The following is a 144,179-nucleotide window of genomic DNA, read 5'->3' on the forward strand; positions in this document are numbered from 1 at the left end:
GAAAAGTGGCCAGTGAGTTCTCAGCTAATGTGGGAGCATCTTCAGGACAGCTGGAACAGCGTCCCAGGAAGCCACCTCATGGAACTGGCGTAGAGGAGTCAGTAGGGTCAGCAGCTGAGGTTAGGAGCCCAATGGTGGCGTCACTCTGCTGACCACAGGATTTCAACCAGCAACCTTCTCAACCCACAGTTGGAAACACAGGATGCCTGATTCTTGCTGTTCCCAGCCCCTTCGGTGAAGTTCGGGAAGCATTCGCTTGCTTGGAACTGGGGCCACGTGCCAGCATCTCACTGAGAGAATAACTCAGCTATAGTCATTGTTTCATATGAGACTAATTACCCCACAGCTGTGGAGTGGATGGTGGGGGCGGCATAGCGCTCGACCCGGGAGGGGGGGGGCACCTCCGGCCTTGAAACCCTGTGCAATACCCGCCCAAGTATCAGCTGACCGTAACATAACATGGATGACTGTAGCACTGGGGAGTCCTGAGGCATGACTGGGGCGGTTTGCGCTGAGTATCGTGGAGACCTGCTGATAAAGATCACCGCAAAATCATTCGCTTTGCCTGAGGGGCCAGACTCTGCAAAGCCAACGTGACCAAAACTTAAAATAACAAAATCGTCAGAAGTTGGACATGACCAGTCATTTCGTAACTATATTTGAACACAGCTAAAATGATCCCTGCACCAACTTTCTATAACAATTTTCCTTACGCAGGCTTGCGGCGGGACCTGGGGATTCACCCGGGAAGGACGGGACACACCCAGGTTGGGATGCCAGTCCAAAGCAGATACACCCAAGGACAATTTAGAGACGTAAACTACATATTTAGTCTGAGCTAGGAGGTAATTCTACAAAAAATGCTAAAAACGAAAAAATGCTAAAAACGACAAAATGCTAAAAACAACAATCAGATGAAATGGTAGCAGAACCTGCAGCTGCAGAGATACACGACTATAGCGGTAATGATCCGGAGGGACGTTACTTTGACCATGCAGACCTCACATCGTGAGAGCTTAATTGTAATTATTTACATTTCACATTGCCAAAAAAGCATCCAAAACTATGTTTTAACAAGCTACGTTCCATCAGCAATGAAAACACCGAACAAAAATGGCCCAGGTTTGAGGACAGAAAGATTGCGTTTTGTGATAAGCCGAAATTTTTTGCTTGACGCTTCCTGGCAGAACACAAAATGTTTTCTTTCCTAAAGCTGAGCTAAGGATGTCGGTGCAAACTTCGAGCCATCCATGCATCCATCTATCTATGCATCTTCTAACCTCTTATCTGGTACAGGGTCACCAATATCCAGCAGCCTATCCCAGGCAGAATGGAGCACAAGGCAGGGACACCATGTATGAGATGCCAGTTAAATTCAGAGCATGGGAATAAATTATGGGGAGGTGGGGGAGATGGGGGGGGGGGATAGGGTTAGGGCAACCCCTCCCCAATAATCAAAACCAGCCAATACAACCTCCTGGACCCCCTCAAATGGATGGTGACCTCAACTCCCAATAATCAACCCAAAGTTATGCCCTTGTGACAGGGCATATTTACCATATATGATTAATACTAATATTGCTTTATATAACAGGATCTTTCCCTCTCTGTGTTTATACAGCTGTGTTTGTAGAAGGGCAATCAACAGACCTTCCTCTTTCTTCTTTGATGATTACAGGTCAGTTTGCCATGGATGAGAAACCTGAAACTCTGGGCAGTGATCATTATATCACATTAACCTGGCCAGTAACCCTAAATTAAATACATCAACATCTCTGACCAGGATAAAAAGCCAAGGCTTAAATACACAGCGCCCGGAGCGATAGTCTCCCTCTGTTTGGCCCAAGATCAGCTCCCAGTGGTAAATCACCACAAGGTCCAAACTTGTGTCAAAGTCCTGGCAGGTCCTTTTGCTGAAGGTCCTTTTGGCCACCAGCCTTGGAGCAGATCTAGGGAGATCTCTGAAGAGGGACGGGCCACGAGGGAGTCTCCTCGACATGGGTTCTCCAGTCTAAAGAACGTCTCTTCCAGGGGTGGCGAAGGGAGGGGGGTCTCCCAGCTGTGTGCTTCCAGAGAAACTGAATCTCCAGATGTTTAGCAGAGGTGACATGAAGGGGTTTCTCAAATCTGTGTCCTGTGAACGGCTTTGATCATTAAACATGAACCTATGGCATATCTCGATCGTGACTTCTGACGTCACCGTCATACGTACTGAACTTTTCAAGGGCAGTCAGGTTTTAAGATACCTCCGCATGCTGTCCTGCCACGTGACACATCGATTAGAGAAATATTCAAAAGGGAAAACCCCGGACATAAATGCATGTGCAAGGCCAGTGTCATGTTCAGATACAAAGGGCAACTGTGACCAGAGCGGAAGGCGAGGGAAAAAGACACAGACTGTGGCAATGAAAAGCAGCTTTACAGAGTGCAAACCGCTTTAGAAAACCTCCCACAGAGAAGCATGTGGCCGCATAAGTGCCTGTCAGAAAGACACAGGCGAGTCTGCTTCGAGGATGACATTTCCTGTTTTTAAGGTGGGGGGGGGTGTCGGTCCCCCAGGGGAACTACGTGAAAAATCATGCTGCATAGTTTGTTTAACGACCTCATTGCAAAACGTGTGTGGTCTGCCCTTCCTGCGAAATAAAAAGAGAAATGATTTAATTGCGAAACTTTTGAAGCTTGATCTTTACGGTTACAACTGGAGAAACCCCCCCTAGCAGAAACAACAGCAATAAAGAAGAATAAAATAGCTATAGACTCCATTGAACTATAGCATCCTGTCCTGGGTGGCTCCTGGCCCCCCACAACCCTGACCAGAGCAAGATGTTAATAGTGGATGGATGGATGAACGGACAACAAATGTCTTTAGTGAACTTACTGTTCTACTAAGGAAAAGCAGTGCCTGTGTGAGACCTTTGTTTTGACTCATATTAAGTAGATTTTCATTTTCATTATTTCCTGGGAGGCATCTGTAAGGAACCGTTTTGTTGGCCAGATTAACAATCAAAGAAATGAATGATTTACAGACCAACCTCACTCTGCCTGCTGGAAACAAAGCCTGATATTCAGCGAGCTTTTAAACGCACCAGCTTTCAGATCTGAAATCCATGTCGACACCATAAAAGGACCATTTCATTTCAGAAAGGACAGCACTGTGTGGTAATACACACGCCACTATAGCTGAGTATTCATTACATCCCTGATGGAAATGCTTAAACACAAATATTTACTACAAATATTGTTCATTGGTTTGCTCGAAATTGTTAAAAATTTTTGTTGCCAAGATTAAATTCCTTCCGGGATCTGAACCAACCACTCACATGACCACCGCAGCACCTTCTGCAAATACTGTATGTTGTTTGCTCAAATGGAAAGAAGAGCATTTGTTCCCTATTTCGTTGCAACCAATTATATTCCTGTTGCTTCTGAATGTGGTCGGCTATCAGCTACAGTATGACAGATCCACTCTCTGGTAGAGGAGCACATCATAGCCACTGTATGTGTCATCTGTCCCACCCAATGAGTTACATTAAAGGACAAAGGCTTCCACAGATTGGAAAATAAACAGTGAGACAGTAGCTTAGTATTGTCACTTTCCAGAAATAGTGAAAAAGGAGGGGAAAGGCTGAGAGACTTATGGAGGATCAATGTAGAGTCTTGGATGCCTGATTAGCTGGCCTGTATGCAAACAAGTGGCCTCATTGATGTTGGATTGGCTGGACTAGATGTGATTGTTTGATCCCCAATTGGCTCTAGTTGCAGTCAGTTTTATATTTAGAAGTCTGATAGGTTGATAGACTAGGAAAGACTGACTCAAGATCAAAAGCCATTAGCCAAGATTCTCCGGATTCCCCTAAGGAGGTCGCAGTAGTGTGGGATTTCTCTAAACTCTTCTTCAGGGCTCGCGTGACAAACTGCCCTTTGTCATTTTGTGTTTGAGTCGAAATGTGAATGACAGACAAATAGTGAGGGGAAGCAGGAAGGGGGGGCTGGATCACTCTAAGCTTATGTGTTCACACCTCTATTAAACGTTGGTCTCATTAATACAGGTGTCAAAGGGGTGGGGGGCGTTGCTAGGAGACAAAACGAAAAACAGTCATTCGGTTTTTTGTTACCTTCAGCTGAACCACGGAGGCTGAAAGTATTTAGTATTTTTAAAGCGTTGCATGGAATATAAGCAGACGATTATGATTTGGTTGGTGCGTGGCTTGAAAGGGGTGAGGAACAGACCACAGACAGAAGGTGTGGATTAGGGGGAGTTTAGTAAGAAGCCGACACGTCTGACTTGTCGCAAGATCCGTGGGAAATACACCAATCGAGTCGTTGCACAGAAACTCCTCCTTGAAATTCTCAAAAATTTTGTGTAAAAAAAGCACTTAGTTTAAGTCCATCTTTCCGGTGAAGTAGTTTCTTCCTGTTATGCACTTTCCTTCATTTCCAGAAAATTCAGCCTTGTAGCTACCGTTGTGTGCGAGAGAGTCGCTTCTCACCAGAGAGATATATTTCCAGATCTCCTGCATGTATGTTTACTTTGAATGGCTTGTCTACAACTATCCAACTGGAACAGATACGAAGGTTTTACTGTACTGTGCAGGGTTCACGCAGAAGTGATTTCATCAGGGTTTCCTACATTTGGCGTCAGTTCCTGCTGCTGCATGAGTCTCTTACCAGGTGGAGATATCATCTGGCACCAAAGAAGCGAAGCCTGTCCGAGGAAGATGGATCGCTTTTTAAACAGAAATCAAAACACTTGTGCCCCAGTGGTTGTCGAGGAAACAGCACAGAGCAGTAGAGTCAATCACAAGGCATTAAAGGGTAATACACCAAATTTTACCCTGTACATCAGGTTGCCAAGCCCCCCACCATGAAGAAAAGCAGATGTCCTAATTTAAGGAAAGTAAAAGCACTGACAGTACACAGCTTTGAACCTCAAAACTCAAATCAAGCAGTAATCTATTGCCAATTTGGGATAGTACTTTTAGTAGTGAAATGTCAAATTTATTTAAAAAAAAAAAAAACTATAACGTAATATTTCAAGCTGAATCAACAGTATGAAAATAAAATTGCTTTGTGCCTTGAGTTCTGTTTTAATAAAAAAAATGAAAAAAAAACACTAAAACTGGATGTAATGCTTAAAATTTCCCCCTTAAACAGAATATAGAGTAGAATAATGGAACATGATATTCAATACCTCTGTTCCATTACTGTACTTATAATTATGGTTAGTATATTGTATAGCTTGCACTGTTCACTTTTAATTTTATTCCTTTATTCTTGGATTATTCCTTATTCCTTTACTCTTTTATTTTATTTCTATTCATCTGTTTTGCTTAATTTATGCTCTTTGTTCGTATATGTTGTCTGTGAATGTAAGCACCAAACACTGCCAAAACAAATTCCTAGTATATGCAGTTGTACCAATAAAGTGAATTCTGATGCGTGAATGATTAATGACAAATGGGTAGTAATGTAGCCTCACACCTCCAGGATGGGGGTGGGGTTGACAATCATCCCCAGCTCTGTGTAGTGTGTAGACTACATTCTGCTATGCAAGGCAGTCTGGAGTTCACAGTGCGTGTCCTGCGATGGACTGGCACACCTGCCCGGGAGGAGCCCAGCCTTGTGCCCTTTACTACCCGTGAAAGACTTCAAATTCACTATGACCTGCAGGACAGGAGGTTACTGAAGATCTAAGGAAATCCATAAATCGATTATTAATGCCTGAATGATTCATTTGTCTGTTACGGGGTTAATGGAAGCTAAGGGGGACAATTACTTTAATGCACATTTTTTTTTGTGCCACAAGGGGTGGGCAGAAACAGGAAATAAAGGTGTTAGAAAAAACAATGTCAGAGCGCTACAAGGAACCGGTCTGCGTGGCTGATTTGTGACGTGCCTTCAGGTGAGCGTCACGTGACTTACGCGAAAGCCGGGAGATGAAACATTCTGATGGAAGAGCAAGAGATGAAAACTAATTTCTAACGGCGGGCATTTCCTGTACTTCTCCTGTACATTTCCTGTACTGAGGTAATGCTCAGAAAAAAAGGAAAAAAAAAGTAATAAAACTGCGAAAGGACGAGGAAAAACAGAGAATCCGTGGAAGGTACAGGAAATCAAGAATATAAACACGAGCTGTCTTACAGCTGTCAAAAGTTATTCTTTGCTTGTTTCTAGAAAATTTAACACATTTTCAAAGGTCTATAGCTCACATGAAAGGGCACAGAAATCTATAATTTCATCTGATTTATGAGCATATATATCAAACTAATCTCCTCAGATCAGTGTCACCCACCAGGTGGTGACAGAGGGGAACATGTGGGTACATACCTGGGGGTTTTAAGCAAACAATCCAAGCCTACAGCTAGACGTTTATTAAACCAGAAGCGTGCGAGGTGGCACCACAAGCAGGGCAATAAAAAACAATGGAATCAGACAAAACGCTAGAAGGAATCCCCATTTATTCTGTGTACGTAAAACTGCCACCTTAAACCCCTAAACAGAGACGTGAGTTAATTACGGAGCCCTTAACACGCAGAAGGATTCACAAGACATGTTTCGACATGGTGGCCTTGGCGACCACAGTGGTGTAACAATGTACAGGGCATCTAATGAGAATCACGGAAAATTGGCAGGTGAAATTGTCTTGCGTGTTTTCCCAGGTTTAGACAACAAGACGTAAAACCTGTCTTTCAGAGTATGAGGACACACATCTCCAGGGTCACAGATTATGAATAATAAAGCAAAACAGAGCAGATTAACATTAGCAACTGCATGATAAATAATATCTACTTGTGCACATAATTTTAAGCAACCTAACAATCAATTATTAATGTTCACATGTTTTCATATGGGGTAATACATTTTAAATGTTCCAGGAGAATATTGCTCAGTGTTAGGATGTAGGAAAACACAGGTTTACCAAATCTTTGAGCCAGGAGTAAAGTCATATCCTATCATAAGCTTACAGATAAGCCACATTGTTACGTATCAATGGGCTGTTTATACTACCGGCTAGCAAACACACACCATTATGTTGCCTAAAACTTATCGCACACACATCAGCGCAGATCAAACTTTTGAGTCCTTTAAAAAGAAATAATTTAGAATAGAGAATCAATTATGATTTAATTTTATGTAGAGAAAAGCAATTTGTTTGGGAGGCAAGTTTAAACACCACTGAGCTGACCAGGGTTCATCAGGAAGTCACTGTAAGTATCTTGACTACTCTATCCTTGGGGAATGTAGCCGATACCAAAGGGAACTCATTCAACACTGTTTTCCATGTAGTGAATGGGGCATGACCAAGAATAAGTAACTGAAAGGTAGGAGATGGCCATTAAGCGAACTTAACAGTATCAAACTAAGAATCGGTACAAATGCTGTCATTTGATACCCGTAACAGAGCACACAGGAAACAGCACTTCTGAAATAACGTCTCAATGGATGCTAATATCGTTGTCTTTGGTTACTCTCCCTTTGTCGTTCTTCTGGATGTTGCTTGCATGTGAAGGGAATGGAGAGGCGATCAAAAGGGCAGTCAATGCCTCAGTGGTTGGAGGGTTGAGGGAAAGGTACAGGAGTGAGCCTTTGTGAAATGGCTATTTGTCTCCAAAGGAACAGGCCAATCAGCTGGATTAATTGCTCCTGCCACAGAATCGGTGCACAGTGTGGGATCCCTGGAATCACAAACGCACACAGAAAGCTAAGGCCAGCAAGGAGGTATCCTGTAAGGTGTGCTTTAAGTAATAAACTTTGGGGGATAATGCACACCTAACTTTCATATTTTGTGTTCTTATATGCATTTATTTATTAATAATTGCACTGTGTTCCTTCACTGCCAGTGACTATAAGCAAGACAGATCGGCTACTGGATGTGAAGTACACACACAAACATTGAAATATTCATTAATATTTGTCCATAAATCTGGAAAACCAAGGGGTGTTGTTACAGTCAGAAAACTGAATAAAGCTAACTTTACCACAGTGCCCGAGTTAAAATTTAAACCTGAAAACCCACTTTTGTAGTGCACATTATTAAGTGTACAGTTTGTGGTGTATATTATGTAAGTTGCACTTTCAAGCACACAAGTGTGGATGATGCAGAGTGTAGATTTTTTAGTGTACACTATGTAGGGTGTGACTGGAAGGGCACACCCAGAGGGATATGCTCGGTAGGGTGCACTCAGTATCGAACCCTCAGTATAGCTCACTCTGTAGGGTACATACAAAAGGGCACACACTGCAGAGTGTACTCCGAAGGCGCACTCTTTAGGGTTAGTGTTGCCGTACGGGTTATAGCTTGGGTTATGCTTCCCTGTATTATTAGGGCTAGGATTAGAATGGAGGTTTGGGATAGAATTAGGCTTACATCTTTGCTTACCAGTAACCCTAACGTTAACCTTAACCCTAGCTCTTCCCCATCAGTAAAACTAATATCAACCATAACCACGATAACCTTAATAACCCATGATTACATCAATTTGGGAAGAAGAAACTGTGGAAGTGTGATTTGGATATGCATGCAGTACTTTCTCCATGCTGCAGATGGCATCATAACACCACATTCTATAAGGAACCTTATATTCAGTCATTTTTTTTTGTTATTTATTTGTTTTTTTTTTTGCTTGCCGACGGTGTGCATAAGTTTGTGAAGCTGATGAAGTGCTCAAAGGAGAGAGAGAGAGAGAGAGAGAGAGAGAGAGAGAGAGAGGCAGACCAGACATGACACCAACAATTGACTTACTTAGAACCACTGAGCAGGCAGGAAAGGCTACTTCTTCTTCCCTCCTAATGACATGTTCTCAGTTTTTTTCTTCTGTACCTCGTAGAATAATAGACACACCTTTATGTTAGCGGGTTAGTCAACCAAGACCTTCTGTTCAACTACAGTATAGCCTCATCATTGAAGATATGATGAAGCTATAAGGGTATGATGGAGGGAACAATGGAAGGAATGCTCTTAACTACAGGCTGCTCCACACTGCTGACCATGTGTACAGTTTGGAGGGCTTCAGGCAGACTACGGGGCTGCGCACGCATCGGGTGATGGGTAGGAGAATCGGGGGAAGGCGGAGCTACCTCAGTCATGGCATCATCGATCTGCTTCAGCTCCTCGTAGTGATCGCGAGAGTCCCGCAGTGGCTGAACCATGATCTCTTCGATCTGTGGGAATAGCTGAAAGACAGAGAGATAGGCATTTGTTTACAACGTTCGGTAATATCGTTGCTGTAATTTCTTACATCGCTGTCTGTTCTGTTCTGGTCGAATGTTGCTGGTATGATGCCACGCAGACACACTCACCTTCATGACCGTCTCGAACATGGGGATGAGGACAAATTTTATGAAGCCGATCTGTGCCGTTGGCTTGGTCACCTTGTCCCGATCCATAAAGGGAGCGACGGGGAGTCCTTCAGACTTCTCTCTGTCACTCTGGACCATGTATTGTCCAGACAGCAAGGAGGTTGTTATCATGAAAATTTCGGTCATTCTCCTCTAAAGAAAATGTGACTGACAATTCTTGAAAATCCTCATTACGACAATGAATATAGCACACACAACATTTTGGTAACCTGCATAAAGTACTCTTCCAGTAGACAATCCACCCAGGGCTCAGCTACTTCAGTGGGCCTGACCTCGTTGGAAATATCACAGCATTTGATAAGAACCATCTTCAGCTGCTCATACGGACACACAGACAAACACGCACAGAAGAAGGAGCAGCTTTAGCGCAGAGAACCACAGTATCAACGTAATGTGTCCTGCGGGCATATCCACCCATTTTATGTGGATTGTGTTCTTGGACCCAAATGTTGAGTGGAACACATACACATCTGATGTGCTCCTCATTGGTGAAATCAAAGCTGTCCACCTTCTGCTTGAAAGACTCCAGTATCTCCCCATGTCGGGCCATATCTGTGGCTAGTATGAGGGTGATAACAGCCTGCAAAGAAAATGCAAATTAATCCAGATCAAAGAAACTAAAGTGAAATTAATCCAGACCTAAGAAATTAAGGTCAAACTAATCCAGACCTAAGAAATGAAGCTCAAATAACTTCAGACCTAAGAAACTAAGCTATGAACCACCACTTTATGAAAGGTATAAACACTTCATAAAAGGTATAAAGAGAAGCGTGCATCAAGGATTTTTCATCTAGTATCTAGCGTGGTACTAGACCAGGGATGTGTAATCTCCTCCAGAAAGAGCTGTTGGGTATGTGGGTATTCACTCCAAATCCCTAATTAGATTACTAATTAGAGGATTTATTGACTGAAGGATCCGCACACCTGGCTTTGAACAGCCGACCTAAAGGTGATCCCAAAAACCGGCACCCACACTGGCCCATTGTGGATAAGATTGCCCATCCCTGTACTAGTTGGTATCTGGAAACCTTGCATGCCTGAAGAGTACTGCAGTTTTATTGCCCTGTTAAGCTTTGAGTATTATGATGATAATAGTAAGTCTACCACCAATCGAAAATCAGCGTCATTCCAACATACTTGTCGGATTTGCTTGAAGGCCTCGGGTTCTACGTTGCCGAAAATGTTGCACTCGGGCAAGGAGAGGATCTGGAAGGCCACAGCGCAGTGGTGGTTCTCCAGCGGGGAGATATCATTGTAGCGCACTGCAAGCTCCGTGCGGGCATTGATCTGGTACCTGGCGTGATATGTCATACTTTGCTTTATCTTGGCTTTGATTGCCCTTGGGCTGAACCATGGTGATGACGCGTATCTGGCTGGTCGACTTACGTGTTATTGTAGCCCGGATGGTCCAGGTCATGACAGACAGCTGCAGTCATGAGGATGCCCATGTCAGCCAGTGTGAGTCTCTCCTGAGGCAAGAAAACACACAGACCCATGTGTTGCTCCACTTCCAGGTTCCTGATTCATCTATGACCACCGTTACCACCTGGACTCTGCATGAATGGCTCGGCGTTGGCCATCTTCTGGTTAGGGACACGGCCTCACCTGGAGGTTGCACAGGTGGATCATGCCATACATCATCTGGCTCACGCAGAAGCAGTGGCGGAAGTTGTGGAAGGGGTTGCTGCGGTAATTCTCCTGAATGGCCAGCTATAGCAGGGCACAGAGAGGCTAGCTTACTCACACGCAGTCAACCAGACCCTGCAGAGAACCGCTGTTTGTTCAATTTCTGACACAGTAAAAACTGGTGAGTACGATTTTTACCAGCCAGCGCTTGAGCGTAATGGGGTTAATGTTGAACTCCTTCACCAATCCCAGGTCATGGTACATGTACTCCAGGCAGCTCAGCATCTGAACTGGCCACAACGAGACAGTGGTCAGATCAGAGTGTAAACACTATACACGATATTACCGCGCTCGGCTCAGATTCCCAACTATATGCTGTAAGGCTTGTGTTCAACTCAGATTGCAAGGACCATAACACCTTGATCGGCATCTAAACCACAGATTATGGTCAGCTGAAGATGTAAGTAACTTCGAACAATAAGACCGTGGCCAGCTTAACACATCAGCTGCATAAAGGGCGTGCGGTTGGAATATCACCTAAAACCAGAGGATGCTACTATAAAACTGTGCTGGCTACAGGCTCTGAACCTTGCATGACAATTCCAGGGACAGTTGAGCAAATATACATGGCAAAACTGTAGTTTAAGTTGTTTTTTACACCGCAGAGCTGCTTGGGACCTGCCTCATTGTGCTCCCAGTGCCAGACATCAAACGTGGGTTTCTTCAGGGCCTCGATGGTCTCCTGGGACAGCGTGTACTATGGGATTCCAGCAGAAAGAGGGAGGTTCAGTCATAGTTCCAAAGACCTTGAGTAGTTCCACAACACCAGGTCCTTGAGCTCATCAAAACATGCATGGAGACAAGGTTGAATGTCCATGGAGAACCTTAGGATAGCTTGGGACGTCACGCCTTGGGGACAGCTTCTTCCCGTCATCTGAGAAGTTGTATTTGCATGGGCAATTCATCCTGGAGTGAACAAAAACTGTCAGATAAAATACATTTTCATGAGATAAAAATCACACTCATATATGAGACACATTTCATTACTTTTCCGTGCAAGAAATGTTGACACTAGGAGCAACTGCAATAACAAAAGAATTTGGTAATACTTTTTTGGATTGAAAAGTGAATAATTCATCCTGCAAAAAATGTTTATTGAAATGCTGAAAGAGTAAAAAAACAACATTTTAGCTCCATCCAGTGTTGACCAGTGGAACAACTTTGCACTATCTGCATTACACAAGGAGTATTTCCTTCGGTTGCTGTATACCAAAGATGAACGCAACCATAAGTCTTCGTTTTAACTTTTAATTTCGTTTTAAAAATAAGTATGAACCATAGTTTAGTCGAAATTTAACGTCACCAAAAAATTCTACTTACTCTATCAACCTCCCTCCACCTCTTGAGGTCATCTCGTCACGAAGTCTCTTGAGGTCATTCTTGCACTTCTCAATCTCCACTACCTTCAGTCCCTCCACTGAAACAACCAAGGGAAAAATGCTCCGTGGGTTTAAAACATTTTAATGAAGTTTATACATTTTTTCAAGTATTGCTTTACAAGTATTGCTTTTGAAATTGGCAAAATTATTTTGCAAATAATTTGACCCATGAAGTTCAGAGAAGGTCGGCTTTAGATGTGAGACAAGCCTATTCTTCTGCTTTTACAGAACAGAAGAGAACAGAAGACAGAAGGTCTTCGACTTACACTCCACCCTCTTCTCCAGCATGGCCAGTCGATTAGTGACCTCGGTTTTCAGCTCGTTGATCCGAAAAGCCCTGGACGGAAAAGGGGATCCGTGTGCATGTGGCTCTGATGCCCACAGCAGTACTGAAACTCGTCTAATGAACCAGCAATGCCAAGAGAATGAAGTGGTACAGGGCAGAGAGGAGCGACCACAGAGAGGACCACAAACACACCAACAAGGTACCTGCTGAACTGCTCTGCCACCTGAGACAGGACGTTCTGAAACACGTCATCCTTCTCTGTACAAGAGACACAAAGGTGATTCATGGCACCCACTCATTACCTAACACAATGAGTTAAGTGACCCTCCATTGACCGAACGATAATAAATATCGCTTTTAGCACAATGTGACGACACACTGAAATGCACAGCACATCCTTAAGCCTGTACCTCCCAGCTGGCCAGCAGATAACGGCACGACTTTGTACAAGGAGCTGTGAGATAAGAAGGACGAGAGACAAAATAAAAATGGTATTATATCTATACAATATTGACATCATAGGACTAACTTTAAGATTGGCAGGACGTTTTACTATTAATAAGGCATGAATTTAAATGTAACCTTTCCTAGTGCTCTATAAGTATTTATACTAACGGTAACTTGTACATAACGATAATGGTTGGATTACTTGGGCGAGTTGGTGGGCATGGTAGGATCGATGGAGATCATGGCACCCCCCGAATCCAGTAGCGTTACGGCTGTGTTCCTAAAAACAAGCGGGCAGAGACACAGCTGGGCGCTGTCTGTGATATACCTGGCCAGCACGCGCACGCAGGCTCAACATCCAGCTGGCAGGCGCCAAAACCAAAGGGCGACCACCTCCTCGCACCACTTTAACGCGAGACTCATAAAGACTTGTTGTTTATTTGCCATTTGCATAAGTACAGGTACATCGGAATGCCTCTTTACACATATCCCATCATGCTCTCCTTTCTGAGACATACACACACATACATACAGTTGATAGTGAAGCTTTTGGTCCGAGCACAGGGTCAGGCCATTTATCCGGCACCCCTGGAGCATGATGGGGGGTTATGGGCCTGGCTCAAGGGTCCAACAGAGATGTGGCTATTCTGCAGAGGCTGGGGCTTAAACCGGTAACCCTCTGGCTGCAGGCTCTGAGGCCAAACCCATAACCCATACACCCAGATAGCAATAACTGGTTTTTGAGGAGCTGTGCCAGAATGATTGTGGTTACGCAAACACTGTGAAATCATCTGTTCGGCATAGACTTAAGAAGTAGTGATTTAGTGAGCAGTGCAGGTGGCCCCTTTAATACCCAGGTGCTGGCTGTCTCGGGCATTAGATGGGGTGGGGGGGTTTATTGGGGGGGAGGGTCACTACTGACCTGGGGATATTTGAGGAGGAGCAGAGCAGCTCCCTGATGTCACAAGGGCTGCAGTGCCGACTGAAGAGCACCTGTAGAGGGCAGCAGCGAGTCAGTATAACACACACACACACACACACACACACACACACACACAGATTAGAAATCTGAGTCTTTGTGGTAACTTTCCATTCATTTTTATGGACACAACCCTAATCCCAACTATACCAACCGTAACCCTACCCAGCCCTAAGCTTGGCACGTAACCGAACAAAATACAAAAAGCTTTTTGCTTTTTTTTTAAAAAAAAACTTTTTGATTGCGTTCACAGCTTTTTATAACATTGAGTTCCCTTTGTGGGGACTGAAAAACATCCCCATAATGTAAAAAAAACAGGTTTTCATCACATTATGGGGACATTTGGTCCCCACAATGTCATACATAATACTCCCCCCCCCCCCCCCCCCACACACACATACACAAACGCACCCGATTCTCAACAGCCCCACATAAGGCACACCTGACACCCCAGCCTGCTGAGATCTCCTGCAGTTGATGCCACTGAGGACCCCTCATAGAGACCACTACCAGATTGAGGGCCTCACCCCCGAGACTCACACAGGTACAAGTGCGCTGTCACAAAAAGCTGTTCCCCGCACTGCATAGAGGAACACATTCTACACGAAGGACAGCTGTGCCACACAAACGAAGCATCTGGAATCATCTAGCCATGTCCCGGAACTTTCAGCTAGTGCTATCTTAGCATGCACGTCTCTGCGTCACACACCTTCACAGCGCTCCGTCAAGGGCAGCTGGAGATGTCGTACAAAACAAAAGCCCCCATGATGAGAGAATGGAACTGACCCTCAAACAATGGGAGCGGAAAGCGAGAGAACATGCTAGCGCCAGGTGTCGGCGCAGTCTACTGTGCCAGGAACACCTGCAGGACACAATACCCCTTGTTCTGTTGTTTGTTTTTTTCATGGCTTTGTCAAGGGGGCTATTCTAGTGCACACTCAACTGTCCCGCAGGTTTGGCTCTGCCCACAGATGGCCCCTACTCTCGCTGAGTGGCGATGAGGGTGAAGTCACGCACGGCACCGTGGGCACAAACTCCTGTTCCCATTGGTGCTCAAGAAGCTCTACATGAGAGGAGGCATCTGCTGATGAACTCCTGTGTCCCCCCCCTCCCCTGAGGATTTCTCCAATTTCTGCACTCCTCAATCCCCAAATGTTAACCAGCAGACCTCAGAACACGTTTCTGCTTCAACTCGGCCCTTTATGGAATCGCACAGGGAGATGGATGCCGGGATTTTTTTTTTGCATCTGTAATAGTGATATGGGAGAGCACTCTCTGAGAGCACCATCTGATCATCAACTCTTACCAACGCAGATCAGAGGGCAGGGGTGGACTGGCAACAAAAAACCTGCCTGCTTGTTTTATTGTGCCACCGCGGGGGGTCGGGGATTGGGGTTGGTGCCCCTCTTGGTATATTTTGCAGATTGCAATCAATCACTTGACCACCAATTATTATCCATTAACCATCTCCTTCGACTGACCTAGAAATGTGCCGAGATCGCCCGATAGCTTGGGTGCCCCTGACACAGGCCTTCCAGTGGCTGTACTGTAGTTATCTATTTCGCTTTAATCCAAACAGTAGAACATTACGGATTATTGCATGTTACTGCTAAAACAGCAAGAAGGCCCTACCTTCTGAACTTTGCCATCCACGTCCAGGTACACGGTTTTGGGGGCGTAGGAAGACGAGCTGGAGCCCATGGCGCTCGGTGCCGTTCGCAGCCTCGAAACGAAGACAGCGGAGTGCTGGCTGGCAACCTTCAGCTCTCAGTGAGAACTACGGTTCCTCCACCCCTAACCTCTCAAGCTCAAGAGTCTGTTCTGGGAGTGAGAGACCAAACCCGGAGATGAGGCGGAAATCTGGCAGAATGACAGTGTGGTTAAGGGCATCACTGTGTCTGCCAAGCAGCCCAGGTCACACACCCTGTGGCACTGTGGACATGGCCGCTCTCAAAAGCTTCAAAAATACATAACAGAAAATAAAGTTACGTACACATGTCACGAATTTCAAAGAGGAAACATTTACCACCACGATTCAGAAGCACCTCCAGGAACAGCTTCATATTTGCATATTATGTGTGTAAAGCGATCTTGTATATAGTTTGACTACTTTTTATTTTACATTACTCCCAGACATTAAAAGCTAATACATGTATACTTAATAGCCAGCTATAGCTATGGCAAATTTACTTAACTTTTATTATACATTTTCATGTGTACATTAAACTTGTCTGTAATTCATTCCATTAAATGATCCACGGTGAAACGTGCATCTTAAGCTAACAATATGTAAAATTAATTCCTTATTACTTTCTAATTCTGAGAACCTATTAGCAGGACACCGAAACTGCCTGTTCCCAACAACGTTTTACAGGCTGCTGCCCCCAAAGGCAAATTAACAGGCTTTTCTCACTGCGAGTACAATTACTTGCTAGGAGGAGGAAAAATATGCTACGTGAAAGTATTTATGGAAATTTCCACGTGGATGCATACTATACTACTAAAGGTGACAAGTCTCTCTCTCATTTGTGGCGGAGGACTCTGACCTGAAGAAAAACTAAATTAATTCCAAATGAAGCCTGAACATTCGAGTTATTGTCATACGTGCAAAAGCGCAGGCAGAAGTTCACAGTGGTCTTTTTATTGGTCCATAACCACATGACATGTTTTTAAAGTGATTTGCACCGGGAAATAATGGAACTTAGTAACTTCTGCTAGCACACCCGCTGATAAATGGATTGAATCAAGTAATATACAGTTTACGATGACTAATAAACTCACTGATTGAACTCAACTAATATACTAATTATATGCATCATAAAATGAATGTCCAGGTCTATAAATGAAATATCATAATAGTGCAAATAAACCTGCTCCATAATATTCAGCAGCCTCACCGAAGACGGCAAAGATTCTATGACCAAACACTGAAAATAAAGCCCGTTACTGTGACTCACCTTTTGAGCGACGCTCCTTTCGTCTTGCTCTGAGGTTCTCAGCTCGTTTGTGCGTTGCAGGCTGACACAATGAACAGGGAGGGCAGGGGGGGGGGGGTGCTAGGAATATTGAGGGATCTTAAATTTAATTTCCACTCTCCGCTGTTGCCAAGGGACTGTTACTACGGCCGCCCCTGTGTCCCCCATGCCATCTGTTGCTAAGGAAGGATCTTGCTTGATGATAACAGGGTGAATAACTGCTGATGACACCCCCCCCCGCTGTTTCCCCAAGCAAAGGTGAACCAAAGAAATGTGTACGTACAGATGAGCCTAGACATCACAAGCACCCCACGTGAATTTCGTGAAAACGGTGAGCGTCAAGGTCTGGCATATATTAGAAGCAAGCTGACATTCGGTACTCGTAGCCAACAGGTTAAGTCTAGAGGAAATGGGCAGTGATAAAGATCCGAGTAACTTTGTCCAGAAACTTCCCTGACAAGGAACTGAGTAATTGTAACCCAGGTGTTTTGAAATTTGGCAAATTATGTAAGATGCACTTATATTCTAAAAACACGGCCTCTATGAAAATTAGAGGAGGTCTAAATTAAAAGACTCTCTGTACCAGACAAATTTTTTGGTCAAATTTTTTTTTTAGCTTGTGGTCAAATCTGGAAACATGCATGCAATCAGAATAAGGACACATTTGGCTTGGTAACTGAAAATGATTCACTAGTTTTAATAACTAGGCCTATGGATAAAAGTCTATTAGTCATGGCAGTGTAATTACGCAAATGCTTTGTAGCTTTAAGGACTTATATTTATCTAACCGGTTCATAGAAAATGTTTTGGCCACTTGTTAGAAGGTGCCGGGTAACACTTTGTACAGCATGTGTGCATCTTTGATTCAATTTTTTTTTTTATTTTGCCCTTAACTAAACAGGCCCGAGATGGTGATGTGAAACGTTAAAATAAAGAAGGTGTTGCTATGAGGGACTGAGGCGAGAAGGAACCTGTCCAGATTGTACCTGCATCTTACAATCCGCTTCTAAATAATTATGCCCGAAGGAGCGGAGTAATTTAGGGGCGGCCTGCTTCTGCAAAGTCTACGTGCCGCGGCGCAGACAGAAGAGCGGCGTGTCCCTCCGGTGTAATTATCACCTGCCGAAAAGGAGGCAGGGGGCCTTGACCAAGTAAGAGAAAAGGGGGGGGGATTTGGGACCAGGTGGTATCATGGAAAGCGGCAGCCCTCCCCCCCAAAAAAATAAATAAGTAACGGAGACCTCCGTCACCTGTTGGTTTTTATTTAAGTCGGAATTATGAGAAATAAGGTGTCGGACAGAGGCTTCAGTAACCATGGAAGCAGAGACTGATCAACACGTGAAAATGCAATAAGCACAATTTTAATGATAAAAGGTGCAGAACAAGATGAGAGAGGCAGAAAGGCATTAGTAACATAACCATTCCATATTAATGACAGCAGCTTTGGACCACTGCCGGCCGGACTCTCCTTCCAGCGGGTCTTTAGGTCCCAGAACATCTAAGGATTTCTCCATTTCCATTCCCCCCCCCTCTTTCTCCACACCCACCCCTTGATGTTGCAATTCATTGTGAGTCTGAGAGATGAAAGTCCCTTATTAACGCAAGTTTGCAATTTACAACCTCGTTGGAAATTTACTAGATGAATACTTGGTCCCTTTTTTAAAAAAGATGTTGATTTTTCCGATGCTGGTTAGTGCTTCCCTTGTAAAGGATGGTCGTCAGATTTCTTTAAACCTGGAAGAGATATTAAGGCTTTTAGATTCAAGTAAGCTTTACTTATAAACGGTCAGGATTTCACAGCATCCTCTGGAACATGCATTCATAGACTGACTCATTCATTAAACTTTCTGTTTGCCAGCACTGGGTCACAATGGGCCTGGAGCCAGGCGGACAGGGAATGCAGCAGGGGTAAAATGCCAGGCCATCAAATGGCGCGCACACACAGACAATCACACTGCAAATTTACACTCAATAAAATCACCTAACCATGTCTCTAGACTGTTTACACATGTCCAAATTCACTACTTATTCAGCTAAAGTCATGGTTATCGACAGTCTATCGAATGACATAACACAGAGGATTGGGGTGTGTGTGTGTGTGTGTATGTGTGTGTGTGTGTGTGTGTGTGTGTGTGTGTGTGTGTGTGTGTGTGTGTGTGTGTGGGGGGGGTTGCTGAGCACCTGATCATTTTGCACGAATGCATGAAAGTGCCGCTTTTACCGCAAATTGTACTGGTGGAGCATGTCTACACCCTGCAAAAGACACACACATGCAGCTCCACATCTGCTGAGACTCATTCATTGTCGTGGAGACACCCAAAATGTACCCAATCTCAAAATTCAAAGGAACATTCTGGCACGTTTTTAAAAAGCAACCCTCATAAAGAGCATCAAGACGCCACACAAACAGACACAGTGTTCCCGGCAAAGGACAAACTGCGGAGAGTAGTGCAACCCCACGGAAACTCAGGAGCCCGAAAGGAACACGCAAACTATGCATGCATGCACAGGAACCAAGTGCATTCGAACCCGGTGCCCAGGAGCTGCAGGGAAATCCGGCATCCTCACATTGGGAGCAGCATGGCAAAAAAAAAACAACGAAAAACACTTACATTGAACCCACATCTACCTCCTTAACACAGCATGCTCACACTTATGGAATTAGGAATAGTGAACAGTAAAGGTTTTGCGATTAGTGGGTGACCCTGTGCTCTCAATCCAGACTTCACTCTCACCAGTGTCTGCCTCTTATAGCAGCAACATTATATATACAAGAACCAAGGAATTCCTATGTACCTGCAGTTACGTAAATTATATTTACGTAAGGGTTAGTACACTTCAAGACACGCATTATACGTTTTTAAACGCACAGCCGTTAAGACAAAGAACCACCACATGTCCATTAAACCACTTACACTATAGTTACTAGACATTCAGCTGACTTTATGACATTATTTTCACGTTTATGAGCCGAAAACGCATGTATTAGTATAACTACTTGTGATTAAACATTTCTGTTTAGTTTCCGTTACTTTTAAACTGTGTTCGACTTCCAGAATTTTAAGTTATGCTGGTTAGAATTAAAGATTATAATAGGGCATTGATTTACTGCTGGTGCTTTGCTGGTTGAAAATTATTCAACATGCCTCTGACCAACCAGACTTAAGAATTCAACAGTGCCATGGTATTGTTAAAATTAAGATCCTCAACAGTCTTGACATCATTATACTGACCAATGAGTGTTTAACATAACCATGCTAACTAGCTAGCTTGGGTTCCGAGGTGAGGATCACTAGTTTTAATTAATTTGACCCTTGCTATTATACTGCAGACTGTGGGGTTTATCAGGACGTTTACGAAACTCAAAGCTTCATCCAGAAAATCAACTACATAACATCAATCATCATGTATATTACACTAAATGTTTTTTTTCCTATAAATCTGCACAGTTCAGGCCACTCAAGTTGGTCTCAAGTTTAAAGGAGATGGCCGATGGTCTGGGAATAGCATACAATCAGACCCCCTATTTATAAGAACTGGTCTCCACGACGACCATAAAAACCACTTACTCTGTATTAATGGGAGAGTTAAGGGGAAGTGTAGAATCAGGGGAAGTTCGTACATGCGGATTTGATCATCAAAACTGAGGGATGTGGCGCATTTAATTAATTGCTTTGCACTGAAAGTCAATGCCTTTGTAAATATACCAGATTACACTTCAGTATTTTGTCCTTCATAGCCGTAAGCACTGATTGAAAACAAAGGATTGGGGTTTTGCAGTAAGGTCATGTGACGGGGACAAGTGACAAAAGCATTGGAGCTTGTGAGAGGAAGAGGGGAAGGGAAAGGATGAAAACAGGATGAGTGATAGATTAAAGTGTTTCTAGTCACTGGTCACTGGTCCTATGTTGCCAACACTGATACTCACCCCCTCTGCCGAGTGCTGTATCCACACCAGCCTCTCACCTCCTTGATGACAAGTCTGAACAAAAGCTAACAAGGTGCAAAGAGGAAGCGATGTCACCTCAGGCACTGACATTTACCGCCAATGATCACAAAGAATCATGCCAAGGTGTTTCTCAATTAAGGGGCAACCTGGGGATGTGGGGGGGTGGTGGACTGAAGCTGCTTTCTTTTTTGGACACCTACCAAACAAGCGAGCAGGTCTGCAGTGATCAACATGTAGAATACGTTATTCCACCCAGTTGGAGAAATCACGCCAGCCAGCAGAGGGCCAAGGGCGGCACCTAGTGGCCATTAAGGAAATATGCAGTTTAGAACTAAAATAAAATTCCGTTTGTATATGTGCAATAAACACTGGTGAGAAAAGTCTGTAAGATTATGCTTTACCCTAGGAGAAACCTTCATGTGAATGAATAATGTTTCAGGGCAATATTAATAGTTAATGAGTTAATTATGCAGCATTTACGATTTTGTGAACTAATGAAAACAAACGAACAAAAAAAAAAACAATTATGAGGACGGACACATTTATAATGTTCAGGATGAACATTCTCTACTGACCTATGGACCCCGTCCCGTCAATGATGGCGGTAACCGTTGACAACGCCCTAGAGTTTCCTCTCAAGCTCTCGTGAGTGCCCTGGAGCGGGGAATTCCACAAAGACATTAAACAATCTCGTTCGGGCAAAAGCAATTGAGGCTCCAAAGAGGAGAACGTGGAAAAAAAACACAAAGCTACACACAGGACTTCGGAAGGATCATCACAGCACCGCGCAGGTTACGGGAGCCGGCGAAACACTCACCAGGTCGGCAGACACGGCTGTGGTAATGAGGGCATAGGGCCCATTGACCAGGGCTCCGCATAACAGCAGCATACCTATGAAAAGACAGGCCCCAAGAGTCACTAGTCAAAGTGAAAAACACTGAGTGGGAAAAGATGCCCTCTGCTGGGGAACTCATGCACTGCGGTCTGCCGTGTACACGTTAACACTGATGTTACACTGTAAATCCCAGTACTGATAACATGGAATGAAGATACATTTATGTTTTGTTTACGTTTATGTTTAGCCTACATGGCTAAACAAAACAACAAAGCTGACACAAATTAAGAAAAAGGCTAAAAGACGCATATGTACATGTATATGTAGCAGGTAGGTAAACGACAGTGTTTTCTGCTGAACCAGGACATTTTTCCCTGAGATAAATCAGAGTCCAAAGGATCAGATTTCAGTCATAACTCACTTTTGATAAAATATGGAGTTATTGCGTTTTGCCTTTGTTTGGCAGAATGATGCACAATCTACATAAAAACAAAAACAAACGAAGAATCCCATTTCTCACCAATAGTGGTCGGTAGTCCATTTTGTCCAATTTGATTGTACAGGAAGAGCTTTGAGGGGAAAAACAAAGAAAATGTTAAAAGCATATTCTCTTTATACACTGAAGCGGCCAGCGCATTTAAAGAGGTTCACAGCTACACGCGAACTTCCTTTCAGGGTCTGGCACCAAGGTGGCGGGCTGCCCCACGGCCGATTCTCACCCACGTGTCGGTGAGTTCGCACCATGCCATCGAACGCCCGCTATGACACGTGCTAGAGGCCTTGCCACCCCTCCCCGCCCCTGGTCCCTCTCCCCGGTTTAGAATACGCTGGAGAGCGCGGCGAAACCGCTGTGTATGTGGAGAAGTCACACAGGGCTGCAAGACACGTGCACACGAGGGTGTGCACAGCACGAAGGCGTGCTGACAGGATGCAGAGTGACAAAGTCAGCGATTCCAGCCAAGTTCAAACCTCAAGAGGCAGAGTGAATAGGCAGCTATGAAGAAGAGCACAACCTCAGATGTGCAACTGCCAGACGAAATAAAAAGGACTTCAACGCTTTACTAAAGCATTCTTCAGTTTAAGGGAATGAACTATGCTTAAATACATAATACTGTTTCAAACATGCAGCAATGTAACACTTTCAGAAATTTTTGCACAAAGTCAGGCTTTCTTTGGGTTGGGGATTCATTGAGTGCAGGTTGCGTTTGACGCATAATGTTGGTCTAATACATTAATTTGCTTATCCTGTAACTGATACCATGGACACACATGGAATAACCACACCTTCTATAATATGGGATTTATTTAGAAATGCTCATTCTGTTCATGAAACCCTCCATCCCTGTAGACGCCCTAAAGGCTGTCTGCCACGACCCTGTGACCTACAGGTACCAGTGGGAAGGCATCTCCTGAGCCAGAACCTCATCTCTGCACTGATCTCAGTCCAGAAGCTGCTCTCTTCATTCCTCATGCGACCCCATTACCATTTTCAAAAATATGTGTCTGTATACGTGTCCCCCCCCCCACAAAATATGGCACAAACTTGTGCAATTTCTTGCATATTAAATCCTTCAGGTGGTCTTTGCATGCTGTGGGATTTTGTTATTGGATAAAAATATACACATGGCCCTGTGTTATCTGTGTGCCTGTGTTCAGGATGTTTTTAATCCACTTTAAGAATTTAACTCCAAGTAGTATAGTATCCCACTACTATAGTACAGTTTCCATTACTGTAGTATCCTATTATTATAGTACAGTTACCATTAGTACAGTATCCCGCTACTATAGTACAGTTACCATTAGTATAGTATCCCAAAACTACAGTATAGTTTCTATTACTGTAGTATCCTATTATTATAATAGTTACCATTAGTATAGTATCCCACTACTATAGTACAGTTACCATTAGTATAGTATCCCATTATTATAGTAGTTACCATTAGTGCAGTATCCTGCTACTATAGCAGTTACTATTAGTATAGCATCCCAGTACTATAGTATAGTTACCATTAATGTAGTATCCCATTATTATAGTATAGTATCCATTAGTATAACATAATTTGATTATATCCCAGAGAGCACATTTCCCTGTATTGTAAGTCACTTTGGATAAGAGTATGAGATAAATGAGTAAAATGCAGGATGACAGTTCTGTGCCGAATGGCTATGAGAGTCAGTATGTTAGTATGTTCCGTGCTGTAGCATAAGGCACTCACCATGGGGGCGGCGACAATCAGCATGACGAAGCAGGTAGTGGCTCTGCCCTTGGTGTAATCCGACACCAGTCCGGCCAGGATCCCCCCTGCCACATGCACCACACTGTCAATTACAGCCTCTACGCCCCCCCCCCTTGGGAAGGGTCTTTTAATTGGCACCAGACAAATATACCCAGCAGCGACTGGTTCATGTGCTCATCCAGGTGATGGCGCCCTATCACAAACAAACGACTCCAAGAGGAACGATAACCTCCAATGCTTACCCAGAATTCCTCCAACGTCAAACAGGGTCGACATGTCCCCAGCTCCCTTTGAATCAAAATGAGCTAATAAAAATGGACACAGAAATAAATAAGAGACGAGACATGACCAAAATACTTCTCAAAATACCCAAAAACTGACACAAACAGTCTATTATCAATACTGAGAGTAAATAAGGTTTAGTAAATCAGTGCTTTTGGAGTAAACTGCCTGAAAATATTCTGTGCCGTATCAAGATGTATCAAGCATCTGCTGCCTGAAATCAGTAAGTCTGTCTTAAGTTACAGAGGCCTCTATCTGACCTGGATGTTTTGCCAAACCTAATTTTTAAAAGCAGAGACCACAAGCTCATTGAAATTGACGACGCTTACCGACATTCGCGATGTACAAAGGCAGCCAGTACAGGAATGTGTAGCTGACCAGCTTGGCGAAGAGCAGGCAGAGGGAGAACTCGATAACGCCCTGAAACACAGAGGGTGCAACGGTGTGGACACCAGCAACACGCAACATTCTCGGATTACTTAAAGGAGGTTCCAGGATTTTATTATGTGTCACAAGCAAGGTGTAGAGCCCCACAGTGTGTACATTCCCACAAAGTGTAGAGCCCCACAGTGTGTACATTCCCACAAGGTGTAGAGCCCCACAGTGTGTACATTCCCACAAGGTGTAGAGCCCCACAAGGTGTAGAGCCCCACAAGGTGTAGAGCCCCACAGTGTGTACATTCCCACAAAGTGTAGAGCCCCACAGTGTGTACATTCCCACAAGGTGTAGAGCCCCACAGTGTGTACATTCCCACAAGGTGTAGAGCCCCACAAGGTGTAGGGCCCCACAGTGTGTACAGTCCCACTTGGCTGTTAATTGCTGGATTTTACAGAATCACTGAAAGGTTTACTAACTGGAATCCGCAAGGCCCCCATGAAGCTGATGGCCTCCTCTTCCTGATGGATGTGCTCTTGGTTCACGGGTTGTGGGCTGCTGAATATCTCCTCTGTGCTGGAGGCATTGCGGAGAAGGGGCTCCTGCTCGGGGCATTCCTATAAGACAGCCAATCAACTCACAGCAAAGCAAATGCCGACTACAGACCACAATATAAATAAAAGTATAGGCATTGGAGAGAAAATTTCCCACAATGCTCAGTTATACGCCAGAACAGGAGAGAAATCCTATCCACACTTACATGGTGTTGGGGTGGGATGCAGTTCACATCTTCTGGTCCTGGAAAAACAAGTTACTTACATTTTTACTGCTAAACACTCCTCACACCTTCTTTAAAACATTTACCAGAAACTAAGAGGAAGCTTTCTGACTAATACATTATTATTAGGTATGTTTAGGCATAACCAGGACTGGAAAATAAGCTCGCCCACGCACCTGAGGCGAGTAAGTTAGACGAAGAGCGAGTACAAAAACTTGAACATTAGCCCGCTGGCTAGTAAAAAGAAAAATTGCCTGTCAGACTACATTCTTTACTGAACTAAGCCAGGTAGCAGCAGAAAAATTCTTAAGTTCCACCACTGGGTGCAGCTGTTTTGAAAATACAACCTGCACTGTACATTACGAGAGTTTCCAAAATCTAGGGACCAACATTAGCAGTATTCAGGCAGGGCAAGATATACGAACTTTCCACCAGGAAGAGAAAACAGATCACTCCTGTCACGGCAATGATGATTCCGGGAACGATGAAGGACAGGCCCCAGGTGGACGAGACGAACACACCAGCGATCAGGGAGCCCAGGATGTTGCCCACAGAAGTGTGGGAGTTCCAGATTCCCATGATAAACCCTCTCCTGAGAGAGAGAGAGAGATATGGAGAGAGAGAGAGAGAGAGAGAACATGAGGAAAATTATAGGAATCCCCAAAGTTATCTACTGTGTTGACATTTCATGCATTCAAGGTTCTTGGTACAGGGGCGGCATGGTGGTGCAGTGGTTAGCACTGTTGCCTCACACCTCTGGGATCCGGGTTCGAGTCTCCGCCTGGGTCACATGTGTGTGGAGTTTGCATGTTCTCCCCATGTCGTCGTGGGGTTTCCTCCGGGTACTCCGGTTTCCCCCCACAGTCCAAAAACATGCTGAGGCTAATTGGAGTTGCTAAATTGCCCGTAGGTGTGCATGTGTGAGTGAATGGTGTGTGAATGTGCCCTGCGATGGGCTGGCCCCCCATCCTGGGTTGTTCCCTGCCTCGTGTCCATTGCTTCCGGGATAGGCTCCAGACCCCCCGCGACCCAATAGGATAAGCGGTTTGGAAAATGGATGGATGGACGAATGGAAGGTTCCTGGGTACAATATTTATAACTTAGCTTTTCCCATCTTAAATTGCACCGATTTTACAATGTGCCGTATGATTCTGCTGAGGTCATCGTTATTCATGTGAACAGAGGGTAAACTGCACAGATGGCTAGAGAACGTGCGTCTCACTCACTTCCCCTTTCCAAACCAGTTCCCAACACAGGCCACCACTGCAGGCCAGCCTGTGGTCTGCACCACTCCGTTCATGACCTGAAAATTAAAAATCAGGAACAAAAAAAAAAATTAAACTATGGTCAGGGCTGGAAGTCACATGCATACACGAGTGAAGGGGTGGGGTTAGGTATAACATTCCAGTGTCATCCATGAAAAGTCATATGATACGATGGTCATGTGATATACTGAGATAAGGGGTTTTAAAGCGGCCTTCTGTTATTCGCTTCCCCTTAGACAAACCCCCCCTCCTCCCTGGAGCTTGAGGCCTGGCTATTTTCGAGTAGAGAGCCCAAACAAAGCACTCCCCAAAAGCACCATGTAAGACGGAGGACTCTGCTTTTAAGAAACAATGTCGGACATCATGAATCACAGAGTAAGAACGAGCGTGGCATCAACAGGGGAGGGAAGAGTGGGCTGACTTCACCTGGACGAAGACGTAGTACCAGATGGAGTGGATGTTCCAGTAGAAGCCCAGGCCAAAGAGGGAGGTGAAGAGACCACTGAGAAGCATCCCCGTGGAAAGGTAGTAGCGCAGAGGCAGCCTCTCCCCAAAAATCCCACTGCGGAGAGGAAAAAAGGCACACAGACGTCAAGGAGGCCCCCAAACAGACCCCGCCCCCCCCATGCCAGTTCACGCCATGCTGGCATCACACAAACAGTACCTGAAAAACATGCCAATGGCATAAGCCACAAGGAAGGAGTTGTCCAAAGCACCAAATAGTGTCTGGTAGTTGTCTTGGTCTGAAGAAGGAAGCGATGATGTGAGGCTCATAAAATAATTCTGGGCTTAACTGTTACTGGCACATGGATACCACTGATCTCTCATCATGCTGCTGTGTCTGTGGTCTCTGAACGTTTTAAGAGATATATAAATAAAACCTGAGTTTGAGTGACAACATTCCAGCGCAGATTTGGAGCTTGAGAGTCAGGGTAGACTGCATGACTAAACTGAACATGCTTCAATTGGGAAAGAAGAACAACGTTGCCCCCAGGATAAGCCGAGTGGCATTCTGGAAACCTCAAGGAATAACCGGGGAGCACATGAGATGGATGAAATGGACATACTGACCGAAAGGGGCCCAGTCGCACCACGTCTCATTGTTGGTTGTGTTCAAGTGCTGCGGCTGGATTATTAATGAGCAGTTTCTGTGCAGCTCACTCTACAAAGGGGGGAAGAAAAATAAAGACAGGTGAGAAGCGGACCCTCACAGAAAGACCGAACACCCCTCAATCACAGGCACATGGAACATCCCAGGAGTCATGTGACAGGGCAACAGTCAGCCATGCTACCTACACATGATTCAGCCAAGCTCTTAGCTGGTGCAACGCTAACCACTGTCAGGAAGTTAGGTGCACTGACACAGGACTCACGAGCCAAACAATCAGAACACAAGAAGTTAAACAGCAGACGTTGTGTGCTCGTTCTCTTTTACCTTGACAATGCTGATCGGCTTTCGGGACAAGTGGTAACTGGTGTAAAAGACGAATGTGAGAAAGAGTGTGTAACCTCTGTACCTGGAGGAAGAGAAAAAACAGCTCTGGCCACACAGGCTTTCATATTTGCTCGGGGGGCGCGCTTTGCACCGTGAACACAGTTACTTCATACACAAACAGGGTTGCCAGCTGCTGAGCTGCCTGTCTTGAGATTTTCAGCTCGAGACAAGTCTGCACACGCATTCACATGTATGTAACAGTTCTTATAGTCTGTAGGGTTTGCAAACTATATATATATATATATATATATATATATATATATATATAATTTATTTATTTGCCGTAAGACCTTCTCGCGTGAGCCTGAAGCGTAGGCGTCACGCCAGATGCAAGAGAGCTGGCAACCCTGCGTGAACGTGTGTCAGAAGTGACATTCTTTGGTTTTTCTAAAGCAGATTTCTGGCTAGTACAGGTTGCAATGGAGCAATACTTCACCGTCTGATAAGCCATATCCGCAAAAAGGAAGCGAAACAAATCGTTAGCAAAGAATTATGTTTGGGGGAGAATACATATATATAAGATTATTATATTAATACTATATAAGAGGAAGTGAAACGTTCAGATTTCAGACTGTTAAATGAGTAACCACGGCAGTACTTGATTCCCCTATGCAAATGTCCCGTTCACATCACATTAGAGAGGCGTGAAAATAGCGGTTCTTCGTTTGCTGCGCCGGTTGCTGTTTTAGGGGGAGGCCGGCTTGCAGACACTCATCTCCGGCCGGTTGTCCGGGAAAAGCAGTTTCACTTTAGCGCTTCTCCGTTTCATCGTTGCACTCCGACGGGTCTAAATGCGGCTTCGCAATTTGGGTAATAAGGGCTATTAAGAGCAGCTGATTACTGAAAGCTGCATTAGTACGATTTCAGATCTGCACGCCTGTCAAATCAGGTCTTTTCAGTACGGATTGTGCAATGCAACCGCGATTTCCACTTCCTTGCTCTCGGAAATCTCTTAAAAGGTGTCCCTTTGACGCATCAAACACACCCTGCCGGGAAAAATATCTGAATGCGAGCTGTACTTTAAGGTTTTTGTGTAAAAGATGGATGCGGCTGACAATGGAGGGCGCATGTATCACCCCCCGGACACGTTGCCATAAGGCAGTGTCACCTAATTCTTAGGCTTATTGGTCAGTTTCATCCAGCGGTTCCTTACCAGCTCTCTCTTGAGAAGGACGTGATGAGCCTAATGCCCGGCGCCAGTGAAGACCTCATCTTGAGAGAAAATTGTCTTTTGTCCCTTTTGTTTAATTCGAGTCAGATCGCCTCCCAAACATCGCTGTCATTGATCTGGTACGCAGCCAGCCTTGTTTCTAATTACGATCAAGACCAATATATAAAAAGCAGAGGTAAAAGAAGTATTTTATACACTAAAACTGGAAAACATAAAATGAAAAAAATACAGTAAAAATAAATATACAACCAGTTAACGTTGGCTGTGGTCTCTTGTGGGTTATAAAAAAATAATATACCGCATATATAATTTAATGTTAAGCACCAGACCAGATGGGCTACAACTGAAATCAGCTATATAAAACCCGGCTCCAAATACAAGACGCAATAGCTCATGTCCTACTTCCTGGGAAGAAAAAACAAAACCTTACGGAAAACACACGTTAAATTTCCATGGATTTACTCTGCCTCACGCTCAGGTCGTGAAGCCAATAAATGTTTAGTCCATATTAACAAAGCTCTCCTTCCCAACGCGTCACATGATTGCTGCGTCGTCTGCGCATAAAAATAATATATCCATTTCTATAAAAAAAAATTAAACGCTCCCTTATTTCCAAGCCCAGCCGATCCGACAGCGGAAAAAAATAAAAGTCAACATGTGATATCGGCGGATGACGTCAGCGCTCAGGCTGGTCTGTTAACTGTTTAAGCGCCGCGGACAAGCATACGCTGTACATGCCTGTCTACAGTGAAATGTTGTCTTTTTCCTACCTGCTCCCTGGATTGGGCTCACACAGGAAAACCTAAGACCTACTAATAAGAGACATAATATTAAAAATAACAGAATTAAAATTACAATAAAAATTAAATAAGACAACAAAATATGAAAGCAATACCTGCATTTACATAAATGCAAGTTAAAAAAGATGTCGAATAAGTCCCATTTTGACTTGAATGCGAGATAACGTGGTCCCTGATAAGTCTTGTCTGTTTTAGAGTTTATTGCGAAATTATACCCATCGATGTGGCAAACACACCACAAACGCTTCAAAAAGAGATGCAGCTACTCTTATACTTAGACGGTCAGATGCACGTTTACATAAAGGGATCATCACGTAGGCCTGCTTGAGTGTTCAGGGGCTTTGAACTGCGATAAAAGGTGATAAGCATGTAGAATTTAATTTGCAGTGTATTATTGTATGAAGAATGCAAAACAGGAAGCTTGTTTGAAGATTCCCTCCAGCGTGTTTCCTGCGAGTTTAAGAAGAAGTGCATCCAACGCACACTGCGGTCCCCAAGGACGTAGGTCTAGAACCACCAATCTACCAACATGTAGATTGTTCATATAATGAGACAGTGGTTACCCAGCAGTCAATTAAGCTGCAAATTCAACTAACCGGCATAACCGGTTTCGCACTTTACAATTATATGTTGGACTGACTTAAGTACATACTGCTGCATTTTTACCAGACACAACTCTGGCAGACAATTATATCTGGTAAAGAAAAGAAAAAAAGAAACAGAGTCCTGGCCTAAGTGATCCATAGACTGCAGCAAGTAGCTTAGAATCGTAGGAACTTTATCAGTAGTAAAGAGAAAAAAAAATTAAACAGAAGGTCAACGTCCGTACCCAGGGCCGGCCAGGGAATTGCAAAGTGGCCCTGGACTTTCGCTCATACTGGAGAGGGTGAGGAGGCTAATTTTACTGTGCTACAACCCCATGGGTGCAGCAGGAGAACGCCTGGTTTGTCAGATGGCCTGGCCAGCCCTGTCCGTACCCAGCCGCCTGTCGCCCAAGTAAACTGACATGACGGCTTATTGAAATCATTACCCATGTAAAATCATTTAATCTTTCGCGTAATTTTCTACAACTATCGTCGTCTGTTTAAAGTGCATTTCTCATACAGGCCTCCTCTACATCTTAGCCCAGATTACTAAAATAAAAAAAAAATAAAAAAAAATCAAGTTTGACTACCACTCAGGTTATATAAATACATTTAAAGCCAACTTGCTGGACCTTTCAGGAAAGGTCTGCACCTTCTGCTGGGACCATACAGTCATACAATCCAGTCTCCAAACCCCAATTATAGGTACTGAGATAGGCATGTGGTTTGGGACAAAAGAACATCTTCCTCTTTTTCCTTTGGGAAAAAAAAAACACAAACCTTTCCAACAACACATGCAGACGCTCCAAAACGGAAAATATACGGAGGAATCAGCTGATCCAGACACCCCCAAAGGTATAAGAATTACATCAGGTTTTACTTCTCCACACAGCTACTGTATTCTTTACTTTTAAAATATTTACAAAATATGTATAGATTAAAGGATAATTTGTACATAAACAACACATTTGTGTTTGACTAATGAATAATTACTAGCCATTGTGAAAATAATCAAAAAAACCTATTAAGCCTATTAAGAGATAAGCCAAATTAGATGTTAATGCAATATAGATGTAGATTAATCGCAGATTTAGTTAAGAAATCCAGACTTAAGGTCATTACATCGGAAAAAGCCAATGATTTCCTTCACGGGGCAGCAAAACTCCAAACTCGAATGTGCTGTATTGCATGATTCACAACAAAATCAAACACAACACAACATATTCTTATCCCAATGATTTTTAAACACTTCTCTTTCTATTTATTTGATGACATATTTCACATAATTAATGACAAATGGTTTTACATATCTAGTTCTCAGAATAAAAAAAAAAATGCATAAATATAAAAGTTCTAACAGTAATTCACAATTACTTCAAGAAAATCCCAGTGAGAAAATCCCAGTGCACTTCACAGACACTGGTGATTGTCCCTTTAAGGTACGCATCGCCGATCACACATCATTTGCTTTTAGGTTAAAAAGCAGCAATGTGTGACTGAGGCTGTTGAAATCATTTCTCCTCCATGCCTCTCCACTGGAGGGGGGGGGGGTCCCTACTTCCTGGGAGAGAGTCTGTGGATGGATGCTATGGTTCTGGCAGAGGCCCGATGACTGAAGCTACCTTCCCTGAGGTCACTGTTGAGCAGCACAGACTGCAGAGCCTGGGCATAAGCTGGGGCGAAGGAAGACACCACCCAGTGAGGACAACACACCATATAACAGGCAGCCGGCAGCAAAAATACCCAGCAAACCTCATCTACTCTTCAGATAACTGTTGTGAAGTGCTGCTTTTGTTTTTCAGTTCCGCGTCAGACAGACAGCACAGGTTCCAAACTGACATCCAGGACTGTACTAATAGCAGAGACTCCAGACACTTGTCAAATGATCCACGAGGCCTGAAAATATGTGGCAACTAAGCAACACTATTGCTAAATATAATCAGACAGTGCTTACTAATAATATTTTTGTCCTCTCTTTATCGCCATTATTATTAAACGTAACTTTTCTTTACTTGTCCACTCTTACCCAGCTTAGAGACCACGAATAAAAAACAGGTTTATTACCCATATATTGCTGGTATATCTAGCGCTTCTACGTTTATCATCATAAAATTAATCACCCAGCAAAATAGGTAGATGTGAAGATGTATCCAGGGATAAGCAAAGCTTGCTGACCTTTGGGGTTGTGGTAGAAGACACAGTTGTTAGCGCAGGTGTCGGGATGAGAGTCCCAGAAACTCTCGCCACAGCAGCAGAGGGGGGGCAGGTCCGCCTTCTCTTGTGCCACCCTCTCCTTCATCTGAGCTGTCAGGGCCTCGATAAATCTACGCACCGGCACATGACCAATGCCTTGATTCATATTGCACAACATTAGCACCTCAGTTCGAATACAATGTCTTTTCATGCAATCATTCTTATCTGCAATGTTTACAAAGTACAGTATGTCCAGTTATAATGACTGATAATCATAGTGTACAAAATACACTAATTGATATCTGCAGGGTCACCACTACAACACCGGTGATATTTTCCACACCAAAACGCAGGATAAAATAGTGAATTCTATGGCCCCAGGAGTACCTCGTGGTCTCCCGATCTTTCCGCGCCCTCTCCCTCTTTGCCATTTCTTCCAGCGCCTGCTCTTTCCCCAGCCGCAGGCCCTCCAGATTCAGCCGCTCGCGCTCCGTGGCCGCCTCCATCTCCGCCAGGTGCTGAATCTGCCTCTCCTCCTCCAGCCGCCTCCGCTCCTTGTCGCTCTTAATACTGTAGCAATTAACGCGCGTGGTAAAGGGAAAAGGGGAAAACCTGGGCAATCACTCCGAAGCCACAAGATAAAATACTGCTCATGACAGTTTCAGCCACTGCTCACTGCAATGGCATTATTTAGGGTGAGAGGGCCACCCACATCATCGCATTAGCTGTCTGGGGAGAGGAAGTCCTCTAAATACCTAGCTGGTTTGTGTTCTGTCAAGTCGGAAAGACCACTATAAGCTAGACTTAAGACAGAGGGGGAGGTTGGTCATTCCTATTAGGAAAATGGTTAATCGATTCACCAAATACATTCATCTTGTAGTTTCACTCCCTGCCAAATAGTGCGATATACACTTTTTTGTAGTGATGGACAAAATGACGCTTCATGAACCATCTGTTGTATTTTTTGACCCCACTAGATGGTGCTCTTTTCAAAAAAGGGCACTAAGCATGTCCCAAAGTAAACCAAGGGCACCATCTAGTTGGGGTGAAAAAATACAGTAAATGATTGATAAGGTGTCATTTTGTCCATCGCTACTTATCAATAGTGGTAGCTAAATTAAGCTTTTTTGAACCATTTGATGTATTTTTTCACTTAACTAGATGGTGTTTATAAAAGGGCTCAGAGCAGGCCCCAAAGCAAACCAAGAGTGAAAAATACAGTAAACGGTTCATCGAGCTTCACTCAGCCATCACTACTTCTCAGTAACAAATTCTCCAGGAGAGGGTGGAAGACAGCTACGAAATTGCAACTCGAGAACATTAGCATGGAAAACGCCGAGTCCCAAACCTCCTTAGAGATGGGGCATTATGGGATAGAGTGAAAGTCACATGAGCCATCAGACCAGACATTCGTACATCAAGTGCAGGAAGAAGCGTGACGCTTGTACAGTGACTCATGACTAAAACTGAAAGCTGTGAGAATAATGGCAGAGGGGCCACCTTTCGATTCTTCTCAGATGTTTCCTCTGGCGGTGAAGCTCCTTCACCTGCGCTCTCTCGATGTCCATGAAAAGGCGTCGGTACATGAGGAACTGAGATTGTCTCTGTATAAAAAAAAAAACATGAGTGTTAGAGTAGAGGTACTTTAAGTAGGTACTGCTGAACGAGTAGTGAAACACACGCTAAAATAAACCGTACTGAGGGAACCTATGCTATTAAAGCTTCGGAAAATTAATTACAATCATCATATAAACAATTTTTACTATATACACAGTCCTAAGGGCATGACATTATGTCAGTGATACACTTAGACCTAAATTTACCCTGACAAATAAAAGCTTGGGTCTCATATATGCTGATAAGCCCATTTAAACTGATGAGTAGTAGACAGATGGCAGCACTGAGTAGATGTCAGCATGCTATTTGTGAAAGAGGATTCACGCATTAAATGGCAATATTGAGGAAATGACTGAATCCAAGTGAACAGGGATGATGAACTGCTGACGATCTACGTAGTCTTTAGTTGAAAAGTAACACTAAGAATAACAGAATTTATACTGCAGCTAAAGAGTGGCCCAAATAGCACACTTATAATATCCCACGAAAAAAACTGAAGTCACATTATATGCAATTTTCGTTACTATGATTTGAGTAACTCATCACATATTTAATAATTTTAATTAATATCCTTTCTAAGATGGAGAAACAGTGGAAAGTACTTGCGTTTCCATGCATGCAGATTTGTGGCTTTGTGACTGATGTGAGGAAATCAGGAAATGCAAACCAGAACAATGGTCACAGCCCCTTCACATGTCACACAACTAAGGTGACTATTCAGAAAGAAACTCTTAATATGTCCTCTTACAATTCCCATAGCCTGAGGGAGCAATTATTTTGCAGTATCATTCTTAGGATTCTGAGGCATTTTACAAATTTCAGCATACAGCATTGGTTTAGCATCGTTGGGGGGTGGTTGAGGGGTGATCTTATCCAGAAAGGGCCGCTGTGTATGTGGGTTTTCACTGCAGCTCCCTAATTAGATTACTAATTAGAGGACTGATTGGCTGAAGAGTTCTCACACCTTGGTTTGAACAGCTGACCTAAAGGTTATCCCCAAAACCTGCACACACACCGGCCCTTTGCGGATAAGATCGCCCACTTTGATTTAGAACAATCCCTTCCCCAACCCAGCGCAGAACCTGTTTCTTCATCTCATCCTTATCTTCTGCTGGCCAAAGGACCTGGGAAGCCCTGTAATGCGTGCTGAAGGTGGCACTGGACCCAGCAGGGTAGGGTTCTCGCAATGGCCTCTCGGACACCTGAAACACACGACACGGTTCACGTTGCTCTGCTGAATAACGCCGTGAATGAAGTGGAACTGACTGACTTTCTGGAAACCGCCACTCTTGCTGACCTCTGCCTTCTCGCTCCGATTTTGCAGGTCGAGAGGTCGATCGTGTTGGCCGATCAGGAGGATTTCATCCTCTTCTACTTCCTCTGAACGCTGTGGATGAGGCAGAGGCATCAGCGCAACAGGAAAACGGCCGAAACAAACTGTAGTTGACCAAACTTCTTTTTAGGCTGATGAATAGCACAAGAGACTTACACTTCTAGTAGGAGAGCTCTTCCACATGCCTCCAGGGAGGTCAGACATTTGTTCTCCATCTTGAAGCAACTGACAGGAGGCCAGCTTGTGTCTGACCTGCTTCATTACTGTGCTAAGCTTCATTAAAAACAAAAAAACGTAATGAGTTTCCCGTACAAGCAGAAAATAATTATATCTTAATTATACAATGCTTTTCCCCCAATGGCATACAAAACCACGAGTCTATGCTTACATTTGGTATGCAGACAGGAATCTTTCACCTGTATATTCTCATACGCGGTGTCCAGAGTCCCTACCTGGTGTTCCTGCATTTTTCCTGGACGGTCCCAGTCGTGGGATGACAGTGCCTGGGCACTCACCCAGCGCGATCCAGAGCTACAGATGGCCACCTCCCTCTGGTTGCAAGCGGGGAACGCTCGCTTCCCAGGAGTGAGATTCAGGGCTGTTTCACTAGACTGCTGGAACACCCTCCCCTCACGCTCTGCCTGCATGGAGATGCTGCTTAGCGATCTGAACGGCACTCTCATAGTGAAGTCACGGGGATGATCAATCGGCGTAATCGAGGTTGTGGGACCTGGCTCACCATCTCGCGGGTCTTCTGCAGCTGTTGCCTCTTGTGCACCCTTGCTTGCTGGGCCACGCGCCGGCGCACCCGCTCCTGGAACCTCCGCAGGTTCTCCTCCTTCTCCCTGCGCAGCTCCATATGCTGCTCTTCCAGCACTGATGCAAGGAGCTGCCTCGCACACACCCAAGGGGCAAAATATCACGTAACCCACAGATGAAAATCAATATTCGTTTATGAAAAAAAGCCACATGTGCAATATGTAGGTTACACCAGGGTTTGCCAGCTCCCACGCATCGGGCCTGACACCCTGTCAGACTGTCACGCACATGCAAGAAATCTTATGGCAAATCTATATTATTCCATTATAATCCTACAAAACCGCTGAGGCAGTTTGCAAACCCCACAGACTATTTACAAGGTAATTAAACTGTCACATACTTCTAAATGCGTGTGCAGACTATTCTCGAATAGAAAATCTCACCCCAGCCAGCTGATGTAAGTCGGCAACCCTTCAATACCAAGCAAGTCAAAAAAGGTGCAGATACCAACTTCAGTGTAAATCACATGGACCAGTACTTACAACAGGATGTTCCTCACAGTCGATCCCACTCTCCACCCAGGCACCCACCGGCATTATTGCCTGATTCCTCTCGGCTAAAATTTTGTGGTTGACGAGAATCGGGGCTTTGGGTTTACTCGTTTTACTAGCGGCATGCTTGTTCTCTTGTTTAATCTCCTTTCGTGTCGCTTTAAAGTTACCTTTTGCTTTCGGGGTTTTTAAATGATTCATCTTGCAAAGGCTAACTGACAGCTACTCTCATCAATAACTACACGCAAAGGGAAAACTCTCCTCATAAAAGCACAGTTGTGCCAAACTAACTATATTACCTATCACTTAACTTCGATACAAATAACATGCATATTCTGTGACCGAAAAGTTTATTTCCCAAACGGCCACTTTGTTGATAACGACGTTACCGCCTTCGCAACCATTTACTTCCAGCTCCCGTAATACTATTGGTTGCGGATTTTAAATCTCTTTGTTCATTCGTCATTTTTTTATGCCAATCTATAGTAGACCACTCCTTCCGTGTAGTGAAAAATATATCCGGTGTGGAACTTTGTTTATCATAGAATAGTTCCGCAAGGTGAAGAAAATTATTAATCTGGTTTTATTGCATTGTTCTTGACATAGTTTAAATTAACAGTTGTGTAAATGTTCGATATAAGTCTAGTAACATTGAATAAACAATTTCAATAGTTTTACATATTCAGTTTTACTGCTTAAACTTTCCATTGCTGTTAATAAAGGTAACAAAGTAGTAAAGAAAAAAAAATTGCGAAAAACAGGGGAGATATTTAATTATCCTGGGTGATTATCAAGTTGCACTAAACAAATTATGCAACAGTCCTCTGCTTATATGTTATATGCAATAATAAGACTTTCATTCCTTTCCCTCTTCACAATGCTTGAATTTTTCAGCAACACAACCAGCAAACAAAAGGCCAGCTGTCTCATGGGTATGAATCAGCAAATGGATGTTTGTGTGTGTGTGTATTCGTGTGTGTGTTTCAGTGAGAGAAAATAACAAATTCTAGTTTACAAAGGGGCACAGTCATATAGTGTCAAAGGTTAAAAATTTGCTTTGAGGGACTCTTCAAATTCCCTTTTTTTTTGTTGTACTGTTACTGTTGCTTAATAAATAGCATGTAAATAAGCAATTTCACATATTTATATTGCAAGCAGATTTGCTGATTTTCTGAGAGACAAGTGATGGTTGTGCTTGTCATTTTTTGGCAGAAAACTATGTCTCATCTCTGATACTGGGTGTGAAAGCAGTTTCTGGGTTCACACACACACACACACACACACACACACACACACACACACGCACACACACACACGCACACACACACACACACACACACACACACAGGTTTGTAATTACATCTTTGTGGGAACTTGCCATCTAACTGAACTTGCTATCTCATTCTCACATTCACTTTGCTGTTTTTGAATCTACATTCAAAGCTTCAGGTTATGTAACCACTGTGTTTTCAAAGTTTTTTAAAAATTCTGTCTTAAAATTCCGCAGAATACTGATTTATCAGGAGTTTTGTCTCCCCAAAGGTCATTATAAACATAAACATATTTCTGAGGAAGAATAGAAACAAAACACAGTCGTTCTGCTCTCATTATGAAGCGACCACACAAGAAAAAGCAAAGTACCTTGGTGTGGATCCAGAATATGAGAAAAATAAAGTGTTATTTATTCATCCATCCATCCACCCATCCATCCATTATCTGCTGCTCTCGGGGTCTTGATCACAAGCGAGGAAGGCAGTAACTCATCCCCCACTAGGAAAGGCGATCCACCCTTTTCTGGTCGAGAACTATGGCCTCAGACTTGGAGGTGCTGATCCTCACACTTTGCTGCAAACCGCCCCAGTGCAATGACAATGACACCAACAGGACCTCAGCATCTGCCAAAAGCAAAGATGCGGCCTTGAGGCCTCTGAACCAGACCCCTCCACCCCTAGGCTTTGCCTAGAAATTCTAGCCATAAAACTTATGAACAGAATCAGTGAAGAAGGGCCATAGCGGAGTCCTACACCCACCAGGAATGAGTACAACTTACTGCTGGCAATGCGAACCAAACTCTCGCTCCATTTATACAGGGACCTAATGGGCAGCAACAGCAGACCCCGTACCCCATACTCCTGAAGAACCGCCTACAGGACCCCCCCCCAAAGGGATACGATCGTATGCCATTTCCAAGTCCACAAAACGCATGTAGACTAGTTGGAAAGCCTCCAGTATCCGTATGAGGGTGGTCTATCATTCCACAAACAGTTTGGAACCCGCATTGTTCCTTCTGGATTTGAGGTTCCATCAACAGACGGACCCTCCTCTCCAGTACCCTGGAATAGAACTTCCCAGGGAGGCCGAGGAGTGTGATGCCTCTAAATTTGGAACACATCTTCTGCTCCCCTTTCTTAAAGACTGGGACCACTCCCCCAAGTCTTCCAATCCAAAGGCACTGTCCCCAAAGTCCACGCAGTGTTGAAGAGGCGTGTCAGCCAAGGCAGCCCAACTACATCAATTGCTTTCAAGAACTCTGTGAATCTCATCAACCCTCAGTGTCTTACCACCGAGGAGTTTTCCGACTATTTCAGTGACCTCAGCTCTAGGGAAGGGCAAGTCCCCCTCTGAGTCTTCCAGCTCTACTTAACCCAAGGAAGGCGCATCAGTGGGATTCAGGAGATTCTTGAAATGCTCCTTCCACCGCCTGACTGTATCCCCATTTGAGGTCAACAGTTCTTCATCCCTGCTGTAGACAGCATGGGTAAAAGCCCTGCTCAGGCCTGTCAAAAATGATTGGAACATAGAAACATCAGAAGTCAAAAGAATAGCATTTTGTTTTATTTTTGTTTTATTTCCAGCCTTCAACATTTACATGCTTTTTTCGTCTTCTAAACAACTTTGAACATCAAAATGATTGAAGCGAGATCCTTGTACAATCTCTGAACTAATACAGCAAACCTATCGAAGAGAAGATTAGTGATATTAAAAAAAAAACACAAAACAAGGCTACAAAATGTCATAGTTTATTTATATACATGGAATTTATATACATATTATTGAAAAAATAAAGGCTCATCTTCTTTTACTGTTGCAGTGCTTCCCAATGTAAATTTTCCAATCATTTTTATGATATGTGGAATTGTGTTTTTGGATGTCCTAAAAAAGCCACAACGGTTGTTGAGTGTTTACCCAGAACTAAACCATAGAAGGTGGTAACGATACTTATCAGGTCAGTAATATAAAACTATAGTGGTGTGAATAGTGTTGCTTGCTTATTGGCTGGGAGAAGACTCTGCTCTACAGAACCCTTTTGCAGATGAATAATCAATAGAGAAGTATGCAGCAATGGAAAATATTGTTAATTCCTCATGTTTCACTGAGTGCATGAAGCCATTCTGTGTCCGGCTTGTGTTTCAGACAGCGCCGTGCTTGGCATATTTTTTGTCAACAAAACTGACAGCACTTAAAAAAGACCAGGGTGATAGATATTTTTAATTCTTCTGAGAAGATATCTGGCCCAGAGCTGGAGTCCAAGGCACTGTAAGGTCACTGTACCAAAATAAGAAATCTGCTCAAACTATTGAGGACATATATACAAATAAACACTCCCGCATGTGTGTCACACAAGCAGGATCTTCTCACTATTGTGTTCTTTAGCAGAGGGAGGGTGCAGATGCAGATTGGGGTATTAGGGCGGAGTCTCTGCGTTGTTCTCTATGGAAGGAGCGTGGTCATCCCGCTGACGGGCGGCCAGTATGCTGCCGGAGGGGCGGAGTCCACGGGCAGAGCTGCGCAGTGGAGAGGCGTGGCGAGAAGGTGGGGAGCTGGCTGGGGTGCGGGGGTACCTACGGGAGGAGCGGGCAGGGGACTCAGGGGAGCGTGAGAAAGGGGGCGGGGTGCTGCTGTAGCTGGGCGGACTGCTGGGCTCCGAGTGGACGTGCGAGTTGCCAAGAGACTTGTCCTCTCCATTGGTGGAATTCTGGGGCACACAGAGAAGCCCAAGTCACGTGACCATCATTTGGTCCAACTGCCATTAACCCGTATGGCCCTTTTGTTCCCCCACACACCTGTCCCCTGCCCTGCAAGTATAATTATGACAATATCATGTGACAATAAAACGTGAAACTGAAAGTGATGCACATACGATTAAAGCAGCCTACCTTTTCTTTTAGGATGTACAGAGACACAGGGTTCTTGCATCTGTGCTCTGTCAAGTTTGGCACAGTGTCAACAGCAACTGGACAAAGCAACATAAATTAAAACATTTAAATCGCTGTCATTGCTAAACATTCATGACAGCACTTTATGAGACAAAACATTCAAATGGATTATGGAATATTATTTAGCACTATACAACGTAGAATATAATCATTATGATATTATTAAAAAGTATGCCAAATATCCATGATGTAATCATTACAATGTAAACAACACAATGTAATCAACTGAGTATGTATTTGCACCTTTTGTTAGTTTCTGTTAACTACTTTATGTTAGTCCTGAATCTATGAATATTCACTTTTATTAGCGTATATTTTATCACTATGTTAAAGGACAAATATATTATTAACCTTCTAGTTAGACAATGTGCAACAAGCTGAAGCTGTTAAGGTTTATTACTGAGGGAAGTTCACCAGACGTTCACAGCTGAGCATTTTTAAAAAACCAAGTGGAGATGGTCGCGCCACCATTATGTTTGGTCGAGGGACCAAACGGTAAAAGGAATGACTGACAAACTTATCACCTAGGGGTGTGGATTATGATTGTGAATGGTTGAATGAATGATGATGCTTAAGTGACGAGATATTGTTAAATGATAAGAACTTGTATAAAAATTGGTGTATAACAGTATTGGACACACTTTAAGTGTCCGGCCTTGGTTGTAACTTCATTGTTGCAATAAAGACTGAATCTGGATCCACACAAGCGGCTTCTGACTTCTGATTTGGCGAGGAAGGAGAAACCACAACAGGACCATGGCTGATTTTTTTTCCCAGCTTGAAGTTCTTTTTTAAAGCATCTGAACAGTAAATCACCACAGCCGATGTGATGCAATTAAACTTCCACTTATCTCCAAATCCTGCTGCTCCTAAACGGCAGGTTTGGCTACCGCTCGTTTAGCGGATGCTATCTTTGTACTAGAGGCTAATTAAATTATTGATCCTTATAGTCTAAAGACGGCTTACCCTCATGCGCCACTTCATTCTGCTCCGGCGTCTCTGGGGAGTTCTGCTTCGCCCGCTGTCGCTTTTGTCTGAAAAGCCGAGCAGACACAGGCTGCCAGGTGACTGTGCTTCCTCACACATACAGGACAGCAGATTTTCAGAGTTTGTTTTTTATTGGTGTCTCAGGTCTGTGATGTGTGGGTCACACACTGAGATGTAAAATGTGGGATATAATTAAACAACGACGCAAGAAGTGTATATAGTATGTAGCACCTGGTTTGGTGGAAAGATTGTGTAAATGGCAAGGAAACTGCATTAATAGACGAGAGGAATGTATGTGTGTTGTGGAGGGGGGGTGGGGTATTAGTCCATTTAGCAGACCCAGTCTGCAGACTGGGAGGGGCCAGAGTCCTTCTCTAGCTATAGCATGCTAGGATTTGAAAGTGTATTTCTACCTATAGTAGCCTTGACTTCTATTATGCCTACCCTATTCAGAATACTGTGTGTATTGATTAAGCAGAATTCATTAAAATTGTTCAACTCAAGGAATGCAGACTTTGAGCAGTTTCAGGTCAAAAAGTGGAGCGATAATTCGTAAAGAGGAGCTAAACTTATTATTAGCCAATTTGTTTAAAATTGGTAAATCACAGGGGATGGGGCACTCCAAGGGCCAATCAGCTTTCTGCTAAGGCTGGTACCCCCCGTGACCCCGCCCCTGCATAGCCCTTGGTTAGCAAGGCCTACAAGACTATTGTTTGGCCTGCATCATTATTGAATGGATTTGTGATGATTATTACAAATGGCAATCCAACCAGAAGCCCAAACCGATGAGCTCTCTCCCGGTCCTGTCACGTGGACTCCATGCTCGAATTACAAACTAAAAAAAAAAATCACTAAGGATATTGGTTAAAGGTCAGAAGCAGTGACCTGTCTTCTCTGAATGCTCTCAGCAAAAATTCCAAGCAGTGGGACCAAAAAGGGGCGTACTCACTTTTTGGAGGGCTTCCAGCAAGCACATACCGTCACCAGGGTGATCAGGAGGAAAATGCCCCCGGTGGACAGAATGATGTACAGCGAGCTCCGTCCTGCAAAGCACACAGAAAACACCAGTTTCTGTGCGCCCTTACACAGCAGACACAACAAAATCTATATATTCCTTTAGATTGTCTTCCAGTTGTATTTATTATTGTAACAAGCAATAGCTAAATGAGAAACCAAACATAAAAAGATATAAACACCTCCAATGCCTTAGTTGCCTATGTCAACAAACCATTTAGTTAATATCTAATCTTACTTTGGTAACACTAAGTCTACATGCCTTGATTCAGTTAGTTACACCTATATTTTGTCTTCTATGAAAAAGAGTTCATATTCTTTCAAATTGCAAGGGAACTCTACTGCATGGTCCTCCTTATGTCGATCTACAGACTGTTGACAGAGTTCAGTTCAGGGTTTCAGACGAGGCCATAATGGACAGGACATTGATCGTCCCTTCACCCACTACTCTCCAATAATTCTTAGGGTGATTTGACAGTGTGATTTGGATTGTTATTGAGTTGAAAGGTGAAATTCCTTACCTTCAGCTTTTCTCAAGAAGTCAGCAGGTTTCCCTCAAAATATCTTTGAATCTATTCATTTCTCCCCTCCCCTGACCAAAGCCACCACCCCCCCTCCCCCCTCAAAAATCACAAGGAATCGCTCCACAGACCAAAGCTGATGTAACCATATTTATTATTAGGTACTATAATCTCGTTTTGTGATAAAGGGCTTCATGCCGTCCCACAACTAAAGTCCAAAAGCATTCTGAGGTTGGTGTTGGCCTCTTGGAAGCCTCCATAACAAACTTTTTTTTCGTCTTCTACCCTGGAGCTACATCTTCATCTGCGCAAGTTCTGCGTGATATCAGAGTTCTTCTTTGTCCTTGATTATGGCCTCAGCTAAGTTTGAGCATTTTGCTTAAAGTCTTAGAAATATGTTAATATGCTTCTCTTGATTTACTGAGGGTGTGGTCCAGTCATCAGCACTGTTGCCTCACATCTAGGACCAGGGTTCGAGTCTCCATCATGGCTCCATGTATGTGGAGTTTGCATGTGAGTGAATGGTGTGTGTCAGTGTGCCCTGTGATGGGTTGATGCCCCATCCTGTGTTGTCCCCTGCCTTGTGCCCGTAGCCTCCGGGATCCCTCTGGACCCCCCACAACCCTGAATAGGATAAGTGGTTTCAGAAAATGGATGGATGGATGATTTGTTGCACATTCATCTACCTATTTTCTAACTGCTTAGTCTTGTTAAGGTCACAGGGCTGATTCAACAATAAGAACCCAAAAATTAGATACACTTTTATGTTTAAAATCAATTAAATTGATATTATATAAAGGCAAATTAGCTTTGCACACATTTTGGAGTGTAATTTAGAAAGCAAAACTAAAATGAACATGTATGGGCGATTTCTTCTCCCAGCTGAAATGGTTAGTGTTGCCTTTCAGATATATTATCAGAATGAAAATGCATTGAGCTGTCTGCACCAGAGTCTCCACTTCCAAGGCCCACCCAGAGCTGACACACACACACACACACACACACACACACACACACACACACACACACACACACATAGACGCACACACACAGACGCACACACACACACACACACACATGTAGAAACACACAGACACGCACATGCAGAGACACACATACGCGCACGTACATACACGCTCGTAAGCACACGCCTGAATTATTCGATCGTAAAATCTCTCCAGCGAATGGATAAGCTGTAATGAATAAGGAGTGAATCCATAATCAGGAGCCAAATCCACAAATGAGGAGTGAAATCATTTGAGGCAGCACAGGGAGGGGCTTATGCATTTGTGTGTGTGTGTGTGTGTGTGTGTGTGTGTGTGTGCTTCAGTGTAAAACGACAGCACTTCAATGAACCCCATTATGTTAAAGTACATACAGTACAGTAAAAAATACAGCCCTAATACTGCTTTTGTATCTGATCATTTAGCCTTGCTAAATTCTTATTGCTCCTTTTCATATAGAGCAGAGATTTTTGGATGGATCTTAGCAGTCGATATCTGTCTCCCCTCTTGGCTTTTCTCCCTGGGGTGGGACTTAGAGCTTAACTCTGTAGGAACCATTTGTGGCATCATGCAATCTGGCTTCTGTCTCAGCAAACTCATCAAATACTAGTCCAAATGGATTATGGCTCTCGACAGCAAATTTCTATTAACAAAACCCTATTAGCACGGGGCCATTGATTTAATTGTAAGTGTAATTATTGCCATGTTTGTCATCCCTGTGAACATAACCGCCAGCAGAAAGAATGGCACAGCTCAGGCAGCTCGGGGGCCAGCGAGAGGCTCCCCCTCCTCCTCAGTGGGCTTGGGGATAAATGCTGCCCTTGTCTTCCTGGTAGAATCAATGGAGAAGGGTTCTGCTGAAGAGCGGGCAGGAATGGGCCTGTCGATGTTGCCCCTCTGTGCAGCTCAGCTTCTCAAAGCACCTCTCCCACTCTCTCCTTCTATACTATCTGAGATACATGCCAGGGGCTGAGAGCCAATCCTCCTCATCCTTATAAGTAGGACACTTTTAAAACAAATGCATTACAGCCTAACAGGCTAACCAGAAATCGGCACCTTGAAATTATAACCTGAAATATGTGATGACCAATAAAGTGCCATCTATGGCGTGATTTGAAGCATTAGGTAATAGATTGTTAACGAGATAGCTAAGGAGGACATCGGTATTGCTTCCACTGAACAGAAAAAATGTCCAATTTATATAATGCGAATATTGTCTCTGGTGAAAGAATAAATCAACTATAATTATGTAATAAAATTAGCAAACGAATGCCATAATTTAGTTCTACTCAGTTTCTTACTATGGGTTGTGTGATGCCATGTGCCTAACAGCAATTCCAAGCAAGTCCAATTTCATTTCCTGTGACTCAAAGGGATAGGACACTACGTCTGTGATCAGACAGTTGTGGGTTTAAATCCCAGTTTTGGGATTTAATTTCACCATCAGCCCCCTGAGCAGGGTCCATAAGCCATAGCTGCTCCAGGGCGGGTTTCCCAACCCAGTCCTCAGGGACCTCCAGACAGTCTACATTCTTGATCCCTCCCAGCTCCTAGCCAATCAAGAACACTGAATACCTGGCATTGGTGTCCTGGCAACTGACTGTCTGGGGACCCACAAGGACTGGGTCCTGCTTGGGCGGTTACATGATACTACTTTCACATAAAAATCCTGCTTTGGATAAAAGTGCTTGTTCAATAAATGTAAAGTAAATAACGGACTAAAACATAGCTTTCTCAAAATGCACCATGACACGTACGAGGCGGTGCTCGACGTACGGTAGATGGTGAGCTTCACGGGCATGCTCCTCATACTGCTGATGGGGTTCTCCACCGTGCAACTGTAGACATCGTCGTCGGCCATCAGCACGCGCGTGATGGTCAGGATCTTATGGTCAGGTGACAGCAGCAGCCGGGAATCATTGGTCAGGGGCTTGCCACCCTTCAGCCAGCTATAGACAGCCTTGGTCCCATTGTCATGGGAACAGTTCAGGGCGAAGTACTCGCTGAGCTCCAGCACCGTTGAAGCCACCATGTGGACATAGGGTCTGGACACAGGCTCTGAGGGGGCATACAGAAGATGAGGTTTCTGTGTTTATTTCAAATTTGTGTAAGTCCCAGCACTGGTACATGACAGTTCTTTAAATTTCCTTTGAGACATACACACAAATACTATAGAAAGCAAAAGCCTTTAAGCAAAACACTGTAAGCAAAACCCTGTAACCAAAACGCTGTAAGCAAAACCCTGTAAGCAAAACACTGTAAGCAAAACCCTATAAGAAAAACACTGTAAGCAAAACCCTGTAAGCAAAACGCTGTAAACAAAACCCTGTAAGCAGAACGCTGTAAGCAAAACCCTGTAAGCAAAACCCTATAAGCAAAACACTGTAAGCAAAACCCTGTAAGCAAAACCCTGTAAGCAAAACACTGTAAGCAAAACCCTATAAGAAAAACACTGTAAGCAAAACCCTGTAAGCAAAACGCTGTAAACAAAACCCTGTAAGCAGAACGCTGTAAGCAAAACCCTGTAAGCAAAACCCTATAAGAAAAACACTGTAAGCAAAACCCTGTAAGCAAAACCCTGTAAGCAAAACCCTATAAGAAAAACGCTGTAAACAAAACCCTGTAAGCAAAACGCTGTAAGCAAAATGCTGTAAACAAAACCCTGTAAGCAAAACGCTGTAAACAAAACACAAGGACAGGATTCACACCAGCGTCCTTCTGATCAGATTTGTTGAACATGTACACATTTCCTATCTTTTTAATATAGCTCATAATAACATTTGTTCCTGGGAAGCTGATCCGCTGTAAACAATGGGTAACGCTTTACACTGAGCACACCTTCATAACGCATTCATAGAACATTCATATGCAGCATGTATAAGAATCCTAACATGCCTTAAAAGCCTTAATATGCATTCATTTGAAGCATTTTATGATTATAATGTTTGTTGTTATCATATAATGTTTATTATTAGTGTATATTAAATCTGTTAAGCTATGTTAAGGTATACTTAGATGCTGTTTATGAATATTCTAGGAATGCATAATGAATGCATTATAAAGGCATTATGAAGGTGCAGTGTTAATGTTTCCAAGCAATGAATATTGGTAATTTACTTTGACATCCATAAATCAGATTTACCACCAATTAGTGGAGGTAGTGGTTGCTGCAGTGATTTGGCATGAAATCATATAATCTGTAAAATATTGAAGCAGCAATTAAATAATTAAGTTATTATAAATGAGAAAATGTGTCATGCTAAGGTCTGAGGGTGTGATAAAGAGGGGAGGGAACACTTATGCCTCTTGGGCCATAGGATGCATGAAAATATAAAAATGAATGAAATTATTGCAGAAGCCGATCCAGTGTCTTTTGGACCTGGCTGAACCCACCATCCACCGTGAGGTTGATACTGCCTTCCCCAGTAAAGGTGTCATCTGTGATGGAGATCTCCACCTCGTAAGTGCCCTCATCTGACAGCTTCAGGTTGTGCAACAGCAGTGTGCCGTTCTCGAAGATCAGCACGCGGTCCTTGTACTCAGAGCGCAGCGTGCCCACGATGTGAGTGCCAACGGACTGCACCACGGTCACTGGCCTTTCCCTCTTCAGCTGCCACTTGATGACGGGAGGTTCGGTGCTGGTGCTGCTGTAGCGGACCGACAGCAGGGCATCCCCGCCCAGCGTGCCCCGGATCAATGAGCCAGGGCTGGTGATGTTCACCCCAAGCACCCTGCCTATGCACAGGACACAGGTGTAACATGAGTTTTCAGTCTTTTATTTTGAAAGAGACCTTTATTTTGAAATGTGGAATATGGGGGCACAGTACATTAGTAAGACTGGGGATATATACAGTACTGTAAAAAGTCAGAGGCAGTCTAATGTGGAAAACTATTTATCTGGGTAGTAAATGGACATTTACTCAGAACAAAAAACAATTTAACATATGCAAATTAAGGGCAACAATAAAAACTAGTAAAAATTTCTTCTGTTCCTCTAAACGTTACTGATATCTAGTTGGATGGCTAGATGAACACCGCTTCAGTTACCAAACCTTCCCTCAGAGGCACCTCAGCAATTCCATGTATTTATTAAATTTCACGACCAGCTCACTTAATTAATTAACAAAAGTAAATGAGGTACTGGCTAGCCATAGGAGGTTTGTTAGTGGTTGAGTCAAAAAATACATGGATGTATTGTATAGGGGTGATTTTTAGCAGAAGTTTTAAAATGACACACTCTGATAGGCATGATAGCATAGTTTTACATCAACATAAAGAGCATTTAAACATCATTTTCTTTGGTTGCCTAAGACTTTTGCACAGTACAGTATGGAGAAGTTTTGGGGGTTCTGGGAGCAGTTGTGGGTGTACGGCTTGAGCTTTAATATAATAAAGTTCTGGTTAAATTACCCTGTAATCCGGCTTATTTTGCAATACCTGAAGAGTAAAATATTACTATACTATAATGGGATGACAGCCCCTAAATTAAGGATTACATACTGTAAGAAACTGCTGAATCAAAACTTTTCTTTCCTTTGTTCACTGAGCTAAACAGGAGTTTACAAAGTAGTCACACAAACCATACATCGTGGGCAAAGAGGACACTCACCAGACGATAATCGGCAACTGAAAGATGTAACAAATGAAACTGTGCTGTATTTGTCATACAGGCCCATAACTGATGCTGTAAAAATTGCTTTAGCAACAGAGACACTAACAAACAGGATGATTTAACCACCTGAGCCACACGTACAGGACACTTAATGGTGTAATTAATGCAGAAAGCTAGTAGGTAATCTTGACCACGCTCCTCACCTGGTGGAATGATGATGGACGTATGTAGTATTGCTATAATCACTTGGATTCATATTCATTTATAAAGCAAAGAGTTTATAATTCAAATAATTTCAGATGGGGGTGGCAAGGTGGTGCAGTGGTTAGCACTGTTGCCTCACACCTCTGGGATCCAGGTTCAAGTCTCCGCCTGGGTTACATGTGTGTGGAGTTTGCAGGTTCTCCCCATGTCGTCGTGGGGTTTCCTCCGGGTACTCTGGTTTCCCTCCACAGTCCAAAAACATGCTGAGGCTAATTGGAGTTGCTAAATTGCCCGTAGGTGTGCATGTGTGAGTGAATGGTGTGTGTGAGTGTGCCCTGCGATGCCCCCCATCATGGGTTGTTCCCTGCCTCGTGCCCATTGCTTCCGGGATAGGCTCCGGACCCCCCGCGACCCAGTAGGATAAGCGGCTTGGACAATGGATGGATGGATTGATAATTTCAGATGTACCCAAAAGTTCCCATTCAGGCCTTATTGATATATATGATTTATTTATATGGTAATTAGTAATAGTTATTAACGGGTTCTCTCGCTGTCCTGGGCTGAATGGCTGACGTCCACGGCACAAAGTACATGGTGTGAAAGCGTACTGGTGCGGTATCACACGAGAAACAATACTGTCCTGGATTTGAATCTCACAATGGAGGCCTTATGGCCTCTCGCACGAGGCAAACCGCAACGTCCACGGGCCATGAACGCAACCCGTGTGGAACGCAGTGGACTCAGCTCGCCAGCGCATATGCAACGGGAAGAAGCAGCCTTAACCTTCCGTGGTTACCGGGGGCTGCCGCTTTGCCGCCCTGCGTGACGGATTGGCCAGTCGGCACCCGCCCCTTTGCTGCCAGGCTCGCAATTCACTGGGGGAGGTCTGTGTGGCATCCCGCAGTTGCCTTGACGACCATCCCCAGGCCAAAAGGGGGGGGGTTGCCATGACCGGCGAACAAAGGCAAGAATTGTTTGGCTGATTTCCTCTGAAGAAACACTCATGAAAGCACTACTGAGGGGAGCACAGCTCCCTCCTTGTGATTGGCCGGCCCCGAGACACAGGGGCCCAGTGATTTGACAGCATATCTGAACAATGACAGAACACAACTCGGGGAATGCGGCACCTGGGTTTAGGGAAGCTGTTCGCCTTGCCCTGGGGACAAACATCACTCACAGTCTTCTGACTAGGCCTCACACTTTCTTCTGCCCTCTCCCTCTCATTCCACGCCCCTAGTTTTCCTGCTTCTCCTTAGATGTCTGGGATCCCAGACTGTGGATGGCCCCCGCGTCCAGGAAGTGCCTTAAATGATCCACATCCTGTTTGGTCTTTCTGGATCACTAAACAAATCTCACCAGCGACAAAGGCAGGGGTGGGGCCATTCTCTATTCCACCTGAATGCATTGCAAAAACTGACAATGAGAACGGGTAGCCTTCCAGATTAAATGCATGGTTTGTATACAAAGTGGATGTCTTATTTCAAGATCAAAATCTAAGGCGGACTCTTGAAACTTGAGTTTAACAGTTACAGTAAGTCAAGTCAAGCCAAATAGACTTTGTCATGCCAGCCAAAGAGAAGTATACAGTGATATACTTGGTCATATACTTTAACATGCTACTTGCCTTAGATTAGTGATTTTTAACTGTTTCTACAAGAGTAAATCAGAAATAATGCCGAATGTTTGGCATTTAGAATATGACAAATTCACTGAAGGATATGATCTCCTGGCCATTATAGAATCATTTATGTAATAAATCATTTTCTTATAAAGTGCGTGGACCTTTAACATTTCTTCTAAGAGGAACCCGTACTGGTCCAAGTTCGCATGCCATCTGCTCACCACTTTTGCATTGACATTTTTTTTTTCTGAAATCTGACAGGTACTCAGTGAGTCACGTAACACTTGGCGAGCGAGGCACCGTGAGTGGTTCTGCCATTTGACATCACACATGGCTGAAACACGTACAAATCTGCTTTTTGCCGTGATGAAAAATGACACAGCGCTACTATACTGTGTTATAATGAAGTTATTGTTTATTAAAATGCTGCCCATGATAACATTTCGTATTCCCTGCCAAAACCGAGACAAAGCTGTGCTAATGATGAATAAAATTCCATTGTTGGAATGTGTCTATACAAGCATGTTACCAATAGAGGCTGCAGTATGGCTGTCATTTCATAGTGTGTGCCATTTGATAGATGACAGTCCTCTCTGAATCCTGCCTCTAGGTTTTAAAATAAACACCGTCATACAGAATGGCTTTGGACACAATGTTTCATTACGAGGAGTCGAGACACTCTCCACCCTTCTAATTGTATTATGGATGGCAAAACCTTTGTTACAAAAAGAAACCTCCACCGAATTTTTATATACATGAACACCATAAAAGGGGTCTTATTAATAACAATCTTAATGAATTATATGGACACAAAGAACAGTTTTTCTTTAGAAATAATATTTTAAAAATCATTTAAGATAATGTTGTAAGCTCAAACCACACTGCTGAGAAGAACAGTTCGGTTAATGACGAAATTTATTACATGTGATTACTCGATGAAGTTTAATTGGGATGAAATATATTATCAGTAGGCTTAGGTAGGAAGAACACTGAAATTTAACTGCGTAGGCCTAGTTTATAGTTAGACAACTAAGTGATAAACTAACACATAGTCAAACATCCACTGTCTATTAAGGGAGAGTTTCTCCAGTAAAACAATCACATGAAAACTTGGATTTTCTTTTGATTCAGTTTAATGACTATGTGTATCATACACACATGTAAGGCTTAACCACCCACATTCCTGCAAATGGTCACGCCGCAAAGAAAACCTTTTCAGTGAAAGTTTTCTGAAATGCAAGCATGACACCAAACATTTAAAACACCTTCGCCCTCTGGCATACAGATGACAGCCGAGGACGTGTGTGTGTGCGAATGTACCGCTCATACGAGCGCAGACGCATGCACACATACGCAGAGACGCGCACAACCCACTCACATACACTTTACCGGCTTGCCACATTTCCTCGATCCATAAGAGTTTGCGCACACAGATGCAACAGGCTTCCAGCAAAGAGAAAACAGAACAATGGAAAAAAACACTTCCATCAGCTTTCTCACCTGAGAGGGTAGAAAGGAGCAGACAGAGAACTGGTAAAAACGCAGGGGCAGCCAACGCCGTGGAGAGAGCCTCCCTCCCTGTCTTCATCTTGGGTCTAACACTGGGTTTCTCTCCCAGACAATTAGCATGATTTGTCCACTCAGGGCACGTCCCTGGAAGCGCACAGAGTGGTTTGTGAGAGGCTGCTCTCTGCCAGGGCCGGTCCCCCCGCACAGGACTCCACCATTACGGAGCGCAGCCTCTGTGTGTGTCCGTGAGTGTGTGTGTGTGTGTGTGACAGCGTATGCTCTTGCACATTGTTGTCTGCTTTATGGATTAAGGCCTCTGATTTTATGCCCCCCTCCTCTCCAAACTGCCGAATTCAGACCGGTACGCTTTCAGCCGACGCTCGACTATTTCTGCTCCCTCTTGCACGGGAGACGCGCACGCTCGATAATTTCTGCTCCATCTTGCACAGGAGAGGCGCAGCTGCGATTAGGTGCCCACTCGACGGAGCACATGTTCTCGGTGGGGTGTACACATTCAGCTCTGCCGTGGTGCTTTGGCAAAGGTGCTACTAGCTGTCAAAGCCCCACAGGAGCCTTGCATTCATACTTGGGTCCCTTTAGGGGACCTCATTTCTAACCTAGCAGAGGTCACAATGATTCACACAAGCAACCTTCTGTCCGAAAACATAAAACGCGGCGCGGCACAACACAGGTTGCTCTGAAGTGCATACAAACGACAAGAAAGAAGCACAGACGGCTTTTGACTGCGAAAGACTCAAATCTAGAATTGGCTGGCCACAGCTGAAACTATATATGCCCATCCTTCTTATGAAGGTGGAATTACTACAAGCCTAACCGTCTAAGACCAGAAGACTTGATGGCTGTCTCTGAGGCTCCGAGACATGAATGGAATTCCGAGGTTGCTGTGGTAATAAACATCTGTTACCCTCTTGCTGTTCCTCATTATTCTAACAGCCCCATAAAACAGAATACTGACAAAGGAATGAAGAGACGCCAGAGCTTACCAGCTCCGTGGACCCAGACAGCCTAAATCTGGACCCCTCAACCGATAATGCATGAGGTGCAGTCCTTTCTTATTGGTTTGTTTCTCCTTATCTTTTGAAGAAGACAGAAAGAGATGGCAGAAAGAAGGGCATCAGTGACAAGGCAACATGTCCGGCTCTTTGCTTCTCTGTAAAAAACAGAAGGAAGGCGAGAGAAAGGTTGACAGAAAAAATAAAAAAATGCATGGGAACCACAGCTGAGAAAATATATCATCTTGTTGTAGTAGACATTTGGACTCACAATTACTGGCGAGGACCATATGACTTTTGTCTTATAATAGATGATGATGCTTGGATGATTGGTTATGAAGTGGGATCCAAGGGAACTCAAAAATAAGACTTGCTCTCTCTTCTTAGCTATTCACATTTACATTTTTATGCCCCTGGCTATTGTCCACGTTACAACAGTCTACTGACAGTGTCCCATAGATTCTTTTCCACTTAGCCAGAGTTTTTAATGCCCAAACGTGACCAACATACCAAGAACCAGAGTGAACACTGGAATCAGTATTGACTCTTTTGGCTAATATGGTAATATGTTACCATGCAAATGAAAAGACCAGCAAGTAAAGTGAAGTTCCTGTAAAGACCTGTGAGCTCCCTGTGCATGTCCACCAAACAAGGACACAGAGGAAGCCACTCAGCTAAATGTGTGTCCCATTTCATTTCCATCTATCCCCTTCAGTATGTGCTTCCAATACATTCATGCCTTCCATCCTAGACACAACTCTCACTTCTTTTCACAGTAGGCACTGCAACCCTAAGAACCCATGCTTGATTTCATCTGCTAGCATGGCCTCCTTCATCATAGGGCTGTGAAACTGCCCACCTCCAGTCAACAAAACTGACTTCTTCCTGACCCTTGCCATGCATTCATCACCCGAGATTCTCCTCATGCTACTCCTCTCCTTGTCTCTCTTTAATGGTTCCTTATAAGTACTTGTATCAAGTTCAAGTGCTTGATGCTGGTTTTTAGAGCTATTCGTGGAACCATAACAACTTCCACTGAATCACTCATAGAGACCAAGATTCTCTCCTTCTCTTTCCAGTCAGCAAGCCAACCCTGCCCAGTGATCCCTCTACCACAGTAAAATAAGTCTCACTTTAGATGTTTCTTATGTGTGGTTATTTGTTGGTGGAATAAGCTGCCCACCCATATCAAGAGTCCCTCTCAACCATCAAGAAATGTTTCAAGACCTACTGCATCTTAACTAGCTCATCTGACTACTGATCTGTTACGTTGTCATCAGCCATCACTTGGTTACGGTTTCTTGGCAACACTGGATTCTCATGTATTTGCACTTGTCTAGGAACCTAGTCCTCAGTGTGAACCTGCACTTGTTACTGGTCACTCACTGGCAGCTCAGCTTAGCTGCATGTAAATCTGAGTTTGCTCCTTAACTGCTGTATGCTATTGGTGTATTATCTGCCTTGCTGAACGTATTCCGAATAAATATATTTACTAAATGAATGAATGCAAGTGTAAATGAACACTGGCTTAGTGCATTTGGTCTTGCTCAACATATAAACACACACAGCTGACAGTGAAGACACACGATAGCCTAAATGATGTGAACAAGGATAACACTCAAACCATGTGCAATTCCTGCTTAATGCAAAAATTATTGTCAGCTTTTTCAGTCATCTATTAAAAATCTGTCAGTAAATATACAACGAAAGGTACATACAGTTTTCCATATTTGTGTAAGGACAGACCTGTCCCTTTAAACAGTTTAATCGGGCAACCAGTGGTCAGCTGATTAGATACCAGCCAGTCCCAGTGTGGCCCAGCAGCAGAAAAAGATTTGTGTACACATATACATACACAGTAAAGACCTGTTAACTCTCAAACACCAAGACTCATTGATATTATATAGTGTCTTTTATAGTACGTGCAGCATTACGATATGTTAACAATCAGGTCAAACATAGTTTTTGGTATAGCTCAGATTTTTATTTTAATGTTTGACAATGCAGTCTTACGCGTAAATAACGTAAGTGGTACCATGCTGCCTTTGGTTTCTGAAACGCGATGTTCTCTACAGTTTAGGTCACATGCTCATTCTGATTTTTCAGTTCACTGCTGTCACAGACATTTCATCCAACCCTAAGCCCGGAAGAAGGAATTCTGGTTTCCATCTGAATTATGCCTACACAGCTAAGCACTGCGTCTAACCCAGCCCACTGTACCAGGGGTGAGACCTCACTGCCAGTGACCTTCCATCTTCGCAGAATCACCCCCTGATGACATTGGGTTTTCTCTTAAACTGACAGGATCCTTTGGCTCTCTTGATTTAATTAGCGGAGACATCAGTGCAAAATGTACATTGCATGGTGTTAGGTATTCATATGAGAAAGCACACATACTAATGTATATCCCAAAGGATAGAACAAAAAACACCTAACACTTGCATGAACGGCATAATATTTTCCAAGAACAGCGCCCTCTCCTGTTCAACTGAAAACACAATTCATAGTTCTGCCCCTGGGGAAATGATTCATCACAGTGATTGGGTTACAAACCTTCTCCAGTCATTTTCATAGTTTTAAGCGAACATATCAGATAAAAAGGCGTATCTGGTCTATTTGCACATATCCCAACATGCCCCACCTGCAAGGTGTAAATAGGCCTTGTTTTGTTGTTGTTATTGTTATTAGTTATGTTCTTTATTGTTGCGCGTTTGGTTGCCCGTGCCTTGCGTGTATCTTGTCTGATCCTTATGTGTAATTAGCTTTCATAAGTCCCCCACCGTGTGTGTATCTTACAGTTCAGCATCTAACAACTCTGTCTTTCATGTACGTAATCAGTTCGGTGCTCGTTGGGTGCCTGAAGTAGTCGTTTTCAGGAAGAGCTTCAAATCTATCCGTATTCTCAGTGTAGCATTTTGACTAGAATCAACAGATACCACACTATTAAATCGTATCGTAGAACGTGTGCTTCAAGTGTAATAAGTCCCATAGTTGGCTAATTACGAATAAAAGTGCCTTGGCGTAATTAGGCTGGCTCTTTTATAAAAATGATTTGAATCACATGAAGTAATTTAACGTGTATTTTACACATTTTTTACAGCAGGTATTCTATAAATATGAGTTTTAAAAAGACTAAAAAAACAAGAATTTTGACAGTACTGGGTCTGAAAGGGGACGCCTGTAAGTGGATTCTAAAATGAAGTTTTTTAACGAGAAGTAGACTAAGATATTCTGGTGCACAGTAACACAGTAAAAAAACATTTAAAACAGTCAAGAGCACAGGGACAGGTCTGGAGTTGGTACAGAGAAGCAAAGACGATACACTATTTCAACTTGCTAACTCCTAGCGCATGTGGTGGCCTAGGCATGCCTTGCAAGAGTTCCAACCGCAAAAGTTCACGATAACAGTGAAATAATATTATTCTGTAATATTGTTCACTTTGTGTAATAACACAAAAATACATAATATGTAACATTTTTCCATTAGGAAATAACTGAATAAATAATTAGGCTACAAATAAATATAATATCTTATACAACAGGTGTCATAATGCCTTAGGCCTAATATTTCTTTGATCGCGTTAACTTCGCGTTAATTTTGATAACCAATGGGGGAATAGTATAGGAGCAAAGACTGTCAATAGAATTTTTCTACACTGAATATACATATTATAAAATTGTTTTTCGTTTGATGGCTGTAGGAAGTTAACGAGTTTCGCGAATTTTGAAGTGTCGGTCTTCTTGTCGCCGCTTCATTGAGAATGTTTCTTGTTTTTGGTCACACCTCGGCAACCTACCAGCGTCCTTGACAAAGTTTCCCTCCATATCGTGGCAGCGCGGCGCCCCCTTCTGAGACAGAGCGTACTGTAATTGGCTGGCTAGTCGGCGCCCCATCAGAGGTTGGCGCCCCATTGGTGGCGGCACTGCAGAGGGCGCGAATACGTCTGTAACGGATTTCGCTTCGCCTCTGACAGCGCGCGCCGGGTACGAGCGAAAGCGGCAGGCTAATCGGCGCCCCTCAGAAGGGAAGTTGGCGCCCTAGGCGGCTGCCTATGTCGCCTATAGGATTGAAATACCCTGGATGCCCGTCTCCTCTGCCAGTTTTCATAGTAAGATGCTGTTTTGCTATTATTTATTTATTTATTTATGTATTTATCTATTTATTTATTTTTAAATAAAAACCCGATGGTCCTTCTCATTAAGGAGAGAGACAAAATAAGTGAGAAACTGAGAAGTACTGGCGGAATAAGCAATTTAAAGATATAACTTTAAACTAAACGCGAAAACGAAAACGTGCACCACACAATTATCAATAACCGAGTCGAACCCCTTTTCCTGATGAGGTGACATTATGTTTATAAGACATACGTGATGCTCGACTGCATCCTCCCAACAGTTTAACAGATAATTGATCATTTAACAGGAAGGCACAGCAGTGGAAACGTGTGTTGCTAGGAGAAAGCGCTGAAACGAAAAAAAAAGTAATTTCTCTAGCTGCCAACTTCAGCGTCACCACACTGGCTCCCTCCATGCCTCCGAGTGTAACGCGTGGGCGTCCTGTGGGCCGAGCTGCTGAAATAAAACGATATCCAACTGCGCTGCGTTCATGAAGGAGGATCGCAGCCTTATCAAAAATTTTGCTACACATTACAAGATTACAATGAAGGCATGGCTGTAATTTGGGGCTTCAGATTACCCATGTGTTATGTGTTATGGTATTATTATTATTATTATGATGATTATTATTATCGTTGTTGTTGTTGTTAAGAATGTACATATGTTTGAGACTTGGTGGTGTGTGCCTCAGTGGTTTATGACACTGTTCCTGTGATTGGATGGTTGCCAGTTCAAATCCCAAGACAGGTGGAATGATTTCACTGTTGAGCCCTTCAGCAAGGCACTTGTTCCACAGCTTGTCTGATTCTGCTTCCTCAAGTGTATGTTGCTTTGGATAAAAGAGTTTCCTAAATAAATAAAATGTTTTCCTCAAGTAGCACATAAGAACTGTGAAAACCTGGGAATTTATAAAGTGTTATGATTAATATTGCTATTGTTCCATTACTGGCCTTAGGCTTTTTAAATTAGAATTTTATTCATTAGTATAGCTAAATATTTTAATGGATATTCTTGTTGACTGTCTGCTTCAAGATTAACCATTGTCCCCCTGCCCTCAAACCCAGGCACTTGCTGGAATTTGGACCATTATATACTGACTGTACATTACTATTGTTGACTAAAATTAATATGATAACACTTTACTTGAGGGGACACAAATACTCTATAGTAACATAGTTACTACTGTAGTACAATGCATGCACAAATCATGAACAAATATACTACTTAACATGAAAGATGCGTAATGATTCATTAATGATGAACAAACATGAGATCAGTATTTCACTTGTGTTATTCATCACTTCCATAGTTCCTTAGTACTTCCTTCAGTAGTTCACCAAGATTGACATAAGTATAGTAACAAATATAGTACTTGCTTTAGTTAAAAGATGTGTGACAATGCATTAATGATGAAGAAACAGTTTGTGACTAATACTTAGTTTGTGTTTAATTAATAAAGATAAGTGATAGGATAATACTACATTATTTGTGTCCCCTCAAGTAAAGTGTTGCCATTAAAACTAATGACTAAAGCATAAAAGTGAAATTACAGTACATCGCCATCATATAAAATGAATATGAAAGTAAAATTTAACTGATTTTGACTAATATGTTGCATAAATTGAAAATTGTTTAGAACCCACTGACCACGTGCTGAACATTAATTTATCCCTATTGGTCACTGACATTTTCCCATATGGGAATATTTATGCTAAGTGGAGATGCCAGCATTGGAGCTAACCATCAGCCCATAGGAAGTTGAGTAGTAAAAGAAAAGTATTTGGGAAATGTGTCCTAGCTCCAGTTAAATTACAGTCGATTCGTAGATTTGCAATTTTTTTTCATTTTAGGAATGAATTTCATGTCATGTGATTTTGGCCAAAATAATAAGGATTTTAATTCCCGCATAAGTGCACAATCCTGTCTGTTATGAACCGTTCTAAATCTGTTCCAGATTGCTGGCCTACAGGACTGGGCAGGGATGTAATACATATATATTCCTGTGCAGCACAGAGGCGCTGTGGGAATGTGAGGTGCCATCATCTGAAAGCCAAGTGAAAATAATTACGAAATGCTTAATTTCTTCTCCTGCACTGTGACATGGACGGCACGGTTAAAACAAGAGTTTCATTTTATAACGGATGCTTTGTCTGCGTAAATACCAACTCATGGCTCACTTTGTGAAAACATGTGAGTTTCATGAAAAAGTTTAACCATTTAATATTTTATTCCCATACTAATGAAGCGTCTATAAAGATGAGACAATTTGAAAAGCTCCGAAACAGATTTCATAGCAAACTCTTAGTAAATTACTTAGAATTTATTGATTGTTGCATTTTTTTTTATATAGCGTTATTATAGGATTGAAATTGAAAAATGTTTTTGGTAGGACTGACATGGTGGCTCAGTCGCTATTGTCATGTGACTGTCGGATTGGAGACCCGATTCAGTGCTGAGTCAGCAATGTCATGAACGATCTTTCGCCTGGGAGTAGATTTGTGTCCTGCGATATACGACATCCCCCTTTTTTTCCAAGGTGAAGCCTACAATCCGCCTTACTCTCCCTGCTGTAAGCGAGGCATTGGGGCAAAGTCCTGACATAATATCCGGCTACTGAAAATAGGTGGAGAAAATAAACAGCTTAGCTCCAGCCCTCGCTATTGAGAGACCCTCATGCAGTCATTCAGCATAACGGTTATTCTCCAGAGTCACAAAGCCAATCTGATCCCAGTTAATGCAGATGAAAACCTTTTTGTGTGCTAATAAAGTGTTACTATACAGGGAAAATCTTAACACTGTGTACCCTGAACTGACTGGTTCTGTGGAATTTTTATACCCAGTGCAGTGATGCATAAAATTTCTTGCTAGTTTTGACCAAAGCAACATGCTCCAATTTATTTTGTTTTCTCAACTTTATTAAACAGGCAAAGAAACACACAGCATAAGTTTAGAAAATGTTTTGACCTGCCCTGTTTATTAAGATGCATAATTATAAATATTGCAAGGCCGATCGAAGCCAGGTGGAAAGAAAACACAAATATATAGCAGTAATCAATCAGTTTCTGAGTACATTTACGTAGTTTAGTACTAAGCAGTTCACTAACTCATAAACTTTGAGTACTTTTTATTGACTGCAACAGTGGTTTAAAAAAAAGGAAACGCATGCCGTCATATGCTAATTTGGGTCACCAACATCCAACCTGATTGGGCCAAGAAGCAAAACAGTGTGAGAGAGCGAAAGACATGCCCCATACCTAAGACTAATTCCAGTTTATTTGTACAATGAACGTTTCTGTGGAGTGAAGGAGCTGTTGTTATTGCAGTGGATGTAACGTGTCCTCTGGCTCACAAGGGCACCTCACTGTTCAGCCGTCGACCTTCAGGTCCCTCCCTCTACTTCCGCACCTGCTGCTTCTGAAGAAACAGAAAGACAAGCACTCAGCCATTGAAGGTGGCCAGACCTCTGGGCCACAGATTTCAAACACGTCTGGGTCGAATAACAAAACCTGACACTCAGCTCCCTCCTACTACAACAATCCTGTGAAGACAGATCTCTTCACCATTGTAATAAGTTGCAGCAGCAACTCAGGCTACTTGTTCTTCAACCAGTTTCACTTGAGTTTGTATCAGGCTGCAGAAAAGTATCGACGGTGTTTGAAATGATGTGCTGTTCTTTCTTTCGGTCGTGGTGATTTTGGGACTGCTTGTTCCTGGGTGTAGATACATACATTAAGTTATATCCTGCTTAAGAATGCATGCGATTGTTATTGCAGGAGAAAAGGAAAAAAAAATTAAACGTTTGTGAGCTTAAAGAAAGAAGGTTCATATAAAAATGTTTTATTTGTTTACACAAGGAAGTGGGAGTCTGCTGTGGTAGACTGAGCTCCACGAGCCAGAGAAACTCTCTGCTGAATCACTTCTGCGCTGGTAGAAGCTTCTGGAACAGTCCTCAGCAGAACATCGGACGTCTTTCTGGAACCTTCCGTTTAGTCTCCCTGTTGATGATGTGTTCTGCTGGCCAAAGACATACTGTCCACTGGAGCTGGTGGGGTTGTTTTCAAAATGTGTCTTGGGATCTCAATCAAAAATATGAGATACCTAACACCCTGCACATCAAAGAGGCCAGGGGCATCTGCCTCAGTGTGAAGAATGACAAATATAGTACGCTGTGTAAGTTTCTTGGCAACCATGGACAAATATCTTCCACTGAATCTAGGATGGAGCGGCATTAGACTAGAGAGGAATCGTCTTTCTGTAACTGCTCTAATCTTTTCCTCAACATAATGGTATATGCAATTACATAAGGCTAGGAAATAATTTCCTTATGTATCTCCAGACCTTTCAGCTGCATTGTTGTTACATTATCGCTTAAAAAGGTAAGATAGTCCCCCCGCCACAACCACCCACCAGCTTACTCAACCACTTTTCCAGACCCCTACCCCTCCATCCACTCACCCCCCCCCCCCCCAACCCATTCAACAACCTCCTTGACAACCTCACAGTTTCTCCTAGGAGATCTTGTTCCGCTTCATTTTAGATTCGCAGGTATAATTTTTTTTGTGTGTGGGCCTTTTCTTATTCATTCATTTTTTTTTTCATTTTTAATGACACTTAACTAGCAAGTTCAGTGGTGGAGATATTAAATGAATCATCTCTCATAATTTTATGGATGTGCCTTTCATCCAAGGCACATTTCCAGTAAAAACAAAAATTCAGTTTAACCTTCAGTCTTCTAACTGAGGGCAGGAAGCAGGCAGCTGCAGCTAAGGGGAGATGCAGAATGGATGCAGTTGCACAACAACAAATCCATATCAAAAACATAAACTCAGCAGACAAAAGCGCACTAGATTCCCTTTTTCCGTCCTCTAAGCTTACACAAGAATTGTACAACAACTGCATTTGGAGTTAGACAGGAAAACTTGGAGTTTGGATGAAAAAAAAAAGATCAACCAAGCACTATTATATCTTGGAGAAGCCACATGCTGCCAAGGAGATTGTTTTTCAAGACTTACTACAAATACCTAACAAATATTAGACAATAAACGTAAAGTGCTTATAGTGAGAGTGTTGTGGACATGAACTTGACATATATGTTAGTCAATCTACCAGAATAATAAAGCAGATATTTAACATTACAGACACTGTCTTTGTTGCCTAGAGATGGATAATAAAGCAGCATTGCTAGGAAACTAAGGTATATTACTGACTGAGGCAAGTTCATCTTTTCCCGGAGGAGAAACTTCTTTCCATTTCAAAATGATTACAGCAGCTGCTCTTCCAGTGGGACACATGAGCTAAATGGGGACTCGCAATATCTATTGTGTTGGGACTTTATAACGGAAGCTGTTTCGAGAGACACTCCAGACCGCCCTTGTTGAGCCGTCCGCACCTTTTGGACCCAGTTTCTGCAAAGTGTAATTCAAATGCATCACTGCGAATTTCCAAATTAACATTGCTGTCTGGGTAAACATGTAATCCATTTCAACAGATCAGCGATGCCCAGATTTCTTGTGGATTAACAGCAAGTACTAGCTAAAGCTGAGCCTGACCAAAGCCAATTAGAGACAGGTTCTACTAATTAATCATAATTTCATAGATGGACAGCAATCCTCCATGTTTCTTCATGATGTTTGCAACATTGTGATGTGTAAAAGCATGCAGAATGAGGGCTGCTGGTCGGGCTGAGATTTTTGATCTCTGAACTGTCAGGAGATCCATACGATAACCTGACGTGGCTCCCAGAGGGGACTGTGAGCCCCATTTTTGCTGCCTTTTGCCCCCAAAATGGGAGCAGAACCTGTGTGGTGTATTTTTTGTATCCACCCACCGCTCCAAAATTTTTTGAGTTACATTAATCCATCCATCTTTCTTCTAACTGCTTATCCTGCTCAGGGGGGCAGAGGGGTCTTGAGCCTATCCCAGGCAACACTGGACTGGATGGGATGCCAGTCTATCACAGAACACAGACACACACACACACACACTCATACACGATCATACTCTACAGCCACCATCTATAGATACACCAGGTAACATGACTGCATGTCTTTGGACAACAGAAGGAACCCGGGTTACCCAAAGGAGGCCCACATGACACAGGAAGAACATGTGAACTCCGCACAGACAATGGGGAAATAAAAAAGCTTATATATTGACTCTCATTTTATTAAAAAGTCTGTTCAAAAAGTCTAGCACAACACTGAAGTCACACGCACACAGATTACCAGAGTGGTACATTTTTCAATATGATGTCCTAATATTGGGCAGGCATATTTGCAACAGCGGGAGCGATGTAGCTCCAAGTTGAGACCACCGTCTGCCAGTGCTGGTGTTGTTCTCTGCCATGTGTTAGGAACTGCACAGTTGGGGGCGGGCTGCCTCTCGCGGATCCCGATTGTTGCGTACCATTCCACACTGGAGCTGCACTGCGCCGTGCAAATCGCAACCAGGCTGCTGACTGCACAACAGTAGACTCTGATCTACATGAAAAGATCGCATGCATAGAGTTCAGGAAAATCGATGTACAACTAAGGTACGGGAATTCTATGGAACGTAAGCAATGCCGTTCCAAGATCTGAGTGCACCAAATGCACCAAGCTTGTCTCTGAGTCCACTTCACCTCTGTTTTGGGTCATTGCAGTGAACTTCAACCTTGTTCTATAGCAAAAAAAGAATCTCGGATTCTGAATCTTGAGCCAGGTTCCTTTCTGGTCAAGAAGCATCTTCTGAACCTTAGGTTTGCCGATGACATTATATGGAGAAGGACACGCAATGAGCCCCGCCTTCATGATGTACTGTCTGGCATTTCAGCCAGATAGAGGAAATGAAATGCTTACAAGGGGCGGAGCCTGGGGTTCTTCGAAGACTGGCTAGCAAATTTTGATGGGAGAGCAATGTCAGGCTACCTGGTCCATCAGCCTAAGTCTATCCTTACGTCAGCCTACGTCCTATGTGACGAGGGTCTGATCTGAGTCTGCCAAGCTGCCGTTGAGCGCTTCCTCCGCACTCCAATCGGTACCACTGCTGCTCACCTCCTCCCTGGGGTTGTCGTCCTTCATCTTCTTCCTGGTCATGTGTCCGCGGAAGCCAGCCTGGATCGTTGTGGCCGCCTTGTTAGCCTCGGGGTCGTCCAGCGGGATGTCCATGATGTCCTTATCCTGTGGCTGACCGCACGCATCCTGGGAGACACAGCGCAGTTCATTGGCCGTATGAGACGCCAATCAATGCCGTCCCATCGCATGAGACCTAATGTGTGATTCACGTCATATACTCACACTACGAGGATGCCCTCGTGTACAGATTGCTAATGCAAGACTTTTGCAGTCACCATGGTGATTAACTTTAGCACAGAAGAGAGCGATTTTTTTTCTGGAAACCTTTTAAATAAAATGACAGGCAAGTAAGAATGGAGCAAATCTGATGAAGATTGATGAATCTATGCAAACAGCCCAGAATGTTAATGTTTATTATACGAAAACACTACAAAGAAAGCACTATCACATGGGTTTTTCTTAAGGCTGCCAACTAATCACTCCCCAGTGACTGAAACTAGCATTTCCAAGAAAGCTTTTTAAACAGAACCAATTTAGTATTTTTCTCCTGTTATGGACCTTTTCTGGTTTTCTCTGACACCTGATACCTAATTGATATTTACTCCGACGGCTTCGATATCAAATGTATCTGTGCAACAGAGTGACAAAGTGTAACTTCCGTTCCAGTTTAACAAAAATGTTTCTTAGTGCTAAAATCTACTTTGTGAAAAGGGCAAACTTTATATTTCAGCCACTGCCACCTACAACCTCTGTTGAAGTTTCCAAAGTCAGATCTTTTCCGTCCTAGTGGTCCCAGAAGTCCACAATATACATTTTTATGGGTGATTTTACCTTTACTGTCTGCAAAATATTTCTCCAAATAGGGACTAAAATGTTAACCTATAAAATAATGCCCAGAAACACTGTTGTACACCTTCAATAAAGAGGCTTAGGAATGCACTAAAGACCATATGTCTTGTAGAGCAGAAAGGACTTCCCAAATGAAAGGCAGAACTTTGGAATCACTTCCGAACGCCTGTTTGAATTCTCACCCAGTAAGACTTACGCTGCACAGGCTGGGTGCCTGACCAGCAGCCCTCGTTCTGCATGTTTTTACACATTAGATGATTGACTGACGGATGCATCTTTGACAAGACCAAGGGTCTGCCGAGTTGGATGGAAGCATGACGCAAGAGCTGAACCAGTAGTATCCATCCAATGGGAGCAGTCAGCAAGGGAACTATGACGTGTGCTAACATGGAGCACATACTTCATAGCGCACCAGCGTCAAACAGCTTCAACGAGAAGCACTTCTAACTACAGATAAAAGTGACAGGAGATATTTGCAGTTTTCTCCCGCCGTGACGAGCAATGAACTGTCTTCTTATTTTGGACAGCAACACAATGTTTAAAGCCTGGGCGAAAAATGGAAAAACAAAACTTTCCTTAATTTCTCCATGGAGATCTAACTGGAAGAGATCGCTTTACCTTGTTTACGTCCATCTGTTACAGATGGTTAATCTGGCAGGAATTTCTAAGCTAGTGGAAATGGGAAGATGTGCCACGTTCTTCATTCAGCGATTCAGCGTCTGCCTAAATACAAGTCTATTGAATGGCACTTCTAACAGCACTGGAAGAGTTATCCCCAGAGAGCGGCCAACACGCGAAATCCCGTTGTGCCGTTTATCCGTACGCATGTGTCTCTTGTCAAACACCCCACGGGGGAGTGCAACCGCCCACCTGCGAAATAAGCAGTCATTAGGACCCCCGACTGTATGTAATGAATATGTGACCCGTCTTCCCATGTCCTTCCACAACAGAGGGGCTGAAAATGTGGACGCGGCATTTCCACGTACCGCGTCTCCCAAAGGCTCTTCCAGATTGAGGCATATTAATCATCCATACAGGCGGAGAGATTACCATACAACGTCAGTGCGCGAAAACATAACAGGTTACACATAAATACAATCCAGCGGTTATGGCTACTCTGAAATTTGACTAACCGCGTGTAGTTATGTGCCAACAATTTGACAGCACGTCTGTCGTTCGCATCCATGGGTTTTCGCCTCATTTACATGTACTTCATGCAGCCACATTATATCATTCATTAGCTTTCCATAGTTAACAATTGCCTTGATGTAGTTAGTCAAATTCTAAGTTAAATTACAAACTTCACTATAATATGACGCAAAACACGGAATATGTTTTACAAAACCTAAATCTGTGATATAGTGACAAGCAAGCTGCGATCCAGCGTTTGGTAACCGATAACACATATTTCAGATGCGCTCTTAACGATATTAAGGCAGAGCGGGGGTGGCAGAAGCGCTCCTCTGGAAACTGGAGACGAGATCAGCTGATACCGCAGCGCTCGGATGGAGTAGTTCAGCAGCGTGCCCCCCCCCCACCCCTTCACTTTCCACCCCCCCCCCCCCCAAAAAAAAGTAAAATGTTATAAACAGCAGACTCTAAATACAAGTCTTCTGTGGCTCCTCAAAATCCTGGCAAACACAGGATTCACATTCATATTTGCCTGATTATTCGATAGCTCTTACAACAAAAGACGAGGTTGCGCGATAAGGTAATTACATCATTATCATATCTTAATGATTTAAATTATGACATGTTAATCTGTAGTTTTTAAGTGGAAATAAATGCTATAATTCGAATTGAAAATGGTGGATACTATCCTTTAACTTGACGTCAGACACCTCTTAATTACACATTATACATAATTACACATTAATGGAAAATATATACATACAGTAATCATAATAATGGCGACGCGAATAGTAAGTTTAAGTACAGTACATAGGCTACAGTGTCTATTGAGAATGAGTACATCTGTTTACTAATTTTAAAGTACAGCATCCTTAAAAAATCAGATACCCATGCAATCACTACATAAACACCAAGCGCATACTTACGTTTCTACAGTCCATTGCAGGAGTGTGTAATTAAAAATCTTCAGTAATTGTGTAATATGCCTTCGGAAAAAAATGTTATGGTTACTGATACTAAGAACAGGTTCACTCACTCTCGCTCTTTCTCTAGCTCTCAGTCTCTTGTATACTCCCCCCATCTCTCTCTCTCTCTCTCTCTCTCTCTCTCTCTGTCTCTCTCTCTCACACACGCGCGCGCGCGCACACACACACACATTCACACCTCACACAGACTGACACTACGTAATACTCACTGTTCAACCTAACCAGGTAAGACGCCAGGATTGTGGATCATTCAAGTGTTGTGCGCGCATATATATATATATATATATATATATATATATATAATTAAAAAAAAATGTCTCCCCCCCCCCGTAAGACCAGTAACATGCCAGTCTCCACTTTTAATAAGTAAGCCACAATTTATGAACTTCTGCATATGGCTTGCGGCCACCGTTTAATGTTGTTTAAAGTTCCACATTTACACGGAGAGTCTGAAAGAATTACGTAATGATAATGCTAAGTATTGGTTTTATGCTTAATGAATTATTCATGACCATTGAGGCGGTCTGCTTTCCTGAGGCTGCATTCCTTTTACTGCCAGCTACGAAATCAGGCCAGGGTAATCCTGCCAATACGGGTGATACATAATGCTGATTTCATTCACTTTTTTTTTGTTTGTTATTAAGTTCAGATGCTATGGCTACAGACCCAAGATTCCACTTTGACACGTGGTGCGTTGGGCCAGATGTAGGATGCACTGTGATTACGATCTATTATCTATATATTGTGCGCTGAAGATCGTGAGACGGATGATGTCACAGGGCAGGTGGGGCAGCAGAAATCATCATTCCACCCCTCCGATATTCTAGTACAGCTGTGGGCTTAATTTTAGCTTGGCAAGATTTTCACTGACTTATGCAATGTAAAACCAACTAGAAGGATAGCCATTAGAGTTAATGTTTCGTTTTTAGCAAATGTAGTATTTTTTATTTAATTAGCTTTTTTGAAAATCGGTTTTGCACGGAGAGGCTGAATTATCTCAGAGAAGTTTATTTGTGCATGGTGTCTCTGTTATTGGACCTTTGCTACACAAATGGGCCTTTTTAACATAGAGTGGAGTTCCCCGCTCAGGACCCTCATCGTCTCTGTAAGTGGCACTTCAGCAGTCCGCATTAAATCTGCCATTTTTCATGAATATCATGTCCAGCTATTGTATTCTACAAAACAAAGTCTGCGCTTTTTATGTGGAAACGCGCATACACAAATGCGTATCTTTTTGCTTCATAATTTCGCTGCCCACTTCCGTATTGTTGTCGGAGCAGTGCATTGTGGTCTTGTGTATTCCAAACAAAACCTTTCCGTCACTCGCACCGCATTTTCGCCTGAGCCCAAACGGCGACAGGCTAAGCTCAAACTGACCGGCTAGTTTAGCTGGCTGAGGAAGGAATGCATCGACAGGTCTACCTTACCACTGTCCCTAGAGACCGCCACGATCTCCTCCTCCACACTGTCGGTTTTACACACCTCAGTTGCTGCAGGTGAAAAAGCACCGTGTGGAGGATTTGGGCCCTAACTGAAAGTTCCTTACGTTACGTAAGGGGGCTGCTCTGGTAGACAGTGTGCTCTGTTAATGTTCGTTTTGCCGCCACAGAAAATGACAGTTATATTTGTACGTATGTGAACATATTCAGGTTTGCAGTCTTCACTCAAATGTCAGCTCACTCACTCAGAGGACCTTCCGGAACTTGTACGTTGCATAATATACAAATATCTCCCATATCGAAGGTGCTGGAGACACCTGATAGGCAATTTGGAGGCAATGGTTAGGTTTCGAACATCAGCCTGTGACACGTCATTCAAGCCGAATTTATCCCGACAGTTTCAACAGTGGGTGCGTCTCGGTGAGAACAGCAGGGATTACGGTCGGGCAAATAGGAAGAGAAGTGGCTTGATATCATGAAAAATTATCATCTGGCCTTCTCTGCTGACTCAGGCAGTATATGCAGCTGTTTCCAGCTCCAAGGTTGATAGAGAAGCTGTGATTCATAAAGCACAGAGACAGAAAACTTTGCCTCGTCCGTTGAACTAGTGTTGTTCCCCAACTCGGGTTTCTGTATTAGCATAACCTAACCATCAGCTGTCAAGATAAAAACTGGCACCCAATCTTATGCTCAAAGCCAAGTTCTCGATACTTAAATGCTGGAATAATAGTGAATCACTGTCACCAGGAAGCAGTCGAAGCACAACCTTCACCGTCCAATTTCACGTAGTCTCAGATGGTGAGCTCTGGGAGGTTTGCTAAGTCAGTGCCCCCCCCCCCCCGCGGTGCCTTGGGCTGCCTGCTTTGTTACCTACAGGGTTGGCCTACAGTGCGTGGAAAGTAACTAATAAATATCTGTACAGGCCTCCAACCTCTCCGGGAAATTCTCACAGATTCACAGGAGCTGCCTGACACCATGGAAAATGACTCCCAGTCTCCGGGAAATCAGTCGTTCTGCCTTTTTAATACCGCCATACCGTCCAGACATTGCACCGTATATGTTATTTTGGCGGTATTTCAAAAAGCAATGCTATTCTGAGAACATGATCAAATTTGCAGAGCGGTGGTTGGGGGGTAAATTTGAACAAAGATACTGCAGTATGCAGTATTATAATAATGCCGCCCAATCTAGTTATTACTCCTCAGTGCCAGTTGTCTCTCATTCATCTCCCTGAAAGCAGTATGTCTAAGGTGGGATGTCTGTATTTATCTGTACATGATAACTAAATAAAGTTAATTTGGTAGATGTGTGGTCTTTGTGAGATAGGAGGCTTATCACTGGTTCAAATCCCTTAGTCCCTTGACTACAAATAACTGGGAAAATGGGAGTCCTTGCACAGGGACCCCAAGTTTAAGATGGCACATGATAGATCACCACGAAACAAGTGCCCCCGTTTCACTAAGCCAGTTTTAAAATGTTAAATATCTAGAGTCTGGCGCCAGAGCACACAAACAGTAGGTCACATGGTCCTTCAAGGGACAACTCGGCTTTATGGCCACAAGTCCACAAATTCTCTTCAGAGCGAGAGCTCTGATGTGGCAGACCTAAAGTACACAAAGAGGCTGGCCTACATTAATAAAACTTTCATGCTCCTGTCTGAAGGCTAAATAGGCCACAGAAAGGGACCCTGCCTCACTCTTAAAAACAAAGCCTCCCGATACCCAGAAGCCACTGGAGTAGAGGGGCAAACGCTCCGCCTGGATTTAGTTACGTGTCTGTTGCTTTGGCCATTTAACTTTGATTGACCCACTTAGAGTAAGAGGTGCAACAAACCTGAATCAGGTAGTGCTTAAATAAAGAGAGGATGCAAACAGTCACCAAATGTTTTACAGCAATTGCTTAATGACTGAGACCAATGAAAGACAGTGCAGCAGTTAGCCAAAGACGCGGTTAGCGTGAGTCTGTGACCCACGACCCCGCCACTGCCTCCTCGTGGACCCGTCATGCCTTCGCTTCTCCTGCAAAGTCAAGCTCTGAGTCAAATCGGCCGTATTATTTGTGCTAAACAGCTGGGAATTTGTCCCTCGACACAGAACTGTCTCATCACCTGCTTTTTAGTTACCAGCTCATTCATTTAAATCCAAACATGGCAACGGTCACAGTTTGTACTTTTATTTCACATAACTTTAGGATACATAATTTTTTCAAAATGTTTAGATAGAGATAGACAGATAGATAGATAGATCATACTGATTATCTACATAGATAATCAGTAGATAGATAATCAGTATGGTCTATCTATTTAATCAGCATAATCTATCTGCATAATCTGTCTGTCTGTCTGTCATTAATAGACAGTAGCAGTAAATATTAGACAAATTAATTGTAAGAAAAGGTATCGCGTTGGATCTTTGCTTCCTCTCCGACTGATAAAACACAGTATAAGAAATCTGCTTATTTTCTGCGTTGTTCAACAATTTATCTGCCATCTGAAAAGTGTCCATATCACCAGTTTCCCTGTTAGTTCTTTGTTCTGTGTTGCGGTGGCACTGTCAGTTTCTATTCAGTATATCGGTATCTGTACCAGTTTGCACATCAGCACCACCGATCAGGTGGTTAAATGTGTCTTTCGGTCTCTGTCCTTATGTCATATCTTTGTAATCTTTTTTTTTTTTAAACTTATTTTTCGTTGTACCGTGACGATCAAGAATAATATGTCCGCTCAGTGTATGACTCATCATATATCTGAAGCTGATAATAAAAGGTGCTTTGATTTTTCACTTGGAATAACACAGTTCATGCAGACACACGTGTCGTTTTTTTTATATCCGTTCTCTTCTTAACTCTCTTGCCATTAACATTAACTGTCTTCCACTTCTATTGTGCTGTATCCAAAAATAACTTCCCTCGGCAGTTTAAAAGCAGGTCATCTTTGCTGGTGTTACACACGGCACGAGAATTGCCCCCCAATGCCCCCACACGTGTGAGGGGCCAGGCTGAAATGGCACTGGATCACAAAACAGAGGAAAAACAACAGAAATTATTCTCACAACCATCCCCCCCGTTGAATCTGAATGAGTGAGAACGAATTATTAATTCACAGGGGTGATCTGGCTTAAGTGCTGCCTACAGAAATATTCTGCTTCTGCTTTTCCTGTTAAACAAGCGTTGCTTCAGAAGGAAGTTCTACTGAAATATTCAAAGACCTCTGTTTTGGGAAATGCAAGTCGTAAGGTAATTGCTTATCCACAGCAAGGGCACTAATATTTATTTGCTTTCAGCTGAAAACCTTACAGAAAATGAAATTCCTGTTTATTGCTGTGACCCACAATGCTCCGAGATGACGATGAACGCATTCATGTTCGAGTGGCTGCCAGGGTCGCACCCACGTGGGCAAATTTTGGCCTCAGGATGGACTTTTTATGAGTCGGGTGAGATCACTTCAGGCTTGGATTTCCATGCCTGTGCCCACTCACTGACAACTGATTGGTCGGTCCCGTCTCCTCTAGCTGCTTGGACCCACCTCCTTTACAATCTGATTGGTTATCTCTCTGACTGAAGTTTTTTTGTTCTGGCCTCAGAACATTTTTGAGTAAAATGAAATTCCCATAAGCAAAATGCTGTGTAACTTATCATGTCGTCCATGGAGGAGTCTGGCCACACGTCACCACACTATGCAAAACACAGCAACACAAAACAGTGTGTGTGTGTGTGTGTGTGTGTGTGTGGGGGGGGGGGGGTGCAAAAATGTGTCCAAATAATTCTAATAGTGGCAGATGTGCAATTTTAACCAATCCACATCTACTTTTATTTATCTTAGATAAATAAAACAATGCATGAATATTGATATACTACTATATATAAAATGTGGTTAGTATCATTTTAGCATCCAATACAATGAATATTATCAATTTAACCAAAATTCTTACAAGACATTACAATATTAAACATTGCAACAGACTAAGTTGAAATGTCAAGCTTTTATTGTCACATGTTATGGGGAACACAATGAGATTCTTATACTACGGTTGCAGAGTATGGCATCGAGGGATAGGACAAACCGCAGTGTGATATAAGACAAGACAGCACAGGGTAAAATAGCGCAATATGAGAATGACTAAACAAATAAGTAATAAATACATGCAATTGGACCACAGTATAGGAAAATAAATAAGGATAAGGTGCAGATAAAGGAACGGTGCAGATGAAATATTAACTATGGCCATATAAGGCAGTGGAGAGATAGTCGTCAGTCATATAGCCAACATCTTACATCTATCTATGCGTCTTAAAAGTGTTACCCATGAATGTAGTTTAAAACATATGATCGATGTGTCTAACGACATAAACACATGTGTAATCAATTGTGCTTTGCTGTGATAGGCTGCCTATGACTCACTTTAATTCCGGAGATACAGATAGACCCTGGGTTAAGAACGTCCGACTTAACGGACATACGGATATATTAAATATTCGGGTTAAATGCAGTGGTTCGTAATAGAGAAGGCGCACTACTGTGTTATGCTCGTGAAAACATCGCGCAGCTCCAGCGGTTCAAGGTAATCGATGTGTAATTTCATTATTATTGTACAATAATTATTATGTTCTGTATAATTATTTTTCCAACTCTACAAATTCGACAAAGACAGACGATAAAGAATCTCGTGCGTAGCCTTGGGGCAGTTTGCATGCAACAGCCTTTTTTAATATTTCCAAAATCCACGCAACTTTATTACTACTTATCCAGTACAAGGTCATTGCGAGGGTAAAGTAAGTCCCATGAAATTGAGGGCAGGATGGTGATCTATCACTGGATGCAGCCTCACGCACTGTGGGGAATTCAGAGTCCCCGATTCACCTAAGTGTATGTTTTCGGAGGGTGGGAGAATACCCCTGCAAACACATGCTCTACTAACACAGAATAACAGATTTGTATGATGCAGTGTAATACAAGGCTATTATGTGAAGGAAAAAGGAGATCGTTGAGAGATTTATATCACAGGTTGCAGCTGATTATTGATCCGGTCTTGTAATATCCAAGCAAGTAGTAATTGTCCGTTATAAATCTCAGAAACCCGTTTTCTGACCGTTCGGTGCTTCTTGGGCTTAATCATGGAATGATTAATGGTGATAGCAGGAAGGAGTGTGGACGGTGGGCGCTGACAGCCTGTGCGTCTGCATCTGGCAAGACCGCGCCGCCACCCCTGTGAATCCCACTCCACTGACCCCGTGCACCCATTACTTACGGAAGGAGGCGAGAGCGAGGCGCGTTTCCATGGCGATGCTCCAATGGCACTCCGCCGGCCGAACTCCTCCGGGTGGGGGAGAGGCTCTTAGCGGTCTCGCCTGCGACGCGCCAATTTCGACTTGAGTGGAGCCGCGGGCTTCGAGCTGCTTAATTGGCTTTCTTGAGCTCACGGACTGACAGCCTCCAGGATATAAGAGAACGCAAAATACTGTGCTGCAGGTAGCAGACCAATTTCCAAATGTACAAACATTCCATCAGAGCGAACCTGCATACACTGTACTGTACGAATGATTTGGGATCTGCACTGATATTTAGGCTGCTGGTTCAAGTGTCCAGGTCTCAGGTAAACAAATTGTTGTGATTATAAGCCATGGGAGTAGTTTTTCATTAAAATTATAGTCTGTCCATTTTCAATAGTCACCCAGAATGCACCAGGCGATAAGACAGAAAACATCCAAGTACACGGATCACATGACTTTTAGTCACCTGATAAAGGGTAATTCAGAATCATCTATTAACCTGAGAACTGTATCATTGGTACATTACTACTGCTACAACTACAACTACTATCACTTCCACTAATACCACTGCTACTAATGACAATAGTAGTAGCAGTAGTAGTGTTTCTCTTCATGTAGATATAAATAAACCAAGGATTGAGATCATTGTGCTTCTAATGCTGTTTTGATGTGCAGTATTCCAATACCTGTCCCAGAGGAAGTACAGGCCTCACAGGAAGTACAGGCCTCACAGGAAGTACAGGCCTTGCAGGAAGTACAGGCCTCGCAGGAAGTACAGGCCTCACAGGAAGTACAGGCCTCGCAGGAAGTACAGGCCTCTCAGGAAGTACAGGCCACACAGGAAGTGTATTCTATATATCTCCCCACCCTGCCCATCCTTCCAGACCCACTTTACCTCCTTCTGGTATGGAAATAATATTATAACTATGATCTCCAGACAAACTGTGTCATTAGATGAGAAAGTATATTAGATAGACACAATAATGGCTGTAAGCAGCACTGCATGCAAACGTCATTTAACAAGAATTTGTGCTGTTAGTCCCAGCCTTAAAGGGGTTCCAGGATAATAATGAGTAATACAGAGTGGTCACAGCATACCAATCAAAGACAAAATGTCTGTTATTTTACTCTTTCCTGACAGCTGCCATTACTAATTAATGTTTGCTTATTGTTCTTCTCTGGTTTTTCACAAGTGTAGTTTTTTGAGTCTTTATCCTTGGGTAGAAGTAGGCCTCCAGTCGAAGGCGATTTTGGGAAGGTGTGCTGTACTTTTCCTTGCTGTTGTTGTTTTTGCTGTTACACACAGGGTTGCCAACTTTGGTCAGCTGGCTGGCGTGAGATATTCAATTGGAGACGAGTCTACACGCGCATTTACATGTATGTAAAAGTTTTATTACCTTGTAAACAGTCTGTAGGGTTTGCAGACTACCCCAACGCCTTTGATGTAGTTTATTTTAGGTTTATAATGGAATAATATAGATTTGCCGCAATATATCTTGCATGAGTGTCTGAAAGCACGAGTGTCACGCCAGATGCGTGAGACCTGGCAACCCTGGTTATGCAGCATTGTTTGTCTGGAATGGGGAGTGGCAAACTCTGTAGCAGAGGCCACTCTGTAAGTGGTCTGAGCGCTGAAAATGGAGCTGTGCTGTTTGCTGTGGGTTTGCTCGTCTGCCTCTGCGTTCTGGAACGTTCCTTCTCCAGACTCGAGGTGCTGCTTCAAGATGCTTCTCCGCTTTGAGTGATCTGCTTGAAGATCTTCCCAGGACTCGTTGCTGATGCCCAGGGCCTTCATGTCCTGCCTACAGATGTCCCTGTAGCACAGCTGTGGGCGGCCTGCTGTTCTCCTGCCTGACGCCAGCTGGCCATAGAGGATGTCTTTGGGGATGCAGCCATCGTCCATGAGAAGGATGTGACCAAGCCAGTGCAGTCTGCAATGCTTGAGTAGAGCATACATGCTGAGTAAACCAGTATAGATAAACCACCTCAGTGTTGGTCATTTTGTCTTCCCAGGAGATACCCAGCATACGGCGGAGGCACAATAGGTGGAAAGTGTTAAGTCATTTCTGCTGCCTGACTGCCTATGTTGTCCAGGTCTCACTGCCATACAGGAGTGTGCCTGTCGCTTGTGGTGGAGCCCATGTAGACGAATTGGTGAACAACCTCCAATTTGCAGGTGTTGGTGATGATGACTGTTTTGCCTTCTTGAGGTCCCACTGTGAGGGGGGTTCCCACTGCCACATCATCAGCAAACAAGATATCTTTGTTGATAGACTCGCACACTTTGGTCTTGGCTGTAAGGCTGGGTTTGAACAGCCTGCTGTCCGATCTGATGTGTAGGAAGATCTCTTCCTCGAGGAGCGAACGGCGCGCTTCAGGAGCGCAGCAAAGAAGATGCCGAATAATGTTGGAGCAAAGACCAAGCGGTGCTTCAGTCCAGTGTGGATCTGAAAGGGCCCAGTGGTGCATCCATTGTACTGGACTGTATCGCTCGTGTTGACATTCTATCATACGCTACAGTCTGGGCGGTCAACCTATCTTGATGAGGTCCTGGAACAATCCTTATCTGCTGACAAAGTCAAAAGCTTTTGTCAGGTGTATGAAAGCAGGGTTTAGGGGATTCTTCTGTTCTCTGCACTTCTCCAGGAGTTGTCAGAGGGAAACTATCGTGTCTGCAGTTGATCGTCCAGTGTGGAAGCTGCACTGTGATTCTGGATAGACATGCTTGGTCAGATCCTCAGGTAACAGGTATACAGAGTAGGTGTTACATTTTCACAGTTGCCTTCTAATGGGGAAAAGACTTCATACATGTAACATATGATTAGTTGGCGGGTTGAGCGGGTTTCCTTACCAGTTAACTTTGTTTGAAAAGCATAGTTGCTTTAGCTCCGACTATGGAGTTCCTCACAGGTATACGAACAAAAGACACATTTTGGTCAAATCAAGTTAAGTAAAGTTTTAGTGTCATGTCTGCTATGCACCGTACACAGAATAATGAGAGAAATGTCCCTTCCTGACCCACGGTGCAACATTCATGACAGGACAGACGTTACAGTGCTAAGCACAGAGTTTGGGAATAATTTACGTAATGCAAAGGAAGAGGCCTTATCAATAATTTAACAGGAGGAAATTACAGTTGAACAATCTTCTTAATGCGTAAGCTATTCACCGAATCACTCACAACCAGTTAACAGGATATCAGACGCGCACTGTTACATAGTCTTCCCATGTTATAAAGGAAACTTGTTTTGTTGGACGTACATTTTCATTTAAAGTTGCTCACTGAACTTTCCAGTGCTTCACAAGAGTAAAAAAAATCTGCAGTTTATTAAATAAATGGAAAAGTGGTCAAACACTGTGGTGCCCAAAAGCTTTTGACTGGTTGTGAGTGTCGTTCCACATGGTATCTTTATAATCACCGAGTCTCCTTGGTGTCATTTGGTCCTTCACATGGATTCATGATGGAGTCTGGAGCCGCATATGCTTTTACATTTACATGATGTTTGCTTTTGTGTAGCAGACATTTTTGGCCAAAACGATGTACCAATGAGGCAAATAGCACATTACAAACATGTCCTGCCATCCATTCCAGTGGATAACTTCAGTTTGGTTTTTGAAATAATGACAAGGCATAAAGTATGAAATAATCTTTATTTTCATGAAAAAAAGATTAAATGTGACATTTCTGGACAGTTGAATGTGTGAGTGCCCATTGATGGGTGAGTGCCCGCTGATGTGTGAGTGCCCGCTGATGGGTGAGATCCCACTGATGTGTGAGTGCCCGCTGATGTGTGAGTGCCCGATGATGGGTGAGATCCCACTGATGTGTGAGTGCCCGCTGATGTGTGAGTGCCCGCTGATGTGTGAGTGCCCGATGATGGGTGAGTTCCCGTTGATGGGTGAGTGCCCGCTGATGGGTGAGATCCCACTGATGGGTGAGTGTCTGCTGATGTGTGAGTGCCCGTTGATGGGTGAGTGCCCGCTGATGGGTGAGATCCCACTGATGTGTGAGTGCCCGCTGATGTGTGAGTGCCCGCTGATGGGTGAGATCCCACTGATGGGTGAGTGTCCGCTGATGTGTGAGTGCCCGTTGATGGGTGAGTGCCCGCTGATGGGTGAGATCCCACTGATGTGTGAGTGCCCGCTGATGTGTGAGTGCCCGCTGATGTGTGAGTGCCCGCTTATGTGTGAGTGCCCGCTGATGGGTGAGATCCCGCTGATGTGTGAGTTCCCGCTGATGTGTGAGTGCCCGCTGATGAGTGAGTGCCCACTGATGTGTGAGTTCCCGCTGATGTGTGAGTGCCCGCTGATGTGTGAGTGCCCGCTTATGTGTGAGTGCCCGCTGATGGGTGAGATCCCGCTGATGTGTGAGTTCCCGCTGATGTGTGAGTTCCCGCTGATGTGTGAGTGCCCGCTGATGAGTGAGTGCCCGCTGATGTGTGAGTGCCCGTTGATGGGTGAGTGCCCGCTGATGGGTGAGTTCCCGCTGATGTGTGAGTGCCCGCTGATGTGTGAGTGCCCGCTGATGGGTGAGTGCCCGCTGATGTGTGAGTACCCGCTGATGGGTGAGTTCCCGCTGATGTGTGAGTGCCCCCTGATGGCTGAGTGCCCGCTGATGGGTGAGTGCCCGCTGATGTGTGAGTGCCCGCTGATGTGTGAGTGCCTGCTAATGGGTGAGTGCCCGTTGATGGGTGGGCACCCCGTCCTGGGTTATTCGCCTCCTTGTGCGGTAACTTCCGGGGCAGGCTCCGGACCCCCATGACCCTGCATAGGACAAGCATGCATGGAAACCAGATGGATCGATAGATTTCTGGACAGAGAAATGATTAATTAAACCAGAAGTACTTTGGGCTAGTTTTTACACTTTCCTGCAGTCAATGCACTAACTTGTCTGTGCGTCCCATAAAGCACCCATAATGTGCGCCTGTGTTCGGCCCCTTATCGGCTGGCATCTTGTCCTGCCTGGGATAAGCTCCTCACTCTCCATGATCCAATATGGTATAAATGGTCTGAAGATGGATGGCATGATGGATGCCTCTAGTATACCTCAGTTTCTCCTCTTTACTTTGCAATTGCATTTATGTTCCTCGTGGTACAAATGCAGGGCCTGGCACCACAAACCCGGGAGATGACTGAGCGTGGAAATGGGCCAAAGGCCTGCCTTTTGCATTTCATAAATCGGAACTGCTGAAAACGGCCCAAAAAGATGATATTTGTTTATACTTGCCCTGGAAGGAAAAAAGAAAACTTTCCGGTGGCTGTTTTTAAATATCTTATTCAGCTTTTTATGACAATCTGACAGTACAGTACATACTTCTGCATTTCTGCCAACATAAATATCACATTATGTTTGCCAGGTCTGGGTCACGGGTGGGGGTGGGGGGGGGATTTGAAAGTCTATAAAATATTTCTTGCGAAATGTGATCATAAATGCACTAGAGTCCTCTAGTGGTCTTTGACTGTTACTGCACTGCTAAAAAAAAGCTGAATGAGGAAACTCCAAATTAATACGCTGTGATGGATTTGCATCCCATCCAGGGTGTGGCCCAACCTTACACCCCGCGCTGCCTGGGATTGGCTCTAGGGCTTTCAAGGTAATCAGATGGATGGTTGGATGGATAAATTCATTCAGATAACTAATTAAGTCATAAGCTATTGTCGTGATATAGTAATGGTTATATGTTATCCTGTAAAGTTTAATAACATGGTGTAAACATTATCTGAAGAACTGATTCTGCTGTAGTAACGATAAAGAATTAGTTTCTAATATATTTGGTTGGTTTAGGGTTTTACTTTTCATAGCTCATTGGTCTTGGCTAAACTCAGCTATAATGAACCCAAAAACTCAAGCAGGCCATTTTTTTTTATTTCACAAACATTTTGCCAAACTGGGCAAAGACCAAACTGACAATCCCGACAATAGGAGTTTTGCGTACGGGTGTGTGTCTTATGCTAAATATGTTTTGGCGATAAGCCATTTATAAATTTTCTTGAAAACATACTAATATCACCGCAACCTTCACTTGGACAAGTGGGTGGAAACTAGTGATGGGTTGTGTTGAGACGGGGCATGTCGAAAGGAGGGGACGATCCGCAGGGAGGCTCCGACAAAAGGGGATAATTGAGTAAAAGAAACAGAAAAGGTGAAACCAAAAATAATAAAACAAAACAGAAATGAAGGCAGGGAGCAACACCAGGAACTGCAACACTAAAAGCAACGGGAAATACAGGAAAACTACAATAACTAACAGTGAGGCGCTAGCAAGGCTATTGCTAACAAACACGCTGCCATGCAGGGCTGCAGCTACGGTGAAGAAACAGGAAATGGAACTAAAGGAAGGCACCTGAATGCAGCACTAACGAGACATGACGCTGGACAGGTGCAAACCACGACTCAATTAACCAATCAGTACAGGTACAGGACAACAGGAAACAGGTGGAATACATTACAATTAACAAGCGCAGGAAACTAGGGTATATTACTAAATACAGAGGCTAACAATACTAGGAAAAAAACTAGTACAAGCGGAACAAAACAGGGTACAAGGCAAGTAAACCAGAACAGGGACACAAAGATAAACCAACAGATACAAGGAAAAGTCAAAAGCTAAGGATACAATAAAGCCAAAAAATAAACAAAAGGTAAGGTAGTCCTAAGGCCAGCTTTGGGTCCATAACTTGGAGAAGTGTCAGCTGTTGAGCCACTCACTCAACCCATTAAACTACACAGCAGCCCAGGAAATGGTGAAACACATAGGGACTGGGGCTACAGGACAGGGGGACCAGGATGGACAGCGACACCTGCTGACCAAATGGGAGAAAACACAGTGGACAGGGATGGAGGCCCTGGCAGTTTGTTTGTGAATCAGTCGGCTCTTTTAAATAAATAAATGTTCTGTTCTGTATCTATAAATATTCAGCATAGGTGAATGAGTTGTTTTGGCGGGAATTATATAATATTGGGCAAGTAGCTTTAACATTGTGACTGACAGGTCTCCCACCTGTCTACCAGTCTGTAATAAACACTACAATTTACTAATTAAGTGGAGCGTACAAAAAAATTACCAAGATTTTTTTCTAAAGTTTTTATTGTTAATACTGTTTGTTTCTGTTACAATGCTGTTTACCATCATAAGCATTTGTAATGAAACATCCATAGTTACTGCTCAACATGTATGGAGAATTTAAGCATTTATTAAACATTTCGAGTTGAGAATTTCATTTATTTATCTTTTAGAGCACTTTGAAGGGTGTCCGTTATTTCTCCATACAATTACATGTTAAATGAATTCACGCATTATAGGTTTTGATGCTTACTGAAGTACCAACATACTGCTATGTCAGGGTTATTCAGATCACGGTCCTCGAGGTCCGAGCCCTGCTGGTTTTCCAGCCTTCCTTTACCTGGGAGCCGGGTGTGAAGCCTCTGACCAATCAGAATCAGTTACTATTAAACTAACTACATGGGAGAACTGAAAACCAGGCCTGGATTTGGAATCGAGGTCCAGATTTGAAGAGCCCTGGTCTATGTTGTCTTTGTAACACAGACCTTCAGGTCTTCCTGGCTGACGAATTATGCTGATAAGTATAGATAAACCACTCATCATGCAGCTACTGCAAAGCAGGTTACCATGCTACAGAGGGTGATTAGGAACTACAGGATTCATAATATCAAATCTATACATTCACGCTATACTGTATGTGGTCTAGGTTAATTAAGAACTAAAGGGTGTATTGGGGAAATTTGTGTGAGGAAGAAATAAGAATGCATTCTGCCCCTAAAAGCATTTCTAGACAATGCCAGACTTGTCTATAGACACATCGTATCACAGATACACAAATGTGGCCTTCGTGCGTCTGTAGAAGCAGTCTCACTTTCAACATGAAAATGATTTTGTGGCTAATACGTTTTACGCGTGGCTAAGGATACTCCAGTGCAGTTTACCCGCTACCCGTTCACCGGCGATCGTGACACTTATATCCTGTGTTTTGTTTTTAGCCAAACGTGGCGCCCTGCATTATAGCTAAACCTCTCCACTTCGGTCTCATCCATGCGAAGGACATTGTTCCACAAGTCTTGTGGTTTGTTCACATGCTACTTTGCTAACCTAAGCTGTGCTGCCACGATCTTTTTAGAGAGACAAGGGTTTCTCCTGACAACATTTCCAAGCAAGGCATATTTATATAGTCTTTTTCTAATTGTACTGTCATGACCTTTAACATTTAACATGCTAACTGAGGCCTGTAGTGTCTAAGATGTAGCTCTTGGGTTTTTTCCCTCCTTGGCATTATGTTAACACATACCTGAATGCTCCGGACTAGCAAGTTGCCAAAATTTATGCTTTTACAGAGGTGGTCACATGTGCTGACGATCAATTAATCGCTATTTACCCTCAATTCCTGTGGAAGTAGTAAGTGTGTACTTCATTTTTCACACACTGCTTCTGCAGTTTGGGTTAGTTTTTTGTTAAATAAATAATGTAATGCAGTGTAATACGTTATGTGTTGTTGTCCAACTGAGGTTGCATTTACCTAATTTTAAGATATGGATAAGGTATGCTATGGACTAGATGATTTTTTTAATTATGTCTTGATACGTAAAACGTAAGAACTGAAAGAAGGTGTACTTGGTTTTTCACATGACTGTAATAGTTTTTATTACTGTGTAAATTGTCTGTAGGGTTTGCAAACTAACCCAACACTTCTGATGTAGCTAACTGTAGGTTTATAATGGAACGATATAGATTTGCCGTAAGATTTCTTGCACGAGCTGGAGATTCTGAAAGTACGTCACAGCAGATGCATGAGAATTGGCAACCCTGATGTCTTTAACTCGGAAACAGAAGCAGAAACATTTTGATGTTAGCATTATAAAAGCCAATGCATGCCACTTGTTTTCCTCATTTAACAAAAGGCTAAGCCTTACGTATCCATTGCAAAATGCTCCCGTGTGACACCGTGACGCACATTCTGATTTATATCTATTTTAAAGTGTATTTGCAGCATTTTGCTCAACATGCACCTGCCACCGATATGGAGACATTGCAAGCGAATGCGGCTTTAATTGTCTGGCACATCGCTGTCCACCCGGTCATCTGTTTATCACCATATTGTGCTTTTATTTGCCACACAGAGAGGAGAGTATGAGCAAACAAGGGCTAATAGAGTGATCCTCCGTTTACACTGGTCCCCAGGGCGATCTCACTCCTCCATTATCTCCTCCCCCAGAAGCACAAGAGCAGAACCCAGCTGACCAGAGGAACAGAGCCTCTTGCCTTTCCTTGGGCAGAGGCAGATAAAACATGACATTAGCTTCCACTTTATTGGCATACAACGATCTCCATAAGCTCCACAACTTATTATATAACCTGTAGCACATATTGAATTACGTCCAGAATTGCATGACGCTTCTTGAATGCTGCCGGTAGGGGTGTAGCGAGAAATTATGCACCCCTTGACAAAATGTCACTTTTGATCCCCTTGCCCTGCCTGACGGTATATAATTCTATAATTTTATCTATTCTAGGGTTGCTCTGTTACTGTATGCCCCTCCCTCTGAAACTGCCAAGGTATCTATGCCCCTACTGCACCCCTGGTTACGGGTTTAAACTAATGTGATCTTTTGCATTACCTGACAGACATTTACTGGGTAGTGGAGCATCAGTGGCAGGTTCTGCACAGACACAAAACAAGCTGTGTTAGTGATGAATCCCAAAGCAACACTTTCCTCAGTGGTGGAACTATCCCACCTTAGCAAATGTCAAGAAAAAAGCTTAATAGTGGCAGGAGGGGATTTTGGCAGGCCTGCACTGGCTGCCTGGCATATGGGGCTTTTACCCAGTAGGCTGATGGGTTTTCTGGGCCTGCAAAATTTACCAACATTTAACCAAATTCATAGTGGTGGGACGTCGACCCCGTCTCATCTCGGAGCGCCCCACATTCCAGGGCCGATTTTTTTTTCCTAATCCAGCCCTGGATTATGGTCTGGATTATGGTCTGGATTATGGTCTGGATTATGGTCTGGATTATGGTCTGGATTATGGATTGTGGAGGAAAGGGGCATGGCAGGGCGATGATACAAAGAAAGCGAGGATGGGGCGTCTCGCGTATCATGGCTTCTTCTAGGAAAATGTTTTGATGCTGGTGGACATGCAGCACGGGCTCACTCACGTGAGTTCAGGTGAAGTTCGATGACGGAGTCGGTGAAGGCATGCTGCTTGCTCACGGAGCAGACATGCGGCCCGGCGTCGGCCGGTGTCACCTCCTCCACGCAGAGCCTGATCCGCCGAGGTGTATAGTCCAGTGCGTAGCCCCTACTGCAGTTACGGAACGCCTTGTGCTTGATGAAGTGGCACAGCAACTGGTGTTGAGGACCTTTCCACTGAACCGACAGCTCCTGGATGGCCCCCGCATCCTCATACTCATACGCACATGGGAGTTCAGCCCGTCCTCCAAGGGTGGTGAAGACCCTCACAACAGTGCCTGATTTGGGGGTGGAGGGGGGGGGGGCATCAGTTCTTCTGTACCGGTTTCAGAGCACAATTGAGTTGGCACTTTACTCTTGATTCTGAAAAAGCTAATTAAACTGGTCATTCAACCAGTGAGCTAAGATGAGTTTAGTAAGCAGCAAAGGTGAAGAAATCTATTGGCTGAATTTATTTACTGCCTGGACAGCAGAAAAACCCTGGTGTAATGACAGCACACATAAGGATCCATCCATCCATCCCAACTGGGGGTTGCGGGGGGGTGGAGCCTATCCCGGTAATAATGGGGGCAGGCAGGAACCAACCCTGGGCAAACGGCAACACACTGCAGGGCACACACACTCACACAGCCACACGTACACTCACACAGCCACATACACACTCACACAATTACGGGGCCAACGTACAATCGCCAAGTAACCTACCGTGCACAGGGAGGGGGTCGAACCCAGGACCTTCACACTAAGGATCTTGAGCGATAAACAGAAACTATCAGACCACCAAGGCTGTTTCACACGGAGTCCGACTTTTGAACAAACATCTCTATGAAGACCAACCAAGTCCAACTAATTCACATCGTCGTGATCCATCATTTTTTATCCACAGAGAGCTTGATTTTTGCAGCTCTTGCATGCTGTATGTTGCTTAGAATAAAAGCATCTACTAAACATGAATCAGGAATCATGAGCAGGGACGTGAATGCGGTGCGGAAAGAGGGAAGACCCACCGCTTTTCTGTTCTGCTTAAAATGCTGCCTTGTGATTATAAATAAACCCATAAGCAGTCAATTAAGTGCAGCACAATGTTAAATATATGGAAAATAACTTCTAATGGTCTCTCTTCCCCTCTTGTGAATCATGCACTCATTAAATTATTATTCCCACACCTGAAAGCATGTATTCAATCACCTAGGAAATGACCAAACTGCTAAATTACCCCACATTAGACTATTTAAGTTTAAAATTGATATGTATTTTAACTTTATGTTATTTCAAAGCAGTGGGTAACCCCCCACTTTTGCTTTCCCCCCCCCGCCCCCGCTCAGCAAAACTGAGGACTGTCTGGGGCTGCCAAGGACTGATCTGAGAAACACTGATTTAGTAATATGTGGGGTAGCGATGACGCCACACACCTCCATGGTCAGGGGTTTGAATCCCACCTCTAGTGTGTAATCGGGGAGTTTGGCTGCCGTCTCCATGTCACACATTTCCTTTCGTTTCTGTCCACAGTCCAGAGGAATGTTCCGAGGTTAAATGACCTATAAACTGTCCGTAATGTGTCTGTGTGTGTCACAGCGATAGACTGGCCTCCTGTCCCTGGTGTACCCCTGCCCTGTACTGTGCAGCGCTATCAGTTTCTATAAACATCTATTTATTGATGTTTTTGTGCAATAATCGCAAGCAAATTTGCATATTTTCACAGTACTGTACTTATTTTCATTCTTTCCCACTTATTATTTGTTACCATCTTCATGTTTACTTGTTTATCAATTATCTAGATCGTGTTTTATGCAGCATTGTGTACTGTCTGTTTTTCTCTTTTGTTTGTCTGCATACTCTGCAGTGTGAGACTGCAGTTTCCTCCAGGATAATAAAACATATTCTAATTCTGATAACCTATTCTGTCAGGGTACAGGTCCCCTGAAACCAAGCTGAGCAACTAGAAGATAGAAAAATGGACATTCTTACCACAAAGTAAGATTTAAAAAGGAAATGTATATTTTTGTTGGGTATTCATACATTATTATACAGAACTGTATATTCAAAAATCAGCCAATCAAACTTTTACCAACGAGATCATAATTGTATCTCAGTGTATCCTACAGCTGAAGATGACAATTAAGATATTTTGACTTGAATTTTGACTGCATAGCTTTCATGCTTCTGGTAAAATAAACTTACCTTTAACCAAGAAGAAGCAGAACAGCAGTCCCAGCCAGGGCGAAACCATTATTTTAAGCCTGAGATCTCCGTATGCGACGTTACATCCAGTGGTCCGCTGAAATTACTAAAACCAGATCAGAAGCCCCAAGACACCTTTAGTTTTACCTTCGGTCAATATCGCTTTTACTTTCCTCTGCTTGTCCGGACAAGAATATGTATGGTTGTTATTACAATCCTAGCAGGAAAGCACCTAAGGCTTATCGTCTACACATGAAAACGCATATGCTGTAGATCTGTTTGACTGCCGCAGCCAGTGAATTGATTTTTTTCAAGGTGGGACTCATTAAACCCTGACTGTCTAGAAGCAAAGTCATCAATCAGTCATTCTGACGCTTTCCTGGCCGAGCTTGAATTCTTTTTTTTGTCTTACACACATTGTTTTGGGGGGCGGCATGGTGGTGCAATGGTTAGCACTGTAAGGGGCGGCATGGTGGTGCAGTGGTTAGCACTGTAAGGGGCGGCATGGTGGTGCAGTGGTTAGCACTGTAAGGGGCGGCATGGTGGTGCAGTGGTTAGCACTGTAAGGGGCGGCATGGTGGTGCAGTGGTTAGCACTGTAAGGGGCGGCATGGTGGTGCAGTGGTTAGCACTGTAAGGGGCGGCATGGTGGTGCAGTGGTTAGCACTGTTGCCTGGGTCACATGTGTGTGGAGTTTGCATGTTCTTCCCCATGTCGTTGTGGGGTTTCCTCCGGGTACTCCGGTTTCCCCCCACAGTCCAAAAACATGCTGAGGCTAATTGGAGTTACAAAATTGCCCGTAGGTGTGCATGTGTGAGTGAATGGTGTGTGAGTGTGCCCTGCGATGGGCTGGCCCCCCATCCTGGGTTGTTCCCTGCCTCGTGCCCATTGCTTCCGGGATAGGCTCCGGACCCCCCGCGACCCAGTAGGATAAGCGGTTTGGAAAATGGATGGATGGACATATTGTTATGTATTGAGTATTGGTTGTATTTGTGTAAATGTAGGCAGAGGACAAAATGAGGACGTGGAGGTAGGAATTCAGTTGGATTAGGCAAAAAAAATAAAAAATAAAAAATCAGCATTGTAGGGGGGCCTGGCAACTCAGAAACTGAGAACGGAACAGAATCAGACTAATATCAGGCATAAATACAGTAAAATAGTGTACAGAAAATATTGCTTATTGTATTTTCGCAAATGCAATCAGTCACTTTCTGGCATCATTTTCTAAATTAACACTGTATATAGACAGACATAGGATGGTGATCAAAATGTAAAACTTTATGTTAAGATATTGCTCTGCCATATATGAACACTAGGTGGCTAAATGATCCTTCCTCTGTATCTGTTTAATCCGGCCCAGGATGTTACATTACTTAAGTCCTTTTTTCCCCCCAAGACATATTGAACTGAACCCTTCTGCTCCATTATATATTTGGGCATTATATTTACGGAATTTAGATGTAACACCCTTCCTACTAACTCTACAATCTGCTCACACCCTTTGGATCTCCTCATTTATCATTTTCGTCTGTCGTAGGTATGCTTCGCCTACTGCGAATTCTTTGTGATTTTCCTCCAGAAGACAAACAATCGATGCAGGGCTGCTTTCTGCCAAGAGGGGTTCGTAATACTGTAGAGCGAAAGCAGAATAGTGTATGAGTGGGGGGATGCATTGGAACAGCTAGTGACTCCATATGAAATATTTCAGGGGATTAAATTCCATTTAGGCTTGACCTGGCTTTTTATGTTTTAAGTCTGTAAGTTGTCATGACCGGCTGTTGGTCTTTAATAATGATTTTGCAGAGCTCTGTGAAGATAAGTGAGACTGCTGACTAGGGTGAAACTGGTATATTGACTTATCTATTCATTTTCTATACCTGCTATTCTGCATCACAGGGGTCAGGATCATATCCCATAAGCTACGGGTGCAAAGCTGAGAATAACCCAGAACAGGGACGCCACATACACCAAAACACACACACCATTCACAGTACCACATACACCAAAACACACACACCATTCACAGTACCACATACACCAAAACACACACACCATTCACAGTACCACATACACCAAAACACACACACCATTCACAGTACCACATACACCAAAACACCTTAGCATGTTTTTCGACTGGGGGAGGAGACTGGAGAACCTACCGGAAACCCCATGTCAACACAGGGAGGACATGCAAACCCCACATAAACAGAACCACAGCAGCAACTCGAACCCTGGTCCCAAAAGTGTGAGGTAACTGTACAAAGCACTGCGGCGCCATGTATTGGCTTGTCATCATGGAAATATAAAGCAATAAGAAAACGAGATATTTCAATAAACTGTCAATAAACTTATTTCCTGATAGTACACATTATCACCTCAGGAAGTACAGCTGATAAAGGCAATTTGCTTAATGCCTCTGGAGTGCAAATGTTTCCCTTCAGGGTGTTTTATCTCCTATTTAGGACTAGTTTTATTAGTTATTAGTTATTTTATTACTTATTATTAGTTTTATTTATTTTATCTGTTTGTTTTGATGGTATGAATTGTTCAGCATTTTGGTGAACATGAAGTGTACAGGAAATGTAGATTATAAATAAAATGTACTACTCACAGAAACAAACGTACTTCCAGCCAGTCATATGGGAGTCTTTTAATAATGGACAAAGTATACCGTCAAACGCACAGCAAGGCTGATTGCCTGAGTTAGCGGCACTTTCAGCCGCACTTTCATATTCGCAAGTTTACTAAGTGCGGTGGACTATTTACTAAATAGTCCTTTAACCTGAAGAAATTGTAAAAAGTTTGGTTCAGAACCACTCCATCTCTCCTCGAGTATGTAAAACTTTCCAAGTGTAATTAAAAATTGTACAACAAGAAAAACACATTCCTGTCCATTGTAGCTGAGATGTACAATAAATCGCCATCAGCACTCTGACATCTGCACTTGTGTGTTGGTAACGATGTTCCATTCTTAACGGTAATATGCTTGGTGAGGCACATAGCTCATCTACATGGCACGACTGGGCGAGTTCGCGGGTTCAGGTATCTTACTGCACATGCATTGGACGTCACTGGGCTGACACTGCTATGGGTAACCAGCCACTGCTCCAGAACCGTCTGCAGACAGAACCATCTGCAGACAGGCAGAGAAGAAACGTAGTGAAAAAGAAAACTAAACAACACATTGTAGGTGTATTACTGCTCTCATGTCCTATGACAAAAAAAAACATTATTTTGTTTGATTTACTAAAATTTGATTTCAGTTTGTAGTCCATTCAATTTGTTTTTCTGTTTTGAATCTGTGTAAGGGGAATCCTAAGGGAATCTTAAGCAAAAACAGAGCTTTGGAGCAAAGAAATAATGTGATCGACTGAAATGAAAAAAATATACATTGTGAAAAATGTTTTTCCATATTGCCCAGCCATACAGCTGATGTTAGCTGCTGCTTAATCAGTTAGGAAGCTTCCACAGAAAATCACTTAATCAGTTCGTATTTGTTTATTAGCACTGGGTGTTTGTCTGTGGTTTTATTAGCTTCTGCTACTTGTATTATGCTTATATTAGCATATGGTACATGGCACATAGTTGAGGGAAAAGGTAGTGAGATGTTTGAGATGCTTATAAATCGATAGCGCTCCCTCCGTTCTTCCACCCCAGGTGCTACATCGATGCATTTTTTACTTGCAAACGAAGCAGGCTGAGGAAATTACATCACGCAGGGCCTGGAGCAGGGCAAATGTTGTGGCATACAAATTGGAAAGGAGATCGTGAGCGAGGCCCTCGACGGCAGAGAGAGTCTGCGCTAAGAACACTGAGCGTGACGGACGAGGGAGGCGCCAGTGTGCCGGTATCTTGACTCGTGTCACCGCGTCTCTGGGCCACAGTTGGTGACAATCCGGTAGCGGCGGACTCAGCTTACATTGCACTGATGGACGCCCTTGTTGACTTAAGTGCATAAAAGCTCTGTCTCTTGAACACAGGCAAAACCAAACACAGGTTCGTATCTGGCTGCGTATCTCAGTTAAAGTTTTGCTCTTTATCTACAAATCTCTTCATAATCTGGTCGCATCATATCTAGCTGATCTACTGCATGGACCCCCCCCCCCCCCCCCAAACGTTGCCTCCGTTCTGCTGACTCTAATCTCCTTTCTCTTCCTAAAATCACTAATTACTGCTATTGGGGTGACGAGACCTTTTCTGTTACTGCCCCTTCTCTATGGAACATTAGGAAACTCCTCATCTCTCTTATCATTTAAAAACTCTCTTAAGACCCATCTTTTCAAAAAAAAAAAAATTGTTGACAGAACTTTGTCCTGTTTGTTTGCCCAATGTGTCTGTGTTTCCATTTCTCTGATTTGCTTTCTTAAGGTGACTTTGAGTAGCTAGAAAAGCACTATATAAAATAAATTTATTATTATCCATCCATCCATCCATTTTCCAAACCGCTTATCCTACTGGGTCACGGGGGGTCCGGAGCCTATCCCGGAAGCAATGGGCATGAGGCAGGGAACAACCCAGGATGGGGGGCCAGCCCATCGCAGGGCACACTCACACACCATTCACTCACACATGCACACCTACGGGCAATTTAGCAACTCCAATTAGTCTCAGCATGTTTTTGGACTGTGGAGGGAAACTGGAGTACCCGGAGGAAACCCCACGACGACATGGAGAGAACATGCAAACTCCACACACTAACCCAGGCAGAGACTCGAACCCGGGTCCGAGTGGTGTGAGGCAACAGTGCTAACCACTGCACCGCCATGACGCCCCTATTATTATTATTATTATTATTATTATTAAGGATGTCAGAGGACCTATTACACTGGATTGCTACGTTTTCCATCCGCGAAGAGTCCCATCTCAGATTAATGGAGCCATGGAAGTCATGGAATTTGAAATTCCCAGCAACTGGACGCTTTATGGCTTTTCTTTGTCAGTGACAACAACAAGTGTGACTAGGAGAAGTTAATGTGCTGAGAGATGGATTCCAGAGCTGCTGATTGTCCTGCATGTGGCTGCCTGTCATCAGGATGTTCCACCTGAAGATAAACAATTTACGTAAATAAAACAATAAATGTATCGGTTGATTTAAGGCCGGTCTGCGTGGAATGCCTCTCTGACGCGGCTATGGCGTGTCATGGGGAAGCGAAACCTACGCCATTTTTTTTTTTATTAATGGCTCACGTAGAATTAAATGTGCTTGCTATGTAGGCCATGATGTACAGGTGCTTAATAATGCCCATTTTGTGCAAGATAAGGGATTCTGGACCTGTTTGTGTGGTTATTTTAAGCACTGAGCTCGCAGTATGTAGGTTATCCTCACAATATGTTTATGCAGTGAAAAAACTATCCTTTAATGAAGGGAGCGATAGAAAGATATCCAGTTCTTTTATATTCAAACAAAAAATATATAAAAAGTTGCTGCCACTTTAGATACTTATGAAAAAAGCAAAACAGATGCAATGTTCTTCAGGGGGGTGTGAAGAGGCTCCAGGCCACCACTGGATCTGGTTTTCTGCGTCCAGATTGAAGACAACTGGATTCTCTGCTCCCAAGGCAGACGTTAATGAGAAACGTCAGATGTCTGACGTAATGGACCCAGGATCTGTACTTCCCGGCTGGCAATATGTTCGCTCAGTTTCAGGTTTTTTCCATAACCTTTTTATGCTGAGCAATCAGAAAGCTCTAGAACTCATTTTGTTCTGATTCGTGAGCTGAAAACTTCTTGCAGTTTTTGTGTCGCAAAGATGCTCCGCTACTGATCTGAGCATGCGGATTAAGTAACCGGAATTCTTCTGTTCACTTTGTGCATCTTGGTTCTCTGTGTCATTCTGTCTGCTCCGGACTCCCGTACCCACATAGGACCCCATAGCCTCACTTTGCTGGTTTAAGGTCAGGGCCTGCAGGAAGGTGATGGAAGATGTTTACTTATGGGAGCGAAAGGAAATGCTCCCTTTTGTGGCCTCAAAATTTCAGTTTGTCATTATAGTGAGATATTTAGCCATATTTACAAAGAAATATAGATTTGAAGTGTGGCATTAATTGTGACAGCAAGTTGGTAGGAAGGCTTTATTTTTTCTAAATATAGGTAACAGCGCATTATGTGATAATGCTGCATTGTGTAATAATTTACATCGCATAAAGCGGTGTTATTACATAATGCATTGTTAACGACTGTGTAACAAAAAATTATGTAATAACACAGTATTATATAACTCGACAAAATGTAACTAATTTATAGACTAAATTATCATTTTATATTGCAACATTACCCCATCATCATCATTATCTTTATTATCATCATTCAATTTATTACATTGTGTCAAGTTTTTATAATGTAACATTATTACATAATGCGTTGTTACGAGGTGTCTGACTTTTCTGTACAGAAATTAACCGACGTCATGTTTAAACGTCCCAAGTAATATCAGCCCCTCGGATACCAAAGCCCTGGTTACGTCGCAGGCTGAAGGACCCGCCTGCTCTCTGTTGTGAAGCCTGCTGTAAAGCTGAATAACAGCTCCTGTAATATTACTTCACATCCATGTTAACAGTTAGATCACGTTGCAAGTGTCCCTAGAGATAGGGGGTGACATCAGATTGTGACCAGGTTTTATGAATCCTGGGATTCTTTATATTCTCAGTTTTTTTTTCATGTTTGAAGTTATATACCTTGAATAATGACACAACAGCAGCATGCCTCTCTAGAGATTTCACCCCCATGCACTTTTTACTGCTTCTTTGGCACTACAGATAATCTGCCTCCCACAAACACCGCAGAGATGTACGAATAAATTCCAGTCATACTCTACGTAGCCGCCTCGTCTTAGAGCACTGACTTAAAATGTCTGAGACCCCAGAGGGAGGTGGTGGGCCAGTAAAGGAGCTACCACTGTGGTTGATCATTGTGAAGAGCAATGCTCAGCAGATAGGTATTAGGTTCAAATGCTTTCCTGAGTAATTAAGGGCTCAGTGAACTGTCACCAGGAGCATCTAAATAAGGCATAAAAGTGCAAAGATTACCGTCTTCCTCAAAGCCACTGTCTTCAGGCATAAATGTGTCTGCTTTTCTGGTTCACACGAATTGTTTTAGTGAGGGGAGTGGAGATATCAACCATGCTAAACTTCACATATTGAACTAGTAATATAATATCATTAACAGCAAGCATTAAGAGTTTGGTTCCTTTAGACGTAATTGTGTCAATTAACCTATAAATCCCATTGATCCACAAATGGACAATAAGATGGAGATAATGGTAGATATTCTTAGTTGCAATTCTTCCAACTCATTCATTTTTAAATAAGTAAGTTTGTGGTTTAGTGGTTAACATTGTAGACTTACACGGTGAGTATTGCTGTCTCCATTCCTCACCCTCTACGATCCACTTGTGTCCCATCCTGTATATCTTCTGTCCTTGGTTACTGAAAAAGGGTTCCAACCACATAGTATAACTTTGAGTATGCTTCTTACATTCAAGGTCACATGAGTGATTTATTTGTCAGGGAAACTCTCCCTATAGAAAAGTCACTCAACCGATATAGTCACGGACATAATTATATTAGTGGTATTGTGGTGTGCTGCTAGTCAACCCAGTTTAACTTGGGAGTGGTCTATGACTAAACACAGTACAGCCGCTTTCACAAACAGGGATAGGGACCCCACTTATAATAAGAACATATTAGGTTTCTCTTCCTAGAAAGTATTGTTTATTTCCAATAGTAATAAGTAATTTCTGTGAGACAGCAATGTTTAGTTTCTAAGTTGGAATTCGGCTCACAAAACAGGAGTCAGCTGATACGGAAGCACTCTTTCCGCGCGGCAGAAATCCCTCCTGACACGTTTAACTCCCAAACAACATAATGGCAAATTACCACTGACAACTCTCGCTCATTATCCTAACTACACAATGACTTTAAACTTTTAAACGTTGCTCCTGAAATAGATTTTTTTTCATGCTGTTAGCGAATACTAGCACTACAATACTAATACTAATCACGTTTTTTCTGTGCAACTTGACACACATTAGTGAATTTATGTTACAGTATAATATTATCATATACTATTTGAATTTGAAATGAAGTAACCCCTGGCCCATCTGCTCGATGTTTATTTTTTCACGAGTCGAATTAGGAATATATAATGTTTCAGTGGTTCAAATTTATACATGTACTGTTTGCCAGAGTGATTTTATGACTTTGATAAATAAGCCGGGCAAAGTAACGCATGCGCGCCAAGGAAACTAGGCGCGCGCCGAGCGCTCTGGAAACAAAGCGGACGCTCAGAAACTGGAGATGTCGTCATGTGAGTGTTTCGCTTGCAAAGTGTGGGACACGAAAGACCTGGTATTTTCCTGTTGCTTAACTTTTTAAAAACATTCAGTTTTTTTCTGGTCTGTTTGTTTATTTTTTTATTTATAAACTTTTTTTTTTTCAAATATCATAATTCAGAACAATATCGGACACTTTGTCCGTATATCGGGAATAACCTGTACTTATTATCAAAATTAATTTAGAGTAGTTAAAGAAAAATATTATGTGGGTTTATTTTGTTTTTTTTTATTATTCTGCAGAGTCTAATTGAAAGCTTAGACGAAGGCTGGAGTTAATTTATTTGAATACTGTGTGGATTTGTTTAACCGAGTATACCTGCTGAAAGGGCGAATGATCTACTTTTCTCTGTCATTATAAATATTAATGAAGCAATCGTTAACCTGCTTGTATTAAAGTCGGGCATATTCTTTCCAAGTTGTCTTTTTCACAACTTGCGAAAGTTCTCTCAGGACATTTTTTGCAAAGATAATAATGAATATTCACAGACAACGACCAGCTTCCTTAAACCCATATTAAACGGGGGCGTCGCCGCGCTGGTATTGAAGGAGAAACTCGAGGGTTTGGCGAATCGGTACTCCAGGAACTTTCAGATCTCTTCAGCCATTATCCTCACCAAGAAATCTGACCATGGAACCGTCAGCAGGGAATCTACTTTTCTTCCTAACTCTTTTTCTCTTTGATGGTAAGTATGATCTTCAACGCTATGACTAAATTAACATTTGAGGTTTTTGTTTTTCTTTTAATAATTTTTTTCTCATAATATATAAAAGAATTGTACGCTTTGACATAACTGAGCATCCTTAAAGCAGGTAGCGCACCAAATCAGTATGTACTGAATTTCTCCGTTTTAGGTCGAACCAAAATTTAGCTAACTGTCTTATTTATATCTAGCATCATAACAATATTTTCAATAATGCATTGCGGCTGCAGGAAAGATGTTCATGGGTTAAATTGTATCGTTAATGTTACAAACAACTCATAAATTATACATTCTATTAAAGCCTTTGACCACATTAATGGTACTACTGTACATTAGTGCACTTGGTAATGTGCTATCTAAAAAACTGATAAAGTAGCTTTCCCAGTACGTATTTTTCTCCTTTGGGATTGGGATGAAAACGTGCCTGAGTAGGAACTGTTCTGAGAACACAGACCCGTCAGACTAATTAGCACCCATCAGATATGGATACGCTAGCTGAGTCAACAAGAAACGCTGGCAATGACCAATCACGGTAGAAGATATTCCAATAAACATAATATTAATATTAATGATGATGATAATGATACTGATGATGATAATAAATAATAATAATAACAATAATAAGTTTTTAAACCTTTTTGTGAGTTAAAGGTATTTCGTCACAAGACTTCCATCATTTTATGCTAATCTGGTTGATAGCTCTAACTATGACAACAATTTTTAACCAGTGTCTGTAGTTCAATACAACAGGTTTAATACAGTTTATCTTAAACAATTTTATCGTTGCCTGTTGTGTATTCCTGTGTTTTTGGCTCCACCCCTGATACAGCACAGCATTCCCGTTAGCCGGAATGTGAAGACCATTATTGCAAAACGTTATTTATTTTTCATACAGTTTGTGATGACTAAATGCCATGTGAGCTATGAAGCTTACAGTATTATACAGATTAGTCACCGGCAGTGGGCCATTGCTGCTTGGCTGGGCTATCTAAGGACTACTGATTCAAAGACATTTAGTTGCCCACAGGGGGCGTTTCTAGCTATTGAAAAGATCAAGTCAAGTTTACTTGGGGCTTGACTTTTTTTTTTTTGAAGGAAGATAGTAGGCATCAGGGCTAAAATACTTGGGGCTATAGCCCCGAGTGATCCATGGTTGCCCAGAATGCATTCTGGTAACAGTATCGGCCTTCTCCAGTGCAGATCAGCAGCCAGGTGTGTGTGGATATCCCGTCAGACACAGAGGCCGTCCTGGGTCACGCCATGAGGCTCACCTGCATCTCCTGCATGAAGAGAGAGGAGATCAGTGCCAAGACACGGGTGGACTGGTATTATGTGACGGAGGCTAACAAAAGGATTCCGGTGGGTCCTGATGACTGCTTTTGTTATTCCTCTCATAAGTTGTCATTTATAACAATGACAGCTATATATATTAAAGAATACCTTTATGGTAATTTTACAGCCACAAAATCATCTATGCAAGGTTTTGGATGTAAGGAGATGCATATGTAAGGGTAGTCAATTGAGACAAAACATGTCCCCTAAGGTAAAACAGAGAATTAAACATTCGACATTAAAAATCTGTCAAACCCGAGGCTGTACAGATGGAGTATCGTCAAGTCGGGATTTGATACTTTGCAAAAAAGTTGATGTCAGGAGGCTGGAATGAAAGATGAATGCAGGGGTGCCTGACAAGAGGCCGTGGCTTTTGTGTGTCACACGCCGGCAGATCTACGCGTTCGATGGGCTGCCGCAGGAAATCGACGGGCTGTGGAAGGGCCGACTGATGTGGAACGGCAGCAAAGACTTACAGGACCTGTCCATCAACATCCTGAGGGTCACGCCCAATGACACGGGCACGTATGTGTGCGAGGTGCTGCGCCAGTTCCAATTCAACTCCTACACGCCCTCCTTCACCTACAGCAAGGTCATCCATCTGGTCGTGAGTGAGGAAGGTAAAGCTACGAAACGTACTTTAAACCCAAGAATGCCCAAGCCTGAAACATCACGGATGCCACTGGATGTAGTTTTATTGAAATTAATGTTGTGGAATATCTGTGATTTTGTTTTTACTGCGGGGCAGTCAGTCGGAACCTGATGGCAGTGTACTCGGAGTACGTCATGTACGCCCTGCTGATGTTCCTGAGTCTCTGGCTGCTGGTGGAGATGGTCTACTGCTACAGAAAGGTCTCCAAGGCCGACGCTCGTGGGCGGAACAATGCGTGAGTTCCCTCCCCGAATCTGCGCCAGTGTCGGGCCAAAGAATCGCAAGCTCCGGCCCGCAGATACAGAGCATTGGTAGAATGGGACGTGCAGCTTGCAGTGTGACAGTTTACACTGTGTGTGGCGCACAGAACTGTAACTGTTGTTACAGACACCAAAACAGCGTTTTTTTTAATCTCTTGCTGACCTCCAAACTACAAAGACTACAAAGTAAAGCAACAAATAAAGAAATTGTAAAGCTAGCTATAACTGTAAATAAGCACCACTGAATGACTCCCTTTCTCTGAATACCTGTCTAGCGCTTCTTCTAGAAAAAAACAGTGGGAGCAGCCTGATAGCCCACAGAGCAGCCTGATAGCCCACAGAGGACTGGTACTTGTGGTTAGGTTTTCTATTCCCCGCTAACCTTTAGCGCAAAGAGTAGCCCAGTATTCCGGCCGGCTGCTGCCCTTTTCTGTGCTGCAGTCAAAGATGGCCGGACAGGATGTCACCTCACTACCAAGAGAGTATGAAAGCCAGGTGGGCTGAGACAAAAAAAGGCTCCCACTGGACTTCAGCAGGCCACAAATTAGCTTACGAGTCAACTTCAGCCTCCTAGCAACAGAGAATCATTGGGGGGTGGGGTTGCTGTGGGGACTGTAGTGAAGGAGGGCACAAGCAGCGTTGGCGCAGGTATCAAATGTGATAGAACATTCCCTGATTCTGAGGTGGATAATGCTGCCACCTACCAGCCAGTGCGGGCTACTGCAAGGTTGGATAAGGTTACAACATGGGTGAAGTGGAAGGAATAGAATTAATACTAAGAGTAAACCGACACAAGACCGGATTCATATACATGATACCTCCTTGTTAAAGATGACGTGTTTGTTACACCTTAATTCATCTATTCAGTGTCCATTTTGAGCTTTTTCGAGATGTGCGGCCTTCAGGTTGAACAGGAACAATTCAGGGAATAAGCGACTGCATAACATGCGATATCGCATAATATGCGATGTTGCATAACAGTCCATTAATCGTCGCAGGACGCGTGTAAAGGTGCCGTGCCACAGGCGGGCGCAGAGCATTAAATGGATGTATACAGAGGGATAATGCGCCTTTTTATAGGCGAGCGTGGTTGCCTTAGTGCATTTCATTTGGTCAGTAATCGCATGTACGAAAAAGTCTGATGTGAACCGCACAGCAGCAAGAGGGTCCCTTTAAACCACTGCAATCTATCAAGTAGAGATTTCGGTAATGGATACGGAAAATTCAAAGTGGATGATTAAAGATGCAAAAAAACAGGGAGGAGGCGATTTGTATAAACCGTTTTACAGTATTAACAGGAACCAGCTGCCTAAGGGTAATTTCATTCCAAATCTGTACTTATCTAAAAGAAATATAGAAATACAAGGTAGATTATGGACTGACATCGATTCCATTACAAATGACGGTTAAGCATCACCGTAGTCCAGTGCAGGTCATCATTCTTAAAGAGCTCCATAATTAAGCTGGATAGACTGAATGGATGGACTGATGGACCCGAATCACTACAGCTGTGGAACTATAGACCTGCATCTTCTGCCCTCAGTTCAATCTCTTCTGCATGCGAATGCCTTAATATTGATACTTTGGATTATTTCAACATTCAGGAATTCTCATGAGGGCACTTTACCTTCTATGAAAATCCAAATGCTGTGGGAAGGAAAGTGTATTTCCTCTTTGGGGAATGCGGAGACTCCGCTGACCCAAAATTAATTCTTTAAGAATTGTATTAATACAGTAGGGCTTAACGTTTTCATGATTAAAATGTCTATATTTCACCACAGGTATGTAGTGTTGGTACTTAGATTTCTCTCTTTTGTGTACCCGTTTATCCACAGGACAGACTACCTAGCCATTCCGTTTAAAAAGGGGGAAAATGTGGCTATCCCAGGAATGGATTAAATAATTCTCTCACAAATACGGTATTGCGATTTTAATCTGTAAAGTGTTGGCTGCGTGCACCATCTCCTTCAGACCCATCTTGCCAATGACCATGGGTTTTGGGTTTGTAATCGAAAAGGACCCTTGCATGTTTCTTTCGGCTTAAATTCATCTGCATCTCCAGTTCTCACACGCCCCCCATCCCATCAGGGAATGTCCATCCGTCTCCATCATCATGCTGACATTCCACCCATTACGTACATAACCAAGCTTGGTGAGCCAGAGAAAGATTTGCTGTTGCAATCAGATCTTTTGATTAATGACGCACTTGGGACTGAACCTAAGCTTGTTGCTGTTTTATGTTTCTGGGTTTCTCTTCTCTGCCCCATGCTGTCGCCCTGATGTCCTCACTCCCTCAGATGTTCCAATGTGCTGTAGACCAGGTTTGTCTGTCTAGTTTGGTCAATTGCTTGACCAAAGACATTTAATATCAGGGGTGTATACAGGGGTGGGGCAACAGGAGCACTGGCCCCAGCTGAAAGCTGATTGGTCCCCGGAGTGCCCACATGCCTGTCACTCATCAAGTCAAAACATCATTGGTTACTGATAAGATTGGGCCATCTGTATCAGCTATGGCCCTTCTAATGCCCCTTACTTTAAAAAAATTCTCGCCCCTGTCTAATGTAAAACCTTGTCTATGGAAAGTCTCCTTTTGTCTTTCAGGTATTGATTCTTACCTATAGCTGGAAATGGGATTCAAGTCCAAGCCGTGATCTTCCACAGCCCAACCAGGTCTTTTGCTAACTGGCGCTCAGCAGAACCGGTGTGACGACTCAGCTCTTATGGCACTCGACTGTTGATTGGATGAATTGGGGGAAACCTAACTGGCCATTCACAGACAGAACCTAAGCCCAGAACCAAATGTAACTAACAGTTCCTCTGTAGAAAGTTCAAAGTACAAAGTTAGGAAGAATCATGTGTGGGGGGGGGGGAACCAAAACTCACTCAGTCGTGTTGTAATCCGATAAAAATAAACTCAGTACTTCCACAGAAATTGACTTGATAAAATTAGCCCATGGACTGAGTTACTTCTGGACAGTTAATCACATCAACAAGAAAACCCTTGTGAATCTGAAGTCATATGTATGTAATATTGAGTCATGCACATTTTTTTTACACAAAATATTTTAAATGTTGTACTAGTACAAGCCCAGAAAGAACCAATTTTACATGCTGCCAAAGAAAGGAGTTGTAACTGAACGCCAGTAAAAAACTCAGTGCTCAATTCCACACTTCATAGTGTAGCTGTCTTCCAGGAAGCAGGACTGCGTAAACCTTGCAGGTTGTAAATGGTCTTGATATTATTTAAAAGATATTATTTAAAAACTGTGTGTGTGTGTGTGAGAGAGAGAGAGAGAGAGAGAGAGAGAGAGAGAGATAGACAATAGGGAAGTGCTGTTACCTTTATGAATGTAGCAATTTGGAATTTGGACAGGTGTTTCTCAACTCAGTCCCCGAGAGCTGGGAGGAAGCAAAAATATGGACTGTCTCACAGGGAGTTGGGGGGAGGGGGCAAAAACATGGACTGTCCGGGGGTCCCTGAGGACCGGGTTGGGAAACACTGATTTAGAGGGACTTCATCCGGGGACAGGAGTGCTTTTCCATTTCCTGGTCTTAGTAGTGAGGTTAAATTAGGCCCAAGAGACAAATGAGAGACTTAAAGTTGGAGAGTATACAATGTGGGCTAAGTCATCTGCTCGTATCCATCCAGATCAAAGCTCTCCTGTGTGCAGAGAGATTCTGCTGTCCTGCTGCAAGAAACAGTTATTTATTATGTAATATCACCTCAGGTTCAAGGCCCTTACCTTATCTGGTACACTATATAATATTTACCGTGTATTATAAATATTTCAATATATGTTATATATATGTTATGTGAATAAAATTTTGCTACAATTAGTTAAGGTGTGTGGTCTGTTTCCATTACCATCTTTATTCTCCCTCTGGTGAGCCCACAGTCCCATCAATTGTGGTACAAAAGCTTGCAGATTATCAGAATTTGCAGGTCAGCATTTCCCGGGCGTGTATATGCTTCGTATGTGGTCTGAAATGTGCTTTCTCCACTTTTAGGAATAGGCTAAACCCTATTTGTGACACATGGATTCTCCAGATGGTTGTTTAATTTTATGTCCCGTTTGGTGGATCAGTTATGCAAAAGGGATTTCAAATCATGCAGGAGTCAGGAAATAATTAAGCTTACCGTTTAATGACACTGGTGGCAATGTGTACAGTATTTTCAGTGCTGTAGGATGTTTCCTATTTTTTTTTTGGGGAACGAAATACAGCATTTATTCTTTTTTGTGGAGTTTCATGTTAAATGTCATTATTTGCAGCAAAGTGACATCCTACACGCTCGTTTCCATTTTTGAAAGTAGTGAGGGCAGGTATTTAACAGTGAAGTGAAGGTACTTAACAGGTAATTAGCGAGTCATCGTAGCCCTTTTCACAGTCGAAAAAAGCGATGTACAGCATTATCGTTAGGGTCCAAGATTTACAGCGTACGCAGGAGGGTCAAAAAGGAGCATTACTGTTATAGTAATACACTGTTGTAGTAATACAACAATATCTTCTTAAACATCCGCATTCTTTTTTGAAGCTTATGTTCAAATTTATGGAGTAATACTACAAATTATTTCCCGCGATGTTTTGTTTTTGAGTGAAAAAGGCTTTTCGCGATTTTGTAAGATGATGTGTTTTACTCTCCATGAAATGACTGTATCACACGCTACGTAATGCTACGGGGAGGTTTGAAAGATGCAGTGCTTGCCCACCGCCATTAGGGGGCGCGCCGTTCCCGCAGATTCGGGCAGTCTGCGCCGTCTGACTAGATACTGAAACAGCAGATACTGACACCTGCTAATGAAGTGGGCAGCAAAGGCTCCGATAATACCCATGAAAAAATCTGCACCTATCACCTCTTTCCACAATAAACCTCAGTTCTGGTAGATTGCTTGTAAATTGTCAGCACTTTTAATTTTCAAATGTCATTAAGAGTGCAAGGCTTGGTATTTCAGAACGTTTTTTTCTTCTCATCACTAGCCAACCCAAACCTTGTGAGTAGACAATAACAAAGTTTAAAAAAACACACTGTGGTTCATTTTTCACACCCAATGTATAAATGTTCTCGAATTACCCAACTATCAGCAAGAGTGTATGGTGCATCTACCTTAACAGTTAAGGTAGTTAACAGCTGAGGTTGGCTTGGCGGTTGAAGGACATTTGGTAATGTTTTGGAGTGGTCAACATCATGGTCAACCCCAGGAGGTAAACTGGAAGTTTAGTGGGACCAGTGGGGGAGGGCAGAGGGTTGAAAATGTTGTCTGATTGTTCTCAGCATGGAATTCGGCCTCAGTGTGCCGTCGTATCCGATGGTATGCTATGCTGATTCTGGCTCAGGCTGTCAAGGACAGCAGCAACCTTCAGGCTGTGGAAACTGAAGTTGGTTTTTGGGCAAAACGAAGGAAGGAACTACAGACTTCAGAATCCCAATTTCACACCTGAAAAGTAAGAAGCACTGTCCACCAAACCGCTGTCTTTGCTCTGTCCATCAGGCTGCAGTCTTTGCTCTCCGTCAGACCGCTGTCTTTGCTCTGTCCGTCAGGCCATTGTCTTCGCGATCTCCTTCAAACTGCTGTCTTTGCACTGTTCGTCAGGCCGCAGGCTTTGCTCTGTCCGTCAGACCGCAGTCTTTGCACTGTCTGTCAGGCCGTTGTCTTTGCTCTGTCCATCAGGCCGTTGTCTTTGCTCTGTCCATCAGGCCGTTGTCTTTGCTCTGTCCTTCAAACTGCTGTCTTTGCGCTGTCCTTCAAACCACTGTCTTTGCGCTGTCCTTCAAACCGCTGTCTTTGCTCTGTCCATCAGGCCGTTGTCTTTGCGCTGTCCTTCAAACCGCTGTCTTTGCACCAGCGTTTTCACAATTTCCCCGACCAATCTCAGCCAGGATCTCATCTGACTGAGCTTTCATCCATGCAGCATCTGCATATGCTTCAGTAAATCACACACTTCCGCCCCATTTTCTTAGTAATTTTACAGCATATTCTCTAGAGAGATGCAGATTTTTGGTATAATCACTCCATACTGTACATATATATGTATACTGTATATATACACCTGTCCAATGCTCGTCTGTATCATGCTTACATTTGCATCATGTGTCCTTTATGTACTGTGACCCCAACACGAGGATTATTACATACCTGTCTTTGTTTACATGTACAAATGGAAAACACTCTAATCTTACTTGTTTATCTTTGACTTATTTCACCTGTGCGTGTTTTTGCGATTACAAACATCCATTGTTCCCTGCTGCATTGACCAGGCCTTGCTTGGTTTACATTGTACGTACTGTATGTAAAAGAAGTTTGTAAAAAAGAATTAACTGCCAATGTATTAAATTTGGCTTATGGATTGCGGAACACTGCCCACAGCGCACATTTTTGTGCCCCCTGTGGCCACAAGCGGTTACTACACTAAATATGAAATGAATATAGCTGACTGTAGATGCCCACTACTTATTTATTATTTGAAACACCTGCGGGGGCCCAAAGTCCCAAAAATGGACAGGTTCACGTTCATGTCTGCCGAATGTTTTTTTTTTTTTTTTTTTTTTTTTTTTTTTTTTTTTTTTTTTTACGAAGTGCTCTGAATCCAAAGTGAAAATATTTGATCACCAGTTAAAATATCACTGGTGTCACCTGCCATTAAAAATCTCGGGAGTCTATTTTTTGTATATAAACAAATCATTAATCATGACGAGCGCTTCGGAGTACATCCACACTAATCATGACGAGGAACAAGAAAAGCAAGAGAATCACGCATTAATTTTCCGAGGTGCGATTCCGAGACGTCGTAATACATATTTCATATTACATTATGGCCGTTAATTGTTTGCCCATTATCGCTACTTTTTAGTGTGTGAGCTCTGCTCACTCTTGCCAGAGCGAACGACACTGGCGTTTGCCTTCATTAGCTGCAGGCTGATTCGTTCAGTTCACTTTTCAGTGACGTCTTTGGCGTGAAGGCAAGGGAGGACTGTATCTTTACAATGGAAGGCAGTCATTTAGCACATTCGTGCGCAACATTGCGTCTCCAGAAGTGTGTCCAAAAAGTAATAGGTGAGTTAAAGTAAAAAAAGAGAGTGCTTTCCATTGTTTCTTGTATGCCTGGCTAGGTAGATAAGAGGAGAAATATAAGCTCGCCTCTCAGTCTGACTCTCATAAATCCTAGGGAAACGTTCTTAAATGATTCCGAGACCGTGCTTTATGCTTTCTTCGCAGGTCAGCTTTGAAGTCAATATCTGGCCACATAGAGGGTGACTCCCGGCTGAAGGAACAGCTCCCCATCTCCACATCTGAGTCATCGTCTATTGACTCTTGACACAGTGGACATAAATGTTTTATCCACATGATATTGCTGAGAAACACACTTGTGGGAGTTTTAGTTACGCCAAACGTTTTGAGGGCAATATGAAAAACGATTGGTTTGGTCTTTAGTCATGACTTATTATGACTGTTAAGGAGATCAGGAATATAATCATCCTGCATGATGTCCATGACAATGGAGCAATACGTTAAACACTCTTAACATTAAACACGAGCCTTACTGAAGCGTAAAGGCCAAACTCTACCAATAATCTAAAGGCTAACAATCATCACACGATCCATTGCCTGGTAATGAGGAATTGACACGAGCACAGGGATTTGCTCTTTGCCCATGTTGCCCTGGAGAATACCCTCCACAATGGTGTGGGCAGTGGTGGCCTAATGGTTTGGGAAGCACATTTGTCCTGGAAAGACGGATGGTATGAATCCCCAACCAGCAAAGTACCACTGAGGTACCCTGAGCAAGGAACCATGTCCCCCGGAGCACTGCTTCCTCAGTGCTGAATTAGCTGCCCCCCTGCTATGTCACATATGGGCTAAATGCAGAAGACACATTCTCTTGGGGTGCGTGTCAACAATGAAAACTTCTCACTTCAGTGTTGGACTTTGCACTAGATGCCTTTGCATTGTGGTTGCCATGGAGACCATAAGAGGCAGATCATTGTTACATTTTGTCCTTGAATTGCTTTTCTGAATGACTCCAGGTCTTAGCTGGAACACGCAGATACCTCCCTTCCCAGTCTTTGATGGGATTCTTCATTTTATATACATAACATACTGTGCAAAGGTCTTAGACAGTCAAAGAAAATAATGTATAACTGTTGGTGGCAAACGGTGGTATCATGTCTGACGAAAACCTCACCTAATGTCACACCAATATTTTTTGAACTGACCACTACACCTTGTATGGCTAATCTATATCTCTGAGTTACTTAGTTAAGTTAACTAATTAGTTGAAATGGTGTTGAAATACAAAAAAAAACCCCGAAATAGCTGAGGTGCCCCTGAGGGGAGGTTTGGGAACTGAACCGGTGTTCATCTAGCCATCCAACAAGATATCAGCAACTTTTTGGAGGATCGTAGAAGTTATTTGTTTTTTATTGTGTATGTTATATGTGTTTTTTCAGCAAATATACACTTGCTGCCCACCTGCTATCTCCTTTAAACATATTGTTTCACTGCCTAAGGCTTGTGCACAAGTACTGTACTGGCCTGGAGCCATAAAACTGAATCTCGTTCAATGTGAACAGCCTCTAGATATGCAAAGTTTTATGAGAACGGACTATGACAGATTTGAAAAAGCTATTCAGTACAGTGTCTTCCTGTTGGGTTCGTGTCCTGTTACTGCAACGTCTAATTTTTTATGCTACATGGGTAATCACATTATGTATGCATGAACCACATTAAGTGTACTTTGCTCTCCTATTGATCAAACTTAAGTTATCATTGTCATTTTAATTACATTCCGTTTGATGAATATCACTGTCTTCATAAATTATATTTGACACACTAGGGTGAAAATTAATTAAACTTTTTTCTTTTATTTGTTCCTTTCAGAACAGATTCAGGGCGGCCCTTTAACACTCAGCATAAGTGACACAATGTAGAAAACAGGTTGCTAATTTCCTTGGTCTTAGAGAATGTCATTTAATTTAAAAGATGAATGCATAATTAAATTGCTTAATGGACACTGTGATTTTTTTTTTTCCAAATAATTTTGCCTATCTATACTGTTGTACATTATTTACTATAGCCCCAACCCAGGGCAAACTATCAGCTGTTATTCCAGCTATATGTAATCAGCATCAATATGTTTCTTTCCCACCATTACCAGATTGTTATTTTGACCTTGGGGTAGGCTGTACTGCCCGTCCTTCACACAGACCTGCTGACCACTCCTTCCGCCACAGTCAGTCCATCAACGCCCGGGCTGACGTCACACTCGCAGATTCGCAGTATTGTATTACATCGACAAATCACCACTCATTCGATTAAAGTGCCCAAGGCTGAAACGAAGCTGTGAAAGGAATGAGCGTTTACGCGTTTTTGCTGAAAATAGCGCGTTAACGTGGTTTCCGTTAATGACTGTATCTCCCTTGCAGATAGAATTGCGGCTAAATTGTGTCCTGTGTTCAGTACGTACTTCCAGATATTCAAAGCCTGAAAACATCGAAAGCTTCGCAAAATATCTTTTCCTTTGTTTTTGTCACTTGAGATGTTTTTCAATACTGTAGCTGTAATGAAAATAAAGTATAACTCATTTTTCCATATTTGCATTTTTGTCTTGTTCTGCATTGTCAGAAATAAAAGTACCAATTTGTACCTTTGAGTGTACAATTACCAGTCACTGTGGCTGTACCCTCAGTGGCCTTCTAATTATACCCTAGCTGTCGGCAAATGTACCTTTTAGTCTAATTTATGGTACAGAAATGGACTCAGGAACACTTTTGTACCACTGGGGGTACAATATCATTGTTTGTATCTTGGGGTATAAAACTACATCTGAGCTGTACCCTTTTTCCTGACAGTGTAATATGAGATGGTAGATGGAATGATTTTCTTCAGCTCTTTTGTCTTATTTGTCGTTTTTATTGTGTCAGTTCTTCATTGTAAAGTCTGCAGTTATCTTTATGTTTATGAAATGTAAGAAAACCTCGTTAGCCTGGTGAAATTGCCAAGAAATTAGTTCCAGTTCAGCTGCTGCAGTTCACTTGTGTACCATCTTTAGATGATTGCATGTAGCCGGTCTCCTTGTTAATTTAGTTTTTTTACATGATGGTATCGGGTAGGAGAGTCTGATGTTTCGTGACCATGTCGATATTCAGAACCATTGTCTCCCAAAGCAAACATATTATGAATGTTATTTGAGGATGTTTATTTGGGTAAAACACCAGACCTCCCTTGCCTTCATGTCAAAGACTTCAGATCCCAGATACTAGATTGAGGCGTCTATGATGTCTTAGAGAAGGAGAGCATGAAAAATTAAAGAAAGGGTAACATTTTTTACTTTGGATTAGGTCTATAAGCTGCTTCTACCAACATGCCACACAATCCTCTTAACTTTCAAATCCAGCTCCTAAACAACTACAGCACCTGATGCCCAAAGATCAGAGGTGTTGGGACAGGACAGGCTAGCAGGCCATCGTCTGCGGCCCCCAAACTGGGCCGATTACATAGTATATTGCAGTGAAAAATCAGCATTATTTCTGTATTTTCTTTTTACTGAAATGAAATGAAAATAAAGGAATGGTGTTTACATTTATTATTGTTGTTGATATGATTAATATACGCTAATATTACAATAATGGTCATTCATTTTATCATATCGGGTGGGGTGCATTGGAGGGCCCATGAAGTTTTTTTTTTGCCTAATGTCCCTAGAATCACCTCTGCAAAAAATACAAACTCTTCTACACACACACAAACACACACACTCACACTCAGCATTAGTGCCACTGCAGTAGCAGGATTTCAGTGAATCCCGTTTTTCCAGCTCTGGTCTGATGTGGCTCAAACTAATTGAATTTCCAGTGGCTTAAAAGCCACCAGAACATGCACAGTCTACGAACTGACTGGGGATGTTTTTGCAGGTGCCTTGGAAACCATATTACACCTGCCTTTGTCTTTCTCTGCTTTATAAAATATAATCATTTGAGAGAAACAACAACTACGACGAAAAAAAAAAACAAACTTGACCTGCAGCATTAAACAATAAGGAGAGAAAGACAAATCCTATTAGCATTCAATCTACTGGGTAGCTGCATGTCAATATGGCACAGAGCAGCCGATACCAGGCATCAATCCACCCTCTGCGTGTCGGTATAATTTAGCTGCTTGTCTTTTAGCACATATTGTGGTGCTGTGATTGTATCTGGCTTCTCTGATTCAATTGAAAGGCTCTTCTCTGAGATTTATTGTTTCCTATCTTTGTTCTGACTCGTTCTCTCACCCACGCCGCTGCAGACGCCCCTCGGCTGGCCAGCCAATCAGCGGTAATGGGCAAGGGCAGAGTGAGAAAATATTGTATCGCCTTACTCTTCTAAGGTACTATATTTTGGGATAGTGTGTCATTCGGCCCTATTCCTTACCCAAGGGCTTTACAGCTGCGGTTTAAGCGGCTTGGGTGCATGGGAAACACTAGGGAGCCATTTGCAAGGACAGAACAATGTCCCGCTCAAGAAAAAAACGCATCAACCTCAATCATATCCTTCTCCAGCTTTCATTCAGTCTGACAAAGTGCTAACAATAGGAAAGGGGAAGATGATCCTTTTCAGACTCATTGATCTGATCGTTCAGTCATAATATGAGAATCAGAATGAGCTCTGTGGTCTCGAGGGTCCGATAAGATATCCCGATGCTCCTGGCTTTCCGTTTGTAATTTTTGGAGATGTGCTTCCGGTAAGTTTTTAGAAGATTAATTTCAAGCACAAATGAACTATTATTACGCCAGGACTGATGCACTCATTGTGTTAATGCTGTGTTTGCGTATTTTGCCGCCCAGGCAAAAACAAAATGGCAGCTTGGACTGAAACATGCTTTAGCAACACCGAGCGTTTGCTAAAAATTGCTGGACATATTGAAATGGGGTTTTTAATATTTCTTTAAAAAAAATGTTCCTTATTTTTCTAATCTATGAAATACATTGGAAAACAATTTCTAAAATGTAGTATTTGACATGCATTCCCTGGCCACTTTATTAGATACACTTTTCCAACACCGTGCTGGACCCCCTTCTGCCTTCTGACCTTCTTAATTTCTCAGAGCATAGATTCAAAATTGTCCACAGAGACTGTGGTCCATGTTGGTATGACAGCATCACACGGCTGCAGCAGATTCTGTCGGCTGCACCTTCACGATGTGAATCTCCCATCCCACCACATCCCATAGGCGCTGTACTGCATGAAGGTCTGTTGACTGTGAAGGCCACCTGAGTACAGTCTGAGATGGCAGGAGCTTTGTGGCACAGCATGTTATCCTGCTGGAAGTAGCCATTAGAAGCTGGGTACACTCAGGGACGGATTACGGACCGGGCCAGCGGGGCCGCCGCCCAGGGGCCCTTGGGGTGCAGGGGGCCCGTGGGGCCCCTAGCCCAAAACAATTTGCAACGCTTATCAACAATGTATTTTCATTTGTCTATTTTAGAGGGCCTACATTCTTTGATCCTCTGCCTACAAGGGCCCCTGACCCTATAGGAAGGGCGTTTGGCTGCCAAGGGCCCTTGAATTGTGGTGGTTGTGGTGGTGGTGCTGGTGGTGGTGGTGGGGGGGAGGCCTCGCAAACGTTTTGCCCAGGGCCCACACAACCCATAATCCGTCCCTGGGTACACTGTGGTCATAAAGGGATGGCCATGGTCAGCAACAATCCTGAGGTAGACTGGCCTTTAAACAATGCTCTCCTGATACGTGTTCAAATCACCTTTCTTCTCTTTTCTGGTGTTTGATGTGAAGCTCCTGGCCTGTATCTGCATGGCTTTATATTGTGTGATTGGCTGATAAGATGTTTCATTCAACGAGCGTGTATACACACACACACACACACACACACACACACACAAACACACACACACACACACACACACACACACACACATATATATATATACTGAACAAAAATATAAACGCAACACTCTTGTTTCTGCTCCCATTTTTCATGAGATGGACTTAAAGATCTACAATTCATTCCAGATACACAATATTACCATTTCTCTCAAACATTTCTCACAAATCAGTCTAAATGTGTGATAGTGAGCACTTCTGCTTTGCTGAGATAATCCATCCCACCTCACAGGTGTGCCACATCAAGATGCTGATCTGACATCATGGGTAGTGCACAGGTGTACCTTATACTGCCCACAATAAAAGGCCACCCTGGAATGTGCAGTTTTTTGCTTTATTGGGGGTCTGGGGACTCAGAACCGGTCAGTATCTGGTGTGACCACCATTTGCCTCATGCAATGCAACACATCTTCTTCGCATAGAGTTTATCAGATTGTCAATTGTGGCCTGTGGAATGTTGGTCCACTCCTCTTCAATGGCTGTGCGAAGTTGTTGGATATTAGTGGGAACTGGTACACGCTGTCGTATACGCCGGTCAAGCACATCCCAAACATGCTCAACGGGTGACATATCCGGTGAGTATGCTGGCCATGCAAGAACTGGGACATTTTCAGCTTCCAAGAACTGTGTACAGATCCTTGCAACATGGGGCCGTGCATTATCTGTCTGAGTGGCTGGTCTCAGACGATCTTGGAGGTGAACCTGCTGGATGTGGAGGTCCTGGGCTGGTGTGGTTACACGTGGTCTGCGGTTGTGAGGCCGGTTGGATGTACTGCCATATTCTCTGAAACGCCATTGGAGACGGCTTATGGTTGAGAAATGAACATTCAATGCACGAGCAACAGATCTGGTTGACATTCCTGCTGTCCGCATGCCAATTGCACGCTCCCTCAATGCTTGTGGCATCTGTGGCATTTTGCTGTGAGACAAAACTGCACATTCCAGGGTGGCCTTTTATTGTGGGCAGTATAAGGTACACCTGTGCACTACCCATGATGTCAGATCAGCATCTTGATGTGGCACACCTGTGAGGTGGGATGGATTATCTCAGCAAAGCAGAAGTGCTCACTATCACACATTTAGACTGATTTGTGAGAAATGTTTGAGAGAAATGGTAATATTGTGTATCTGGAATGAATTGTAGATCTTTAAGTCCATCTCATGAAAAATGGGAGCAAAAACAAAAGTGTTGCGTTTATATTTTTGTTCAGTGTATATATAGTGGCTGGATAGTGTAGTGGTAAGATCGCCGCCTTTCACACGGGAGACCGGGGTTCGAATCCCGGTTGTGGCCTACCTCCAGTAGGGGTCCTTAGGCAAGACCTCCTCACGCTATACTGTGCCTATCTCAAAATATGAGAGACAAACATAAGAATAGAGTCATGCCGGCTCAGACGTCGCCCGGATTAACAAGGTCTGCGCCAGATGTTGAGGAACCAGGACAATCTGACGATAAGTGGGCTACTGGAACAAGAACAAGAACAAGACATGCATGGACAAGAGATGAGAACAAGGGACTGTTGGAATGCTACTATACAAGTAACCCCAGTGAAAGAGGTTACATGAAGCGGATGTGGGACCTATGGATTCTTCGACACCCCACATCAAGACTAACACCAAAACAACTAGTAGCTCAATGTTCCAACATCCGCAAGAAACAACTGCTATCACAACTAGAGATTGAAGAGGTACAACACGATTGCTACGACAAGGGGGAGCCAGGACGACAGGTCAGGGGGGAGATATCATCATCATCCCCACATTCCGAGATTGGGTACCAAGCCCCAAGAACTACAAGCCCTAGTAGGCTGAATACAAGAGCAGCTGACCTGAGAAATAAGATCATGGCTAAGCTGGAAACCTGGACCCTCCGACACCGATTACCAAGAATGCGTGAAGTACCCTCAGAAGGTCTACTAGAAGATGTGAATGCAGCACTACGGACAATCCCTACTACAACCATCACTGACACCAACCAGCTGATCTACACCACAGCAACAGTGATCCTTGAGGTGCTTGGCTATAAGATGAACAACAGCCGCAAGGAGCAGTATCCCCCATGGAAGAGAAGGTTAGAGGCTAAAATCAAGGCAGCACGGAGGGAAGTTAGCCAGCTATCGGAATTACAGAAAGGTGTGATGAAAAAAGAGGTACCTAAGAAGTATAACAAGCTGTCCATAGCTGAGGCCTTAGAAACTGCCAAGCAAAGACTCACAGCCTTGGCTACCCGTCTGAAGAGGTACACCAGAGATATAGAAGCCAGGAGAATAAACCGGACCTTCTCCACTGAACCATCCAAGGTGTACTCTCAGTGGCAGGGTAATAGCATGAAGATAGACCCACCAAGGCTGGAGACTGAGCAATACTGGAAGAGCATATGGGAGAAAGAGGCATCACATAACAACAATGCACAGTGGCTTGTGGAACTAAGAGCAGACCACAGTAACCTCCCTGAACAAGCCCCAGTAACCATCACATTGGCAGACATCCAAGAAAGAGTCTCAAACATGAAGAACTGGACAGCACCAGGTCCTGACATGATCCACGCCTACTGGCTAAAGAAGTTAACTGCACTCCATGAGCGCCTGGCAGCACAGATGAACCAGCTGCTAATGGATGGGACCCACCCGGAATGGCTGACCAAAGGTAGGACAGTCCTGATACCGAAGGACCCCCAGAAGGGACCGGTCCCATCCAACTACCGGCCAATAACCTGCCTCTGCACAACATGGAAGCTCCTATCAGGCATCATAGCGGCTAAGATGAATAGGCACATGGATCAATACATGAGCGGGACCCAGAAAGGAATTGGTAGAGATACCAGAGGAGCAAAACACCAGCTACTGGTAGATAGAGCAGTCACTCAAGACTGTAAGACCAGACATACCAACCTGAGCACCGCCTGGATTGATTACAAGAAAGCCTATGACTCAATGCCTCACACATGGATCCTAGAATGCTTGGAACTGTACAAGATCAACAGGACTCTAAGAGCCTTCATCAGGAATTCAATGGGGCTGTGGAAAACAACTCTAGAGGCCAACTTCAAGCCAATAGCACAGGTTACCATTAAGTGCGGGATTTACCAAGGAGATGCCCTGTCCCCACTGCTGTTCTGCATAGGCCTTAACCCTCTCAGCCAGATCATCAACAAGACTGGCTACGGATACCGACTACGGAATGGGGCGAACATCAGCCACCTCCTCTACATGGATGACATCAAGCTGTATGCCAAGAGTGAACGAGACATCGATTCACTGATCCACACCACCAGGATTTACAGCAATGACATCGGAATGTCATTCGGGCTGGATAAGTGTAGTCGAATGGTAACAAAGAGGGGGAAAGTAGTCAGAACCGAGGGGATCGTACTGCCAGAGGGCAACATAGCAGACATTGAGGATAGCTACAAGTACCTTGGAATCCCGCAGGCAAACGGGAACCATGAAGAGGCCACAAGGAAAGCAGCAACAACCAAATACCTGCAACGAGTAAGGCAAGTCCTGAGAAGTCAGCTGAATGGGAGGAACAAGATCCGGGCAATCAATACCTACGCCCTACCAGTCATCAGATACCCCGCTGGCGTTATAAGCTGGCCAAAGGAGGAGATGGAAGCCACTGACATCAAGACAAGGAAGCTCCTCACAATGCATGGCGGGTTTCACCCCAAATCCAGCACACTGAGACTATACACTAAGCGGAAAGAAGGAGGCAGAGGACTAGTGAGCGTCAAAGCCACTATCCAGGATGAAACATCGAAGATCCATGATTACATCAGGAAGATGGCCCCGACTGATGACGTGCTCAGTGAATACCTCAGGCAACAGAAACCCAAGAAGGAAGAGGAGCAAGAACAGGAACCATCATGGAAAGATAAACCCCTGCACGGCATGTACCACCGGCAGATAGAGGAAGTGGCTGACATTGAAAAATCCTACCAGTGGCTGGACAAAGCTGGACTGAAAGACAGCACAGAGGCATTAATCATGGCAGCACAGGAACAAGCTCTAAGTACAAGATCAATAGAGGCTGGGGTCTACCACACCAGGCAGGACCCCAGGTGCAGGCTGTGCAAAGATGCCCCCGAGACGATCCAGCACATAACAGCAGGGTGCAAGATGCTAGCAGGCAAGGCGTACATGGAACGCCATAACCAAGTGGCTGGCATAGTGTACAGGAACATCTGCGGGGAGTATGGGCTGGAAGTCCCAGGGTCAAGATGGGAGACACCTCCAAAGGTGGCTGAGAATGATAAGGCTAAGATCCTGTGGGACTTCCAGATACAGACTGACAAACTGGTAATGGCTAACCAACCGGACATAGTAGTGGTGGACAAGCAGAGGAAGAAGGCCGTAGTGATAGACGTAGCAATCCCAAGCGATGGTAACATCAGGAAGAAGGAACATGAGAAGCTCGAGAAATACCAAGGACTGAGAGAAGAGCTAGAAAAGATGTGGAAGGTGAAGGTAACAGTGGTCCCAGTAGTAATTGGAACACTCGGGGCAGTAACGCCCAAACTGGGAGAGTGGCTCCAACAGATTCCAGGAATGACATCTGAGATCTCTGTCCAGAAGAGCGCAATCCTAGGAACAGCTAAGATACTGCGCAGGACCCTCAAGCTCCCAGGCCTCTGGTAGAGGACCCGAGCTTGAAGGACAAAAGACCGCCCACAGGAGGGCGAGTGGGGAATTATATATATATATATATATATATATATATATATATATATATACAGATCTTTGTGGGGGTCCTAACAAATGGTCCCCATAACTTCAAAAGAATAGTTTTTTTATTACATTTTGGGGGACATTTGGTCACACACACACACACACACACACACACACACACACACACTCATCCAAATCAGCCAGAAACAAAAGGCAGGGAAGCACTGCAGGTCCACAGCTATGCTGCACGTTAGCGTCTGCGACGTGTCTCCGTGCAGCGCAGTTGCCCTAACTGTGTGCAGGCCTCTGCTTTATTTTGACCTCGCTTGATGCGTTTCATGGTGGCCCATAAATCGCCCCCCAAACAGCCCAAGACATTCCGACAAAAACAAATTCCAACAGCGGAGATGAGCTGAACTCTCAATAAGAGATTTAAGATTAAACCCAAGCAATACGAGAAGCGTCTTCAGTCACTTTGACACACAAACACATTGCATTTGGTGGAAAAATATAACAGAATTATTTTAATTCATTGAATCATTTTGTGTGATTTATGCCAAAAAAAAAAGTTGTTATGGTTGACTACAAGCTTCAGCACTTCGACATCATTTAATGTATGTGTATCAAAAGCATGCGTTTAATTTTCCATCCAACGCCAGTAATGTTTGCGGCAGGGATTTTTAATAACAGTGGTTGACAGTGAGGTATGTATAATGGAAATGGTCTGAGATACAAAGGAAAAAATTTGAAGTAGTAAAATAGATTTTAGCTGAATGGCGGCTAATGACACTGAATGATTTTGCACCACTAATCAAAGTGGCCATTGATATGGCGAATCAGAGCCTCCCTTCTGCATTTACGTGACAGCAGAGTCGCCACCAATAGTCGGGGAAGGTCCAGAAGTCTTCGCTGATGCTCCTCTATTCATCACAAGGCCGTTTAATTACTTAGATTTTCACAGTAACGAGGACGATCGGTGGGGGGTGAACTGCAAGACGGGAGAGCCGTTTAACGGGTATCTGTGAGGGTGGGAATGTTTCCAGGACTGATGCTGATTGTAAAGTAATGACAGAGATTTATGAAACAGGGTCACATGGGTGAGACGTCAGGAGGTTTTTTTCATGCGCCTTAATTACACGGTGAAGTTTGACTTGAATAACCACCCCCATGCTTGACATCTGCATGACATGATTTAACAGACATGTACAGTGCGCTTCAGAATTATCGCCAACCTTGTTAAAATTGTCTGATGGAAAAAAAAAGTTTGTGGTTTGTTAATTTCTCTCTAGAATAAACATACTTCAGTTAATGGTCGGATTTTTTCTCTGTAAGATTAATTGACTATAAACACATATTTTCATAACCTTTTCACTCACTTTTAAGGGTACCAATAATTCTGCAGGTCACTCTAGCTACTATATATACTGACTTAATGTACAGTACCGATGAAATGTTATGTTGAAATTAACTTTGAAGTTAATGACTCGCTACTGTAGCCGGGCTGTACGGTAGGTTTCTCGGTGCGTTTACTTTCCTGGCATTGAGTGGGACGCATTCTTGGAAAGCCACTGATATCTGATGTTTTATTGGCTTGGAAACGCTTCTGTGGGCAACAAAGATGCAAACATATGAGCTGAATTTCTGGCAGCTGTAGATCATTCGAAGATAATGACAGACTGCCGCACAAAATTAGACTTTTGAAGGTGACGAGAATTAGCATCGGTGTCCGATGAGCTGGAAGACCTCGATGCTGTCTTCTTCAGACACGTTCCACAAACGGTACATGAGACAGTGATAAAGAATCAATGGACAGAGTGCGGATGTGGTTCTTGGAAGTTTTTAAAAATTCCTGACAGCAATTTTGCTCATGCTGCGTCTCTCAAATGTGGAAAAGAACGATAACAGGCATTTTCCAGCGGAAAATTTGGATGTGCAATTGCTAAAAATTGCGTTAAGCCCTTGAAATAACCCATCATGCTCATAATGAATGTTTGGTGTGGGGATGCCATATCCTGCACAAGAACACTGTTTTTAGAAAATCACCTTAAGGGATGTGAAACAGCACATTGTTGTTAGTGGGATGTGCATTAAAATTCTGGGGGGTTTCACTTGGCTCCCTGTGGCTTTTAACAAGCAAGGATCCTGTGTGTAGTCTCTCCTCACGCCATTAATCATTTTCTGTCTATCGCCGAATCTGAGTGCCTAGGTCCCTGTGTGCTTTTTCTGCAACTGTTATGGCTAAAGTTTCTGTGTTTAGTTTGACTTAAGAAGGTTGATCGCTGCTTACATTTGATGGAGTCCGACAGACTCTCTGTCTCTGCTGGAGCCTCTGATATGAGTCTAATCTCAGATTTGTTCATAAATATGTATGTACTGAATCCATCCAGCCTTCCATCTTTTAACGTTTTAGGCTGGTAAGAATCACAGAGTGTGTGCATACAGTGTATTTAAGAAAAGAAAAATGCAAATGCTTATATGCAATAATAATAATTTGGCCTGCAACACAGACATCATTTATTAATCAATTACTAACATTATTAATAAGTAATAATGCCATATTATCATTTTCATAAATATATTGAAATACAAACAATTTTTGTTGTAAAGAAATGCAGTTATTTTCATTCAAAAATTAAATAGTAAAACAGGCTGGGTTATGGTGGGGTATTCCGCAGGCAGAAAGACAGGGACGATCCGAGGAGTCTCTCCAACAAAAGAATGATACACAAATCTGAACACAAAAAGAGCAACCGCAAAATAATTGGACCATGAGGGGTCGAAAACAAACAGGAAACAGGGCTAAACAGGGAGCAGGACTAGGAAAAGAACTACATCTGCTAACATGGAGTAACAGCAACAATGACTGACCAAAGCACAGAACCAGAACAGGCACTTAAGCACATGGCTAACAAGGCATGACACAGGACACGTGAGAATCATAACCAGATTAACCAATCGTTAAGGGCACAGGGCAACAAGGAAGAGGTGGGGTATTAACAATTAACAGACACTAGAGGCTAGCTAACAGGAACAAACATTGAGGGTTATCAACACTGAGAGGAATCGAGGAACACAGCTAAAACAGAGCATTGACAAAACACAGGCAGAGTAACCATAAACACGATATAAATTAGCCATATTGATACTGGATATAAAATAAACCTAAACTATAACACAAAGTGGCGCAGGGGTCACACACTAGGGGAATGCCAAAGGGGATGACAGATAGAAAATTAATATTATCATTTATATTGGACTTTTTTTTCTTTTTTCGAAAACTCCAGAAATAATATGGAAATAGCCGTGGCAAGAGGGCTGAAAAACAGTTTAAGAGGTTTGTGACATTTCACAAAGTGATGATCTAATCTCGAGATGCATATTCCCTTCGCAAGGGACCTGCACACTCGAAAATGATACGCACTGTGTGTGGAGTAATTAAGTAGAGGGGGATGTGAGTGCTTTGTGTAACTCAGCTGCAATCGATTACGCTACTGGCTAGGTTATCTTGTACGAATTTCAGCTCAAAAACATAAAAACAGTTACAGGACAAGAAATTAAATAAGCTTTGTTTTCTGGACAGCGAGTGCTGAAGAGGCTGTGGCAAAACAACTTTGTAGTTAAATTATAAATGCAACACCTGCACGAAGACAAAACGCCACAGGGGAGCTGTGGATCTCTCAGGAATGTCTCTGGAGTACAAGCAAAGCGCAGGCCTTATGGCAGGACTGTGAACGCCTCACGCCCCATGTAAGCCCTTCATGAAACGTCTTCTTCACCTGTGGTTTCTCACTGTTCACTTTTGCATTTGACTTGAACATAAAACAGGGAAGAATATATAATCAGGTCTCCTGTCTTCTTTTTACTACTTGAATTTGAAATAAAAAAATTATTTGAGGACTCCTTAAGGAAGCCATATTTTGTTGAAAATAATTACAAATGGTTACCCATCATGCTTAAAACATTTAGCCCAAGTGATTTTCCTTTAGATTCGTTGGTATAAGTAATGTTGAGAAGTTGCTACATGTGGTGGAATATATTATCTCAGCCGTCTAATTGCATATTATTCACAGTGTATCTGGTAAGTGAAGCGGTAAGTGAATTATTGGTATACACTTACAAGGTGCTTTATCTCCTCTTGACACACGTAAAGTGTTTTAGTTGCACTTCCAATAATTAAAAGGCATCATATGTCACCCCTGCCGCTAGCATGTGCATTTATTCATGCAAATCAAAGTGCATAACACACCAAGCTGGACTAGGATTAAAAATCGACTATGGATTACATGATACATTTTGTCTTCAAAGTCTTAAATGGGCTTGCCACATTTTATACTGTTTAGCACCTTCAAGTCTTCGGCAGAACCTTGAGCTCCACTTCTGGAAGTTTCTTCTGTCAGTTCCATGATCTCAGTTAAAAATTTATGGATCACTGTGTCTTTGCAGCCGCTGCTGCCGATCCTTATATATAGTGAACCATTTCAGATCAGATCGGCTCCATCAATCACAGTTTTTAAATCCAGATTAAAGACTTATTTTGACTGAGTCGCATTTGCAGCTTGAACGTCAGCGTTGCATTTTATCATTAGATTGGATATTTTTTGGATTCTATGTACCGTGATTGCAATTGTTGGATTCACTGTTGTTAAGAGCCCCAGTCTAGGGTTGGGGCGTGACAGAGTGAAAGGGAAAGGGGGAGTGGAGTAAGGGAAGAACAGGGTGTGATGGACAGGGGGGACACACGTGGACAAAGGGGTAATTTTTATATTTTTCTGTTTTTATTGACACGTCACAGAACAAATACTCCTGGTGCAAGAAGGACTCAGGAGTGACTATCGCCAAGACAATTAACAAAACCCAGCTTCCGGACGCAAAGAAAATAAAACAGAATGACAATTGAATTTTGGATATTTTTTGGACTCTAAGTACCGTGATTGCAATTATTGGATTTACTATTATAAATTTTATGGATAGATTTTATGCATAGTGTCTATGTACTTTGTTGTAAAGTGCTTTGGTACGCAATTGGTGTATTTGAATGTGCTTTATATATACAGTAAAATGACTTGGCTTTGAATGACTTGACTTGATTAGACCGAATTTAAAGCCTCCATTAATTGTTCAGGTCTTAAGAAAATTGCCTTTACCTCTGGCTATTTAGAAGGCGATACAGAGTGCCACGAATTGCAGGGGGGTGCCAACAATGATAAAAATCTACAGGCTATAAATTTGTTGACATTGTCCCGTGGATAATAACATTTTTATCGCTTACAGCTGAGAGCTTTAAGGGACACTCATCTTAAAGTTTAATACAGTGTCAGTTGGTTGTAGCTTGGTCAGGTGATGGAGATGAAAGGATAAAGAGCTACAAAGTGCCTTCATTCAGGTCCCAATGAGAAATGAGTTCCTAAACAGATGCATTGTGTATTACGTTTAAAAATGCTGGCCTTTGCAATTGAGGGCACATTCTCTTTACCCTGAACAGGTTCAGGTCACATCCCAGGGCACCTTCTATGCTGATTGGGTTGACTGACTGCCTGTCATCAACAGCAGGCTATTTCCCTCCAATAGCTAATGGATTTTGTGAAATGGGTCGTGTTAAAAATGAGACATTTTAGCCCAGTCCAGCTACAAGCTGGTCCTGTCTCAGGAATGCCGTATGAAGAATCATTTTCCCTGAAAAAAATCAGTAATAAAACACAAAAATCTGCCTTGTGTGCATAAATTGCATGTAGTCAGTGAAGATGACATATAACATATATATGTTTTATTTTAGTAGAACTGCCACTTGCATAAAATCAAAAGTAAAATCAAAGTAAAGCTGGATTCACCCAAAAAAAAAAAATAGTTTTGTCCTGCTTGCACTTGCGTGGTCTTCTGTTGTTTGCTTTTGTTCTTCGTTTCGTTTCACTGCCCACTTTGCATATGGCTGAAATGGCAAAAACCCACTTGACTTGACTTGAAAACATTTGAGTTCATGCAAAAAGACAACATACGGCTATAATTAAATTCACATTTTATCTGTTTGTATATCTGACGTGTGCTTTAGTGCACGTGTAACTGGTATACTCCTGGCTTGTATGTTTTTCTATAATGTGTTATGATTCATATGGGAAGGTAAACGACTACCAAAGAATGTGACGGATTACTTCCATCATTCGAGAACTGCCTGCACTTCATTGAAGTTGGTGATACTGTCAATAACAGCACCTATAATATATTCTATCAGTTTATTTGTATATGCAACCATTTCCATCTACATGCACGCATGCAACACTAAAATATGTGGACAACAGGGAGGCCAAGAATAAGGTCATACCTGTTTCAGTTGCAAGTCACTATCTTTTCCAAGCAATAACAACCATTTTAGTCCTAAAGATTTCCAGCCAAGGAAGTGACTTTCACACCATCTTTCTTTAATCCAAGTATCTTTAATTTTTCCACCCTTTGCTCAGTATCACTGAAATATGATGCTATTTCAAATACATTATACGTCTTAACCTTTAAAGACGTATTAAATCAAATACCGGAATTTTCCTTGTCATATTATAAAGGCGTAATGCAATTTATCTGTCAAGATTCCTGCTGTAATATGTTCCCTTTTGGTACACTTACGGTGATGCTATTCATTGGTGATGTTAGTCTTTCTTGGTATGTAAGAGTCCCCCTGACCCCAAATTTCTGTTTCTGTAAAAGACAAGACTACGTGAGTGAACCAGTCAAACCCGAAGATTCTATAAAAATAGCGTTAAGATAATATAACAGATGGAGGGGGGGATTCAAATATTTAATAATACCCATTTGTCTCAGCATGTGATGTCTGCCTCCATGAATATTATGGTTTTGAGTCTATTTATCTTCAAGCTGAGATTTTTTAATGAATTTTTTCAGCTGACTATTAAAAGGAATAGGCAACAAAAGAAATGCATTTACAATAAAAACGGTCTAATCGCTTCCTGCAGGCAGCTTTGGTCTGCACGATGCCTCCGCTTAAATCCACAGCGTTACTCGAGACCCTCTCGTGCACTTGTGTGATACCTTGAAGCTGCCTACAGAGAGAATGAGAAATTAGTCTAGATTCTCTAACAAATGATAAATCCTTTGGGTTGAGCGAGTTTCCATTTTTTCTTTTTAAATGGCCACACACACATCCACAGATGTTAATTTTCAAATACACACATACAGTAATTGGGTCACCCCCGGCCTTCAATGCATCAAGATGAATGTATCCAGAAAAAAATAAAAATAAAATCCATCAAAAGAGGAATATGTGGATAAAGGAGCCTGACCTGAAGTCACTAACAGACACATTTCCACCTTCAGAAAGCCCCCCCTCCACGTTTCACCCACCACCTCCCACACCACAGTTGAGTCACTCATACTTCAAACGCAGAACATCTTTGATTGTGCATACAAAGCAAAACCTTAAACAAAAGCAGCATTAATAAACCACCCCCCTTCCCACACTAGAACCACCATCATCACCGATGCCCCCCCCCGCCCCAGCCCTACCCTGCGGGTTCTTGAATGGCTGGAATCCTAATTACGCATGATGAGAGTGAGCGGCCTGCATCGATCGCATTGTGACATGCAGCCGTCCCCATTGTCAACTAAATGAACACCTGGCCGCCGGCGAAACCACAATCCCGCAGCCTCTCACAGGCCGGCCTGCTGCACCCTCGCCGCATCCCCTCATGCATGTTTCTGTGCATTCCGAGTTGCATCATGGCTGCCAAACAGGAGGCAGTGCTGTGATCGCGTGCATGATATGATGAGGGGGAAAAAAAAATTGTAGGCCGTGTGCTTTCCAGAAGTTGTCATTCTGACAAACTGGAATGTATTCATCAGTTACATTTGAAGTAAGAAATTCATTTTGGCATAGTTTGATGCTAAATGATGCATCAATTTAACTTAATTAGCAGATGATTTTATCCAAAGTAAAATACACTGTTTTCCTTTCTGAGAAAGCCGGGTGAGATGGTCCTTAGAGCAACGGGGGGTTAAGGGTCTCAGTCAGCCAAAGCCAGAACCATTCAAGCCCATGACCTTCTGATCACTGGACCAGCATTTCAACCTCCCAAGTGACATTGTTGTGATGATGTAGGCTCCTGTCAACCATACAGACAGCACGTCTCCAGAATGCCTAGTCTTCTGTCTGAATCTTTAGGCTTCCTAATAGTCATCCATCCATTCATCCATTTTCCAAACCGCTTATCCTACCGGATCGCGGGGTCCTAATAGTCATTGCGATGGAAATTATTGAGTCCAGCCAAATTATTGAGGGTCTTTTATTGTTTTATCCAGTCTTTCCAGCCTTGGGCCTTTTGCATTGGGTCTAATCATAACATGCCTAAAATAAGATAGCTTACTCACCAACATCAGTGTGGAAAGACAGAAACTCTTTGCCTGGTGCTTCTACTTCACCGAGCAGCTTTCACATCCATAAAGCGTGACGGAAAATACCATACAATTATGGTCTTACAGATATGTTATTACTTTTTTCTAAGTCATTCCTTGCAGCTGTGCCAATTGACAGTTTGAAATACATTTCGGCTTCTGTATCCGTTTTATGATCGTGAGGAGAAAGTATATTCTGTCTGTAATCTCTGTGTGTTAAATATCAACACCAAAGTAAGCCAGCATTCCTCTGGTCGTAGCCGTAGTCCCGTATTTTCACTCTACTGTAACTTTCATTTTAAACAGTTTCAGATCTTCGTAATTTCATCTTCTGCTGTAAGCCATCAGCATGCTAAAGGACACTGGACTGTGAGAGGAAGCTTATATGGAGCAAAGAAAACTTACACGCTCTATACACAAAGCAGGAGCAGGATTTGAACCCACAACCCTAGTGGTGCAAGCCAATATTTCCTCATATTTTTCTAGGTGGACGCCTTTGAATTCTGTCTGCGGTTCCTCCAGTTCTCTACCAAATAGACCCACCTGTTGAGTTGATTTCTTATGTTTTTCGTGAAAGCAGTGGCTATGTTCCCGGGGTCATTTCTTGGAAGTTGGATGACTTTATGGTTCCTTTTCAGCTTAACCTAAAGCGAGGCGCATGAAAGGTGTCGCAAAGCGGCTGCCGCTTGACTGCGACACCAAAGCTTCCTCGCACCTGTCTGTGTGTCTCATGGAGAGCAAGATGGGATAAAGAAATTTTCCCCATGGGAATTAATATCACGTATCTGTTTTTATTTCCGACTTGGCATTCCACAGAAATATATCCTGTTTGTATGTTCTATTTATTTAAACCTAAAATTTATCACAATGCACTTCAATTTCTTCATTAGTTTTTGACCTGGGGCCTGTATAACTACCATGAAGAGGTATCCAAGTCATCTTAATATCTATCAGTCATCTACAGCATTACATCCAGCTACAGTCACTCTAATATCCTACCTACAGTACTTATGAAAGCACCATAATGTCTTTATCAATTTCCTTTGTAGTCAAAGATGTGTTTTGTCTGACTCATATTGCCTTAGTCCAATACATTCAAGTTTGTTAATGCCTAAGATATTGTACACGACCCATTTTCATCCAGCTTTCCCTGGCTTATTCTCCATGAATTCCATAATGCTTTTCCCACAGCCTAGAATTTTCTTTTCCAGATTGACAACCAGCAGTTCCACGTCAGTCCCATCTAATCATAAACACCAGCTGTAGTCCGAAAAAAACACCTTAGCCACGCTAAGATTATAACAGAAGAATGTAGAATATTGCTGAGCTTTCTAATAATATGTTTGTTGTGTTAGAAAAGGATTAACAGAAATGTTTAAAGAAATTGCGGGGTTGACTTGGCCACCAAATAAATACATGAGAGTTAGTAGTTAGCAAAAGGTTACATTCTTACAGCTGTAGGATAGAATAAAATGGATTAGGAACAGGCAATTTGAAATTGTACTATAATGCAAACAGAAACTCCATGTAGAAAAATCTTATTTTGAGGTGATCCATCATGTATAGGCTGCAGACGAAGGTCTAGAGATAAGGGGCAAGTCCAGTTCTGCTGTTAACGAGTGGTGATGCAATCTGGGGGAAATTGTGCAGAAAATGTAATCCGGACCTGAAATAACCTTCAATGTTCTGCGTCCGACAATGGGTCAGCTTCTCACAACTCGGGGAGGCTGGCAATCCTGCAGATATGAAATTCAAAATATAAGGTATATATCTGGAACAAATTTCAAGTTTTGCCACAGGCAGTATAAATATATACATTTTTGTGAAAACAGTTTAAGGCAGATGTTGCTATTTCTAGGATCAGAATGTTTGCAGCTTACATTAAACGAATGCTTTTGTCCGAAGAAATTAGTATTTTTGTTTGTCGTTTATCCTACCAGCAATCCCATCTAGGGTGAAACAGGGTTCTCATGGCCCTGACCAGGATAAGGAGCTAGAAAGATGAATGGATGGATGTATGGATGGATGGAATTTTGCTACAGGATAATGTCCCAGTGTCGTGTCTGGAGGGACAAAGTAGGGGTTTAATAAAACAGTAGGGGTTTTATTAAACTCAAAAGGACACATATGAAAATAATCAAGATCTCGAGGGATCTATGCAGGTGAAATGTAGAAGGCAAGGCATAGGCAACACGAGGTTATGACATCAGTGACGGAACTGGGAAACATAAGACCAGGAAGCACTTAAATTCATGACTAACAAGGGAGAAAACAAGAGGCAGCTGGGAGTGATTAACACGAGGGCAGGATTGAGAGGCTTGTTAGGGCCATGCCAGGGAGGAGACAGGAGTGTCAGGCAGGTATGATTGACAGGACGTGACCCTCAGTCAATCTTTATACAAGCTGAGGCATCTAAACTCAAAACCAAAGAATGACTCAATTCACATATACAATAACTTAAAATTTTACTTAAATGATGTACTAAGAGAAGACAGAACATAATAATAAGTAGTGCAGAGTAGAGAATGGTCTGTCAAATCTCGAACTCTGCAATCTCAAATTCAGCAATTCATCCTTCCATTTTCCACAGCTGCTTTTCAAGTACTGGGTCACGGTGAGTCTGAGTTCTGTTGCTGGGAACACAGGGAGAGGCATGGGAACACTCTGCTTGGGATGCCAGTCCATTGCAGCATATCCCATACATAATTACCACACTGTTTTGGACTCTCTAATCCCTACAGTACTCCAAAACCTTGTCTCAACTTTCTATACAGCTGGGCCTGGTTCAGAAAGCTGCCTTTGTGTGTATAGCTTTGGCAGGTGAGATTTCTTCCTCTACAGCCCTGAATTAAAGTCTGATATCTCATTTTATTTCTCCGAATACATTCCAAGAAGCGCTCATTCTGTCAAAGTATATCTGACTCTCTCAGAATGTGTAGGCATGGCCTCTTGAGTAAGTGGGTGTAAATAACATCGAGCAGATGAATCGGAAATAAATGGAAATCTCCTAAAGTGGCTGTCGGCCCCGAGTCCGCAGAGTGGGGAAGTGAGGTGTCTTAAAGCTTAGCAAAGCAATTTCACAATAAAATATAAAGCCTGGTTTTGTGGTGATATATTGGTGGCACAGTGTAATTTATAATTGGTACCAGCTTAGAATAAATTTAATTAAATGTTAAACCAGAGACATACTTTCCTCTGCATGCCTTTCTGAACAAAGTTATGAAATTAGTTTGAAAAGAAAGGCTCCAGTCTTTCATCCCGACCTGCGGTGGTACATGCATGCCTGGCTGCAGTGACTGCTTTCTTTTACAGCTCCCTTTTGGCGTAAATGCTGCGATATGCGCATTTTCAAGATCACTGTTCAAAGTCATGGTCATAATTACTGATGAATTGCTACAAAACATACAGAATTTGCCTGATCTCATTGTTATTGATCCCTGGAAATGAGATAAAAGGTTAATAACACTAAACAATCTCCATAGAGTCTACAGGCTATAAAGTCCTACTGTTTTAGTGAGCTTGTATACAGGAAGCTGTACTTTCAGTAGGCAGAGGTGACAGCTCGTAGTTTCACACATGGTTTCCCTTAAGGGTTAATAAATGTTCTCATTCTAGGATTGGGGGGCATAAGAGGGACCATTCTTATCATCAGTCAATGACATGCTTTGAATCGGCAAGTGACTGGGGAGGGGACACTTTGGGGCCAATCAGCTTGAAGCTAGGGCCAGTAGCCCTGCCTCGTAAATGTGTAGCCCATGCATGAACATGATCAGAAATTTTGGTAACACTTTACGTAAAGCTGTCACATATAATGCATTATAGATACCTTCATAGTGCATTATAATGGTCAGTATAAAAATTAATAAAGCCATACAGCATATTCTATTGACAGTCATAAGGTATTATAATGTTGATTATAATACTTCATAAGCTGCAATAAAGCTCTCATCTATAATGCATTATAGATACCTTCATAATTCAACATAATAGTCGATATAAGCATTAATTATGCATTGTACTGCCCTATGAAGGTATCTATAGTGCATTGTTGATGAGAGCTTCATAATGCATTCATGATGCATAATAAACATGGCTATAATATCTTAAGCTTTTATAAATATTTATATTCATTTTATGCTTTATGAATGCATTATAATGTCTTATGAATATGTTCATGGATTCTTATAGACATGGTGGAATTCACACACATTCACAGAAAGTGTTACTGAACTTTTTCTTTTTATCTAAACTCCTACATCCCTTAATGCATCCTGGTCCACTGCTCTCCCGTAAACCAGATTGCCTTCGTCTCCTAAGATCCATTTGCATTTATTTATGTAGCAAATGCTTTTGTTCAAAGCAAAGCACGAGTGAGGCAGCTTTTGCATCACAGAATGCAGGACTGGATATGCATAAAAAGGGTTATGTTAATGTGTGTTTCCCAGGACTGGATTTTGGGGTCACGGGTGCCCCCGGGCTAAGTCGTGGTTGGGTCCCTCCCTACAGCATAAAATGCTGCTGTAACAACCCAAAGAAAAAAGAACCTGGACCCCCACCACTCGAGCCCTGGGCTACAGCCCAGGTAAAGCCCATGCTTAAGTTCAGCCTTGGTTTTTTCCAAACCAGATCCTTAAAAAAATGCTCAGAAGCTAAATTTGACAACCTGTCCAAACCATTCATATATTTTATTTTTGCTATTTCAGAATTATATATTTTTTTAACTTATCCTGATGTTTTGAAAGTAAGTGGCAGACATGACATTCCACAGCAGACAATCTTTATGATACCATTTCTGGACACTGCACTGTGGATATGCAACTGGAAGATGACCAACTGGATGGATGTCCAAAAAAACCTAAAAATGCTGCTATAACACCTCAGTCAGAAGGCAAACTCAGATTACACATTCGTATCGATAGGAACAAGACCAAACAGACCAGTTAAAAGTCAGTATCATTGTGCATTGTGTATAGGGCTCTAAGTGTGAGATGCGCATTTAATCCATTTCACACGCTCACATAACACCAAGGTGTCCCGTCATATAGAATGAATGGTGTACAGAGTGGAGTTTTCCACCTAGTTCATTGCCGTCCTGAGTTAATAGCCACCTTCCAGCCAATCAGAAAACAGCACAGATTTCCTGGCAAATTCCGAAATGAGTTACATGTGATCCCGCCGCAAGCACATGACTTCATGGATGCGCACACTCACAGAGTGCAGGCAAGGTGGACGTGGAAGAGCAAGATCTGGTGACTGCGGTAGGTAGGTAGGGCTTCTCAAGTCTCACACATTGACCATGAGACACACGCTGCATCTCAACAGATGTAATCTCTCTCCAAACTTGCGATGGAACTTGAGAATCCTAATGATAGTTTGGGGGTCTCTATTATGGCAGAGAGAGTAGATATCAAGACCTCACAATTCCCATATGAGGACTACTGATGACTTAGGTCTTACTGTGAGTTACAGTTAGCTTAATACCAACTGTACCGAGCCTCACTGGTTATTAACAGTGAGTATTTCTGCTAGTGTGTGACACATATGGGAGATGGTAGATTCTGATATGAGAGGTACACAGATCTAAGGGTGAAATCATAAATTCGCCTCCATTCATAGGATGAATCTTCAGCATCCAATCTTCAGCAGGTCCACAACCTGGATCCTCCCCTAACCTTCAGTGTTTAGGATTTTTTTGCCAACACCATCCATACTAGCAGGTAATACACTTTGCCAGAGGCTTCCTGCATGGATATTTATTCATATCCCAGCAGTCATGTCAAGTTACACAATCTCCTGTCTATTCAATAAACCTATACGACTATAGATTGGTTGCATTTGCTACTCCAGCTACACTCATTGCCATGGATCTGAGAGCTTATCAGATCCCATCTTTAGACTTTCTTGTGAAAAAACAATATCATTGCTTTCTGCTGACGCTGACTCAATATGTGCTCATGCTTGTGATACAATCTCTAATTATGAGCGAAACATCTCCTCACTTCTTTCAGGGGACGAGGATTATACCATCAGTTACCTCACGCTAATTATTTTTTTGCAATCTAGAGAATAATTATGTCTGGCAATTGGCATTTCTGTAAATCTTTTAGGCAAGAATAATAATAATAATAATAATAATAATAAAATACCCTGAAACACAGGGTTTATACATTCAGTATTGTATCAAACTGTCTTATATATACAGTACAGTACCTGTCAAAAGTTTGGACACACCTACTGATGGAAAGGGTTGTTTGTATTATTCTTTACATTTCAGATTAATGATATAGACATCAAAGCTCTAAAATAATGCTTATGGATTTATTCACTGACCAAAAAGAAGCATGAAACAAGAATAATAAATTTGTCGTCGGGTGGGCAGCTCTGTGGGTCGGGACTCGGGAGGTTGCTCCTCTTTAATCTGGTGCGTCTTCCTCTCCTCGCTCCTGCCTACATTACGTCGACTTTGACATCCCCGCCTGCGACCCACCACCGCCGTTGGTCCTCCACTCGTGGCCTAACCCTGTTTATTACACTGGTTGTAGTTGCTGTGGGAGATTCTCTCAAGTTCCGTTTTGACATCAGCTGTTTTATGCGGATTAAAAATTTATAGCAACCTTAACTGCACACTTATGTGACTAAACCTGTTTCACTCAACCAAGTAGGCCTATCGTTTTCCCCTATGCTAATCACCTCTTTCGACTGAATGCATTTTTAAATCTGCTTACAACTTTTCATGCAAAGTTTAAGTGGTAATTTGCATTACATTGTTGGATGGAAACTGTGCTAGTATGCATTGTTTGTTGTGACAGGAAATGTGTCTTATGTTACTTATGGTTAAAATGTGCATGATGAATGAAACGGCAGCAGTATTTCGGGTTTTACTACAGATTCTGCTACGATGCAAACAAAGAATGGAATATCTGGACTGGCCTGGCTTCTGACTTCATCGTGCAAGTCTGAAGCACCTCAGGTGGCATAGCAAGGAACCCATTCTGACAGCACAACCTGCTCACATCAAATACCCATTGGCAGCCTGTACCCTTCGCCTGGCCTACTTTTTGCAACCTTCATTCCCAATTACACATCCCACTGGCGTACCTTTAGGCTTAGTGTCCTCTTCTGCTATTTAACCTCAGGGGTTACAGTCATGGGGCAGAAGCTCATTTAGCGGATTGTGGACCTGGCTTGCTCGGTTATTTGGAAAGTTAATGCTCTTCTCATTAAAATAGGGTGAATTGCTTTTATGTGCTACTTGGTTTACTGATAATGTTGCCTATAAATTAAAAAAAAAAAAAAACAGCAAGCATACTCATCAAATTAATTATTTATTCTTTAAAAAAATAGGTGCAAACCTACAGTAGGTTTGTGTAAAGAGTGCAAATCCAGTTGTTAATCCAGTTCTAGGGTGGAGCTGGTAGTTCTCAGAAGTTAAGCAAAGTTTTAAGAAATGTTTGCTGTAATATTATGCAATTATGTACTTACACCAGCCATGTCATGGACATTATATTAGGTAAAATGTAAATATTAGGTAACTATATTATATATAGTATGGTAACCATATTATACATAATATGGTAACAATTTTATTTACCTTGGCTCACCTACTGAACTAAATTGGCTAAGCTGTGCGTTTGAATGTGTTTGCTACATCTCTCTGTTGAAGTCATTTGCCAATTTCAGAAAGAGCCATTTTAAAGCTGGAACAGAGGAAGGCAAGTCAGACAGATGGACATGATTATTTAGAAAACCAATATTACCCTGTATAACGTTGTTTGTTGTTTTGTTATTGTAGTTATTAGAGTTGTTGTGAAACAAAAACACTGTTTGGAAAAGATATGTTTCCACCTTTTATCCTGTATATAGAGTACAATAGCCAATTAAAATTACGTGTATTTTTCAGTTATTGCTCAAATATACTGTACAATGGCATGCATTTGATAAAGAAGTAAGTATGAATATGAACTGCAAAGCCTTTTTAAACATTATGTGTAGGTGTAATGTCTAATATTTTAAAAGCATTGGAGGGAAATAACTTATTATGTGTGTCATTGTTTATGATAGATTATATCATAATGGGTAGCTGAATATATTGGAAAAGAGTAAACAAGTGTCACAGATCAAGAGTAAAAGCGGCAATTAACTAGGACCACATTTTTAGAAATAGCCATGCTGAAGTACACCGACACAAAAATAACTACATATTTAAAATGCTTAAAAAATAAATCAGATCCAGTAACCAAACCCTGCATTTTTATAAGTGTTTACCAACTTTAACAAAAGAATTGAGAATAAAGTCAAAGCAAAACTGCACCATTGTCCATAGATTATAGAGCTACTTTGAACTATTTAACAGGAGTTCATGGGAATTTTTAAGTGCAGAATGGCGTTTAACGCAAACAAAAGTTCTTTGAATATTTTTTTTCTCATTATTATTATTATCGTTAGATGCCGTCGAGCCAGTGTTGACTCCTGCTGACGATTTAAACAGCACTCCTCCAGTACAGGGTATGTCCTGTCTTCTATTTGGGTTTTCAAGCTTCCCAACAGCATTATTGTGACGATCAAATCCGCGCACTTGTCCGCCGGTTGTCCTCTTCCTCTTTTATCTACTGTACAACAGCTCAGTATCTTGGTCTTCTCTGGTTGTTCTCCATCATGAGACCACAGATCCAACTGCAGGAAACACCGGAGGGTATCCCCTGTAGAGGATATTTAAAGAATTCATTGTCTTATCAGTTCCTAGCAGGAATCTGTTTACTATCTGCATTGAAATGAATCTGCACAACCAACCGTAGGATATGAGATTTTCACTTTGAGGAATAGGATTGTTTACAGTCTCTGCTGTTGTTTATGTATAATTTAATGATCCCCCGATAACAAAATGAGTACATGACTATAAGGGGCTATATCGAACCTTTAGCCAGAACTGGCCGTTGGCCTATTGAGCATCTCCTTTGGATAAATATAAAATATTCTGTTAAACCCTACAGCTAAAGTTCTGCTGGCAGTGTCCTATGTCTATTCATTTCTGTCATTTCTGTTCAATTCAATTGTATTTGTATAGCGCTTTTTCATATTTTATTGCCTCAAAGCACTTTACATAATCCCCACCTACTGTAAAACCCCTAGTGAGCAAGCAGAGGCGGTAGTGGCAAGGAAAAAAACGCCCTAGAATGAAGAAACCTTGCGAGGAACCAGACTCAAAGGGGGAGCCCATCCTCCAGGGGCTGGCAGAGGAAGTCAGATGAGCAAGATTGCAATCACTTATCCGACACCAGGCTGAAGTACAGCAAGCCTGGAGCCTATTCCTGAAGGCACAGGGTAGAAGGTTTGACAGGACTATCACTGCATGCGTACTCATAATACGGCCAATTTATAGACACCATTTCACCTGCACTGCGCGTTTTTGGACTCGGAATGACTGCCCAAGGGAACCCTGTGAGCCAAGAAGGAATCAAGGCCAAAAAAACGGAGGCGTGAGGTCACTGTAATACCAACAGAGCCACTTCATTGCACATTTCCTCATTGTTTAATTGACTTTAAAATAACTTCATTCTCTTGGCCCTAGGACCCTGTTTTTAGCAGTTGATTTATAGATCAGCAAGATTTCTCTGCACTTCCGATAGCTAAAGCCGCTGAAGCCTTACACACGCACATTATGGCGCTTCTAAAAAACCTCTCTTCACTCGTATGCATCGCAGAACTGGTGTGGTGATGATCTGCCAGAACACAGAGGCAGCTGTCCTCGTACCGCCCATAATCTCCGTCACGCTGCATGCTATCGCTGATAATCTTGACATCTCTGGTACAACTTTTCAAACGGAAATCTGCCGTCAGTATTATCGTAAACAGATAATGCTGCTATTGTGATTGTCAATTAAAATGATTAGCCAAGACCATGTCTAATCCTGAATGTCGTTCTGTAAAATTGGGACAGAATCGTGGCCATGCCTTAGGGAATGACAGATCTTTTCACGGTAGTGCTGGATCGCATTTTCTATGGCTTTGTTTAAATGGCAAAGATGTGGCAGCTAAAAAGGTTACAAGACCCCTGCAGCCACCCAATGCGACCTGAAGCCTTTCTGGCCAAAACTAGGCGAAGCCAATCAACTATTGACAGAAGAACTCATGGACACGTCGCCCTATCAGCAGTCGCCTAGCCTGTTTAACACACTGAAAACCCCTCCCTTTAAATTTAAAAACTTTGTTTTAAAACTTCATTGGGTAACACTTTACAGTGAATGTACATTCATATTGCCTTTATAATGGATTTGTAGAACATTCATTGCATCTTCATGCATTCACAGAACATTCATAAGCAGCAAGTATACCTTAACATCCTAACATACATTTAAAGCTTTAATATACATTAATAACAAACATTATTATTGTATAATCGTGTCATGTGTGTTGTTATTGTATATTAAAGCCGTAAAGGTATGTTAGGATAGTAAGATATACATGAATATATGGGCTTAAGAGTCTCAGTTCTTCTCTGCAAACTGCGCTGTTCCTGGAGAAATCATGAAAAAATGGAGGCAAGATGTCTGTACTGAGCTTATGACGGCATTAAAAATGCATTATGATGTAATGAATGTTCTATGAATGCATAATGAATGCATTATGAAGGTCTAATGAATGTTCTATGAATGCAAAATTAATGCATTATGAAGGTGTAGTAAATGTTCTATGAATGCATAATGATTGCATTGTGAAGGTGCTGTCTATTGTTTTAAAGGGCAAATCACTGATTATATTCTAGGCCTGTAGTTCTAGAGCTGCTCACTGCTGTGTGCACTAGGCCTTGTTCCAATTTACCTCTTAATTAGTAAGGTATAATTGGGCTTTTAGGAAACTGCTGTATTGATGTAGCAGTTATTATTAGCAATTAGTGGTCCTTTATGATGAATATTATATATAGGCTGGAGGGAGTGTGTCACAGCAATGGGACACATTGATATATAACTTTATCAACAAAGTACAAAGCAAGGGACAGCCAGAACTGCCTGCTTCAGTGTGGGCAGATGTTCTGCATGCTAGCCGTTTATTCTTGGAGCACAGATTACTGAGGACTGACTGGACTGGGGTGCAGTTTGGCGGCTCAGCAATGAGTGGAAATTGGTGAAGCCAAATATGAAGTGATAGAACTAAACAAGGTCATGTAATACAGCCAAGAGAAGACAGAGAACCAATCAAATGAATCCAAATCATAGAACCTAGAAGCAAGAGAAAACAAAACCAAGAAACCAAGATTGTGACTGTGGAGAATGTGGGTGGTTAGAGATTGGACGATCTGGGGGTGGGTGTGACTGTGGAGGATGTGGGTGGCTAGAGATTGGACGATCTGGGGGTGGGCGTGACTGTGGAGGATGTGGGTGGCTAGAGATTGGACGATCTGGGGGTGGGCGTGACTGTGGAGGATGTGGGTGGCTAGAGATTGGACGATCTGGGGGTGGGCGTGAGTGTGGAGCATGTGGGTGGCTAGAGATTGGACGATCTGGGGGTGGGCGTGAGTGTGGAGGATGTGGGTGGTTAGAGATTGGACGATCTGGGGGTGGGCGTGACTGTGGAGCATGTGGGTGGCTAGAGATTGGACGATATGGGGGTGGGCGTGACTGTGGAGGATGTGGGTGGTTAGAGATTGGACGATCTGGGGGTGGGCGTGACTGTGGAGGATGTGGGTGGCTAGAGATTGGGCTATCTGGGGGTGGGTGTGACTGTGGAGGATGTGGGTGGTTAGAGATTGGACGACCTGGGGGTGGGTGTGACTGTGGAGGCGTGGCATGCAGAAGGTAACTTGTGAAATGGATTCTGAGCTGGACGTGAGACGTTAAAATGATTTTGTGTAACAGGTTTGCCCATTGTTACTGAAATAAATTATCCAGTTTCTATATTATTCACAATATGAATTATTATGCAGTATAATTTACACTGTATACTTTCCACAGTACAGTAATTATATCTGGTATGCTATTGTTATGCTAATAGACTAAAATATATATTTCTTTATTCTTACTAGCTATGCTTTTCACTTCCGAAAAGAAAGAAAGAAAGAAAGAAAGAAAAAAAGAAAGAAATGTTTCCTGGGGACCGATGATAAAAACAGTGTTACAGAACAAATACAGGTGGACTTAGCATGATAGAAAAGGGTAATGTTTTTAGATCCAGAATTATTATAATTTTTTTTGTTCCATTAGAATGGTCCGGGTTTGCAAAGGCCTCTGTTGTGGAGTGGAACCACTTAAATGCTGCATTTGTCAGACATCCGTCACCCCTACGATGACGCAAGGCCACCGGTTCGAGGAGTGTATCTCATATGAAGTGGAAGTGGTTCTTATTTATTATTTACATTGTTCAACAGATGGCCTCATCCTGAGCATTTTCCAAAGCATGTATCGGGGGTGTTTTATCCATCAGGGTAGGAGGGTGTTTACTGATACAAATGCAGATAACTGTGCCCATCTCTGGGACTAAATTTGTCACCCTTGCCAACAGCAATATGGTTTCTTGACCACTTTCCTACTTTTCCATCTTTGAATGCAAGTATCAAACGACCAAGTACTAGATTTGATTGGCTGTTCTTGGAATTTGAAAAGAAGTTATGTTAATGTAAAAAAAAAAAACTTGTGGTAGCCTTCTTGATGGAAAGAAGATCGAAATGGCATAAATTCAGTCTTATTCCTAGTCTTATAAATTCAGTTACACGCTCCTGCACTTTTTCTCTTGTAGAGTTGGTTGGCTGCTTGTCACCTTGAAGCGAACGGATGGAAACAGTCTATCAGACGTCTGCCTGTTTTTTCAGCCACACCAGCTTTGTAGTTACATCCTCTTCATTTGTGATTTATTTCATTCCACTGTATGCAAAAGATATTTTCACAGTCACCGTATACTTCCTTCTACTTATTCATCAGACTTGGTCAATATAATTTGATTATTTAGTGTAAAACCCTAATATAATAGGAAATAGCTTATTTTCCTTTTTTTATTTGAAAGGCTTGAAAGGAATGCTGTGAATTAAGCATCTCATGATCTCCATTGCTCTCAATGGACCTTCAGCCACTGCACTGGAGATGCCAAGATGTTCATGGATTGTTACATTTTTGAATTTTAAAATCTTCCAGCAGTGAAACATGACGCCACCTACGAAAATATATTTGCCGTCAGCAAATTCCAAAAAAACATTTCTCTGAAAACAAAGACAATTTAAAACTGAGTAAGGCAGCTTCTGATTCAGTCAGGCCACCACAGAGTCATGCAGACTAAGTAATTGTTCTTTTCTCACTGTGCCATGTCTTGAGTAATTTTGGTTGCCTAGTTATAAGCAAAAATGATATTCATAAAATTAATTTATGTACAATTTTTAGAGGGATAGATCGATTTATTTTCGTTCAAAAGCAAAAATCTCAACAAAAATGTTAAAACATTTCAATATCGTCATCGTAATGGATTGGTACTACCCCCTGCCCCCACCAGACAAATCTTTTATTCCATTTTCCATTGTTCCCTACAAACAATTTCTACCAAATGTACTTCAAGTGGCGCATAATGAAATTCTTATTTGGAGTGAGGCAAAATGGATGTTTCCCAGTTCACTCACAGATCAGAGCAAACATGCACACCATTCGCACAATCGTGCCATTTCACACTTGTGCCTTTAATGCAAACGAAATTTCTTTTATCCCACCAACAACACAGACATCAAAGTTTATGATATATACCGTACTCATCTTAAATGCCTTTTCTCTCTCGCTAAATGTTAACAGCATTAACCACAGATTAGTAAGACTTCTAACATTCACTTTGCTTTCAAGATGTGTCTGCATGATCCCTCCCTGCTGGGTAGCTACATACTAGATTGAAGCTTATTTGAGGATTAAGGGGCAATACAGTAAATACCCACTGATTCGTCTGGCTAAATCTTTCACTGCACACTGTTGCATTTTAAAATGATTAAATTAGGAGGATCTTCACTCTTGGCCTCTGTTGTGCTGCTTTCGTGTTGAGCATACTAGCAACAATGAACGTAATAGGACTGTTTCACAAACACTCTCATGGGACGTAAGTCAGAAGTTCAACCAGCTAAGGAAGTTTTCATATTCTGATAAGTTTGCAGCATTATACAGTAATACTCCGGCTTGGGCGGACTGAGGCATTCCGGTGGTGACGAATGAAGAGGAGGAGCGACAGATTGACTTGAAGCTGCTCTTTATTCAGATCCTTAAAAGAACAGCCTTCATGCAAGAAGAACAGAGAGAAGCAAACACTGCAGGAAAACGCGGGGAGGGTACAGAGTGAACAGGAAGGCTCACACGCGGTAGGATAAGACAATGGCTAGAACTCATGAGGATCAGGTAAGGACTGAGTAAAAACACAGGTAAGGGTATATGCTACAATCAGAAATACAGCACAACACATATCTACACTAACTAATACAAATTAGGTCTATATACACACGTTCACAGGGCATGCTGGGATATGCAGATTTTCCATATGAATTTGTATAAGGATTTGATTGTGTTGCCCCGGACTGCAGGAGTTAACAACTTCTGAGTGTCTCTTGGGGACAGAAAGACAGAACATAACTGGCAATGAACTAGGTGCCTGTTTTCATTTTTATTTATTTAGCGCTTGGAAACTCTTTATTTTTTTAAGAAAGCTGGGTCCTCAGAGCAGTTAGGGGTTAAGGGCCTTACCCAGGGGCCCGACGCTGACATCATTCTGCAGACACTAACAGTCAGAGACGCGCCATCCTAACACGTGGGCCGCACGTGGATCCCACCAGTTTATTTTGCCGTCTGACACGATTCAACTTACCTGGATGATTCTCCCAGGGGTCTGCTGCAGATTCAGTTGTTTTGATGATCAAAGAAACCAGCTGGGAGGAAAATCATCTTCCTCCATGTGCAATGAGAAGCAGCAGAATTACAAAATCAAATTTGACTTAGGTTTCACACACAGAACATAAAAAAAACCTACATTCTACACTAAAGATCTTGCATGTCCCATTCAAGCAAAGGCCACCCCCACCTTTGAAAATTCAACTCCCCCCACAGTTCAAAGATGCACTTGTTCAATAAACTGGCTTGTGTGACCTGAGACGGACTGGCATCCCATCCCGGGTTTACCCTGGCTTCTGCCCCACACTGACATAAACTCCAGGCTCACCGAGACTTGGCACTGTGTGGCATCGATCTCACCACATCAATTAATCCACGTAAAGGCCGTTTGCCTGTAATAATGGCGCTGCCATCATCAGCGCAATACAGACATCTTTCTTCTCCTAGAACAGCGCAGGATGCTTGCAGAGCAGAATCGAGATTCCAAGCCCATGTATTCATCTGACCTGGAACCCCATGAAATGAGTCACATTGTCCCAGTGCCATATTAAATACAAAACAGCAATTTTAGAAAATTAGCACTCTCCTATGTGGGTTTTCATAGCAGTTAACTGTTAAATAGAGTATTAAGGGCTGAGAAAAGCGAACAAAATGTGTGGAGACAGAGGTTAGCAGGTGAGGGAATCGCAGGACTGGGGCTGGCTGCGCTGATTCGTGATCCTAACACCCCTTCACCCACATGTCCCACCACCCCAGCACCCGTAAGCTGCCCTTTCAACGATTACAAAAATTGCTAATAATACATTATACATAATATGACCTGTGACTAAAACGGCATGAAATCAGCCAGCATGCCTTTTATGGACATGCTGAAACATTCCCTGCTTTGCACCCATAGCTTCCAGAATAAGCTCTGGACCCCCGCAACCCTGCACAGGACAAGTGGGTATGGACAATGGGCGATTGGGTGGACTACATTTTGAACATTGTGAAACAAATGAAAAACCCCCTTTCCATTACAATAATTAAATGATTAGTTACCATTTTTACTGTCTGTTAATGTATTTTAGAGATATCAACGTCTCTTGCTCCAGTTCCTATTCATAAGGGATGCGTCTAATGTGTATATTCCGTGCCGTACCTGAGAAATGTCGATGACACGAGAAATCATTGATATGTGAGAACAGAACGTGTCAGCGGCCGGACCAATCGATGGGGGACATTAAGGGGCAGCTGAGGATGAAACAAATTGTGTTTTTCTAAAGAGTCTCTATAGCAAAGCAGAGCTGGCAGCAGTGTATTAAGCATTAATCTATTATTACGTTGTATCTACAAACCGGCTGCATGTGGGATTCGTTTGCCTCCTTGTTCATTTATTAAGTTCCCTGAAGTGTAGCCCCAGAGATGCAGTGGAGATTCATGCGTCTCTTCTGGGGAATTAAACATGAAAAGAGCACGCGAGAGGCTCCTACATGAAAGATGTAATTGTGAAATGGCGCCATCGTCTTCACGAGCGGCTCCATTCGGTGTCACTGGCGGCCCGGGATCGCCTGGCTGCCGCGTTAAGGCCGAGGCGACGGCAGTCATTTATATCCATTAGAGGAAACACAAATTGCGTCGGTTCCTGGAGTCTTGTCTAGCAGCTCGGGCGATTTGCATGCAGATTGGTTTGGACGCCGACATCACAGGCAGCAACTAAATCAAATCAAGACCTTTTCATGTTACATTTAAATTTACCCTAATTGCATGCGGTAATTATTGTCATATTTTCTCCTTCTTAGATAGCTGGGAAAAAACGACTATTAAGACTGTTTGCAGTGTACGGCCTCAGGGCGACTTCTGCACATCGTTTCTGACAAATAAGCACAACGGCTTTTCAAATACTTTGTGTACATTGGAATAATGCTGATATTTATAGGCCTAACAGACAAATGTCAAGGCATATTGGATGCAATTTGTTAAATCTGATCACCAGAAAAATTGAGTTACACGTTGCGTAACCAGGAGCGCGACACCTCTTCCTGTCTGCCACTCCTGCTGTCCAGCTGCGTTTCTCAGAGCCATGGCAAGAACCGTGTTTTCCAATTACATTTCAGTTACATTCCATTTAATATATATATATTTTTTTGTAAGTTCAGACAAAACCTGAAGAATGGGGACAAGGGGATTATGCTGGGATTTAACTGAAGTATAGTTAGCGGTTATGCTAACGGAAAATTCAATGAAATGTTATCATTTGTTGATCAAAAGAGCACATATTACGCATAATAGCATAATGTAAAAAATAACAGCTCATGATATTTGCTAGAACTATATTAAGGAAGGGGTGGTAGTGCAGTGGTTAGTACTGGTACCTCACGCCTTTAGGACCAGGGTTCGAGTCTCTGTCAAGGTTTTGTGTGCGGAGTTTGTATGTCCCCCTTATGTCATTGTGAGGCTTCCTCCAGGTACTCTGGCCCCCCTCCCAGGCCAAAAATACCAGAGAAAACCCCACAACAACATGGAAGAATTTGCCAACTCCAGGCACAGATCCAGGCCATAAACTCAAACCCGAAATTTTGTGAGTAGTGACAGATCTTTTTCTAATCTACAGGTGCAGTAAAGCATTAAATGATGGACATGCTCTGTTATAATTCTTGTGCACATATATTTCTCCATTAATACATACCTACAAACCTATACCCATCATTCCCTGACTAGCAAACCAATGATGCATGCTGAAGGTACCGAGCCGCGATTCCTTTGGCAAATTGAAAGCTGCGCTGTCAAAAGACGCTTGTTATTCGGCCCTGAGTGGAGTTTCCAATGTCATTTTACACATAGGCTTCTGCTTCATTTCTCTGAAGAAAAATTTCAGCAAGCTGACTGATTTGCTTCAGGCCGTTGTTTATAGATTACCACAGGGCAACGCACTGTGCGGGCTACTTTAAGATCTTTTTTTATCGGCCGGAAACATATTGAGTGCAAGAAATAGAATAATGAAGTATATATTGGCAGCCCTGTTGGTATGCGCAGCATCGTTTGGAATTCTGGGTCTGTTAAACAGAACAGCAGCAGTTTGATCAGGATGATGGACACTGACTTTGGGGATGTGGAATGTTACATCTCGGGCGGGGAAGAAGCCGGAGTTTGTTCTGGAGACGATCCCCGTGGTAAAAGATCTCAGGAGGCTGTGGAGATACTAATAAATCTGAGACTGAGGGCTGTGCAGATGGAGTTTTGCCCAGTGGACAGTGAGGTTAGCTCAATGTGACTGTTATCTGCAGAGAGGAACGCTCTGACTGCTGTTTGTGTGTATGCACCAAGCAGGGACATGCTGCAGGAATATTGTGCATTGGGGGGTAATATGCCGAAATAATATCAATAAAAAGCTTGCCTTATAAAGTATGCAATGACAAAGGTCATATTGGGGGGTCATCATTTGGAATGTGGAATTTTCCATACCTATACGAATCAGTACATTGATGATGGGGTGGAGCCAGTGCATGACGGGGTGGAGCCAGTGCATGATGGGGTGGAGCCAGTGCATGATGGGGTGGAGCCAGTGCATGACGGGGTGGAGCCAGTGCATGACGGGGTGGAGCCACTGCGCACACACACACTTACACACTATGGGCAATCGAGACATATCAATACACCATATCAATACATATGCAACCCACTGTTTCTCCCTATGCAAAATGTTTTTAGTTGTTAAAAATACTGCATAGACTCCGGTGGACTGTCTGGATAAGGTGTCTGACTTCGGATCAGGAGAGTCCCTTCATGGTCACTTGCCTTTGAAGGGCTGTGTGTGAACATTTTGGTTAGGCCAGTCATCAGAAGGTCACCACACTGAATCCTGTCCTTGGCAGAATAGCTATATGCCTGTTAGGCCCTTAAGTAAAGCATATGGGAATCGTGCTTACAGAAAAAATGTTCTGAGGGCAGAAGGTAAAAATTATTGGCTCAGAGAGATAGCCAATCCGGCTGTAGAGGAGGCGGGTTCAAGCAACTAAAGGAGGTGGGACCAAGACATCTGATTGGTTGGTCCCACCTCCTCTTATTACTTGGACCCACCTTCTCTACTATCTGATTGATTATCTCTCTCAATAAATCATTTTTCATCTGCAAGCAAAACTCCCATGGGCTTAAACAAGGCTCACTAAGTTTACAGCAACTGTGTGTGTATGTTTCAAAGGAGAGCATGATGGGATATGTGAAAAGAAGTGTTCCAATGTACCTGTGACAAATTAAAAACATTATTTCATTTTAGACATTATACATATTAGACTATGATAACAAATGGTGATGCTATAGATGTTTGATTGACTTGACTGGTAATTTCTTCCTGAAGGGATGCAGACAAATCCCATGCCAATATTCACAATAGTGTGGAGGGACTCTGTGTTGTCAATGTGCAAAGTGATTAATCTGATGCATCATCTTGCTGCACTACAGTAGTCGTGATAAAATGTGTCTACAAATAATGCACCTGGAACAGCGGCGGACATGACAGCCAGCCGTGCTCCTTCGCGCGTAAGCGAGTCTCACTCACTCGGACTGATTAACAGCTCACAGTCACAGCAGCGTGGTAATCCTTTTCAGCTGCGAAAAATAAACTGAAAATGAAAGTATAAAATGAAAGGCTACGCATTTCACGAAACCAAAGGCTGGATCCCATACCGCCGCTAAGCAGCACTCCTTAACAAATCAGACACGCATAGCCTAAACTAATCATTATATGGATTACTTCTGATCTCAGTCCTCTTCCCCAAAGTGAGTCTTATTTTGGCACTAGAAAAATCAACCCAAAATTGCTTTGGCTTTGCTCTGCAGAATTTGCTTCATCTTCAGACAGATTTTGCTCGTTGTGGTTGAAGTTT

General features: G+C 42.8%; 6 protein-coding genes and 2 long non-coding RNA genes across 13 annotated transcripts; 2 read left to right on the top strand and 6 right to left on the bottom strand.

The window, feature by feature from the left end:
- Positions 1-6,458: 6,458 nt before the first annotated feature.
- Positions 6,459-17,149, bottom strand: pde9ab (phosphodiesterase 9ab). 3 transcript variants are annotated; one of them, XM_048983121.1, is made up of 20 exons: positions 17,095-17,149; positions 15,770-15,953; positions 14,081-14,151; positions 13,361-13,438; positions 13,122-13,165; positions 12,915-12,969; positions 12,692-12,762; positions 12,367-12,463; positions 11,871-11,952; positions 11,669-11,743; positions 11,185-11,271; positions 10,966-11,070; positions 10,747-10,829; positions 10,498-10,654; positions 9,827-9,940; positions 9,570-9,674; positions 9,301-9,429; positions 9,079-9,174; positions 8,744-8,821; positions 6,459-7,676 (listed from the first exon to the last, which is right to left on the bottom strand). In XM_048983121.1, the coding sequence occupies exons 2-19, from the start codon at positions 15,836-15,838 to the stop codon at positions 8,771-8,773; spliced, it is 1,569 nt and encodes a 522-aa protein (XP_048839078.1). In that variant the 5' UTR covers positions 15,839-15,953; positions 17,095-17,149; the 3' UTR covers positions 6,459-7,676; positions 8,744-8,770. The 3 variants fall into 3 exon arrangements, with proteins under 3 accessions (XP_048839078.1, XP_048839077.1, XP_048839076.1); XM_048983120.1 differs by having other exon boundaries at positions 15,770-15,958; positions 17,095-17,145; XM_048983119.1 differs by lacking the exon at positions 17,095-17,149 and adding an exon at positions 16,448-16,507 and having other exon boundaries at positions 15,770-15,958.
- A 1,308-nt stretch (positions 17,150-18,457) lies between these two features.
- On the bottom strand, positions 18,458-30,156 carry slc37a2 (solute carrier family 37 member 2). 3 transcript variants are annotated; one of them, XM_048983123.1, is made up of 20 exons: positions 29,931-30,156; positions 29,483-29,639; positions 28,270-28,351; positions 27,906-27,996; positions 27,499-27,577; positions 27,261-27,396; positions 26,796-26,872; positions 25,995-26,161; positions 25,552-25,589; positions 25,271-25,408; positions 24,745-24,835; positions 24,376-24,438; positions 24,113-24,198; positions 22,417-22,465; positions 21,879-21,952; positions 21,637-21,715; positions 21,262-21,359; positions 21,041-21,105; positions 19,642-19,675; positions 18,458-18,846 (listed from the first exon to the last, which is right to left on the bottom strand). In XM_048983123.1, the coding sequence occupies exons 2-20, from the start codon at positions 29,539-29,541 to the stop codon at positions 18,841-18,843; spliced, it is 1,512 nt and encodes a 503-aa protein (XP_048839080.1). In that variant the 5' UTR covers positions 29,542-29,639; positions 29,931-30,156; the 3' UTR covers positions 18,458-18,840. The 3 variants fall into 3 exon arrangements, with proteins under 3 accessions (XP_048839080.1, XP_048839079.1, XP_048839082.1); XM_048983122.1 differs by having other exon boundaries at positions 29,483-30,156; XM_048983125.1 differs by lacking the exon at positions 19,642-19,675 and having other exon boundaries at positions 29,483-30,154.
- Positions 30,157-32,119: 1,963 nt separating this feature from the next.
- On the bottom strand, positions 32,120-37,765 carry ccdc15 (coiled-coil domain containing 15). The gene is made up of 10 exons (XM_048983126.1): positions 37,329-37,765; positions 36,767-36,916; positions 36,480-36,668; positions 36,184-36,300; positions 35,992-36,081; positions 35,777-35,896; positions 34,578-34,681; positions 33,465-33,647; positions 33,060-33,208; positions 32,120-32,557 (listed from the first exon to the last, which is right to left on the bottom strand). Exons 1-10 carry the CDS (start codon positions 37,536-37,538, stop codon positions 32,439-32,441), a joined length of 1,431 nt encoding a protein of 476 aa, XP_048839083.1. The 5' UTR covers positions 37,539-37,765; the 3' UTR covers positions 32,120-32,438.
- A 2,385-nt stretch (positions 37,766-40,150) lies between these two features.
- hepacamb (hepatic and glial cell adhesion molecule b) lies at positions 40,151-57,950 on the bottom strand. 2 transcript variants are annotated; one of them, XM_048983130.1, is made up of 7 exons: positions 57,837-57,950; positions 48,474-48,815; positions 46,857-47,138; positions 43,491-43,584; positions 42,521-42,588; positions 41,495-41,571; positions 40,151-41,313 (listed from the first exon to the last, which is right to left on the bottom strand). In XM_048983130.1, the coding sequence occupies exons 1-7, from the start codon at positions 57,931-57,933 to the stop codon at positions 41,023-41,025; spliced, it is 1,251 nt and encodes a 416-aa protein (XP_048839087.1). In that variant the 5' UTR covers positions 57,934-57,950; the 3' UTR covers positions 40,151-41,022. The 2 variants fall into 2 exon arrangements, with proteins under 2 accessions (XP_048839087.1, XP_048839088.1); XM_048983131.1 differs by lacking the exon at positions 57,837-57,950 and adding an exon at positions 53,018-53,262.
- A 3,098-nt stretch (positions 57,951-61,048) lies between these two features.
- On the bottom strand, positions 61,049-68,272 carry nrgna (neurogranin (protein kinase C substrate, RC3) a). The gene is made up of 3 exons (XM_048983147.1): positions 68,114-68,272; positions 65,187-65,333; positions 61,049-61,569 (listed from the first exon to the last, which is right to left on the bottom strand). The coding sequence occupies exons 1-3, from the start codon at positions 68,126-68,128 to the stop codon at positions 61,549-61,551; spliced, it is 183 nt and encodes a 60-aa protein (XP_048839104.1). The 5' UTR covers positions 68,129-68,272; the 3' UTR covers positions 61,049-61,548.
- Positions 68,273-75,578: 7,306 nt separating this feature from the next.
- LOC125712752 (uncharacterized) lies at positions 75,579-78,101 on the top strand. Its single transcript, XR_007383390.1, has 3 exons — positions 75,579-75,784; positions 76,187-76,257; positions 76,689-78,101. It is a non-coding gene; the product is annotated as an uncharacterized LOC125712752 (long non-coding RNA).
- Positions 78,102-95,527: 17,426 nt separating this feature from the next.
- Positions 95,528-102,379, top strand: LOC125712744 (sodium channel subunit beta-3-like). Its single transcript, XM_048983142.1, has 5 exons — positions 95,528-96,280; positions 97,494-97,657; positions 98,025-98,250; positions 98,379-98,517; positions 101,144-102,379. The coding sequence occupies exons 1-5, from the start codon at positions 96,226-96,228 to the stop codon at positions 101,148-101,150; spliced, it is 591 nt and encodes a 196-aa protein (XP_048839099.1). The 5' UTR covers positions 95,528-96,225; the 3' UTR covers positions 101,151-102,379.
- Positions 97,036-101,291, bottom strand: LOC125712750 (uncharacterized). Its single transcript, XR_007383387.1, has 2 exons — positions 101,158-101,291; positions 97,036-97,578 (listed from the first exon to the last, which is right to left on the bottom strand). It is a non-coding gene; the product is annotated as an uncharacterized LOC125712750 (long non-coding RNA).
- Positions 102,380-144,179: the final 41,800 nt, after the last annotated feature.

This window comes from Brienomyrus brachyistius, chromosome 18 (genome assembly GCF_023856365.1).
Source record: "Brienomyrus brachyistius isolate T26 chromosome 18, BBRACH_0.4, whole genome shotgun sequence".
Lineage (NCBI taxonomy): Eukaryota > Metazoa > Chordata > Actinopteri > Osteoglossiformes > Mormyridae > Brienomyrus > Brienomyrus brachyistius.

Excerpts from the sequence above, each read along its gene's own strand:
- pde9ab (XM_048983121.1), bottom strand. The coding sequence starts at position 15,838 with ATGGGCTCCAGCTCGTCTTCCTACGCCCCCAAAACCGTGTACCTGGAC. Across the intron at positions 13,166-13,360 it reads ATGCCCACCAACTCGCCCAA|CTCCTTGTACAAAGTCGTGC; the intron begins GTAATCCAACCA and ends CTTATCTCACAG. Across the intron at positions 12,970-13,121 it reads ATCTGCTGGCCAGCTGGGAG|AGAAGGATGACGTGTTTCAG; the intron begins GTACAGGCTTAA and ends TCTCTTGTACAG.
- slc37a2 (XM_048983123.1), bottom strand. The coding sequence starts at position 29,541 with ATGAGGTCTTCACTGGCGCCGGGCATTAGGCTCATCACGTCCTTCTCA. Across the intron at positions 28,352-29,482 it reads TCCTTCTCAAGAGAGAGCTG|GTACAGAGGTTACACACTCT; the intron begins GTAAGGAACCGC and ends CTCTTCCTCCAG. Across the intron at positions 21,106-21,261 it reads CAGACCTGCTCGCTTGTTTG|CTTTTGTTCAGACTTGTCAT; the intron begins GTAGGTGTCCAA and ends GCACCTTGTTAG.
- ccdc15 (XM_048983126.1), bottom strand. The coding sequence starts at position 37,538 with ATGAATCATTTAAAAACCCCGAAAGCAAAAGGTAACTTTAAAGCGACA. Across the intron at positions 36,917-37,328 it reads ACTGTGAGGAACATCCTGTT|CTCCTTGCATCAGTGCTGGA; the intron begins GTAAGTACTGGT and ends TGTGCGAGGCAG. Across the intron at positions 33,648-34,577 it reads CATCTGAGAAGAATCGAAAG|TATTAAGAGCGACAAGGAGC; the intron begins GTGGCCCCTCTG and ends TAATTGCTACAG.
- hepacamb (XM_048983130.1), bottom strand. The coding sequence starts at position 57,933 with ATGGGGCGCCGACTAGCCAGCCAATTACAGTACGCTCTGTCTCAGAAG. Across the intron at positions 47,139-48,473 it reads TATCAACCTCACGGTGGATG|AGCCTGTGTCCAGACCCTAT; the intron begins GTGGGTTCAGCC and ends ATGCCCCCTCAG. Across the intron at positions 41,572-42,520 it reads GAATGAAGTGGCGCATGAGG|TTGCTGTTGACACTGTGCCA; the intron begins GTAAGCCGTCTT and ends TGCTTTGTCCAG.
- nrgna (XM_048983147.1), bottom strand. Across the intron at positions 61,570-65,186 it reads ACGACAACCCCAGGGAGGAG|AAGCAGCAGGTGCGGAAGTA; the intron begins GTGAGCAGCAGT and ends CTGTTTCTTCAG.
- LOC125712744 (XM_048983142.1), top strand. The coding sequence starts at position 96,226 with ATGGAACCGTCAGCAGGGAATCTACTTTTCTTCCTAACTCTTTTTCTC. Across the intron at positions 96,281-97,493 it reads AACTCTTTTTCTCTTTGATG|TGCAGATCAGCAGCCAGGTG; the intron begins GTAAGTATGATC and ends GGCCTTCTCCAG. Across the intron at positions 97,658-98,024 it reads AGGCTAACAAAAGGATTCCG|ATCTACGCGTTCGATGGGCT; the intron begins GTGGGTCCTGAT and ends ACACGCCGGCAG.